The sequence below is a fragment of the Xyrauchen texanus genome, chromosome 38, assembly GCF_025860055.1.
Source record: "Xyrauchen texanus isolate HMW12.3.18 chromosome 38, RBS_HiC_50CHRs, whole genome shotgun sequence".
NCBI lineage: Eukaryota > Metazoa > Chordata > Actinopteri > Cypriniformes > Catostomidae > Xyrauchen > Xyrauchen texanus.
The window spans coordinates 22,642,701-22,786,879 of record NC_068313.1 but is presented as its reverse complement, the minus strand read 5'-3'; the positions used below and the strand labels follow the sequence as shown (position 1 = coordinate 22,786,879).

The 144,179-nt window shown below is 39.6% G+C and overlaps 3 protein-coding genes and 1 pseudogene across 4 annotated transcripts in view; 1 reads left to right on the top strand and 3 right to left on the bottom strand.

Annotated features, from left to right (window-relative positions):
* LOC127631595 (hypermethylated in cancer 1 protein-like) overlaps positions 1–18,842 on the bottom strand; it is a 20,198-nt gene extending 1,356 nt beyond the window's left edge. The window contains exons 1-2 of one of the 2 annotated variants that reach the window (XM_052109843.1): positions 18,703–18,842; positions 1–10,830 (exon numbers count right to left, since the gene is read on the bottom strand). The exon at positions 1–10,830 is cut by the window's left edge and continues 1,356 nt beyond it. In XM_052109843.1, the coding sequence (XP_051965803.1) occupies positions 8,588–10,813 (2,226 nt within the window). In that variant the 5' untranslated portion in view covers positions 10,814–10,830; positions 18,703–18,842 and the 3' untranslated portion in view covers positions 1–8,587. Of the gene's footprint in view, positions 10,831–16,928; positions 17,035–18,702 lie in introns of those variants that run through there. The other variant, XM_052109842.1, reaches the window with a different exon arrangement.
* Positions 18,843–50,303: 31,461 nt separating this feature from the next.
* On the bottom strand, positions 50,304–83,891 carry LOC127631678 (pre-rRNA-processing protein TSR1 homolog; annotated as a pseudogene).
* On the top strand, positions 82,375–120,343 carry LOC127631782 (serine/threonine-protein kinase TAO1-like). The gene is made up of 20 exons (XM_052110121.1): positions 82,375–82,756; positions 102,000–102,223; positions 102,927–102,998; positions 103,516–103,617; positions 104,139–104,184; positions 104,397–104,493; positions 104,914–105,027; positions 105,410–105,501; positions 105,576–105,669; positions 105,777–105,858; positions 106,688–106,855; positions 109,887–110,093; positions 110,590–110,721; positions 110,867–111,103; positions 111,639–111,767; positions 112,532–112,735; positions 113,144–113,383; positions 113,604–113,816; positions 113,901–114,083; positions 115,490–120,343. Exons 2-20 carry the CDS (start codon positions 102,092–102,094, stop codon positions 115,976–115,978), a joined length of 3,033 nt encoding a protein of 1,010 aa, XP_051966081.1. The 5' UTR covers positions 82,375–82,756; positions 102,000–102,091; the 3' UTR covers positions 115,979–120,343.
* A 12,458-nt stretch (positions 120,344–132,801) lies between these two features.
* Positions 132,802–143,922, bottom strand: LOC127632204 (protein NPAT-like). The gene is made up of 17 exons (XM_052110805.1): positions 143,760–143,922; positions 143,355–143,473; positions 142,999–143,059; positions 142,829–142,907; positions 142,688–142,728; positions 142,275–142,487; positions 142,086–142,161; positions 141,545–141,668; positions 141,338–141,429; positions 141,147–141,228; positions 140,929–141,025; positions 140,664–140,759; positions 139,187–140,530; positions 138,177–138,286; positions 137,990–138,080; positions 136,389–137,683; positions 132,802–133,314 (listed from the first exon to the last, which is right to left on the bottom strand). The coding sequence occupies exons 1-17, from the start codon at positions 143,794–143,796 to the stop codon at positions 133,234–133,236; spliced, it is 4,038 nt and encodes a 1,345-aa protein (XP_051966765.1). The 5' UTR covers positions 143,797–143,922; the 3' UTR covers positions 132,802–133,233.
* Positions 143,923–144,179: the final 257 nt, after the last annotated feature.

Here is a 144,179-nt window from a genome sequence, read left to right as displayed (position 1 = left end):
CCCATCATAAGGTCAACATTACAAGAAGAAGTTGTTTTGTAAAATCCGTCCCACAGGCTGACAATTGCCTATGGAAAAGACCACCTCAGACCAAGTTGGTTTATACTGGTTTGGTGCTGGTCTAGCTGGTGGATCAGCATAGCCATGTAAAAAATTGTCAACCAGCATGATGTTTCTGATGGATCTGGTTGACCAAAGGAGGCTTCCTGGTTAAGCTTGTTTAGAAGCCTGGTTGGTGCCAAAATGGTCACAATTGGCATGTTGGTTTGAAAAGTTCATGTACCCTGAAATTTACCCCATTCTGCCAATTTACTGACAAGCGGCATACCGAATCAGACATTTTTGCATTAGTTCAAGCGTGAACACATTTCCTTGTAGCGCAACCTCTGAAACATGGGATCTGGTCCTGAAGGAACAAAGAAGTAATCCTGTTCACATAAACAATGGTGAATGTGATTCAGAGGTTGTATTTTTTGGCTGAAAAATACTCCACTGACAGTTAGGTTTAGGGTTGGGTTTGGAGTTAGGGGGTAGAATTGATAAAACACACATTCCTGTTGACTGTATTACATCATTTACAAACTAAAAATACAAACTGCTTTTGGTGCCACTCTGTGGATATTTAAATTGGAAACTGGAGCTCACACATGCTCATACTGTGTGTTTAACAATGCTTCCAGCTAGATTTAATGTTGTGATGCTATAAGCATAGCATCACAACATCCAACCTACTTTTACTGAATTCACAGTGTGATCGGTCTGTAGGAACACCAGCACATCACCATATCATGTTTGGGACCAGTATCGAACACACAACATTTGCTGATCAACAGGGAAGAAAAAGAACAGAAAGCAACATTTCATGAACATTAATCTGGTCATTTTCATTAGTAATGATGAAACATAATCAGGGGCAGGCTAGCACATCTGCAGAAACAAGCAACAATTATGCAATGCTAAACATGTTGGCATTACTGGCAAGTACAGCATTTCCTTTTATATATGAGGTTCCTCTTTTATCTGTGCCTTTGGTACATTTTTGTAGTTATGAAGTCACATACAATAGCCTTGTCCTCTGTTTATTTAGTCAATCTTGCTCCGTGGAGAATATTAACACATGCCTTTAAGTTCACTCGGGAACACAGTCAGGGTGTGAAGAAAAAGAAAGTAGTTATTCACATAAACATTTAGACAACTGCCTTCTTCGGCATGAAAAACAGCTGGAGGCTTCTTCATCAGAGGTGTGGGCAAGTGCTCAGTGTTGTGGGTCAGACTGTGGAAGATGTTCAAGGTGGTTCTCTCAGAGAGAGCAACTATAGGGGAAAGATTTTTGAAATGTGCTGGGCAAAGATGGTCTTGGGAAAGATGGTGTAGTGAATGAAGGGAGGAGAATACGTGGGAAAAAGAAGGAGTGGCCTGAACGAGAAGACTGCTGAGAAATGCAAGTTCTCGTGAAGTGACTCGAAATTATGATTCAAATATGAAACCGCAAGAATGCTATGACAAAGATTAATGTCAAATTTGTCAATGCCCCCTCCTCTTACTGGGACAGTAAGAGACAGATGCATGGACAGGTGCCACACCGATTTCATCAAGACATCCTACAATCAGGAAAAATTTCAAATGCCCCCACATGACTCAGTGTAGCCTGTTTAAAATAAGTCAAGATCAACAATTTATACCTAGATGAAAGAAAAAATGCACAGCATGCTCAAACAGTTTACAGATTGCACCAGCTGTATGAAGGAAGTGAAGCCCAGTTTATCGATAGCATTTCTAAGAATCAGTAGGCTGTCAAGATCATCTCTACAGATTCAGAGGATATGCATAAATTTACACTTTCGATCTAATACAAATCTTAGTGAGCTGCCTCAATGTCTACTGTCTACATAGGCAGATGTCTTCTACTCTATGGCAGCATCCTTGCTGAAATTACGCCTCACACGAGAGCGATTTGGAACGTTCTACATAGATGGCAACTCCATGCATCTTTCAAATAGCGCTCCTCATGCACAGCGCACGGGACACTCATCTTGCAACTAATTTCAATACAGTTGGCACAAGAGAAACGACGCAATCCTCTAATGAGCCTAAATATGCACAACGCACACACACACATTTTGGGTAAAATAGTCAGTTTTGTGTCATATTAAACTGTTATTTATCGATACTTTTCAGTATTGAATGTATTATAAGCAGGGTTGGGGAGTTACAAATTACATGTAACAGGAATATGTATTTAAAATACAAAATATAAGTAAATGTATTCCACTACAGTTACAATTTAAATCATTTTTATTTAGAATACAGTTACATTAAAACAGTATTTTGATTACTGAAGAGATTACTTTGCATTTTATTGTCATTTGTTTCATTTAATATTTAGTCCTTTCAAATGGAAAACATTTATACATATAAATGATGTGATCCAAAGTGCATTTGAACAGCAGTGAAACACTTTCTTATGATGTGTGACATTCATACGAGCAGACAGAGAAGTACGTTTGTAAGTTTGTGGGCACAAGAAATAGAAATAAACCTTGTGTAAATTGTCATCTTTACGCTAAGCTAAAAAAAAAACTTAAGAGCTGCTTTTTTTGTTTTACATGCACATGTTACCAGGCACGATCATAATTTTTTATCAAGAAAATTTAAGTTGGATCATAATTTCTTTTTTCTAGTAAGACCTTTGATATTAGGGTAAAACGTATTCATGATAATCATTTTTGTATTGTTTTCCTGTAAAAATATCAGAAAATCATTAAATCAAGATCAATTTGATTTTTATTGTTTTAGAAACAACACTGAATAAGATATTTAGGTTTTACCGAGAATGTATTTTTAACGTGTTTACTTACAGAGTTTTTATAGTCAAAACAAGTAAAAAAATCTACCAGTACTGAAGAAGTGATCCAAAGTATTTAGAGTATGTTACTAATCTTGAGTAATCTAATGGAATACATTAAAAATGACATTTTACAGCATGTATCCTGTAATCTGTAGTGGAATATATTTCAAAAGTAACCCTCCCAAACCTGATTATAAGTATATTTATAATCTAAATGTCTCTTTCTTTGTCCACCATCTTGGATTTAGTTTTCCGCTGAGCTCATCACGGTATGTGAATGAATCGTTCTTTTGAACTGGTTCTTTTTAGTGAATGAGTTGAACTAGTTCACCAAATCGGACTGAATCATTTGAAACAGTTTGCGTCTCGAGTCAACACCGATCCACAATTTACTCTATCTTAACCTGTCTCTTGGATGTGCCTGACACTCCGAAATGAGCTGAAAACCAGGAGTAATATGATCCTAGAACTGGTGATATATCTGCTTTTGTCAAATCTTCTTCGCAATTAACCGCTCCAACTAGCTCACAAATCAAACTGAATGCTCGGGTTGTAACAGTTCTCGAGTCAACAGTACACTGAACTGAGAATCACCTCTTTCGCCAGTACATCCTAAGAACCGATGAATTGCTGACACTGAGCATGTGTGATTAAGGGGCAAAATTTATATTTCAGGTGTATTTTGCTGAGAAACAGAGTGTAACAAATAAAACATACTGGAAACATGTTTATGACTTGATTGTATTACCGTTTTATCAACGTATGGAGATGATCCAGTCTACAGCTCTTAAGTCAACAGTACATTAAGTCGTTTGCAGCAGTTCTCGAGTCAACAGTACACTGGTCCGAGTACAGCAGCTCTTGAGTCAACAGTACATTGAGTCGATCACAGCAGTTCTCGAGTCAACAGTACACTGATCCGAGTACAGCAGCTCTTGAGTCAACAGTACATTGAGTCGATCACAGCAGTTCTCGAGTCAACAGTACACTGGTCCGAGTACAGCAGCTCTTGAGTCAACAGTACATTGAGTCGATCACAGCAGTTCTCGAGTCAACAGTACACTGATCCGAGTACAGCAGCTCTTAAGGCAACAGTACATTGAGTAGATTGCAGCAGTTCTCGAGTCAAGAGTACACTTATCCGAGGACAGCAGTTCTCCAGTCAAAAGTTCATTGAGTAAATCACAGTAGTTCTCGAATCAAAGGTACACTTATCCGAGGACAGTTGTTCTCCAGTCAACAGTACACTGATCCGAGTATAGCAGCTCTTAAGTCAACAGAACATTGAGTCGATCACAGCAGTTCTCGAGTCAAAAGTACACTGATCCGAGGACAGTAGTTCTCCAGTCAGCAGTACATTGAGTCAATCACAGCAGTTCTCGAGTCAAAAGTACACTGATCGGAAGACAGTAGTTCTCCAGTCAGCAGTACATTGAGTCGATCACAGCAGTTCTCGAGTCAAAAGTACACTGATCGGAAGACAGTAGTTCTCCAGTCAACAGTACATTGAGTCGATCACAGCAGTTCTCGAGTCAAAAGTACACTGATCCGAGGACAGTAGTTCTCCAGTCAACAGTACACTGAGTCGATAACAGCAGTTCTCGAGTCACCAGTACACTGAACTGAGAATCGCCTCTTTAGGAACTTTTTAGAACTGCTGATCAGGGAGCAGCTGATGAGCATGCATGAACCGAGGATTTGAATGAGGGGACGAAATGTTTCAGTCGAGAGATGTAAATTTTGTCTTTATTGTCTTTATTTTTCAGTGTCTCATGCAGGAACACTGCATATTTTAGACATAGTGTCAGGTTAAAAGAACTTCAACTCTTAATCCATGTCACGAGACACCTGCGTTCTGTTCAATTCGTTGCATTGCATCTACCTTTTTTTAGCGCAAGGATACATTTGGCCTGAACAGCCCCTTAGATAATGCTCTCTCTCTCTAGTATATTTGTTTCTTATAAACTTTACAATCAGCTTTGGTTAAGCTTTGGTTTTAACTCTGAATATGTGGGCTTCTTGAGGCTGAGAGGAATATTTCCCTTCAGAGAGACAATTGTTCCACAATTTTTTACACCATATCTCACGTTTTGTTTCTCTTCGCTTGGCACATGATGAGGTCAAGCACGGTGACCAGAGGGTTAATGACTCAGAGCTGTCAAATACTGCCAATATCCAACTTTAAAGAAAGGAGGGAAAGATCACTAAGTAGCTTTGAGGAGAACAGACCCAGCACTCTAAATCTAAATAGGATGGAGGTTTATAATCTACTCTTCCATAGATAGACAATGGTTGAAGTCCATCCACCAAACTTGCTCTGTTCTCCTTCACCCTCTCGTTTCACCCTCTTTCTCTGTGTCTGTCTGCCTCTCTATCATCATCTGCCTTTCCGCTTCAGAGCAGAACCACACCAACCATCCAGCTCGCTGCTACTAGTCAAAGGTTCACTTCCTCAGCTTAACTTTACTCCTTTGCCAACGCCCATGCACTTTTCACATTCAAATAGATTGTATGCGCAAAAATTCTACTTAACATCCACCCACAACCCACCTGCCCCCTCATCCTGACTCATTAGGCACATGTGCACACCTTTACATTCCCAGCCCTGTCAGAGCAGTACTAAACGAAGTAGCACAGAGGTGATATCTTTTCTCTGTGCTTTTGAAACCAGTTTCTTTTTGTCTCTTGTTTTTTTCTCTCGGACAGCAGGAAATAGAGAAAGAGGAATTTTCGATGAGAGACGAGTTAATGAATGGTGGAAAGGGGGAGTGTGAGATTTATTTTCCCACCACTGAAATCCACTTCAAACGGTCTGTCACATCTCCTTAGCATGTATTAATATGTCTGCGGTCAAAGTATCAACTGTTATGAAAGCTGTAATATTGTTTTTTGCCTCAAGTCAGAAGATTTGTATCCCGTTTACACTCTGGGTTTAGTTTGGATACAAACAAACTGCTGTGCCTAGACTATTTTCATGTGTTTCGCAAAATTACGTTGAGAGGAATTTTTGGATCTCTGTTGTCAACTTAAGAGTGTTGGGAAACTTCAGCATCTGTCTCGCCCCAAACAAGCTGGTTTCATGTGTGCGGTTTAAGAGTACATGTATACAAAACCTCACTGGGAGTCTAATCCTCCTCTCTGCAAAGAGGTCAGCGAAATTTACTGCAGGCCCGCCCAGAACAAATGGGTCAATCAACTTCAGAAACTATGCTTCCCTCATTACCAACTCAGCCAAGTGTTTATGATTGCAGGCAAATTATTGATAAACACACATTTCTTATACAGCATAACATTAACAGAAAACTAAGTTACCGTCTGCCATTCCTCTTAGAGTTTCAAACCATGTTATGCATTTTAAGTACCTTCAAGTGTACAGAGAAACATACTGCGGAAATACTGATTCTTATGATGAAATTATTTTTAATTTAAAATGTTGCCTTTTATGGTAATAAAGTAATTTACCATTTAATAGAACAATATAATATGTAAATGTACAAATAGAAGAGAGTTGCATAGGCTACTCAGAAGAAGAAAAAAAAAGTAATTTTAAAAAATAATTTCAGAACAAATTACATATATTTAACATGAAATAACCACAGGTTTAAAGACAATAAGATCCCTTCAGATAAAGTGTACTTGAGTGTTGATGTATATACAGTATATATGTAAGAGACAGAGAGCATGAGTGTTTATGTGCGTTTGTGTGCCTTATGTGTCAAACTATTGCCAAAGCTTTGTTTCAGTCCTGAGGTAAGCACCAATTTCTCTTTGCTTTCAGTAAGACCAAAAAAAGAAAACAACCATGATTAGCCAACATGCTAAAGAGTAAAGCAGGCAATGTGTCTCAAATACCCTCAAGATTCACTAAGCTCTAAAGCTTGAAGATTCATTAGTTCTTTCACAGTGCATTCGTTGTTTCTTCACATTCACCCACTGAGGTTGTAATTGTAACTAGTGGTCAACAAATATTTGTTTCACTTAAGGTCAGAGGGAAAGATCTTTTTGGAATACTTAAAAAAATGGTGGGTTGCCGTATCCCTTTAGAAGATGCATTAACATACATGGTAAAACATTATTATTCATCAAGAGGCAAACCAGCTAAATGTTAACACTACAAAAAGGAAGCAAGCAGTGGCTGTGACCCTAACAGGTTAGGAAAGGATTGATTGATTCATTGCTGTACAGTTTTGAAGATTAATGTAGCTTATGGTCTGTTATTGCAGTAGCTGGGAGATTGGGTGTATATCCAGGAAGCATGTAGATCACAGGGCCTGGTCAACTGGCAGAAAATCCAAGATCAGTAGGACAGACAAGCGTGAATGGGCTTCGAAAATCAGAGATTTCACAGGGCTTACCCTGAGTGGACCAGCTGCTTCTATCTGTGCTTACAGTATCAGAGAGAGATAGAAAGTCTTGCTCCTTATGTTCAGATGGTAGTCACATTAGCAGCTCTACATATGTGTGTGCATTTGGCACAACTGGGTTAAGGCAGTTACATTATCCTTAAATTAACTGTACCATAATATGTGCGACGAGGTGCTCTCTGATAATTCACAAAAGGGAGGCTCTTAAATGTGTGTCTAAATTCACAAAATGTCACTGTTCGGTCAGATACACTCGATTTGTAGCAAAAGAAACATCTAGTTTAAAAGAATATTGTAGACTGGCTTGCTTTCTGAAAGGGGTCAAACTCAACATATTTAACGCAGGATTGTTCTGCTGTAAATATTACTCAATTTTCAAAAGTGCCGCCCATGCTTAGTCTGTCACACCAGATGGACTGAAATACGTGGACAGATTGTTATATCATAATCGGAATATGCGCAAAGACGTTCCAGTTGTGAGATCACAGGGCAGTACTTGCTACATTTCCAAAAACAAACTAAAGGCACTTGGTTTGTGATGTAAAAGAAAAAGCTGGAGCAAAGTAAACATAAAGAGACAATACACTTGAAAAAAATTAAATATCACTCTGTGAACTTGCTCTCACTCCATGCTGATGGGGATCACATCTACATCAATGCAGAGAAAAGCTTCACTTTACCTAAGTCCTGGAACAAACACTCTCTTCTGTTAGTTGCTCCCTTTAGTATGGAAAAAACTGGGCCATTCACAGAGATGGAAAATCAGATACAGGTGATCCAGTACTCCAAAAATAGTCTATAAAAAGTCCTCCAATTACTATAAAATCCCATAGGTTTGGCTTTTTCATTTGTCCAGATTTCCCTCTCCATTCTGGACGGAAGCCCTGAATATTGTTCACATGTGCTTTTTTTTCTTTCTATATACACCAATAATATTTAGTACACATGTTTAGGGTATGATTGCAACACTCTTCTGTAACATTTTGACATTTTCTCTTTGGCTTTTTGCAACAAACAAAAAATAAATAAAAAATCTCTTTTTGGTTTTCAATTGGTTAGTTGGCTCGATTGATTGAACAAAAAAGAAGTTGTTTTCATATAAATACTGCCTTGTCTAATTGTCCATAGTCAAAACAGATTATAAATAAAGCTGTTTCCTCCTTTTAGAAAAGTAATTTAAGAAATGCATGTACTGCAAAAATCAGCAAAGAAAGGCACGTTTAGAAGTCATACAGTCTGTGTGCATTTTATAGCCAAAGCTTTCTGGCCTCCACTCTTTGAGGTGCAAGTTCAAATAAAGATGAGGTGCGAGTTGAATACTGTGAATGGTATACAGTGATGTCTCTTTGGAAAGTATAGTTAGTGGTTCCCCCCTCTAGCTGGGAGAGTAGCGCTCAATGGTGCGAGCCTCTGATGAGAGCTGCTGGGGAGTAGGTGGAAGTGGTTGGTTTAGGATGTCCATCTTATTGTGTGTGAGGCCAAGATGTACTGCAGCCAGCTTTGACAGTGGGTAGAGGCTCTCCATGACCTTGGCATCAGCCAGCAGGTGCTGAGAGGCCATGAGAAGATCTGACGTTTTCTCCTGCTTCAGACCCAGATGTTCAACGGTGTACTTACTCAAGGGATAAATGCCCTCAGTGAAGTCTATCTTCAGCTTGCCATCAGGAGTGAGTGCTCCACTGGCTGCTACACTGCTGTGCATTTTCATGTGGCTGATGAGGTTGCGCTGCTGAGCAAACTTGCCCCCACATACCTGGCACTCATATGGCTTCTCTCCGGAGTGGATACGCATGTGCTCCGTGAGGCGGTATTGGCGAGTAAAGCGCATTCCACAGGCATCACAAGCAAATGGTTTTAGGCCCAAATGGCTGCGCATGTGGCGTGTCATGGTACCACGCTGGGTGAACTTCTTGCCACAGATGCTACATGGGTATGGGCGGGTCAGCCAGTGTGTCTTTTCGTGCTGCCGCAGCGTGGCAGGGTCTTTATAGGACTTGTCACAGGAAGAACAGCGATATGGTCGTATGATCTCTCCCAGGCCAATAGGATGGAGGTTTTGCCCTGATTTGCTATCTAAGAAGGGGCTCTGAAGACTGCTAGAGCTGTTCAAGCTTGTAGGTCCATGGGCATTGTTGGGCTTGCTGCCGTTGTTGCTGTTTTCCAGCTCACTGCCATTGTTGAGCTCCTCCTCTGTATGAGACTCCACATGGGCATTGAGCTGCTCTGAGCTTGGGAAGCCTTTGTCACATGGGATGCACACATACAAGTTATCGCCAAAACTTTCTGGTTCATACGGCATGTGATATCTCCCACCTGCACCAGGGGGAGATGAACGGCCTTCACTGCTACCCGTTTCTTCACTTCCGGTCCCATTCTCATCCTCAACATCATCACAGGTCACAGTACCTCTGTCGTAGCCCCTCTCACTCATATTCAGCTTTTCTTCGCTGTTCTTATGGTGATTCATGTGCTGGTGGTGTCTCTCTTTATCTTGCTCACCCGTTCCTCCACTATCATCTTCATCATCCTCCTCATATTCGTCTTCTGGATTGGATGGTTCATTCTTCACCCACCGGTAGATGCTTGAGCCATTTCTGCCTTGTTCTCTGGAGTCCTCCATGGGCTCGGGACTGGGAGGACAGAGGTATGGCTCCTGGCCCTGAGAACGGTGTAGGTTGGGATAATGGGGTGAGAGTGTATGGTTAGAGAGAGGGAAAGGGTGTGGGGTAAGGGACCCTGCATGGTGGGCTGTCTCCATTTTTCTGGAGCCATCATTGGGGCTGAGCAGGGGGCTGGTTCTTTGGTCCAGCTCCCCCTGAGGCTCCTCGTCTGGGTGGAGTGAGGAGATCAAGTATGGGTGACTGGAAGGGAACTGCGACTGGGAACTGGGGCTTTTCTTGGACAGGTCAAGGCCAAAGACGGATGAGCAGTTCCTGTCAGTGGGGGGTAAGCGCAGGCCTGATTGTGGTGACAGGGACGCCTTTGTTGGAGGGTAAGGTGGTGGACCTTGTATGGGAGCTGGGGCATAAAGCTCTCCTGCATGGGGGGCCAGTGGCAGAGAGTGCATATCCTCTAATGATGTCGGTTGAGGAGTGCCAACTACGCCACCAGAGAGGCAGGAGTGAATGACTGGAGTGGATACGTGAAACCGTCCTCCCCCCACCCCACCAGGGCCAATCTTGTAAGGCAAAAACCCAGGGTTGGGGCGTAAGTGGTACTTTCCATTCCTCTTCAGCTTCTTCTTGCACAGAGCCACCAGGTCCAGCAGTTGCAGATAACTTGCAGCTGCCAACACTGCCCCTATATTTGGCTCAGTGGGAGAGGTGGGGTCACCTTCACTTAAGCGTCCTGTGTAGATATAGTCAAGGATGACTCGAAAGACACCTGGACTGACCATCTCATGGTCCAAATTGATGAGGTTGTCGTGAACAACAAGAGACTTAAGGTATAGGCTGCTAGCTGCCAGAATGTTCTTGTGAGCACGGAACAGTGCATTCTGCACAACAATTATGACATCACACAAGAAGCCCTTGGTGCGTTGTGTGTTCAGTTGCAAGAGGAGGTGCCTAGCATGACTTGGGACTTCCATGGCATCCAGCATCGACTTCAGACCACCACCTGAAACAGAACAGAAATGCATTCATTCAGAAGAAGCCTTGAATCAATTTAAATTTTGTTTACATAAACGCACTTTCATACAAGATTCCAATTTCTTTTATACATTTCTCCCATTCCAATTTCTTTTTAACCTTTTCATGAGTAGGGTCCAAATTCCTTTTCAGTTCCCCCTGGAGTGAGTTATTTTTGCTTGTGACAATGCACAGCCGGAGAGGGGGGCAGAGTGTAGACAAGTATTTTTTTTATTATTTTTATATTTTTTTTATTTTCATTAAAAAACAACTGTATATACTATAGTAAATATGTGAACATATGGGTCATGTCTGCTGTACTGATTTTTTGTTTTATTTATTTCATTTTTTTAGCTGTAAAAATATATACATATATAAACAAATAATATCAGCAGTCCAGTTTGCCTATATGCACTGTTTGACTTCTCAGACATTGTGTGTGTGTGTGTGTGTGTGTGTGTGTGTGTGTGTGTGTGTGTGTGTGTGCGTGCGTGCGTCTGCGTGCGTGCGTGAGTGCGTGCGTGCGCGCATGCGTGCGTGCTTGTGTGCGTGTGTGCGTGGGTTAGTTCGTTCGTGCGCGCTCGCGTGTGTTTGTGTGTGTGTGTGTGTTTCAAGCGCTACGTTAAACAGGCTAGGATAATCGTGCTCAATAAGCATGTTTTCACTGTGATTATAAAAATTTTAACCTTATTGTGGCCGAAAACAAATGTATTATATGTCTGAAAAGATTGTTTGAGTTGCTGTTTTAGTGAATGAAAACCGCATCTGCATGTAATCAGCAGAAGTGGCTGCGTGCATGGGAAGATCGCGGTTAGATATGATGGCTGTTCATATACAAGCTGTGAACTATTATCGTGGATCTTTCGTGACAATTTGGCTGTATGTTACATAAAATAAACATATTATGTGCTTGAAAAAACTCTTTGGGACAACGGCTACTCATGTAAACAAATGGCAGCATGCTTTAGAGGAAGAGCACGTTTTATATATTGACTATGCACATAAAAGCTGTAAACTTCTTATCGTGATACTTTGGTGATGAGTTGGATATATGTATTTTAGGTTTCTTTTCTTTTCTTATTGTAAAATTGATTATGTCTGTAAAGTGTCCTTGAGAGTCTTGAAAGGCACCTATAAATAAAAGTTATAATTATTATTATTATTATTATTATTATTATTATTATTATTATGCTACTCTGCGGGGCCCAGTTATTGACTGTCACATATGTGTGACGTGTGGATGAAACGGTTAATTGCTATAGTTTATATAACATGCACTACTCATGCTCAGGACACATCTGTTTTGTAAAACATGACAGGCAGTATGAGATGATGAGAAAGGAGCTCTTAAGCTTCTGAGTCTTGTGCCTCTACATTTACTCACTGATATAATTTAGACGCTAAGGTAGGGGATTGAGGACAACTTTCAAACAATTCTACTTTCCCTTTAATGCAACAAGCATCAGAATGACTCCATAAAAGTGAGCTATAGCTGACCAAGTGAGAGTGCAATGGTTTTGTCATTATTGTGATACAAACCCACATGTTTAAAGCCTACAGTGAAATGCAGTTAACAAAAAAGAAAGAAAGAAGAGAGGGAAAAAATGCCAGTATAAACATGTTTTCATATTGCTGTCTTCCTGATAAAGAATTCCAGAGGTAGTGTGTGTAGTTTTAAACAAAGTCAGTCAGACTGAAGGTTTTGCAAGTGTGATGAACAGCAGGCATAAACCAGCAGGGACAAAAACTGCAGCAAATTCATGATAGGATGCTCTGCTATGGAAGTGGGACTTACACATTAATTCATTTTCAAAAGATTATTTAACAGAGGATGCCTACAAATTACTACACAGGCTCAACATGCAACCAACAATGCAAATTTAAACTCTAAGTTGGAGGCAACGGCCACTGTCATGCAAACATAATAAATACAACAAATTCGCCAGAATATATTGTTTAAATCCTGCTGCATGTGGATGATCTTTTATATGAGACCAAATGGACTGTTAGGGTCCCAACTCCCAAGGGGTTGGTTTCACTAAAGGGAAACAAGAAGCTAAATAAATACAGCCAGTCATCCTGACATCATCCTCACGTTGTTTATTTCATTGTATAAAATAATCTCCTTAGATGAATACCATAGTTTGTAGTCTTAAGCTTCTATTTAATTAGCCCTTAACCTGGTATTATGTAGGCAACTCTAACACCAAGCCTTTAACTGCGTCCTAAAGTGAATAAAACGACATTTTATCATCATTAAATTGTCAGACGTAACCAAATGGACATTCTTCATAAAACACCTCTTTGTTTATTGTGAGTAAACGTGGCTTCTACTTATTCTTATAATTCAAAATGAAGCCAAAATTGAATGTGATGCAAATAAAATCGCTGTTACCGATCATGAGAGTTTATCTCTCCCTGTTTGATGTAAAGAGGGAGCTGCGCACTGCACAGACGCATGAACATGCGCTTGTCACTATGAGTTCTCAACAGTTTATGAAGCAGAGAAGCCAAACATGGACAAAAATAAAGTTAGGTTATTAATATATATTATTTGTGTACATTTTTATGTCAAAACCATTCATTTCGTCCGGTACATAGTCACAACAAAATCCACAAACACATATTTAGATATCACCTAGATAAGTGAAACATCCATAATCAACACTTAGAGTTCACAGTATGTATTTACATGTTTATGAATTTATATGTCACTCCTAGTCTGCTGCGCACCTGTAGGCTACATTCCCCTTTATTTCAGCCTATCACCAATTAATTCAGCCTCAGCATGAAAAGCGCGTTCCGTTTTATTTCCGAATGCGTCTTTAACTTAATGATTAGATGGAATCGCATTATTTGTAATATATAAAGAGGATATATTTTAATTCATGCACAGCTACAATGCACTTGCTAAAACCGCAGAAACAAAGCGGTGACACACTATTAATTGCCTGTTGCCTACAAAATTACCTTAATAATGGAGAAACCACAACCAAACAAATCTCACCCGCAACATTTCTTCTCTCTCTCTCTCTCTCTCTCTCTCTCTCTCTCTCTCTCTCTCTCGCTCTCGCTCTCGCTCTCTCTCTCTCTCTCGCTCTCTCTCTCTCTTCGCTTCCTCTCGCTTCAGAGTTTGTCAAAAATACCTCTTAATAAAAAACGCACCAGACTTGTGCTTTTATTCCTACCCCTACAACGGACACGTCTCATCACTGACAGGTGTATTTTAAAGTGAAGAGCCATTTTTGGCGCACAGCATTTCCATTAACTGAGGGTTTGAGAAAGCACATAGGAGCACATTATTTATTGCGACGTAGGCTGTGTCCTAAATGTGATGAAGAATAACGTCAATTCAGCACACAAAAATGAGAATATAGGCCTATACACTAAGGGGATATTTAACAAAAACGGAAGAAAGAAATAGAAAGTAAAATACCTGCTTGTTATTAAGAAAGAAAGAACGAAAGCAAGCTCAAAATTAGCCTGACAAGAAATGACAGTCATATTATGAGTGAATGGAAAATAAAATAGGTATATGTGTTTCCTCTGACATGCGTTCAAGCATAAGGTTGAAAGGGAAGCGGTGACGGAAGTAAATCATGTTTAAAACGATTGTTTAAACTTCACGCGTAAACACTTGCATCCTCTCAAGCATGTAACCCTGCGGATTTAGATGATGCGTCTTTACACACTTTGATTCACCCGTGAAATTAGTGAATGGTACAATTTGAGGCTTGATTATTTTATTTATTTATTTATTATTATATATTTTTTAATTTTTTATATTTTTTTGGTCCTTCTAATTTTTAGCCTACAGACGAGTTTACTGTAAGGGTTTTAATCTAGGCTATAAGAAGTTTTAGGAACGCAATCAGACCTTAATAAAATGTTGATAAATTAATATAGAGTTAATATAATGCATAACTCATCTGAATTAGTAGACAGAAGCTTTCAATACATAATGGCAATAATTTGGACGTACAGTGAATGATCAGGAAACAACAGTCTTAGGATGTTTGCTATATTTGGTATGGTACAGGGACTGGATTAAAGATAGGACGTGGGTCATATTTTAGGTGGTTTGGTATTCTTAGACCTGTGTTTTGTCTGTGTTGTCATTTTGCTGGTTTAGGGGTGAGGAAGGGGTCTGTGACTTCTCTCTCTCTCTCTCTCTCTCTCTCTCTCTCTCTCTCTCTCTCTCTCTCTCTCTCTCTCTCCACCCGCGGTCTGTCATCTTTTTAACCACTAAAGTGTCCTCCCTATGAGATTTATACCTACACTGATTCTAATGTACCTTTAAGGATTAAACAGTCAATCGGTCGGTCAATATCTTTTAAAATTGGTGAACTGGAGTATAAGCTACGACGAGACACACAAGATAATTCTTTTTTTTTTTTTTTTTTTTTTTGGAATGGCACATAGCCTATATAATTTAGTTGCATTTATAATAGCATGTTGTTCTGTCAAAGAGAAATCAAGGTAGAAACAAATTATATTATTATTTATTATTTTTAAATAATAGTCCATTTTAATAGCTTTAAAAGAGTTACGCGCAGTGTAGTTTGTTTAAGTTTTAGTCTTAATATGTCTTACGACACGAGAGTTGAGAGAGTGGAAGATAAAACTGCAAATCTCCGCAAAACCTCTTGGCACCAAGAAACGAAAGTTCGTCTTAGATCCTGTTCAACGGACTTAAGTCACACGGCAAAACACCTGAGGTCTATCGGCCAAGTTTGAATATAGTTTGAAGGTAAGAGTTTGGAAAAGAAGAAAACATGCGCTAAACCTTCCTCACAGCTTCTCTTTCTGCTATTCTATTCTCCGAATACTCTGGAGCGCTGGATCCCTCTCTCGCGCTCTCTCAGCATGCGCAGCTCTGGATATTCATTCATAAATACCACTGGGAGGATAGCTCACTGTCCACTAAAGGTGGCCTCTATGGTCATGGATGTGGTGGTAATATTCTACCCACATATCAGATGTAGTACCATCTAAATCCTATTCACAGATGTATGCCATGTAGGCTACTGTATAGCCTTCCACATAAATAATCTCATTTGATACAATAATGGAGAGATGAAAACATTGACCCAAAAAGTTGTTAGACCTATGATTCCCACAGTTTATGAGCATATAACATTTTTAGAATATATGCCTAAATGTACTTTAATTAAAGTGAAAAAGAAAAAAATGTACCTGAAGAAAATGACTAGTTAGGCCCATTAGCTATGACATATAATATTTAGCATATTTACATTTTACATACTATTTAAGCATCTAAAAAAAAATTGCATAATTATCTCAGTCTATTAAATCTTGTAGTTTTCAGTTATTAAACTGCATTATTGAGAGCTCTTTCATGGACTGCCTTGTCCGTCTCCTAAACATGGTCGGGTATGTTGTTTTGTCTAAATAGAGAATATAATCTAATGTACTGTAACTGACACTAAACGGAAATTAAAGAGATCATTCCGTTTCGGATCAGACCTCATATGCATGCTGGATCAGTGTATTCAAACATTTAGCATATTTCCTTAAAATCAAATCATTCGCTTTCTTTAAAGTCAAATCACTCGCATGTGAAACACCATGAATTTTCAATTAAGGATGAGCTGAGAGCCCGAACACAAACACATCACCGCCATATGACTTCGACCCTGTATGAGTGATAAAAGATCAAATTCGTGACTTTTTGGGCTCTTATTGCGATTATGCACTAAACTTGTCGAGCCTTGTAGCCTATTATAAAGTTCCCTCTTCGGTTTTGTAAAGGCAATAAATGTAAAAGATAGTTTCGCAATCAAACTAAGAAAAACTTTTAACCTCTGAAATGTGACAAGTAGCATATTTACAGGCTAGAAATAATCATGTTTACGCTCGCGAGATGATACACTATAATAATAAAATGTATTGGTTCTTATTCTTTAAAACTTTTTGTCATGCTCACCTATTGCCCCCAAATTACAAAAAAAAACGCATAAATGAGAATAAATGTAGGCTTACGGCTGCTCGTATTTTTACTATGAATAGCCTACAATAATAAGCTTAATAATGATTTTATAGTTAATGTTCAAATGTTAACGTTACCTGGATGCCCGATCTCTTCTGCAATCCGATCTAAGTCTCCCTTCATGATCATCTCAACAGTGTTTTGGAGTCATTTCTGACGTTTCAACTTTGAACTGCCAGCCTCCCCACAAACCATGCCAGTTTTCCGAGCAGGACTGCCAACTCTTTTTTTTTTTATTATTAATTGCTCTGAATTTCGTGTTGCTCACCCTTCCTCCTATCTCACACCCCTCCCCTCTCTCTCTCTCTCTCTCTCTCTCTCTCTCTCTCTCTCTCTCTCTCTCTCTCTCTCTCTCTCTCTCTCCTCCGCCTACAAAAATACGTGCTTACTCCTGCATCAGCTTTTCTCGATTTTTTATGTTTGTAATTTCCTTGGCTATTTTTGAGTCGATGCAATAACGCGACTTGAGATGATAACGAGGCTTCTGATCTGTGTGAGAGTGTTTTTGCCCCCCGTGTGATGTCAGTCTATAATAAAACTAAAAGGTAAAATCGAGGGCAGGAACTTACAGTGACCCCAACTTGAACTTCACGGCTTCGTCTTAAAGAGACAGGCGTTTTATCGTATATAACAACATCAATAACGTTAAAGAGTATTATTATGACGGTAAACTATTTAAGTAGAGACGATGTGTGTCCTTCCGTATAGTGTACCATGATCTTACTAATATAATTAGTAGTAAAAGTATATTAAAAGTAAAGATGTTGGCTACCTCTTTATTTGTGCAGTGTTTACACAAACATTATGGTTAATTAGTTTATTTAAAGTAGGCCTAGCCTAGTTTGCTGCTGTAACAAAACAAAAAAATGGTAGGCATTACTCAATCTGACACAATTAGTTGCAAAGTTACCAATATCAGTTAAGATATTTTTGTAATTCTTTCCTGAAGAATTGTATAAGTCTTATTCACGGCTTGTTCCAAGCATCATTTTCGGTTACTTTGTAAAATCTTTTATTGGTGCGTTTGTAGCATCAGTGTCATCTTTAATGACACTGTTCATAACAAGTCTTTACTCACACTTTTACACAGACGTTTATATTGGGTCTCTATATTTATTCAGAAAATCTCAACGTGCATAACACAATGACAAATTAATGTAGATATGATGAGCACACCAAGGGAAATTGTCAGAGGTTCAAGAATAGGCTACTGGATGTAGGCTATGTCAGCTTAATTTATTTTTTCATTTTTTTCCATTTTTAATTAAAACAGGTTTGCATGTCTACTCAGATATATTGCTGATACACTGACTTAGTCCCAATAGTTAGCTTACAGTGGCTGCAGTTTATTGCATGTTGAACAATTCAAGCAGCTCCCTATAAAACGAAACCTAATTATTCGGGCTTAATTGCTGGTTAAAATGGATTTGTTAACTCAATAAAAAAAAAAAAAATTCCTTTTCTTTTATTTATTTTTATTTTTATTTTTATATATATATATATATATATATATATATATATATATATATATATATATATATATATATATATATATATATATATATATATATTGTTATGAAAGCAATATTTTATTTATTTATTTTTTGTTTGCTTCTTTATGTATTTTAGACACATAATAAGGGGTATCAAAATCTGACATTAAACGTCTGATAAAAAGTGCAATAACTTTCATATCGTCCGCTGTCCAGGAACGCCTGGAGCACGACCGCCAATAATCATAATCTAGCGGATAAGTATGTTGGCACGCGCTCACTGAGCGCACCTGAACGCGCCGCAGGTAACTCACACGTCTCAGCGCGAAGCTTGCATTAATATAGACTTTCAACTCACCTCGGATTCATGTCTGACGCTCCAGCCGCTCTTGACTTTCCCCATGCGGGATTCCCCCATCCATAGATCGTCAAACGTCCAAATTCCTCTCCGTAACGCAAACTTTTCCGTTTTGTCCCCTGTCCTTAACCCTTCTCCCCTTCTCTGTCCCACTGCTCGTGTTAGAATGGATCAGACACTTCAGACTCTGGATGCACCCTGAGCGGCGTTCAACTCCGGACTCACTGGAGACTGTGTGTGCAGCGACACCTAACGGTTCATGTTATTTGAGTTGAATGCAGAGCGCACGTTAAAGCAAGCGAAATGATTAACACAAATGGAAATACTGTGGCAATAGATTCCTGACCTAACTTTGAGCACTTGTTCGTTTTAAATGGGTGGAAATTGAGGTGAAGTCTTTTTTGTTTTGTTAAACGGAAGTAATTCATTGTGGGAGAGTTAGTTTATAAACGACTTAAGACAAGTTGGAACAAAGCAGAACTAATTTGAAGTTCACACATCCAACTCCATTTATGATTTCCTTGAATTTACTTCATTTATTTGTGTATTTATTTTTTTTAATGTATTTTTGTTACTGTTTCAGAATCAATGGTTTTTTGTTTTTCCCCCATAATTACACCTGCTGTTTATTTGAAGGGAGGATTAGGAATGTGTCTTTTAATTTCCTCTCAACATTTGATTTTTTATTTTTTATTTTTTTTGGTCTCTATTTTTATTTTCTAAATTATGTTTATCCATCCTAAAACATTTATCTACTTTTATCTGTTACTTGAATAAATTGAATACTGATTTGCTGCCATGAGTCTTTTATTCTTGTATCAACTTTTCTTTTGGGACTTCATTGATTAGAGCATTTCATTTTTTAGAAGGCTTTAATTTTTGCATTAAATCTTGGTTCGTTTAACCATCCTGATATGCACCTTGCTATTTGTTTTTAAGAAACATCATAATTGAAAACTGTCATTCTGACTGACTAGTGAATGTAAGAGATCCAATTATGTTTTCATCATTTGTAGCTCTTTTTGCTATCGTTTTGTGGCGTCTGGGTTGTTGTTGAGAGCCAATATGAAAGTGGTGTTTTAGCCAGGCACTCACCTGGCAGAAGCCTTCTCATGTAATAGCCTGCACCCCTGGCCCCTGAATATACCTAACAGCTGACTGACATCTGTTTCCCACTCTCTGTCCTGATCATACTGCAGTTCATGATGCTGCTTTTTAATTAGATTGGTCAAAGTCATAGCAAAGACAAAGTCAAAGTCATGGGGGGGGGGGGGGTGTATTGTCTTTCACTTCCAGTTTCTCTTGATGAACCCATGATAACCTCGAAAACAGAGACAGACAAAGCACAGATCAGGGTGCAAACAGCACCTGGATGTTTTTCAGATCACTTTTACGGTGTGGTATAAAATGTACTGCCCATATGTCGGAGAAAAACAATGGGTATTAGTCGCTCAGAATAGCTCGGCTGTTAAATATAATAGTTTAGTTTGACCTGTATGACCCACTGACCTTGCCCTGTGTGACACCAAAGTCACATTTGGCTCAGTTGTGTTTATTGTTTGTTTGTTTATTTCTTTTTAGATTTTCCAAGGTCATTTGTTCTTTTCTATATCTTTCTTGTGTAATCACAAGCAAATTTGGAATTTAGTTGATTTGGATGTACGTTTAAAACTGAAGAGTGTTATTTGGCAATGTTAAAATACTTGCAGAAACCAGACGTAAGCCATTTGTAGGTTAATTTCCCCAACACTGTGGCTCTGTGCCACAATTAAAACATTATCAAAACAAAAGATCCACATGACACATTGACTCAACCAGTGGCATGAGTTTGGGGCTGGAATATCAGTTTTTCAGACCAATGAGAAAAGACGGGAGTGTTTGAGAAAACTGTTTGAAAACAATCACATTTATATTATAATTTTTTATATATGTAAAAAAAAATATATCCATTTGGTGACGCTAGTGATGCAGAAACGTTACACTTCACTTTTAAGTGAAGGAATAATAATAATAAAATAAGTGAATGGAATCTGTGCTGAAACTTTAATCAGGAAGTGCACAGAAACTTCCTCAAGGCCTGCCAATGGATAACAGAGCAGGTGGGTTAGGCAGACTCAGCTGACTTTCACAATCACTGGCACTTAACATTCAAACCATCACCTCCTAAATTACAAACCTACTCTTGTTTATTTGTATGTCCAAAGTGTGTATATATGTGTGTGAAAGAAAGATGTGTGTTTGTGTCAGAAATATGTACTTGTGAGAAGGAAAGAGTGCAAGAGGGCCGAACAAATTTTGTTTTAACAAGTGGAATGTTTATGTGCTGCACGTTAAACTTTATTGGCCATGTGCATGAGTGATATTGGTCTGTAGGCCTAAGTGGGTCTATGAGACTGCTTTTCTGTCAGTTGAGAGAAGGAGTACGCCTAACTTGTGACCGAAGCATCTAGTTTCAGTATGCTTGATGCAATTACTAATGGTATTCCACTGAACTTACAATATAACTGTGACTGAGTGTGTTTACATACAGTAAAACTCAGAAAACTATTGGAAATCGGCTAATTATAAAAACTTGACAATGCAAGATAACAGTGTTTACATTAGATTTTGAAATTGTCTGTTTTTTCTCTGTAAGCAGACATTAAACAACCAGAGGTGCGTTTTGCTAAAAGCATTGTTAGCAAAAAATGTTCGCAAGTTTCATCGTTATCAACGATTTGGTGTTTCCCGAAACCGCAGTTCCAACGAACATTAGCAAACAGTTACAAAGTTGCATAGTTGGAACTACAGCTCTCCACTTGTGGTTAAGCATAATTGCTTGTTAGTTTGTGTTGTCGACGTCATTGATTTTGCTGCAGATGGGGTGTGTTCTGCTCACACTTATCACCCCATTCATTTCAAATACTTCACCATCCACTCTGAGAGCTTTGAAAGGCTTGAAGTTGCTTTTTATTGGAAATTCTATTTGAAACGATCTTCCAGCATGAGTGTCACAACTGTTCTCACTTCGAAGTGCCCTACGAACGCATTATGACGTTTGGAACACGATTGGCTTCGTTTTCGTGTAGTAAATGCATTATTTTATCATTTAAAAGCAAATATCTGTTACAACATTTTCCAAAGAGAAATATCACATATGGCTATATGTGTAAAACACAATATGCATGTTAATGGTTTACACTGATAAAAAAAAGTTATCTGTACTGTTCACACAGTACATATCTGCAGTACTATGTAAGTGTAAAATTCATTCATTTACAATTCAAAATATTACACTTTCATATATGTAAAACAAATATATACTACTTGTTTGCAGTAGTCTTCCAATTGTATGCAGGTGGAAAAACATAGACCAAGGTAGGAAATCTCACACAATGTTTATTAACACAAGTTATGTCGGTCAGATTAAAAAATAGAAAAGTAACCAAACTGTATTTAAACATGAAAAAAGTAACCAAACATTTTCTGAATTAAATGCTCCCTGACTTCTGCTCCTGTAGGATGCATTCTGCCTCAATGTGGGTTCAGTGGATTATCATCATCAGTAGCAGCAGCATCTTCATCAGCAGCAGCACATTCCTCCTTTGGAAGTTGAACACATTTCCGTGACTGCAATGTTGTGACTGGATTTTTTTTAGGAGTTTTGGGGAAAGTCAACGTGGTGTTCATAAGCTGTAACAGCAAAGGTGTTACTGCTTTCACAGCATTGCTGACCTAATACTTGCTGAACCACAGGCCATCACTAACCATCTCCATAAAACTTCCCACAGCACAATAATGCCGTGCAACTGCACTGCTGAACTTAAGGTGCAGATTCTTCTTGTGGCCCTATGAAGGTGTGGTTCCACAACCTGCAGCAATTCAAGGATCTTGGTCCTTGGAATCCAGAATTTTCTTATAATATGGTCATCAGATAGAAGGTCAAGTGGGGAAAAATGTGTCCATTACCTGACTTCTGCAGGTAGGATTGTAGGATTCTTTGTAAAGCCACCATTGTTGAGCATTTGATACATTAATATTATCTTGTGTATTTGATACATTAATATTATCTTGTGTATTTGATACATTAATATTATCTTGTGTATTGAGAAGATCTTTATTCTACTGTGATGCACCATGTCACAAGTATCACCTGTTGTGTGCTCATTTCTACATGTTAATGTACTGGATGAATTCCCAGTGTATTAGACAAGCACCAACTCAAAACACATGCTAAAAATAAGTATTTTTGGTCATTAAATGGGATATTATATATTCAGATTGTGAAGGGTTTATAACTTCTCTTGTCACTGAAAAGCAACTTGAAAATCATGTTTTTTGCCATGCAGCACCACACAGCTTCGCCAGAGCCCCATTTGCCAGACCCAGTATGTATCTTTCACTCCAGATATATTTAATTCTATATATTTCATTGTGTGAAAAAATAAAAGTGTGCATATGTGCTCAAGTGCGGTAAATTGAGGTAAGAGGGGAAACGCCACTATTGCAAATCAATGCAGCGACAGGTCGCAAGGAAAAGAAACACCAGCAACAGAGGAAATGTGAAAATAAAGTGAAAAAACGGAGAACAGAAAGTAACAGAAGTAGCCCTCAGATGCAATGTTCGTTATTTACAGCAGCGTCGCGGGAAATAACGTTGCTGTAGCGCTGCTTACTGACCGAACACTTCAAGTGCGTATAAACGTAAATGTCTATATCGTGTCTCCACAATAAACGACATTCTGTCCATGTAAATGAGCTGTTATAATTTGATATCCATTCAATTTCTGCAGAAGTTATTACTCCACCCCCTGTGTAACGTCATAACGACAGTTCTACATTGTTGAGCCAAGGTGGTTTGAACAATGGATGTGCGACATAGTTACTAGGGTTTCGGGAAACAGTCGTGACAAGTTTCTCTAACGATGCATCGCACTAGGGCGGTTCAGCAGCGAGTTACGTTGTTGTATGGGAAATGCACCCCAGAGTGTTCTCCCTATGACAGATGAGCACTGTCACTGTCTTTGTGGTACAAGCGCTCAATTTACCACATACAAGATCACAGGGCCCCTATGACAGACACGCAAACCAACATCTCACCAGAAATTGAGCAGCAGCCCATCATTTACGCACAAGTCAAGTTATTTTTATCTGTATAGCGCCTTTCACAAAACACATTGTCTCAAAGCAGCTTTACAGAAAATCATGCAGTAACAGAAAATGAAACCATAATAAGTCTTAGAGTCATCATTGTGTAGTTTGATTAAATACGATTCTTAAGTGTGTATAAAAATAAATAATTAAATAATAATTGTATTTAGAAACCCAGTAAGAAAGCCGAAGGCAACTGTGGCAAGGAACACAAAACTCATTAAGATTTTGGTTAATGGAGAAAAATTACCTTGGGAGAATCCAGGCTCACTGTGGGGGCCAGTTCCCCTCTGGCTAACATCATGAATATAATGCCAATATTACTTACGTATGTATAGTGCAAGTGTAAAGGATGTTAAAAACAATGTTTTATTGAATAATTAATTGAATTTTTTTTTATGTTAACACTAATAGTTTAGAATCAGTTCATCGCCACACCAGTGGATGGCGCCTGAGCGCTCCTGTGAAGCACAATATAGAGACTAGCGTTCTCCCGGGTGCGAGCTCAGAAGTAAATTGACGCGCCAAGGGAACGACGCTCATTTTGTCTGTCTCTTTATTGTTTAACAGTGTTTCATAGGTGCACAGTGCTTCACTGCCTGTGTACCCTTGCTGCCAGCCCAGATTTCCCCTAGGTCTGAGGCCGGTAACAATTGGGGGTTCGTCCGGGATCTAAGCACATCTCGTCGGGGACAGTTGTCATAGCAACGGTGGAATCCTGCGCCCAGTGTTTCAGGGAAGGCTACTTCGCTGAGTGTCCTCCAGAGAACAACTGCCACAGGTGATACAGCAACATGACTACTTTAAGCCCACGGCGAGTGCTGCTCTTCAAGATCCAAAAGAAACTTTCAGATTTGAGTTTTAGTCAGTTACAGACTGTAGCCAGTTCGATAGATGACGGCCGTGAAGCTGACTACGTGGCAAATTTAAGTGAACTTGAACTTTATGACCTAATTGTCGACTACCTCAGAAGTGAAGAGTTAAAAGGGCATGACTCAACTTCTCCTGTTTGACCTGCTTAACGACGTGCTATCAGCGCCAGGCACCAGAGCAGCTGAACCTGGTAACGTGGCAACTGTCATGACGGGAGATTCGATAACACAGGACCGGGGTTACACTCCATCTGGTAACCGGGGAGAAGCTGGTACAACACCATGCCCTATAGACAACGATACACACACACAACCATTTCACATGGACAGAGACACTAACACACAACCATTTCACATGGACAGAGACACTAACACACAATCGTTACACATGGACAGAGACACTAACACACAATCGTTACACATGGACAGAGAGCCTTGTGTGCACGTATCATTTCAGGGTAGAGACACCATCGATGCACTTACCAGAGAAGTCACCTCATCAACGCCTGGTATGCCTGACCACATTGGTGCTGCTCCTTTGGGTAGGATGAACTCGTCTAACATTTCTGACCATGTTGTAAGATTGTCAGATGTTTCAGCTTTGTTACCACGAAGAGAATTTAAGTTACATGGTGGTCAAATTTGTGATACAGGTTGTGACATGTCTTTCAATTGTCTCTGTAAACAAATGGATGAAGGTTTGCAAGAGGGTTTCAGTGGGTCTGAAATTATCAGAGCAGTCCTTAAAATAACCAAACCTGGTACATTCAGAGAGATGTTAGTTAATAAGGATGATCTCACTGTTAATGAGTTGAAAAGATTTCTGCGTTCTCACATTAGGGACAAAAGTGTGACTGAACTTTTTCAAGAGTTAACTAATGCTAAACAAAGTGATAAAGAAAGCCCACAACAGTTTCTTTACAGAATAATGGGTCTGAAACAGCGTGTACTTTTTGAGTCACAACATCCTGGTGTAGGGTTTAGCTATAACAAAGAGCTTGTTCAGGGCACCTTCATACACACACTTTATCAGGGGCTAAGTGAGAAAAACAGCCATGTCAGACATGATCTTAAACCGTTACTGTTTGATAGTTTGGGGAAGGAACAAAGGCGGTATACTAAGGAGGTTCCTAATTATCCATTCGCCTCCTGGCGTGTCGGTCAGAACACAGTATAGGATTCAAACAGTCAGGTTCCATTCAAAAGGGGTTTATTTTCACAGGCACATGATAGGTTTTATATTTAGGTAAGGTGGATATGAGGGTATAGCAGAGTATTCACACAGGTGTGTGTGTGTGTGTGTGTGTGTGTGTGTGTATGTGTGGTTAGTCACTCATGGACGCACACTTTAACACCCACAACAAGCTATCTAGCACATATCACGGGCATGTATTTTGTCTGCCTCGTTCCGCTGTATAATGCCGTTGATTGACAGGCGCTCTAAGCCCCGCCTTTCCAACATTGCCGCCCCCAGATTTGTGTGCAAATATGTCCCTTTGGAGTACGGATACCCCCTTGCTATTTACTACTGGCCTGGGGATCGTCCTCCCCTTCGGGAATTTCAGGGAGAACTATTAGGCGTGCTATGGGCCGAGTGTACACCTTGTCCTTTATCTCTATCTCAGCTGTTCTGACATGATCATCTTTACCCGGGAAGACTCTCTTAACTTTCCCGATGTGCCACAGGGAACGGGGAAGTTGAGGGTCAGCTAACATGACTACAGTACTGGGTGTGATGTCAGGAGATAGTTGCTGCCATTTCCCTCTCGTTTGCATGTTTGGTAAGCAGTGCCTTATGAAGGAAGCCCAGAACCTGTCTGCTAGCACTTGGGAGTGCCTCCATCGGCGTCTCGATAGGAGATCCGACTCAGGATACACTACTTGCGGCAAAGCTCCGTCAGGCTGCCCCATTAGGAGACAGTTAGGATTGACAGCATCTAAGTCGGCCAGGACAGCCGATACATAACCTAGTGGCTTTGAGTTCAGAATAGCCTCAACCTCTGTCAGCACAGTCAGGAGCACCTCCTCAGTCACAGATTCTGCTCCCAAGGTCGTACGAAGGGCAGCCTTGATGGACCGAATCTCCCTTTCCCACACCCCTCCAAAGTGTGGAGCTGCTGGAGGATTGAAGTGGAAACTGATCTGTCTCTTGGCTAACAGTCTACGCAAGTCATGACTGAGTTGGTTGAAGGCTTCCCTGAGTTCGGTCTCCCCGCCCTTGAAATTAGTGCCCTGATCAGAGTACAACTCTGCCAGCTGGCCCCGGCGGCTAATGAATCTCCTTAGTGCCATCAGGAAGGCATCAGTGTCCATGGACGTTAGCACCTCCAGGTGCACTGCTCTTGTGGTTAGGCACTTAAATAGGAGACCCCATCACTTTTCTGTTCGCCGGCCCACTTTGACTAGGAAGGGGCCGAAACAGTCCATTCCGGTCGAATAGAACGCCGGCTTGTACAGTCGGAGACGCGGCAGGGGCAGATCACTCATTTTCTGCTTTGCTGGCTTCGATCTCCACTTACAGCACTCAAGACAGTTCCTTTGATGCTTCCGAACTGCCTCTCTACCCCTCAGGATCCATACTCTCCTGCGGAGTTCAGCAAACACTCGCTCGGGTCCAGGATGGTGGAGTCGATTGTCGTAGCCCTTGATTAGGAGTTGAGTACTGGGATGTTTGGGATCCAGTACCACAGGATGTACAGTGGCAGGATCAAGGATTTCCACCCGTCTTAAGCGGCCTCCGACACGGATGAGCTGGTGATCTGGGTCAAATTCTGGAGAGAGGCAGAGTAAACGGCTGGTAGGGCGAACTGATTTACTGGCCTTCAGAGCCTGGTACTCTTCAGGAAAACTGCCCATCTGTGCCCTCCTTAGAACAACTGTTTCGGCTTCTCTGTAGGCACTCGCCGGGGGAGAGTCATCCTGCGCAGCCGCCCCATGCAGCTCTGGAGCGACAGATTCTACCATGTCCTCCCAACTATCGTACCTCCTCTCATCCGAAGCAGCTAGGGTCTCAGTCATGATTCCACAGAACAAGCTCCCTTTCAGCTCAGTGGTGTCCTCAGCTTTGGAAAGGTGCAGGGTTGGAGGAGAGGGCCACTCTGTTGGAGATCGTAGTAGGAATCCTGGGCCTTTTATCCATCGGTTAGGACTGGCGAAGTCTTTCAGGTTCCGGCCTCGAGTAAGATCGTCAGCAGGGCTATTTGCAGAGTCTACATATCGCCAGTTTTGTAGGTCAGTTAACTCCTGAATTTCCACTACTCGGGTGCCTAGGAAGACCTTATAGCGGCAGGACTCGGAATGCAGCCAATGAAGGAGGTTCATAGAATCTGTCCAGCAAGTAACTCATCCAATTTCCAGATTGAGCTCCTCCGCGAGCAGTTTCGCCAGCTGTGCTCCTGTCAGGGCTGCACAGAGCTCCAACCTGGGAATCGATTGCTGCTTTCGTGGGGCGACCCTGGAACGGGCTATTAAGAAGGCTACATGGAATCCTCCTTCGGGATTCTTTGAACATAAGTAGGCGACAGCCCGTATGCCTTCTCCGAGGCATCACTAAAGATGTGAATCTCATGGTGGGTATCTGGCCGATCCATTGCGATAGGAGTGTAACATCTAGGGAGTGTTATCTGTGGTAGGTATTGTAGCTCATCCTCCCAGGCTGTCCAGGCCCGCTGGAGCTCATTGGGTAGCTGCGGATCGTCCCAGTCCCGATGGCTGGCCCATAGCTGCTGCACTATAATTTTTGCCCAAGTGGTATAGGGAAGGATAAACCCGAGAGGGTCATACTGGCTCGCCAGTATCCAGTACATCTTCCGCATGGTCAAAGTCTTGTACGTGATAGGTCGGTGCTTAAATCCCAGGCAGTCCAGCTTGCAGTGCCAACTCAGGCCTAAGGTAGACTCTTTTGGGTCAGCTCTGTCATGGGAGAGCCACAGCTCCAGCTCAGTGGACCGGGCCTCTTGGTGTAAGTGCTTAACGACCTCAGGTACATTGCTAGCCCACTGACGGATATCAAATCCTCCAGAGGCAAGAATCTTGCGCAACTTGTCCAATAACTGTTGCGCCTCTTGTGCTGAGGGTAGGCTCTGTAAACAGTTGTCTACGTAGAAGCATCGTTCTACTGAGGCTCTCACGTCATCACCCGGGGCACTGTGCTTTACTACATGATGCTGGAGTGCGAATGATGCGCAGCAGGGGCTGCAAGTAGTCCCGAATGGCAGGACTCGCCGTTCGTAGACATCAGGAGGGTCACCTCTTCGCATGTCACGCCATAGGAAGCGTAGTAGGGCCCGGTCCTCAGGTAGGAGTAGGACCTGGTGAAACATCCCACGGATGTCACAGCTTATTGCTACAGCATGCTCTCGGAACCGCAGGAGGACTCCTAGGAGTGAAGGACTCAACATAGTGCCAGGTAAGAGAGAGTCATTAAGGATCAGACCCTCATATTGAAAGGAACAGTTAAATACTAAGCGGTCCTTATCATTGTGGTGAACCATGTGGTGCGGAATGTACCAGTTCTCACCTGAGGCCACATTCTCTGCCTCTGACAGTTTGACGGCCGCCCCATTGTCCTCCAACTTCTTGATCTCTGCCTTGTACACTTCCGCCATGGCAGGGATCTGGGCGAGCCCTCGCTCCATTCTTCGGAGATTAGGCATCACTGCCTCCTTAGGGGCATGGAAGAAAGGAAAGTCTTTCCTGCGTAACAAGGGAGTAGCATAACGAAGTACACCATCCACCTCCACTCGGGTGATTGCTGCTTCCAGGAGGCGGATAGCCTCTTGATCCTCTTTAGATCTGACAACTTGTTTCTCGCAGCGGTAGGGTAGAACATTGACTTGCCACAGCCTTTCGACATCCTTCCGCAATGCAAGATCAGCGGGAGTGTAGGATAGGAAGAAGCAGTTCTGCGGGCCTATCTGACTCTTCACCAGTCTCGCAGGTCCTTGCAGAGTCCATCCGAGCCTAGTCTGAATAGCAGCAGGTCCTCCAGCTGGGCCTAGACGGACAGGGGATATAGGTGTAATGAGGTGAGTATTATTGGCACCAATGAGCAGAAGTGGGTGCACTCTCTCAAAGGCTTGCAGTGACAGGTCCCTTAGGTGCTTGTACCTTTCCAGAACACTCTGAGGGTAAGAATGATTGGCCAGGTCTAAGCACTCAGCTGTAAAGGCAGCAGTGATCTCAAATACATTCTGGGGCTTCATCAGAGGTGAGATATGGAAAGAGACTGAAGAGCCATTGACTATCTGCACATCCTGTCGGATGGTCCGTAGGGCTAAGTTCTCTGCCTGACCGCGGACCCCCAGCTCTTTAGCAGCAGGCGATAGAAGAATTGTCCTCTCCGAGCCGTCATCCAGAACGGGATAAGTGTCAAGGGTCTTGCCTTGGTAGCGGAGTAGGACTCTGACAACCTTCAAAAGTACCCGCTTGTCCGTAGCTGGTTTGTCTAGGTACAATGTGTCAGTAGCTGAACTAATTAAACAAGAACCCTCTGTCATAGGCTTGATGTTGACATCATGTAGGATCTGGAGATGCCGACCTTTACAGAGACTACAGGGTTTCTTAAGGGTGCACTTAGCTGCTTGATGGGCGCGTCCGCAGCGCCAGCAGCGATGATTCGCCGTAATCCAGTCGGTGATCTGTTGCTTATTAAAAGATTTGAAAGTGGGGCATTGACTAAGGTAGTGATCTTCTGAATCACAGTAGGGACAGAAGGCTTTAGGTGCCGCTTTGGCAGCCCTCGAACTGACTATTGGAACTATAGGGCCTGTTGCGGCTGGTGGCTTAAGAGGGCTAGCGTCTGTTCCATGGAGAACTGTGGCTGACCGTCTGGCAAGGGCTCTGACCCTCCCACGGTCGGCCTGGGGCTCTGACTTTCGCCACCGTTCAAAGATGTGGGCCTCACTGCTCTGGCACCATGACTCATACTGCAGCCATTCTGAGAAGTCTAGGAGGTTGTAAACTGCCCCAGGATGGCGGAACATGTGTCGCCTGAATTCTGACCGCATCTCAGGGGGTAGCTTACTAAGCAGCCTCTCAACATGCGACCCGCACTTTAACTCTGATTTGCCCTCGGCACCCAATGTCTTTAGCATTCCTACGAGGGATCTAACTTGCAGGGCGAAACCATCAAAGGCTACAATATCCCCTCGTCGGATATCCGGGGCATCCATCACTTTGGCTATCCTCCTAAGAGCTAGTTTATATGGCTGTCCGAATCTCTCAGTAAGAGCTGCCATAGTGTCAGAATAGGGGAAAGGTGAATTGAGATAGGAATCAGCTACCAGCCTTGCCTCATCTAGCCTCAGATGATCCAGCAGGATTTGGTAACGGAAGAGCTCTGTAGCGTCAGGGGGTAGGAGGTTCTCTAGGGCGATTCTGAGTCTAGTGAACTCACTCGGGTCCCCTGTATTAAAGTCAGGAATTGTTGGTGTGGGACCATGATATGTGCTCTCTCTCCCCCTAGGATACTGATTAAGTGCTGTGTAAGCAGGCACAGGGCTCTTAGGCGGCTTATGGTCATAGCATGACCTTTCAGGAGGCAAACGTGTAACTCTAACAGGCTCAGGTGGCGGACCTGCATGATGGCTATGAGCAGGACCCCAACTACTGTAATCATTAGGTGGCAGACCTCCTCTATGGTAAGAATGACTGACAGTTTTACCTTCGTAACCTTTAGGCTGGAGGTCACGACGTGTAAGGGGCTTTACAGGTGAGCCTGCCTGCATCTGATCTTTTACTACTTGAATTTCACTGAGCATCTTGCCCAGTAAGTCTAGCACCTGCTCTTGGTGCGGCTCTACAGAGCCTTCAACTAGCTGATTAGGCATATTGTCACTTTCTCTCCTGTCTGCAGCCTGTTCTGAGGGAACTGTAGGGCTATAGCCTGCACTATAGGCTGGATGAGTGACTCTATTTGGTGTGACAGTGGGCACTACTAGTTGCGGTGTCCGCATGGGGCTCAGTAAGCGAGGCAAAGGCATTAATTGTGAGTTAACAAGGTCGGATATAGCACTGTGTGACTGCTGAGGATAATGTGGGGTAATTTGAGCACTCTGTGGCATGAACTGAGTCTGGTTCCCTTCCCAGGGTCGGTGATAAGGGGAAGACTGAGCTGTCGGAGCTGACTGTGTAGGAACTTGGAACTGTGACAACTCTCCGACTCGCTCTCTGTCATAATGGTGCCCTAGGTTGTAGGTAGGTGCAGACCACTCGTCCATAATGCTCCAAGAATACTGACTAATAGGGCTGGAGGCTCTGCCTAATAATGAAGGAACTCTCCCGACATCATCCAGCTGGTTACCCCCTCCTACCTCCTCATCATAAAGTGCCAAAGGCTGACTGGCCTGTTTCCGCCGTGTGGCTGTGAGCTCATAGTCCTCTAAGTACGCTGGAGGGTGAACATGCCGCTGAGGCCTCCCTCCATCTGCATATACCCCTTGTCGCTGCATATTAGGGCTTATGAATCCTCTTTATCCAGGGGAATGACTGAATCCGGCTCGAAGGACCACAATGTTTGATAGTTTGGGGAAGGAACAAAGGCAGTATACTAAGGAGGTTCCTAATTATCCATTCGCCTCCTGGCGTGTCGGTCAGAACACAGGATAGGATTCAAACAGTCAGGTTCCATTCAAAAGGGGTTTATTTTCACAGGCACATGATAGGTTTTATATTTAGGTAAGGTGGATATGAGGGTATAGCAGAGTATTCACACAGGTGTGTGTGTGTGTGTGTGTGTGTGTGTGTGTGTGTGTGTGTATGTGTATGTGTGTGTGTAGTCACTCATGTGGTACGCTTAGCACTTTAACACCCACAACAAGCTATCTAGCACATATCACGGGCATGTATTTTGTCTGCCTCGTTCCGCTGTATAATGCCGTTGATTGACAGGCGCTCTAAGCCCCGCCTTTCCAACAGTTACTGTCAGACATGCAGGTTAGTGACGACTTGCTCTTGGAACAAATCACAAAATCAACAGCTAAAGAAGAAGGGCGACTGAAAAGACTGGGTTCAGTAGGTAAAACCAGATCAGTTACTGTAAGCGCAGCTCAGCATTCCCAAAGTGAATTGAAACTCCAACAAGAGTTGACACTGAGTTACAAGCAAACCGTGATGCTATCAAAGAACTAACTGCTCAAGTTTCCTCTCTAACCAAGCATCTAGCTCAGATGTCCACCCCTGCTGAGACTGTGAAGCTGCAAGACTGTCGTTCCCCTACTGTTCACGCTCAACCACCATTATCTGAGACCAGAGGTAAATGTAATGACTGCGTACAGAAAAACCAAACGAACTGTGTTCACTGCTTTGTTTGCGGCCAGGCAGGACATCACGCCATTGGCTGTCTCCAACGAAAGTTGTCGGGAAACGGGAAGAGGTCGCTGGAGAGGGGCAGTCAGCGATCCTAAGCAGTGAAGAGCCCCAAGAAGTAAAAATACCAAAATGCTTGCAGTCATATCCACCGTACCAGTCAGATCCAAAGAAAAGAGTAGCTCAACTCATTGGTAAGCGATGCATGGTCTCATGTTCCATTAATGGGGTACCTCTTCAGATGCTGCTTGATTCAGGGGCACAGGTGACCATGGTGAGCAAATCGTGGATTGAGCAAGCACTACCCTATCTGAAAATACAGCCGCTTGGATTGTTGTTTGTTAACCATTCTCTTGAGATTGCCGCTGCCAACAATACTCAGGTTCCGCTTGATGGATGGGCAGAGATCGATCTTCAAATATGTAGCCAGCAACATGGGCGTGTGACAATCCGAGTACCACTACTTATCAGTCGCGACTGCAACTACCCTCTCTTAGGTAGTAACGTCATTTCTGAATTGATCAAAGCAAATCTCGATCAGCATGATAACGTTGACGTAACTAAAATACTAAAAGAAGCGTTGAGTGTCAGTGATAGCACCGTGGAAGCATTAGTCTCTACACTCCAGACTATTAGACCCGCAGAAATGCCAGAGTGTGTTGTACGCCTTGGTAAGAAAGGTGTAAATATCCCTGCAGGCAAGATCCGTGAAGTCCATTGTAGAATTCGAGGATGGCACAGTGGAGGTGTTTCAGCCTTACCCTGAGAATCATTGCCTGGAGAGTCTAGAATTGTTCCCCGCTTTAGTTGATGTCCCTATTGGCTCATCCAAGCGCATCAAAGTCCCGATTCAGAACTCGACAAAACATGGCATCTATCTTGCAAAGAAAACCGTTCTTGGTACTCTTGAAGATATACTTGATCTAAAACCAATCAAACATTCATCCATAAACTGTGAGCCAGCACCTCAGAATACAGCACACTTGTGTTCAGCTCAATTGTGTACTTGTGAGCAGACTTTGAGAACAAGTAGGGAAACGCATAAAACCACCCACCAGACCAAAGACAAATGGCATCCTCCTGTCGATCTGTCTCATCTAGCTGAGGAAGAGCAAGAGATTGTGAAGTGTATGTTATATGACCAGTCAGATGTCTTTGCTGAAGATGACACCGATATTGGTTGCATTTCTGACTTACAACTCAAAATCTACTTAAAAGATGACACCCCAGTCCAAAAGTCCTACAACGCAGTTCCAAAGCCCTTGTATAGAGAGGTTAAGGAATATGTCCAAAAGCTGCTAGACCATGGATGGATTAGGAAGTCTGTATCACCTTATTCCTCCCCTGTGGTCTGTGTAAGGAAAAAGGATATGAGCTTACGCCTTTGTGTGGACTTTCGTGGACTAAACAGCAAAACCATTCCCGACCGTCATCCCCTTCCACGTATTCAGGATCTGTTAGATAGCCTGGGAGGTTACTCATGGTTCTCTATACTTGACCAGGGCAGTGCATACCACCAGGGTTTTGTGGAGGAGAACTCTAGGCACCTGACAGCTTTCAGCACGCCGTGGGGATTGTATGAGTGGATCCGTCTTCCTTTTGGCCTTTCCAATGCACCGGCAGCTTTCCAAAAGTGTATGGAAGGTGTGTTGAGTGGTCTGAGGGATGAATGCTGTTTTCCTTACTTAGATGATGTTCTCTGCTTTTCCAACACCTTTCAGGACCACGTCAAAGATTTGAAGAGAGTTTTTTGCCGCTTGCGGGAGCATGGTGTGAAATTATGACCAAAGAAGTGTGAATTATTTAAACGTCAAGTGAGGTATGTTGGGCGCTTAGTTACAAGAGATGGCATTCAAGTCGATCCCAAAGACTTGGAAGCAGTGCTGCAATGGAAGGAGCGGGAACTAAAGAATGTTGGAGAAGTAAGATCTCTTTTGGGATTTTTGGGATACTATAGGTCCTTCATTCAGGATTTTTCCAGAATAGCCCGGCCACTGTTTAAACTCCAAGAGAGTTCTAATGAGTCTGGAGAGAAACCTGTAAAAACTAGAACGACTAAGCAAAGTATGAAAAAGGGTCAGTTGCCATCGAAGACACCGGTCCAGTGGACTTCTGAACATCGTGCTGTGGTTGCTTGCCTTGTCGATATGTTGACCACCTTTCCTATCTTGGCCTACCCAGACTTTAATTTACCTTTTGTCCTTCACACCGACGCATCCAATGAAGGTCTGGGGGCGGTACTCTATCAAGAACAAGGGGGTAAGCTACGCGTTATCGCCTATGGCTCGAGGACACTCACACCCGCTGAGCAGAATTACCACCTCCATTCTAACAAGCTTGAGTTCCTTGCCTTGAAGTGGGCCATCTGCGATAAATTCTGAGATTACCTTTACTATGCCCCCACGTTCACCGTATTCACCGATAACAATCCCCTTACCTATATCCTGAGTACTGCCAAGTTGAGTGCTGTAGGGCATCGTTGGGTGGGTGAATTGGCCGACTTTCACTTCACAATAAAATATAGACCAGGCAAGACAAACACTGATGCTGACACCCTATCACGGTTCCCAGTAAAGCTTCCGGACCACATCAGAGAGTACTCTGAGGTTTTACCTCCAGATGTTGTGTCCACCATATGGCAGGGAGACAAAGCCAAGAGGGAAGAAGTACCATGGGTTGCGGCTCTTCAGCTGGGCTCCAGGGATGATAGTTTGCTTCCGGTCAGTACACCATTGTTTCCTCCGGAAGACATTCGAGCTGCTCAAAAAGGAGATACTTCCATCTGTGAAGTAATTGCATTGAAAGAGAGAGGATGGAATCCCAATGACAAAGACAAGAGACAAATGGGACTCACCTCATGACGACTAATTCACGAATGGAACAAACTTCGACTTGAACAAGGAATTTTATACAGACAGACAGGACAACATAGACAACTGGTCCTACCTGATTCCTTAAAGTCTCTGGTGCTCAAACACCTTCACGACGACATGGGACATGTCGGAGCGGACAAAGTTACTCACCTAGCAAGGCAGAGATTTTATTGGCCTTTCATGCAGCGTGACATAGAAAATTATGTCATCCGCCAGTGTCCATGTATTAAGCAGAAGCGACCTACCGTTCCTGAGAAGGCACCAATGGGCTCAATTACAACCAGTGCACCATTTGAGCTACTGTCGGCTGATTATCTTCACCTTGAACCAAGTAAAGGTGGCTACGAGTATATCTTGGTTCTAGTAGATCACTTTACTCGATTCGCCCAGGCCTACCCGACGCGGAACAAATCTGGAAAAACGGCTGCTGAAAAGATTTTCTTTGACTTTATACCACGTTTTGGGTATCCACAAAAACTACACCATGATCAGGGCCGCGAATTTGAGAATAACTTATTTCAACGGCTTCAGCAACTGGCTGGAATTGCCCATTCTCGAACGACCCCATATCATCCACAGGGAAACCCCGTTGAGCACCTGAATAGAACACTTATTCAGATGCTACGAACACTGTCAGAGGAAAAGAAATCTGAATGGAAAGATCACTTACCACACATAGTGCATGCATACAATTGTTCGTGACATGAAGCCACAGGGTATTCACCATTCTTTCTCCTCTTTGGAAGAGCTCCACAGTTGCCTATCGATTTGCTCTTTAACCTGGAACCTGAACCACAGACTGAAACCCGTCAGGAATATGTGCAGAAGTGGGCTTCTCGGATGCAGGAGGCATACAAGATTGCCTCTGAAAATAGTAAAAGGAGCTCTGCAAAAGGGAAAAAATATTATGATCGTGGTGTCAGAGGAATTGTGCTTCAGCCAGGTGATCGTGTGCTCGTCCGTAACCTATCCGAGAGAGGTGGGCCCGGCAAACTCCGTCCTTACTGGGAGAACAAGGTTCACCGTGTTGTTGAGAGGATGGGAGTTTGTCTGGTATACCAAATCCAAGCCGAAACCGGTGATCGCACTCTCCGTGTTCTGCACCGTAATCTCCTGTTGCCTGTGAATGATTTGCCACTTGAACATCATGGACAGAATAATCTGATACAGAAACAACAAAGGCAGAGAGAACACCACAAGAACAGCCGACATCACAGGTCTAATACCCTAGAGCATGACTCCTGTGATTCAGGGGACGAGGAAGAATATTCGTGTAATCCCAGATCAGTCCCAGTATATGGAAGGAGAAAAGTCATTTTAGAACAGTCCCATCATGAGCCAGACAGTGATCTTCGAGTAGCTGCACCAGAGTTTTACCCAGAACACCACAGAGCTGTGCCAGATAATTCTCGACCATATGAGCAAGAACCCAGGGTTGTGACACCAGAACCAATGCAAGCACTGGCTGACCTGTTGCCATCTCTTGAACCTCAGGAACACTTTGATGACTGCATAGTTAGAAGTCATGAGGATGCTGACCTGAGAGTAGAGCCGGTTGCACAGACAATGTGTGGGGAAGACATTACCCTGCGGAGGTCTGCACGTGCAGTAAAGCCAAAAGAGGTGTTCACATATAATCAGATGGGACAACCCATTTACCAACCTTGGAGACCAAGAGCGAATGCAATATATACCTGTGTACTGTACCCTATCCATACTTACCCTATCATATCTGACACTTGCCACTATCCTTCACCACCTGTGTGGGCATATTAGACTTAAGTCAGGGGCAGACAAGTGAGACAAAACTGTTGACATTTACATACCTGTCCTTTCAGATTAATAGCTCTCTTCGAAAAAAAAAACTTTAGTCTGTTGGGTTAGTTCTGGATGCCAGGAGGCATCTCTAAAAGCAGGGGAGAGTGTAAAGGATGTTAAAAACAATGTTTTATTGAATAATTGAAAACCGACCCCCCCCCCTATATTTTTTTTATGTTAACACTAATAGTTTAGAATCAGTTCATCGCCACACCAGTGGATGGCGCCTGAGCGCTCCTGTGAAGCACAATATAGAGACTAGCGCTCTCCCGGGTGCGAGCTCAGAAGTAAATTGACGCGCCAAGGGAACGACGCTCATTTTGTCTGTCTCTTTATTGTTTCACAGTGTTTCATAGGTGCACAGTTCTTCACTGCCTGTGTACCCTTGCTGCCAGCCCAGATTTCCCTAGGTCTGAGGCCGGTAACACAAGTCATGGTTTAAAAGTATTAAACTAAGTACCGTAATTTCCGGACTATTGAGCGCACCTGAATATAAGCCGCACCCACTGATTTTTAAATAAAATATTATTTTGAACATAAATAAGCCGCACCTGTCTATAAGCCGCAGGTGCCTACCGGTACATTGAAACAAATTAACTTTACTCAGGCTTTAACGAAACACGGCTTGTAACAAAAATAAATAGGCTTTAACGAAACACGGTGTGGCAGCGGGGGCGTAGTCAAGCGCCCGTCCAGGAGAGAAAAGCGGTAAGGGCGCTTACACCTGAGCTAAATTATGTCTAACACCGGTGTCTAACCACGCCCCCGCTGCCACACACGGCTTGTAATAAAACATTTGCAGGAAACAGTAGCCTACCAAGAAAGTCATTGGTCACTATCTTCCTCCTCTTGTGCACATGAAACCACTGAATTCATCTCCTTCGGTGTCGGAGTTGAATAGCCTCAGATTTAGTTGTCTTTTTGCATTGAGTCAATTCCTCACGCTGCTGTTTCCAGCGTCTTATCATTGACTCAATAAGACCAAGCTCCCGTGCAGCAGCCAGATCAATCGCCTTCAACTTGAAAGCAGCATCATATGCGTTTCTCCATGTCTTTGCCATGGTGAGGGTGACAAAATGACTACCGTAATCAGAATGATGGGAAGTTTGAGCGTGCTCGATTTAATCTAAACAGTAAACAAAAAAAGTTGTTTTGACCTTAACCCGTTCGGCAATTTCATTGGTCTAATGAAAGCTTCCTGCCGCCAAAAAACTGAGCACGTCACAGAATGTTTTTTAAAAAAAATTTTTTTATAAAATTTGAAAGAGGGAAAAATCCATATATTAGCCGTGTCATTGTATAAGCCACGAGGTTCAAAGCGTGGGAAAAAAGTTGCGGCTTATAGTCCGGAAATTACGGTACGTGTTTAGGGCCAGTGTTTAAACAAAGATTTAGTAAGAACTGTAAGATTAATGACTAATGTATTTGAAGTTCATCATGTATTAACTGCTGCAGTTCATATAGATGAATTGTCCTTTGTTAGTTGGCTGATGAAGGATTTTGTTTGCAATTTATTGATATTCTATGTATTCCATTATAAGAGTGTAACGCACAAGTCACGTGACACGAACGACGAGCTCTGCGCACTTTGCTAGTTTTAACACTATTAATGTCATAACCCTTGTTATTAATGACACCTATGGCTGTTAAGTGAATTGCAGCTACCCGTTTCTCGTGCTCTCACTCGTGCACACACTCCATAGGGACGCATTACGTCAGAACAATGACGTAATGTACAAAGAGACTTCATGTGATTCACTGGCATCATGCTGACAGATGAGGTAGCATAATTAAACACAGTTATGATTGTTACTACAAACTTTGAGACTAACCTAAAAATACTTATCAGCTAACATAGCACATTGATACACACACACACACACACACACACACACACACACACACACACACACACACACAGCTACCGAACTATACCAGACAGTTTACTGTTGCACTGCACTGTTGCACTATTGTTTGTTTTGTATGTCATATGTTGTACTACGATCAAGAAACCTGCTTATTTGCTTAAATTTTTCCTGTATTTAATCTTAATTTTAGTACAAAAAATAAGATCGTGAAATTATTTTAAAGTTAAGAAGCAAGGTAGCTTGCAATTCATCAGCGTTAGCAGGCAAGATAAAAATTTCAGCTAAAATTACACAGATCAAACCTTATGGCACTACATTTCACATGCTTCGCAGTTTTGTGAGCTTACCTGTCCAATAAGAAGAACGACAATTCAGGGTCGGTTTTGAGGAACGAAGGTCCCTCCAGGAATCAAATGCCCTGCCGATGTTCACTCTAGTTTTCGCTCGACCACGATCACGTTCACACTTAGCCAGACTGGATTCAGTAGATACATTTTTTTTTTTTTTTTTTGGCTGGTGTTGTGCTGGGAGCTAAAATTTTGCTGGATTCCATCTCTAAGATAATGTTACCTAGTGTTGCACACTGTCAGTTGACATGGAAGAGAAGCCATTACTGAGGCAAGGCTCTCTGGAGCGTGCATAAATGTCACATCCTTTGGATTTTCCAGCTCACACAAAACCACAGCATTTCCATGATCCCTGACTTTGCAAATTCAACAAGAGAGAAACATGATCGATTCAAGGAATGCAAGAAACAGAGGGTGGCGTTTTGGCTATTCAGGGCAAGATTTGAGTTGTGAGACAAAGCAGGGAAGCTTTTGGCTATATGTATAAAACAGAGAGAATATTTTCTACCATTCCCTCAGTGAATTCTGCTGGTGGTGAATCTCGGCCATTGATATTAATAATGCTTTTAAAGAATTCTATCTTGATCTCTATAGTTCCACATCTTCCTCTACTGATTTGAACCATTAGAATTTCCTAAACTGATGACTGAGCAAAAAAATTCTCTTGATTCTGAGACGACCTTGGAGGAGCTTGGCGATGTAATAAAGGCCTTGCCTAGAGGCAAGGCTCCAGGCCCAGATGGCTTTGCTGTTTTTCATTTGGAATGGTAAATGTCCCAGATTACATTTCAGTAAGTTGCATAGGCCTATTGAAAAAGGTGGGCTAGGCCTACCCAAGATTTTGTTTTATTATTATGCAATTGGTCTCAGACATTTGGTCTGACAATTGGTCGCTTCCACCTAAGAGAGCCCCTCCCTGGTTTTGTATTGAACAGGAAGTTCTTGCCCCTATTTCACCATTGCAAAGCCTTTCTGTCAAACTAATCGGAAAAGTTAAGTTACACCCAGTTATCTCATATTTGAACCCCAAATTATGTATCAACAAGACTACTTTTTGCTGGTCAGAGTGGATTGTGAGGGGGGTTACTACACTCGGTGACCTATGTGAGAGTGGAGTGTTGATATCCTTTGAAAATTTGGTTCAACATTTTGGGTTTCCCAGATCTCAGTTCTTTAGGTATTGCCACCTGCTCTGTACTATTTTTGGGAGTAGCATACACCCCCCTAAAGAGGCAGATACTCTGGGAGTGGTGATTATTACTTTTGGAAAAGGTCATTAGACATTAGTGTCTTACGCCCTGCTAATTCAGAGTCTGGGGGACGGAGCTTCAAATTCTGGCAAGAGATTATGGGAGAAAGATTTTAACTTGGTACTGGAGGAAGGAATATGGGCTAGGATTGAAGTCCGCATCTAGAGATCCAAGGGTGTGCCTTATGCAATTCAAGATTTTACATCGATTCTGTTGGACCACCTCTAGATTTTATAGGCTTGGTCTTAAAGTCACACCCACCTGCTGGCAATGCCAGTCAGAAGATGGAGACACAACCCATGTTTTTTGGTGGTGTGTTAAGATCCAAGAATTTTGTTTGAAGGTTCAGAGTTTTGTGGGTGATGCATTGGGCACTCAAATTTCATTTTGTTTCATTTCAGAGATGGGGCGGTCATCAATATATGAGATAAACACATACAAAATTGGGTTCAACCAGTGTCATGATCAGCAGACAAATTGTTTTAAGGGGATGGAAGTCTGCTGGAGCACCCTCATTTCAAGAATGGTGTACGGAGATGGGGAGGGTAGCGGCTTTCAAGGAAGCCCCATGTAGAAGGCTGGGGAGTTGGGATTGGGAGGGGTAATAGTGGGGATTAAATGTTGATTCTGTATATATATGTTTTGCTTTATTTGTTGTCTATATGAATCAATAAAAAAATTTAATCACACACAAAAAAGTGTGTAACACACACCCTATCCTAATTCACTCTAATGAGATGCTGCAAGACTGCTTTAGTGGAAAGGCATGCAAAGAGAGGTCATTTGTACCCTCTGTCTTTTGTGAAAGTCCTGGCTGACATGCGGATTCATACTCCATTGGCAGTCTTGCTGTTTTCTGGAGATGAAAGCAAATTGAGAAGCCATCTTGATTGATTGGGACAATGTGAGCTGTGGGTTTTGAACTGTGCACATTGTGATTCAAAGCTTGCTTTGGAGGGAAAGGCATGCGCAACACTTGCAAACTAACCACTCTTTTTGGAACTTGTGCAGGCCGATGGTGTGACTTCCTCAAAATACCTTTAGTGAGCATGTCTCTATTGTTACCAGATGTCACCCTAACTTTCAAACACTGTTGTAATGGTGTCACATGGCAGGTTCAAGAATGGGTCTTGTAGCTCTGGCTGTGATACAAGGGTAATTTTCCAACCCTGCTGAAAAGACAAGCTTATTCCAGCATGAACTTCCATCCGTCCAAGCTGGTGTGGTGCTGGTCTAGCATGTAATCCATCACAGCCAAGATATTCACCAGCAAAAATTCACTGCTGAAGCTGGTCTAACTTAAATCTCAGGTTGTCTCTCACTAAAACCTATCATAGTTCCTCAGAAGACTTGGAATACTTTTGGGTGTATTTTACATTTTAAAGTGTCACTATCAACCATCGTTGTATTGAAATCAGTGAATGGGACATCCTTTGTGTTCTCTTTGTTATCCTATTTTGTGTTCCACAGAAGATAGAAATGTATATAGGTATGGAATGACATGAAGGTGGGTAAATAATGACGATGGAATTTTAATCTTTGGGTTAACCTTTAAGCTAATCAAGTAGCCTGGTAGAGACACAAGCACACAAACACAACTCATCCTGTTGACCACCACTCTGCCACCCTGGTCTAGGGTTGCACTGCTGGGGAACAATGTTGGCACCAGTGGTCACTGGTTGTCTGGGCATATGAGAGTATATCATCCAGCTAGGCATCTGTGCAGCACATGGCTGTCCGCTCAGTGGTCTCTACTATCTAAACTCTCCTCATTAGCCCCACAGAGCCATTCACTCACTCACACACACACACACACACACACACACACACACACACAAAGAGCAGCCTTTTGTTTTCTGTGTCCTACACACACCCTACGCCGAACCTCCTCCTTTTCTCTCCTCTCTTCCAACTAAATCTCTTTTCCGGCTTGATTCTCGCTGAAAATAATATGGCATGTGACATCATGGGGGCAGGAAGTCGAGAGAGGGAGAATGGGAGGGAATGAGGGAGCTGAAGGGAAGAATAGAGCAAAGGAGAGAGACCGGACTGCCAGGTCTCCGTGCTGTGATGTCAGCAGATAGGCATGCAGGGAGGCCTGTTGAAGGGGGTGGGGGTGCAGGTTGGAAGTGCCTTAGGTTTCTGTAGATTTCACTCCCACCTGGATAATCAGGGGAAAAGTAGGGGGGGACTCATGGACTTCATGTGAACTGGTTTCCTTTAGGGACCTGTCCCAGTGCTGCAATAGAGAATGTCTGCCTTCATTTACCAGGCTCATACATTCACATTTTCACACTGTCCAAACAAATTTTTGCAAAATGCACTCTGAGGTACGATCAGTCTTGCACAACAACTAGGGCACCTATCGTGTCTAATCAGAAAGGCATTATAAAGTGGCTACAAAAATTATTTAGACACCTTGGGACATTAAAGTCACTTAAAAATGTATGAATTTTATTGTATTAGACAGATAGTGTCATCTGTAAACAAATTATTAGAGTTATTCTCAGGACTAATGTCACTTTTCTGAGCAATTTTTGCAATTACTTTTAATCAACTTGTGTCAAGCTCATAAATTAATATTTGTAAGTCAGTTCTCTCATGTTCAAGTGCAGAAGCACAGGGGTATATGGGTGGTTGGGAGGTGTCGCTGGCCAAAATGTTGTTGAGTGAACGGCGTAACGTGGCAGCCCGTTTCAGCTTATCGCCGTCCATTCGGCCCTGTTCGCAGCTGGCCCACCAGAAAAAGTCCCGGTTCTCCCCATGGCCAGTCCGCCCCTTGTCTGGGAACCCCCAGGGGGTCACAAGGGGGTGATTGGGGTTTAGTGGAAAGAATTTTGAGGGAAAAAGGTCAAGATTTACCAAATTTTACATTACACATAAATAAATAGCAATAAATATGTAATTCATTTGTTTTCTTCAAGTTTAAACATGTAAGATTACTAAAATACTAAAGCGTGCAGAAAAAAATATATGCTTTCACCTTACTTTAATATAAAGAAAATATTTTCCAAATAATAATAAAACAAAACACATCTACTACAACGACAAAACAATTGCCTAATATTTAATTTTGCAAACAACATGTTGTCTTTATAATGTCACACTTACTGTTTTTCTAACACAGCAAAAATCAGTCTTTATACATGAAAATATACTGTTTAGCTGGCTTGAGAAAGGGGTCCTCACGAGGGGATCATCATATTCGGGGGTCGTTGTCATCCAAAAATTCTGAAAACCAGAAGATTAATCACATGTGTCATTCATCACATTAACTATGGACAAGTTCCACTAATGTTTGACAACCAGAAAATGTCTAAATACTTTTGTCTTAATTTTGAAAAATATATCTATTGTTTTATTTTAATTCTGACATTGCTTGAAAAGTGTGTTTATGCTATCTTTCTTTCAAATACATGTTATTTGCTTATATTGAATGCCCTCATCCTATTGTTATATAATTCAAAGACATTCATAAATTTTTAAATGTTGCTCAAGTGTCCGAATACTTTTTGAAGCCACTATATATTCTTAATATGGCTCTCTGCACTCTCAGTTCTGAGGAATCTGCCTCCAGCCTTTTTCAACACTGCCTGTTGGTGCTCTATTGGACAGGCCTATAGCAGCTTTGATTTGTGTGGTACAGTAATGCACCAAGACCTTGGGCAGAGGTTCAGGCCTGGTATCTGGGATATGCATTAACCACGAGGGTAATGCACTGTGGACAACTATTTTCACTGAGTTGCCTTAATGAGACAAAAGTGCACATTCTACAGCTGTTTGCATTGAACCAGAAGATTTTCCATGTTTATATGCAATGACAGACAGAATCTTGGATCTCCCCTCTTCCTCAGCGGACCTCAGGTCCATTTCCACTAGCCAATTCCCTCACACTTCCTCACGCTCTACCTAAACGGCTTCCAACTCCTCTCCATCCATCTCATCCTCTCTGTCTCTCTCACAGAAGTGTCACGATCTTTGCACCAGGCTTTTAGTCTGTCAGACTCCCATCCCTGTTCGCTCGCTGGGTGAAAACTACTGCTTTGTTGGGAGGTCCTGGTCTCATACCACCCCCGTTCCAGACAGTTCTCTATCAGCACAAACACACACGCATACACACTCACACACACATATGCAAACTACCCCACTTCTCTGATTAATGGCAGAGCTGGGGAGTGTTCCAGGCCAGTGTGCCAGGCCAGTTCCTTGCGAAGAGGAATGAGAGTGAGAACAGGAGAGGAAGGCGAGGCAGGGCTGCTGCAGCTGTGGCTTTGGAGCCTGTCTCTCAGCCCCTGCTCTGCCCCCTCTCTCCATCTCCTCACTGGCTCCTTCAGGGACACACGCCTTGGCCAGGCCCCAGGAACCAGGGAGTGAGGACCAGGGTAAGAGGAGAGGAAGGGGGAACAAGACAAGGAGAAAGAGACAGAACCAGAGTGACTGGGAGGGCAAATGGGGAGGAAATGGCAGGATGTTTGATTTTACTGAGGAATTTTAAAGGTTACTAGTTTTTAAAGAGATAACTAGAGAGTTAAAGGAATATTCAGGGATCAATAAAGTTAATCTCACTCGACAGCATTTGTGGCAAAAACATTTCTTTCGAATGTTTCGAAAAAAAAAAAAAGCAAATATCTTGGTTCCACTGAGGCACTTACAATGGAAGTAAATGGGCCAATTTTAAACATTAAAATGCTCACTTATTCAAAGGTTTAGCCACAAGACAAAGGATATAGTTGTAAACATGATTTTAGTGTGATAAAACCGCTTACTAACCTTTTCTGTTTAAAGTTGTCAATTTGACATCTGTTACCATGACAATGTAATGTCAACAAACCCTAAAACACTGTAAAAATGACGATTTAAACAACTTTACATTTTAAATAATACACAAGTTCTTACAGAAGAATGAATGCAAGTGCTTTTATACAATTATAAGCTTCAAATTTCTGTTTAAACCCTCCAAAAATTGGCCCCACTCACTTCCATTGTAAGTGTCTCACTGTAACCTCGATTTTTCCCCCTTTTTATTTTTGTAAAGAATAGGAGGGACGAGTCAAATTTCACTTTTGTGGTAATCAACATTATGCCACAAATGCTGTCATTTGATCTTAACTTGTATTTTTGATGATGGAAGGGTCGAGGAGGCCAATTGCGCCACCTTTGTGAGCCGCTGGCGCCCCCTTTACATGACACTCCTATGCATTGCATAACTTGCCTAAATGGTTTTTGCGCCTCTGCCTTTAGGTGAAATCAAACTAGAAATGGTTTACTTTTAATTGTCTAAATATTAAGCTTGAATTTGAGAAAGCTTTGGTTCTGTGATAATAAATACATCTATACTTGTATTTCATTTTGTTTCATAATTGACATTTTGACCCTGTTCAGACTTTAATACAGATTTACATTTTTGTCACATTATTGTGCACACAGCAATACAGCCAAGCACTCACCAAACCTCTCTTTAATCTGTTTGGTTTGAAGTCCAAAACATTTAAGTGAGCCGAATCGTTCTGAATAAAGTTTCGGTAAAAATAACAATTCACGTTAAGAAAAACGGTTCGCTTCAGATGGTTCATGTAAATGTTGAGTTCAAATGATCAATTCACCGGTTCACTTGAGCCCCTGTGCAGAAGTCACAAGACCTTTATAGTTTATGTGACTCTAATTGAGATCTTCATTGTTTTTGTGACAGAAGTCTGTTTGCAAAGTTAAATAATATAATCTACTGTATTATTCTTATATCAAATATATTTTTTCTCTTGCTAATTTTTTGTTGTTTGTTACTTGTAGTGTAGCCAACTACTTTTTTAAAAGATAGCTTGACTGTTATTTAGTTACTTTAAAGGGGTCATGACATGAGGAATTACATTTTTCTTGATCTTTTTACTATAAAAAGCATACTGTAAGTTTCAGAACTCAAAATTTCCTCCTCACTGCAAAAAGAGCACCAAGATGCCAAAATGACTTCCTCCACATTGTGATGTCACACTGTGGTAGACATTTTCATCTGACCAACTCCACAACAGCACATCAACGCCTACTATACCTTATCACTTTCGTAGCCCCGCCCAGTAGCGGTGAACAGTGAGATGGCAGCTCAGTCAAGAGCAGAGAGCCAATCATAACAGTGGGCATTTACTGTCATGTCTTAAAGGAGAAGCAACACCAATACTGAGCGTTTCTGACAGAGAATCAGAATGAGTGTGAAAGGAGAGTGATCATTTTTACAAATATATGACTAATATTATAAGTGAACTTCAAAGAACATATTAAAATAATAAAAAAGGCATATTATGACCCCTTTAAGTTATGAGTAGCTTGTAACTTGGAAAGCTACAGTTTCAAAGTAGTTTCCCACACTGTTCTCTTATTTTCACTCCTTCAGTACTAGGAAAATCCATATTTATAAGAGTCTGTAAAGGAGTGCAACTGGTCTTACATTTCTATTTATCTTAAATATGCTATTAATTTAAACATAAACATGAGTGGATAGATGGTGATTCCTTTGTTTGCCTGTTTTTTTATTGCTGTTCTTAAAACCTTGAACTAGGTCATGGATGAGTTATTTGGTTGCTCAAACAGATTTTAAGGGTTCTGTCTGTGCTTTGTAAGTACACGTCAATGTTCTGTGCCGTATTGCCATCCCAGGCCCTCTGTGTGTGCATATCTCTTGTGGTGTTTTATGGGCTGTGTGCTGTGGTGCATTGACCTCGCTCTCACCCGGGTGCCACCCAGCCAGTGTAGGACTCAGGCACCATTGGCCCCTGCCAAAATCCCACAGCGCCACATCTGCAATCCATAAACTCCAGCCACTCTTGCTCTCCATCTCTTCTCACACCCCTTCATCCCCTTCTCTCAAACATATTTGCTTATTCTTATTTTCCCAACAGAGAAGCACTTCACAATCTCTGCTTTGCATTCAATTTAAACACTCATTTAGATCCACTCAGTGGATCTCATCTCATCTCATCTCTTCCTCCCCTGCAAACCATCTCTTTTTACTCCCTCTCTTTCTCTTCTTCCAACAGAGAAAAAAAATATTTCACCCATTATTTCTTCAGTGAGATCCAGCTGTGTGTGGTAGCAGTCAACTGGGAACCACAGGACATTCTTGGTCCAATCGGCCCCAAGCCACCAGCATTAACTCCTCCTGGCTCTGGTCGAAACCATTACATGCCTTCACGAGAGCCATATAATATACCTCCATGTAGTTTGTCTCTTACTGTGACAAATATTTTGTATTTGATCATCAGAAATACAATTCAACGTTTCCACGTAAAACTGATGGTTATGTTTTTGATAAGTGGTGGGCCTCACATTCCATGCATGTGTTTCTTAACAGTAAGGGCAATCTCCAGCTTGGGAGGATTAGATTTCCTCTCTAGATCATGAACATTTGGCCAGGCATACCACACCCCATTCAGCTTTAAACAAGATGTGTTTAACACATCCCCGCTCAATGCCCCAGGTGCATTAAGGCTAAAAAATTAACGCAAAAATAAATTGAGTGCCTCGACTTAACTGTCCAGAGCTTTGAGTGCACCCCTTGGTAATAAAGTAATATTTCCCTTGTGCAATTGATTTATCATTATTTGACTTTTTCCACTGTAATCAAATTCACAGCACAGGATAAAAATGTACATATTGAACTTTTGATACCCTATTTCTTGGATCGCATTGTGGTTTTACAGCCCAAAGCTTCACCTTCTCTTTTCACAGACATATTGGCATGCGTCTGTGGTGTGGTCCCAACAGATCCCGAGAATTAATCATGTAGCTGCAAGCATGCAAGAGCACTTTTTTATGATAAATATTACAATTCATAAATCATTGTTTCTCAGAAGAGCAAAAGACCAAGGAGAGGGGGTAGAGAGAGAGAGAAACTGTAAAGCATTTGGGGGTTCCAGCAAGAAAACAAGGAAGGGTCACTCTCACAGTGTGAGTGTGTAGATGGTGAAAAGCGGGCTTCAGGTCAGGAAACCACTAGGGAAAGGGAGTGGTGGAAGAGTTTGAGCAGGATAGAAGGAGAATAACTCTGCTGACTGCTAGTTTAGACACAAACTGGCTATGTTTAGAATGGAATACTAGCATACTACTTACTAAATACTCTGCAGTACACACTGTATACTGCCTAATTGTTTATTTTAATAAGTGAAATAACAGGCATTATTCCATGATAATGTCTCAGTATTAGCAATAGTATGCAGCAATAGTAAGAGAAGTATGCTCTTCTGAACATGGCCATGCCCACCATTTGTACCATAAAAGTCCAATAGAGCCTCACTGTCATTAACATATGGCAGCATTACAATTGCTCAGAGTAAATTATGGGTGCTATGCATTGGCTCACCAGTGATAATCATCAATCCTTGTTGCCAGCGATTCTAAACAATGGCAGCCAGAGGACAGTAAGGCTTGCAGTTGTTGTTGTTGTTGTTGGGATAACATACTTGAGGGGGATAATATTCCAGCGTGGGGTTTGGTTTGAGTTAAATGATGAAAAAAATAAAAGGTTGCAATGACAGTATTTACGACGAGCATTTAGATGCGGCTTTTTGCCACTGCCTGCCTCATGAAAACGAGAGATGCTCTTACTTGGGGTTTAGCAGGAATTTAGTTCAGTTCACACAATTTTCTTTTTCTTTTTCTTTTTTGTTAAACAAACTATATAATAAATAGAGTGCACACTCCTAAAAGGCCTGGATGTGTTCACAGGCAAACAAACAATATTGTTTTTGTCTCTCAAAAGTAATCGGAAGAGTCATATTTTCAACTTGAGACTGTAAATAATACTTTGCACTGACAATCGTTTAAAAAATGTAAATCCCATACTTGCAGTCAGACTGCCTCAAAAAGACATTTACTATTGGATTGTAAAACTCTCACTATGGAAAGAAACCATTTTCACTTTTGTACATGTTTGCCATCTAGTGGCCACAAGAAGGACTTCACTTGATCCTTATTGAGTTTCATAAACCCTTTTTGGAAAATGTTTTTTTAATTGTTACAAGCAAATAAATAATAGAGATATTTATTTTAGTAAATTAAATACAGAGTATCAATATCCGAGTAACCTGTGGCAAGCAGTGAGAATGTCATGTTATATTTTCATAACTTTTAGTTCATTTATTTCCTATCTCTACTCCATGTTGATGTCATTGAGGCCTTCAGGCTCCTCTCTCTTGACCCAGGGCAGAAGGGCAGGGACATAAGGGCAATAGGTCCAGCGAGGATACACCCTCTAATACAGGTTCATCAACACAGTGTCCTGAGAGTGCAGCTGATTGTCAAATATACACTTCATGTGACCGTGTGTACCTGCCAAAGCACACAAATAGACAAGCTAGTCAAAAGAGAGTAATAAGACACTTTAACTTTTATTTAAGTAACATTTCAGAAGCATGTATTTTTAACAATGTATGCAAGGTTCAGACGCTTGAACGGCGAGCTCTGCACACTTTGCTAGTTTTAAAACTATTACTGTCATAAACCGATGTGTCTGGGGAATGGCGAGAAATGCTGAACATGTCGGCAATGCTGACGAAGGTCATTGTTGACTTGGAGGATCTTGCTGTATTACGTCGATCGATCACTGCCATGGAGACTAAATTCATTGAGATGGTAACAAGTTTGGGGGATGTCGAGAAACGGATAGATTATCTGGAGTCAGCGGAGATGGAATTATCTTCTAATCCGATAGCGACCAAGGTGTATTTGGAGCATGTCCGGGAGTACTTGTAGAATGTCCTAATTGTTGGAATTCCTGAGGCAGAAGAGGGTCAAGATATGGTGAAATTCCTGGACAGACTCTTTCAGAGTCTGCTCGACATAACGGCAATAAGATGGAAATTGAGCGAGCTCACAGGGATCCGGCTCGGCAATCCGCTGAGGGAGACAGGCCCGATTAATTGTAGCCAAATTTCTGAGATCATCCAATAAAGATCTCGTGTTATGCGAGGCGAGGAATAAAGTAAAACTTTCTTGGAAGAAACACAGCATTTTCTTGTTCCCAGACTTTGCAAATTCAAGAAGGAATGCAAGAAACTCTTACATCAATGGAAGGTCACTTTTGCAATTATGTTCCCGGCCAAATTGAGAATAGATGCTAAGGATGACTGTGAAACATAAACATTTCCCCAGCAAGCGATGTCCTTCATAAAGTCAATGGTATAAGTTATTTTGTGGTACTCGCGTTGCAGCCTAGTGGACAGACTCAATGAATATTCACTTTATTGTCTGAGGAAACTTAGCGCCTTTTTTGATTCCTTTTGTGCTGGTTTTGAAGTATTTCTTGCAAGTCACTGGAGTAATTAGGTCATATGTTGCATTTATGTAGCAGCCGAATAGTCCAGCTCACTGAACATTCATTTGACTGTCTGAGAAATTTAGTGCCTTTTTTTTGTGTGTGTGTTGTTCCACCTAGCGGCTGGAGTTTGTTTTGTGGAGGAACACACCTTCGGGACAGTTATTTGGATGAATCTACACATTCTTTGTGTTTATTCTGATTATTGGCTGGAGTTTGTTTTATAGATTATCTTTTGTTGTTTAATTCTGTCTCATTAAATTTGTATAGAAACACCGGACTTGAGCAATCCAATGGCAAAGTTGTTTTAGCAGAAATTCAGGGGCAAAGTTTTGGCTAATATTTACGCACCTAACATAGAAGATCGGGGCTTTTTTATAGATCTTGAAGGGATGTTGCAAGCCGCTGGCACCCCTCATGATATAATATTGGGAGGAGACTTTAATCTTTTGATGGACTCAGTCCTTGATCATAGTGAAGCAAAAGTGTGTAAGCCCCTTAGAGCAACATTGACACTTCACAGGATGTGTAAAAATCTTTGTCTTACAGATATATGGAGACTTTTGAACCCATTTGGTGGGGGACTATTTTTTATTTTTTTTCATCAGTCCATAAGATTTACTCAAGAATAGTTTTTATATATATATATATATATATATATATATATATATATATATATATATATATCCAAGTCCCTCATTTCATCTGTTGTTGATTGCTCAATTGGAAACATTTTAGCCTCAGATCATGCCCTGGTGAGTTTAGAGATGGTGCCACATACGGAGAAAATTAAATCATATAGTTGGTGCTTTAATGTATCCCTTTTGCAAAATCCTGAATTCCAACAAGTGTTAAAGGCTGAAATCAATGTTTATATGGGGACCAACTGGTCTTAAGTATCTTCTGTGGGGTGGCTTGGGAGGCACTTAAGGTGATTCTTAGTGGCTGGATCATACAGTATGCCTCATTTACCAAAAAATCCAAAGCATGAAAACTCGTGGAGTTGGAAGGGAATATTAAAAGTGCCGAGGTAGAGCTGAAATGCCGAATGTCATCTGATGGCCTCAGAGAATTGACTTGATTGAAATACAGATATAATACTACCTTGTCACAGAAGGTGGAGTTTTGGCTATTCAGGGCAAGACAATTATACTTTGAGATGGGAGACAAGGCAGGAAAACTTCTGGCTAGATATATAAAACATAGCGAAATCTGCTGGTGGTGAAATATTTACTTTGGCCATTGATATTAATAAAGCTTTTAAAGAATTAGATTTGATCTCTATAGTTCCACATCTTCGTCTACTGATGAGGATATTAGAAACTTTGTGGAACCATTAGAACTCCCTAAACTGACGACTGAGCAAAAAAATTATCTTGATTCTGAGATAAACTTGGAGGAACTTGGCGAGGTAATTAAGGCCATGCCAACAGGCAAGGCTCTGGGTCCAGATGTCTTTGCCGCTAAGTTTGTTTAACAAACACCTGCAGAAACAAGTTAAACTTTATAATCTCTTTTGATAATCATACACCAGAAGCTCAAATGCTAGCGCTGCAGCATTGTTTATCAGTTGCATTGCTATGAGACATCTCTAATGAGAGTCAAACCCCTGCTAAACTAACGGCAGTGTTGCAGTTCCGAATATCGGAGAATGGAATGCATATATGGTCGGAGATATCAAGTAGGAATATCCCACATCCAACTTGAATGGAATGCAGCATAACCGTGTACCCTAACGAAATGAAATTTATTGCAAGTAACATTTTAATCGCAAATATTATTAGATTGATTTTTCCAGGTATTATAGACCTCCTTGCTAGATTCATATGAAAAATTATGATTTTTGAATGTCTGTTCGGGAGAAGTTCATTTCACAAACCAGTCATGATTCAGTTAAAATTAGGCTTGTTTGAGCATTTGGTGTCGTTTCATGTTCTGGCTTTCGTGCGTGGATGTGTTTTTAAAATGTCAATTGGTATTACTAGATAGCAGCAAAATAATGTATGATGCTCAAAGGCTTAGGGTGTCTTCATTGTGAAACTGTGTTTTCTTAATGGCATGAATCACACTTAAGGCCTAGTCTTTAAATGCATGGCCTGCATTAGCAGCGGTACAAATTAATGGATTAATTTCAGATTATTTTACTCTGATAGGGGCACCTGGCAGGGTTGCCCTTTTTCCTCATTATTGTTCAGTCTTGCTCTGGAACCATTAGCAGCTGTGATAAGAAAGGAGGATAATTTTCCAGGGGTGATGGCGGGAGGTGTAGCGCATAAGCTTTTGCTTTACTCAGATGATATTTTATTATTCGTCTCCGACCCTACTAGATCTATGCCTTGCCTCCAAATAATTATTAATTCCTTTTCTAAGTTCTCAGGATATATAGTTAATTGGTCTAAATCCAAAGCTTTGTCTCTGACAGTGTGCTGCCCAGTTATGGCTTTTCAGCCGGTGCCTTCCAGTGGCCCAAATAGGGCATTAAGTATTTAAGTATTTTATTCCCAGCAAATTTGTTAATTTTGACCCTTTAATAAAAAGGTTTGAACAATGTGGACAGGTGGGCTTCATTACATTTATCTATTATTGGGAAGGTTAATGTTATTAAAATGAATTGTATTCCAAAATTTAACTACCTGCTACAATCTCTCTCAGTAGATGTCCTCCTCTCATATAGCGAAGTCCTTCATTTGGAATGGTAACATCCCAGATTACATTTCCATAAATTGCAAAGGCCAATTGACAAAGGTGGGCTAGGCCTACCCAAGATTTTGTTTTATTATTATCATTCGGTCTCAGACATTTGGCTTATTGATCGCTTCCACCTGAGAGAGCCCTCCCTGGTTTTGTATTGAACAGGAAGGTCTTGCCCCTATTTTGCCATTTCAAAGCATTTCTATCAAATTAATCAGAGAAGTTAAGTTACACCCCATTATCTCACATTTGCACTCGGTATGGACAAAAGTGTCCAGAGAGTTTAATTCGGACATTTATTTAAATGTTGCCTCGAGCATATGGCTGAACCCAAAAGTATTAATTCCCCTATGGACAGAAAAACCTATATGAGAGTGGAGTGTTGATATCCTTTGAAAATTTGGTTCAATTTTGGGATTCCCAGATCTCAATTCTTTAGGTTTTTACAGCTGCACCACCTGCTCTGTACTATTTTTGGTACTAAAGAGGCAGATACTCTGGGAGTGGTGATTATTGCTTTTTGAAAAGGTCATGAGACATCTGTGTATTACTCCCTGCTAATTCAGAGTCTGAGGGACACAAGAGTGCACCTTATGCAATTCAAGATTTTACATCGATTCTATTGGACCCCCCCTAGATTGTATAGGCTTGATCTTAAAGACACACCCACCTGCTGGCGATGCCAATCAGAAGATGGAGAAGCAACCCATGTTTTTTGGTGGTGTGTTAAGATCCAAGAATTTTGGTTGAAGGTTCAGAGTTTTATGTGACATACTGGGCACTAAAATTTAATTGTGCCCCAGACTCTATATTTTAGGCAATGGGGCGGTCATCAATATAGAGTATAAACACACAAAAAATTGGGTCAGTGTCATGCTCGACAGACAAATTGTTTTAAGTGGATGGAAGTCAGCTGGAGCACCCTCATTTCAGAAGAGGTGCTCAGAGATAGGGAGGTTGGCGGCTTTCGAAGAAGGGTCATCTAGAAGACTGGGGAATTTGGATTTGTTTGTTAGGAAATAGGGCAAATATTTGGTGTTCTTGGAGGGCTCTCAGGGTGGGGCAGTGAAGAGAGAGGTGTAGTTATTAATGTGTGTGATTATTGTAATTTTTTTGTGTGTATGTGCTCATGTGTGACCACAGGGGTGTTTGTTAAATGTTAATTCTGTTTATATATGTTTTTCTTTTCTTTGTTTGCTGTGTAAATCAATAAAAAAAGTTAATAAAAAAAAAAACAATGTACTCTCCCCCCCCCCAATTAAAACTAGCTAATAACCAGCATAGTACTTACATCTTTTCTCCATTTAAAGGGGTCATGACATGAATAATTAAATTATCCTTGATCTTTTCACATGTAAATCATTGTACAATAAATCAATACTGTAAGTTTCAGAAATCAAAACTTCCTGCAAAGAGCATTTGTTGAAATCAAGCTGCCAAAATGCCTCGTTCTCTACTTCCTCCACATTGTGATGTCACACTGTGTTAGACAGTTGCATCTGACCACCTTCACAACAACACATCAATGCCTACTTTACTTCTTCACTTCCTTAGCCCTGCCCAGTAGCGGTGAACAGTGAGAGGACAAGTAGAGAGCAGATCAGTCAAAACCAGAGACCAAATCAGAACAGTGGACATTTATTGTCAAGCAGCACCAAAACAAGAGCGTTTCTGACAGAGGGTCAGAATAAGTGTGTTAAAATTATTGGGTTTTTTTAGCAAAAGAATTTACTTTTGCTAAAAAGTAAATTAATAAAGTAATATACTTTACTAATATTACAGGTGAACCTCAAGGAACATTAAAATAATAAAAAAGGTATGTCATTACACTTTAAAAAAATTAAATCTGTTTACCAACAATTCACTTTCCCACTCTGAATTAGGGGCATAATTTATTTCTTAAAGAAGATAAAGATTCAAAGATTCAACTTTATTGTCATTGTGCAGAGTACAGGTACAGAGCCAATGAAATGCAGTTGTTTTCGCATATCACAACTTACCTAGGGTCTGGAGCAGATAGGGCCCAACAGTGGTATATTGGCGGTGCTGGGGCTTGAACCCCCGACCTTTGGGTCAGTAACCCAGAGCCTTAACCGCTGAGCCACCACTGGCCCTTAAAACACCTAAACTGAGCCTACACTGGGAATTGCAAAGATTTAAACCTCAGGACTGTAGCAAATTTTGTGCCATTGATTAAACATTAAAAAAAAAAAAATTTGAAAGCCCTTTAAATGTACTTCCAGTTGTGTTTTCTTACCTAATGCCTCCTTGATATTCCCTCTTTGTCCTCATTTTGTACGCACTTCCACTGGCTTAAACCACAGAATATTATCTGCGAAAGAGAAATGCTTTAATGTTGGATCTCAATAGAATGATTCTTTGAACACTACAAACCCATCTGCAGGTTATCAGAGGAAATAAACACTTCCTTACTCACCCCTGCTGTAGAACATGTAGCAGACCACTGTGGAGCGGCGGTTGACATCATATGAATAAAGTATGTACGGAACCTATTCATACTAATCACAAGTATACCTAAATAGCTGCTAGCTGCCTTGAGACGTCACACAGGTCACATAAACTACAACACATAGAGACTGTATCACCTAGATATCTCATAGAGACTGTGTCTGTTCCACGAACTACGAAACACAATACCCTCACTAAATCATTTAGAAAAAATTTGATTAAGGTCAAACTTGAACAAAGCAAACAAATTAAAAATACACATCATATAAAAATAGGGCTACTAAACATTAGATCTCTTTCTACAAAAGCACTAATTGTCAATGAAATGATTACAGATCATAGATTGGATGCGCTCTGTTTGACTGAAACCTGGCTTAAACCGGATGAATATATTAGTTTAAATGAATCTACTCCCCCAGGTTATTGTTATAAACATGAGCCTCATCTGAAGGGTCGAGGAGGAGGTGTTGCTACAATTTACAGTGAAGTTTTTGGTGTTACTCAGAGGACAGGATAAAAATGTAAGTCTTTTGAACTAATAATGCTTAATGTGACACAGTCAAAGAAAAATATAAATAAAAAATCTCTGTCGTCCTTTACCCTTGCTACAGTGTATAGATCACCCGGGCCTTATTCTGATTTCCTTAGTGAAGTTGCTAATTTTCAATAAATAAACTTAAATTGGTTCAAAATGCAGCAGCCAGAGTGCTGACGAGAACCAAGAAATATGACCATATTAGCCCCATTTTATCATCGTTACATTGGCTACCTATTAAATTCCGTATTAATTTAAAAATTCTGTTAACTACGTACAAAGCTTTGAATGGTCTAGCTCTGCAATACTTAAGTGACCTTCTACCACGCTATATTCCAACAGGTTCATTAAGATCGCAAAATTCTGGCCTGTTAATAGTTCCTAGAATATCAAAATCCACTAAAGGAGGAAGATCCTTTTCATATTTGTCACCTAAGCTATGGAATAGTCTCCCAAACACTGTTCGAGATGCAGACACACTCTCTCAGTTTAAGTCTAGACTAAAGACTCATCTATTTAGCCAGGCATACACCTAATTTATCCTCCAACCCACAATTAGGCTGCTTTAGTTGGGTCTGCCGGAACCAGAAACCAGAAACATTGAGCATGATCTCTAACTCTGCAATAAATTGAATGGCATCTATGCTTACATCTTTTTATTTGTTTCCCTGTCTCAACCTCGGGACTCCTATCCTGAGGTCACCAGAATCGGCTGGATCCATCACCATTCCTGCTTCATGTTGGACTCCACTGCTACATGTCGCAGAATGATGATGACTAAATGCAGCCGGTGTCAGCCAAACATCACATCAGTCTATTATGATGGACTTCAGAGGATGAAAAGATGCCAACTCCAACCTGCATCACCTCGGTCTATTGATGGACTACGATCTTGAAATGGAATGCTTAGACTAACTATTGCCAACAAAAGCCTTCATCAGCCAATTAACAAGGACAATTGCATCTATGTGGGCCTTATTCTGATTTCCTTAGTGAAGTTGCTAATTTTTTATCAGATCTTGTAGTTACTGTAGATAGAGCCTTAATTGTTGGTGACTTCAACATTCACATAGATAATGAAAATGATACATTGGGATTAGCATTTATCAATATTCTCAACTCTCTTGGAGTCAGACAAAATGTAACAGGACCAACTCATCGCCATAATCATACGCTAGATTTAATTCTGTCATATGGAGTTGATGTTGATAATATAGAAATTCTGCAGCAGAGCGATGACATCTCGGATCATTACCTCGTCTCTTGTATACTGCAATCAGCTAATGTTACTCAATCTACAACACGCTATCGTTCAGGTAGAACTATTCGACCACTAAAGATAGCTTCACTAATACTCTTCCAGATCTATCTCATATACTCAATAAACCCCAAAGCCCAGAAGAACTTGATGAAATAACAAAAAACTTAAATGCAGTCTTCTCTAGCACCCTTGATGTTGTCGCCCAACTTCGATAAAAGAAAATTAAAGAAATAAGCCCTGCACCATGGTACAATGATCACACTCATGCTCTCAAGAGAGCAGCTCGGAAAATGGAGCGCATGTGGAAAAATACAAAATTAGAAGTATTTCAGGGTGCATGGAAGGATAGTGTCTGTAGCTACAAACACGCACTCAAAGCTGCCAGGTCAGCATATTTTAGTAAACTCATAGAAAATAATCACAACAATCCTAGATGTTTATTCAGTACTGTGGCTAAATTGGTTAGGAATAAAGCCTCAACCGAACCAGATATTACGTCACAGCTCAAGAGTAATGACTTCATGAATTTCTCTACAGATAAAATTGAAATAATCAGAAATAAAATTGGAATTATGCAATCATCTGTCATAGCACCTCAGAAAACAGTGTCTAATAATTTTCCTCATGTGCAACTTCAATCCTTCGCTATCATAGGTCATGAAGAGCTAACAAAACTTATCGAAACATCAAAAGCCACAACTTGTTTGTTAGATCCTATACCAACTAAGCTCTTAAAAGAGGTATCTCCTGTAATATTAGAACCTCTTCTTAATATCATTAACTCCTCGCTATGCTTAGGACATGTCCCAAGAAACTTTAAAATGGCAATTATCAAACCGCTTATTAAGAAGCCACAACTTGATCCTGGAGAACTTGCTAATTATAGACTGATTTCAAATCTCCCGTTTATGTCAAAAATACTAGAAAAGGTAGTATCCTCCCAAATATGTTAATTTCTACAGAGAAATAGTATATATGAAGAATTTCAATCAGGATTGAAATTTAGGCCTCATCACAGTACAGAGACTGCACTTATCAGAGTTACCGATGACTTGCTCTTATCATCTGATCGCGGCTGCATTTCTCTTCTAGTGCTTTTAGATCTTAGTGCTTCATTCGAAACGATAGATCACGACATTCTCTTGAATAGGCTGGAGAATTATGTTGGAATTTGTGGAGTTGCATTAGCATGGTTTGGGTCATATTTAGCAGACCGCTACCACTTTTTCTATGTAAATGAGGAATTGTCAAACCAAACAAAAGTAAAATATGGAGTGCCACAGGGATCAGTTTTAGGGCCTCTGCTTTTCTCCATGTATATGCTTCCCCTGGGAGATATTATCAGGAATCGTGGGATAAGTTTCCACTGCTATGCTGATGATACACAACTTTATATTTCTTCAAAACCTGATGAGATTTCACAATTCTCAAAATTAGCAGAGTGTATCAATGAAATAAAAGATTGGATGGCCAGAAATTTCCTTCTACTCAATTCTGACAAAACAGAGGTACTAATTATTGGACTAAAAAACTCTAAAAATAAGCCACTAAAATATAATCTGACTCTAGATGGATGTACTGTTACATCATCTTCAACAGCGAAGAACTTGGGTGTTATATTTGATACCAATCTGTCCTTTGAAAATCAAATTACAAATGTTTGTAGAACAGCATTCTTCCACCTAAGAAATATTGCTAAATTAAGGCACATGCTCTCGGTTGCTGATGCCGAAAAACTAATTCATGCGTTCATGACCTCAAGACTAGATTATTGTAATGCATTACTGGAAGGATGTCCAGCAAGATCAATAAATAAACTTAAATTGGTTCAAAATGCAGCAGCCAGAGTGCTGACGAGAACCAAGAAATATGATCATATTAGCCCCATTTTATCATCGTTACATTGGCTACCTGTTAAATTCCGTATTAATTTAAAAATTCTGTTAACTACGTACAAAGCTTTGAATGGTCTAGCTCTGCAATACTTAAGTGACCTTCTACCACGCTATATTCCAACACGTTCATTAAGATCGCAAAATTCTGGCCTGTTAATAGTTCCTAGAATATCAAAATCCACTAAAGGAGGAAGATCCTTTTCATATTTGTCACCTAAGCTAAGGAATAGTCTCCCAAACACTGTTCGAGATGCAGACACACTCTCTCAGTTTAAGTCTAGACTAAAGACTCATCTATTTAGCCAGGCATACACCTAATTTATCCTCCAACCCACAATTAGGCTGCTTTAGTTGGGTCTGCCGGAACCAGAAACCAGAAACATTGAGCATGATCTCTAACTCTGCAATAAATTGAATGGCATCTATGCTTACATCTTTTTATTTGTTTCCCTGTCTCAACCTCGGGACTCCTATCCTGAGGTCACCAGAATCGGCTGGATCCATCACCATTTCTGCTTCATGTTGGACTCCACTGCTACATGTCGCAGAATGATGATGACTAAATGCAGCCGGTGTCAGCCAAACATCACTTCAGTCTATTATGATGGACTTCAGAGGATGAAATGATGCCAACTCCAACCTGCATCACCTCGGTCTATTGATGGACTACGATCTTGAAATGGAATGCTTAGACTAACTATTGCCAACAAAAGCCTTCATCAGCCAATTAACAAGGACAATTGCATCTATGTGAACTTCTGCAATTAATGGACTTCAAAGACTTTGGTCATTAATCTTACAGTTCAAACACAATCGATGTTTAATCACTGACCCTTAACACCTACTTAGTTTAATAATTTTAAACCATGATTTTACCTATACATAATTAATATTTACATTACATTCATAATGTTAGCCAGAGGGGAACTGGCCCCCACAGTGAGTCTGGTTTCTCCCAAGGTTATTTTTCTCCATTAATCTACATCTTATGGAGTTTTGTGTTCCTTGCCACAGTCGCCTACAGCTTGCTCACTGGGGTTATTAATACAATTATCATTTAATTCTTTTTAAACACTATTAAAATCTTATTTTATCTAAATTACACAATGATGATTCATCGACTTTATAGACATTACAGTTTTATCGTCTGTTAATGCTGATATTCTGTAAAGCTGCTTTGAAACGATGGATGTTGTGAAAGGCGCTATACAAATAAAATTGACTTGACTTGACTAAAGAATGTACTGTTTTACCGACCAAGAAGTGTGCCCTTCACTAAATACAGGTACAAGGAAGTCACAGATAAACCCTAGTCCTGGGCTTGATAGTGCTATGAAGGAAGAGAATTCCTCTAAATGTAATATTGGAGGTACATAATGAGTGTTTGCATTATCATATTCTTTAAGCAGACACTTCTATTCAAAGCAACTTATATTAATAAATGCATAAACTCCTTTACATCCGGTAGATGACACACTGAAAATTAATGTTTATGTTGCACATTTAAGTCCACATCCCAAGAAGTACTGTGATCACTCACAGTGAGCTTCAACATGACATAGCTCACTGGACTTAAAAGCATAAAAGCTCCAATGAAGTAGTCCATATTAGTGGTTGACCGATATAACCACAGAGGCCGATAAACTGATATATTTTTTTCATAATCGGCAGATTATTTTCCCGTTTGGCCGATTTTTTTCTTGAAGGTGCTGAAAATCAGCTGCTTGAATGTGAAGCATCTTATTATCATGTTACTACAATAATAGACCGGTGTGCAACACTGTTTCATTTAAACAGAGTGCATATCAGAGCCGCAACAGGCACGTTTGAGCATATAATGTTAAAGTTCCCTCTCTCTCAACAGTTCCCTGAAAATTTGAACTGTCTTGTCTAATGATAAAAAGGCAAATATCAATAAAACTAATATCATATACTGTCTGCTAATATGCGCATATCTCATTTAAACAGATGTAATAAACCAACCTCACACAACATGAGCAGATCCAGTATCCTGTGGAGTGCTCATTTATTTACCTCTAAAGCACATATTCTAACAGTCTCTCCTCAACAGTTCCCTGTAACTGTTCTAATGACAAAAGGCAAATATCAATAAAACTTGTATTATATACCATCAGCAAATATCTCGTTTAAAAAGATGTAATTCACATGAAAATCCAGCGTTTTCTTCCATCGAGCGCTCCTCTAATAATTTCCTCTGAAGCATGAATTCTATCAGCCATAATAAAAACTTCAGGATCAAAAGTTCCTTTCATTCACAAATAATGATGGTCCGTTCATGACATTCCAAATAGGCGATCCAGGCCGATTAAACTGTCAGCCGATGGATCCGCATGAGGGCATGAGTGTAACTTCAAGGCTGTGTCTGAAACCAGGAAAATGCTGCCTCCGGAGGCTGTATATGGAAGTATGATGATGTATTTGAAGTATATGATTTTTCAAACTGTTCGGTGACCAGTTTCCTTAAGAGTTCCATTTATTCAAAATGGATCAGGGTAGCAAGTCAGCTGCCTATGTTTTCAGATACAGCACAAGGTAAAAGTGCTTAACGTGTGCTTCAAGTAAATGTCTTAGTCACCATGCACTGTATGTACAATTAGTGTGAATCCAAAAAATTTTGTAGATGTAGATGTGATTGCTAACGTGGACATGCCATCCATGTTTGCTGACTACTGACTGTACTGTTATTTCAAAATCAGAATCAGATTTATTGCCAAGTATGCTTACACATACAAGGAATTTGTCTTGGTGACAGGAGCTCCCAGTGCACAACAATCCAAAAACAGGAGCAAGGCATAGATAATAAAAAATTATATATATATATATATATATATATATATATATATATATATATACACACACACACAACAGTTCAAAAAGGAAATGGGCTGGGTGAGTGTGATCCAGAGTGATTTTTACAGCCTTTTTCCTCACTCTGGAAGTGTATATCTTGAAGGGGGCAACCAATAATCCGCTCAGCAGTCCAAACTGTTCTCTGATGTCTGATTTCGTAGCTGCACCAAACCAGACAGTTATTGAAGTGCAGGACAGACTCAATGACTGCTGAGTAGAACTGTTTCAGCAGCACTGGTGGCAGGTTGAACTTCCTCAGCTGGTGAAGGAAGAAACTCTGATGGGCCTTTTTCACAATGGAGTCACAATTTCCTTCCTAATATATTAACAATTTCTTCATGTGCAAATAAATTACTCAAATTTGATGACTAAACAGAAATCTGAAGAAACTGCTATCTACCATTTAAAATACAAGATACAGTTTGTTTTGTGTGAAATTGAGTAAATATAGTGATAAATAAGTTTATTAATGTTATGTTTGTTATTTACTATATTAAATTGTGTGATATATCAGCATTGTATCGGCATTAAAAAACCCATATCAGTGCTTACAGATTTTAACAAGCTGTTGGACTAGGCTAATTGAAAGTAGAGTTGTCAATTGAAGCATTGGAACAATGGAAAGGATTATAAATCTCCTTCAAGGAAATCCAACACAGATAGTTCTAAAAGAAGTTGGTTGTTCACAGTCAGTGGTGTCAAAAATTTGGTGCAAGTATAAACAAAATGAGAAGGATACAAAAGGAAATAATATACGTGTAGACCAAGGAAGATGTCAAAGCATCAGGATAGAAAACTCAAAGCAATATGTCTTGAAAATATAAACTGCACAACAAAATAGGAGTCAATGTTTGTGACAGAACTGTAAGAAATCAGCTGAATGACATGGGATTAACATATAGAAAAGTCAAACGAAAACCAGCATGAACACCTAAACAGCAGAAATCAAGGCTAAAGTGGGCTAAAGAGAAGCAATCATGGATGAAAGTGATATTCAAATCACGAATCTGCATTGGCCAAGGCGATGATGCTGGAACTTTTGTCTGGTGCCGTTATAATGAAACATGTAAAGATTACTGCCTGAAGAAAACTGTTACATTTCCCCAGTAATTTATGATATGGTGTTGCATGTCAGGTAAAAGACCAGGGGAGATGACAATCATTCCCTCAACAGCCAATGCACAGGTGTTTAAATTTTGGACACTTTTCTCATTCCATTGATAGAAAATAGGTTTGGTGATGAAGGAATTTTTCAGGATGATAATGCATCTTGCCACAGAGCAAAGCGTGTTAAAGCTTTTCTTCAGGAAAGGCATATCAACATGGCCAGCAAACAGTCCAGATCTCATTCCAATTGAAAATTTATGGGGGAAATAGAAAAAATTGGTCCATTACAAGGCTCAATCTCACAATGCTGATCTGTCAACCGCTATTTGAGAAAGTTGGAACCAGCTTGGAGAATATTGTTTTTCATTAGTGAAGTCCATGCCTCAAATAATTCAGGCCATCATAAAAGCCAGAGGAGGAGCAACAAAGTACTAGTTGTGATTTTATTTGTTGATGATTCCATAATTATTTCCTCAACATTGAATGATTCCATAATTTTTTCCTCTACTTGATCTGGAAAAAAATATACCATTTATAAAAAAAAAAAAATCATTTAATTTGTTTGAGGGATGTTTCACGAAGCCAGAATGCTCAGCAATTAAACAAAAAATGTTTGTCATATCTGTGATTTGTTTACTTGCTACGAAGAAAAAAGCTGGGGGAACATCCTCCAAGTGTGGTGATTCCATGATTTTTGCCAGGAGTTGTAGGCTACACATTTTTTATGTAATTCTTTTCTGTCTTCTCTATTTTATAATGTAACCTGTAGTTATAGCAAAACTGGTTTCAGTGCATCCCTAAAAATATCATTTAGAATTTGTTCAATTACTCCAAACAAAGTCTAATTTAAAATGGTAATTTCCGGATTTCGGCCCTGTGTCCAAACATTTCGGGTTCGGCCAAGAATTTATTTCAGTGCAACTCTAGGAGGAAGTAACATGAATATAAATCAATAGTGCCCCAATACAGCTTAAGAAAAAGTTTTTTGTTTTTTTTTTCCTTTTCTTAGAAAGAGTTCACTGAGATAGTGCAAGTGTTCTCTATGGGCTGTAAATACAAGAGGTGTGCTGTGGAAGATGGCTGACGCTCTGAATCTCTTTGGACTTGATTGGGTCGGTGTTAGTTAGATGTGGTCACACCAATATGTGCATCACCGACATTTGCAAATAGATCAGGATAGTGATTTTACCAAAGCTGAATTTCCTACTAACAGCATAATTACAGCTAAAATTATTTCAAGAAGTGATTAAAATTAATTTGAATAGAGTGCATTATTTTAAACCGAGTAGTTCTACACTTTTTCCAAACACAACTACCTACTAAACAGCACATTTCAAATGACATATTAATGATAATGACACTAACTTTTATAGAATTTTCTAAGCTGTGAGTACATTCTGTTCCTGTGGTTTGAGGGACACCATCACTAATGGATTTCCAGCCTGGAAGCTCTCCACAATATGAAGTGTTACATACCAGCCGACCTGCATGGAGAAAAGAGGAACGACAGGAGTGAGCAGAATACAATCATAAAGTGAACACAAGCCTCAAATTCCTTGGATAAACAGTGAAATGCCAGAGTTCCAAGAAAATAAGAATATATTCAAGAGAATTTCACAACTCTAACCATGTTTTACCATTGCTGCTCCCTCCTCGCTCATGGCCTCTGCGAGTATTCGCCAATGCATGCGCTCAAAGTTCTGGAACTGGTAGGTGCGCGAGTAGTAGGTAGGCAGGTTCTCCATGGGGTCCCATGGTGAGGAGCGGAACATTTTCAGACATCTGTATATCTGGAACCTGAACATACAGAACTAGTTTTTAAAGCAAATTTTTAAATCATCATTGTGTAATTAGATAAAATACAATTGTTTAAAAATAAGTAATTAAGTAATAATTGTATTAATAATTATTAGACAGCACATTAGTGAAGGAGCATATCAAACTACAGAATGAATGGGCACTTAAGAGTATTTAAGTAGATTTGATTACTTTTGTAGACGAATAAAAAAATAAATGAATGAATAAATAAATCATGTGACATGTTCTTGGAAAATGTCTCTATGCGAACTATCGTATAGGTGTAGCCAAGTTTGCACCGGCTTGCTAATAATTTTGCACGCTGGTGTGTTTGTGGACTGATCTTAAAACTACACTAACTTTTGGCCCTCTAGCGGTTAAAACAAAACTGCATGTGTCTTGTGGAAGGACATTGTTTTGGTTTAGTTCGGCTCTCCGACGGATATCCGAAAACGTGTCATCTGAGCAGGTAAGTTCCATATGTTATGCTGTTGTTTTGACTTATTGGAAACATTGATGTTTTGAAATATATGACATTACAAAATTTTGGCAAGATTGCAGGATATTCTGGCCAAATAGACAATGGCAGTAACTAACTTATAGACGGTCATTGTTACAAACCAGTGGTCATTTCAAGGCTCACATGACCATGGCAAGCCAAGGACTAAAGGATTTATTTATATAAATTATTGCCGCTATAAAGAAAAATACACACGTGTGCTAGCAAGTGAAAAGTCCAGCACTGATGTCACACACACACACACACACACACACACACACACTTAAATAATTATTTAAATTACGAGTTGTACTCGTCTGAAAAGCCAAGCAGTTGTTGAATCGGGTTTTATTACAGACTCCGTCATTATAGATTTATCAAAGTTTATTTGGGTAAAGACATTGTTTGGAAGAGGGATTTTTGTTGCACTCTCTCAATAATAACATTGTATTTTTTAACAAAAGAAGTTACATACAACATAGCGCATCTATAACTGACTAAACGGCCTCAAATACTTCTTTGTGACCAATTTGTTGTTGGCCTCAAAGTAGGTGGAGCTCTAGGTCACACCTACAGATGACGTGGACCAATGACAGTAAGGCGTTAAGCAGCAGGTACAAAGTTTTCCTGAAAGTTCGCCCAGGCGAGCTGTTACGAACCACCGAAACAAACTCAAAAAACACAAAAAACTAATTTAAGACCTCCGCAAACAACATTTAAGACTTCGGTCGATTTTTTAACAGTCTTTAATTTTAAAAAGTTGAACTTAAACACATTTGAATCATTTTAAATGATCCGCAGACACCCCATTTCAAGCAGCAAATTAAAGACATCTTACCATGTCTTGACGGTTACGTCTAATGGAGTGTCCACTTCATCTGGGAACATCTTATTGTGCGTGCCTCTCAGTATCTCCTCAGCTCCTCTCCCTCCTCCACCTCAAATATGCTTTCGTCATACTTCTGATTGGCTCCGGTACATCCGGTGGAACTGATCTCCTCTTCATATTTTTCAGAAGCACATTCAGACCCAGCATCCTTTGGGAGGAAGAGACGCATAAAACAACATTTCTCTAGACATACATTCACAGAGTCGAGCAAACCCAAACAAAACACTCAATTTCTTTGAAGTCCACTAAATAGACAGTGCAGTGACTGAGATGGGAAAGGGACAAGACATACCGCTGGTGTGCATTCACCCCGCTGTGGGGTCAACCTGTAGAACAAATGCAGGTGCCATAATAAAAATAATCTCCGTAATCATCTGTAGTACCACTTCCCCCATTGTTAACATCTCGCATTGAAAACTCTCCTTTGGTGCTCACCAAGACATCAAACACATGCTAATTATGATTAAAGAAAATAAATGGACCAAAGCATACATACATGTCCAGTTTCCCCTTGCTCTTTCAAGCCCAGCTGGTATAAATAAATGGCCGCCACCTCTGCAAGTCTCGACAGGAAATTCTGTCCAAAGAGCAGGAAGACGGGAGGCTTCTCTCGGGACTCCCTCTCCAAACACTATTGTTGTGTTGAGATGCCTGGCACTGAGGCCAAGCAGCAGATATTGAGAAAACAAACAGTGCCTCTCCACCATGCAGTGCACAAACCCAGAGTCACATATGCACTGTTCCGCCCGCTCCATGCCCACCTCCATCTCCATCAATCAAGCCATCCGTGACTTTATTTAGACCTTTAATCAGTATGAAAATGTTCATTCAGAGCATATGCAGTAGAATGTACTGCATTCTGGATATCACAAATGTAACCTACTTTTGCCAAGCTCACTTTATATTGGTCACCATGTGGGGTGTCATAGTAACAGATAAACAAAACATTTCATGTTCCACCTAGGGTGTGAGGTGTACATACAGATCTCTAAAAGCTTTGTTTTTCTTCTAAATTCTTTCCAAGGTCATATTTGTTTACAATCCTCTTGTGATTTGTTGTAGCGCACCACCCTTAATAATTTCCTGCTTATAAGCATTTGGTTATTGGAGGGAACCACATAAAAGGAAATACTTCATCAAAAACCTGTGACTGCTGGTTAAGTACTATTACAATGAGACAGCATTCAAAAAAATAAAAAAAAAAAACTTACCTGAGATTTATAATCACCATCTTCTGCATCCATTCCATCTCCCATTATTTCATCATCATCGCAAATGTCCACACCATCCTGTCCACATCATTTTCCTCTGCGCCATCAATGATCCATGTGGCCTGGTTGTCAGAAGTTCCCTTTGGTACTTTCATCACTCTCTGGTTCTTTATGGCCTCTGAAGGTGCAAAAAGAATTATGTGATCTTTTGATCTAGCTTAAATTATATCCACTATTAATGTCTCTTTCTGGCTGTTTTACAAAGGTATCCGGAGCACATTAATCTACCAGCCAGTACCTTCCACCTCCTCCAGCTCTGCTTCTGTGGGCCACGTCTGCAACCCATCCATGGGATACACTTCTGCAAGCTCACCCGCTCCACGGGGTCAGTTTCATCAACACCTGAACTTCACTGTCCCCATTCACATCTCTATCACCACCATCCTACAGCACACATTTCCCATCAAAGTTAATTCAACCAACATTTTGTCATTAGGTCCTACAAAAATCCTGTTCCCTTGTCACATTTTAGTAAATAGTGGCATTTCTTTTCTAGTGACTTTTTTTACCTGTTTGGTAGAGAATCTACATAGATCAGATTCCTTTGGCAAAAAGACAGGACAGGCAATAGTCTCCATAGCTATCCCAGTCTTTAGTGGACTCAAACACAAATGTCAAACTGACTGCAATCTTGTCACATAGATGAGGGAATGCAAGTCACCAGAAATGCAATTCAACATGACCGGCATCTCTAAAAACAGTATTCTTCATGGGTAATCTTTAATTCTTTCCAATTTGACAGTCCCTAATATTACATAAATATGGCCAAAAAATAAATATTTGGACACTCAAAGGGATAGTTCACCCAAAAATTCTCTAATCATTTACTCACCCTCATGCCATTCCAGATGTACGTGACTTTCTTTCAAATGCTGAAATCAAATTAAGATTTTAGAGTAAATGGATGGCACAAATTTGGAGCTCCAAACATCCCACAAGGCAGCATTAAAGTAATCCACAAATCTCCAGTGTTTAAAGCAATGACTTCAGAAGCAATTTGATAGGTGTAGGTGACAAACAGATCAATATTTAAGTCCTTTTGTAATATAAATTATCCTGCCTGCTCAGTCAACCTCCACTTTAACTTTCAAATTCACATTCTTCGTCTTGTTCTTTTGGTGATTCATATTCTTCATGCATATCGCCCCCTACTGAGCAAGGAGAAGAATTTCTAGTAAAAAAAAGGACATACAGTGCATCCAGAAAGCATTCACAGCGCTTCACTTTTTCCACATTTTGTTATGTTACAGCCTCATTCCAAAATGGATTAAATTCATTATTTCCCTCAAAATTCTACAAACAATACCCCACAATGACAACGTGAAAGAAGTTTGATTGAAATCTTTGCAAATTTATAAAAAAAAAAAAAATACAAATAAAAATAAACACACACACACACACACACACACACACACACACACACACACAGCTCAATACTTTGTTGAAGCACCTTTGGCACCAATTACAGCCTCAAGTCTTTTTGTGCATGATGCTACAAGCTTGGCAGACATATTTTTGGGCAGTTTCTCCCATTCTACTTAGCAGGACCTCTCAAGCTCCATCAGGTTGGATGGGGAGCATCAGTGCACAGCCATTTTCAGATCTCTCCAGAGATGTTTAAGCGGGTTCAAGTCTGGGCTCTGGCTGGGCCACTCAAGGACATTCACAGAGTTGTCCCGTAGCCACTACTTTGTTATCTTGGCTGTGTGCTTTGGGTCGTTGTCCTGTTGGAAGATGAACCGTCGCCCCATTCTGAGGTCCAGAGCGCTCTGGATCAGGTTTTCATCAAGGATGTCTCTGTACATTGCTGCATTCATCTTTCCCTTGATCCTGACTAGTCTCCCAGTTCCTGCCACTGAAAAACATCCCCACAGCATGATGCTGCCACCACTATGTTTCACTGTAAGGATGGTATTGGCCAGGTGATGAGCGGTGCCTGGTTTCCTCCAGACATGACGCTTGCTATTCAGGCCAATGTGTTCAATGGAAACAGGAGGCACCTGAGCTCAATTTTGAGTGTCATGGCAAAGGCTGTGAATACTTATGTTTATGTGATTTTTTTTTTTTTCTTTAATAAATTTGCAAAGATTTCAAACAAACTTCTTTCACATTATCATTATGGGGTATTGTTTGTAGATTTTTTAGGAAAATAATGAATTTAATCAATTTTGGAATGAGGCTGTAACATGACAAAATGTGGAAAAAGTGAAAAAAGTGAATCGCTGTAAATACTTTCCAGATGCACTGTAAATATTTATCTAGTTTTTTTATCCATATCTTCAGAAGTGATATGATAATTGTAGGTGAGAAACAGAGTCGTATGGATTACTTTTATGATGCCTTTATGTGCTTTTTGGAGCGTCGAAATTCACTAGCATTTACAAGAGTTTTAATATTCTTCTAAAAATCTTCATTTGTGTATTGCAGAAGAAAGAAATTCATAAACATCAATGATGGCATGAGTGCAAGTAAATAATGAGAGAATTTTTCTTTTTGGGTGATCTATACCTTTAAGACACTTAAAAAATTTAGAACTGTAATTGATTTAGATTAGAAAATATCAAACCAAGTGGCATGTATTTTCAAGAAAGACTGCATGAGCACACACAAACAAAATGTAGTTAGGTTTTAAATTATAAAAGCAATAGATATATTGTCAAACTTACCACTTCGTTTGACATTTTGTTATCTAGTGCAATACAATTCATCAACTTGTAATATGGCTTTAAGTGTCTAAATGTTTAGGGCCACTGTATATTGCGAAACCTGTATAAATGCAGAATTCCATTGTGCGTCATTAACATTTAGGCCTAGTACTTTTCTGAGAGTGTTACCTGTGTCTGGCATGTAGAAGCTGAATCTGTTTAAAGCAAAGAAGAACAAGACCATAACTGTCCTTGGTCCTAGTGACACCCTGATGTTCATGCACCACACCAACAACACCTTCTCAATAACTTTTGTCAAAGCTCCAGCATCCACTCGAGTGCAGAGCTATGACAGCCACCAGATGAGGGGGTCCATCCCTGCTGCCCAGCTTTCTCTGTCAGCACCTATTATAATCAAATATCATAACGATATGGAATTAGTCACTTAATAAATGACCTGTAAATAATAAACATGTAGAAGACTATAATGTTACTTCACAGTCTTTTTAGTTGCAAAATAACTGGTTGGATTTGTTCCTATGGTCCATTTTCTCATCTCTGTTTCTTGATGAGAGCCATAACAGCAACCATTACTAATATAATTAACAAGATAAAGTTTTATAAAATATGTTTGTTTATTGTCTTACATTAAAAACAGCTAAACCCACCTTAAGCTGATTGGCTTATCTTATCTGGTTTTAGAGGGGGTTTGAGCACTTAATTTGGTCAAGCTAAGACTTGTCAACTAGCTTAGGCTAGTTTTAGTTTTGTTTTTGAGTTGCGCCAATTATGACAAAATTTGAATGTGTATTTGGACACTTTTAATAAGAAAGCTTTATAGTACAACTTGGCAACTATAAATCTATCATTCGTGTTAACAATGACTTATAATGTATTGCTGCTTAAAGTCTGACTGATCAGTGCAAAGGACTTAAAACACGTGTTAAAGGGGTCATGACATGAGAAACCAAATTTGCCTTGATCTTTTGGTATATAAGAGGTCTTTGTATCATTAAAACGTCCTGCAAGTTTAATATTTTAAGACGTCCTCCCCATTCTAAACGAATCATTTATTTAATCAAGCTCAAAATACAGCTCGTTCTGGATTCATGGTTAGAAGTGACGTGTCGGTTAGAAGTGACGTAACAGTGTTTGCATATGACCGCCTCCAGCACAAGATAACTACGCTTTAAGCGCAAGACAACTCACGCTCATTTCAGTATCGCCGTCGCCTCACAAGTGTTCAGTCGATGGACAGCGAGCTCTGACAGAGACTACTTGTGCACAGGAAAATTACGATGCCACACAGATGTGCTGTTCCTGGCTGTGGTCAAACAAAACCTCTGAATAAGCTGCCGAAATATCCAGACGTCAGGGAAAAATGGATGCAGTTTATTTTTGAGGACGTCCCAGTCACGGCAGTGTTAACTTAAGCGTTTGTTCTGTACATTTTAAGGATGACTGTTTTGAGAACAAATCTCAATATGATGCTGGCTTTGCCAGAAAACTGTTGCTCAAAGATAAGTCCGTGCCGACTATTCTGGGAACAACGACGACGCAAACTGTAAGTAATCTATTTTAAACTATAAACTACTTTTTAAAGCGCAATTTCATTCATTATGAATAATCACAGTGTTTTTACTTAGTTTACTTGCATATTGTTCTGGCTGGGGGCGTCAATAATTGATACATAGGCACTGACGTTAGCCAATCATAACAGTGGGCGTTAACACTGAAGTCTTAAATGGAAAACGCCCCCAAAACAGACTGTTTGAATCAGAGGATGAGAAACAGGGTGGGAAAAGGTCATAAATCACTAGATTTTAAAAGTTTTTCTTAAAAAAATATATTAATACTATAATTGCACCTAAGGGAACATAATAATACAATAAAAAACCCATGTCATGACCCCTTTAAGTGAGACGGGCTATCCTCACGTGACGGTTCGAGCGGATGTGTTTCTGCGATCAGATATACGCTTGGCCGATCTCACCTTTAGTTCGACATTTTCCATGCTTGTACTGTTTGTTTTTCTGTTTATGAATTTTAGGTCTGTGCGCTTGGTGCTGTTCACCTACTGCAGTCATTTTCTGTCATGATGCCTTAAACTTTATTCTTATTCTTGCGTTTTTTATTTCTTCTTCGTTTCTTCTTCTTCTTTACTGTTTTATGGTGGTCGGCAAACCAGCAATTGGTGCATTTTCCGCCACCTACTGGTATGGTGTGTAGGGCATTGATGTTATGGTAAATAAAAAAATCCTGTTTTTCAAATGTATATATTATATAATATATTAGTAAAAATTTATATACTCTTCCATCTTTATTTAGTAGGCTTTTCAGTGAAAGCTGAGTAATATCTATAGATTTCATTGCTTCTATTAGCTGTGATCTTTCATTCTTCAATGACAAACATTTCATTAGGACATGCCCAACTGTTTCAGGAAGACCACATCTTATGCAACAACCGGATTCATGTTTGCCAATACTGAAAAGTGATTGATTTAATGAGGAATGCCCAATTCTGAGTTGAGATATTATGATATCTTCCCTTCTGTTTCCATAACTGTTCCTCTCAACTCCAACAGCTCTTTGTATATTATATAAATGATGCCCCTTTATCTCTCGATCCCATTGACCTTGCCACATCCTTTTTTACAGCTGTTTTGTTTATTCATTTTACTCAGTGATGCACTAATTTCTATATCATGATGTCTTACAGCTTGTTTAGCTGTCTGTCAACTTCCTAATTTCCTTCTACCCCCCACGTGAGCAGGTACCCATAAAAATGAAATGACTATTCTTAACTGATGTATCCTATACACACTTTGAAATATATCTAATAAAATATCCTGCCTTGAAGATGATTTTCCACTTTTTGAACTTGATAGAGCATGAGTCAGAACATTCAGCTGGATGGACCTCTTCAACCCAATGAAGAGCCATTATGAAAGCAAGCATTTCCGTGTGTAAACTGATAGATGATTTTATGTCCTTTTTGCTATTTTGTACTTGAAATATGGTATGTAGGCTGCTTCAGCAATAATGCATAAATCAGGATCTTTAGATCCATTTGTGTATATCTGAATTGTTGAGAACAATGTCTCGCTATTGTATCTATTTCTATTTTATTGTATCTCACTATTGTCACACTATTGTATCTTTTGAAACTCGTCTGTTTTTGTCATTTATTTTGTCTACCACCTGAAAGTCAATTATTGGCATTTGGAAAAGCCATGGTGGTGTTACTGACATGACAACAGTTGGGCTAACTTTGATATTACTTATTACTATTTGTTTGGCCTCCTTACTTGTTTTCCATCTAAAGATATTCAGGTTCACATACTCATATTCCCAACAGTTCTCAAGAACTCTTTGACTGGATGTGATTCTAACTGTCCTTTTATGGAAATCCAATATGCCATTTCCAGCTTGATTCTTTGAATTTCCAATTGCATCTCACCCATTTCCACTTGTATTGCTGATTTTGGGGATTTTTTTAAATGCACCACAGCTAATTCTCAATGCTTGGGATTGTATATAATTTACCTTGTTAATCAGACCTTATTATTGCGCAATATACTCTTTTTAGAGACTGTCGATCTGCAGCCCATTCTATCCCTGCCAAACATCTTAACACATTTATACCTTTCTTGCTTTTATCTATTATTCTTTGGATGTGTGACAAATGTTAATTTAGAATGCATACAATTCCCAAGAAATCTGATAACTGCTGTTTTGTTAACTTTTGTTCATACAGCTTACAGTTTTTTTTTTTATGTTTTCCACTGACAACATAAAACTCTAATTATTTGCCCAGTCCATAGTTCTTTAATTGCTGTCTGCATCCTTTTCAACACATGTGTTATATTTTGTCCTCTTTTCCATAAGGCACAATCATCAGCATAATGATTTTCCTATTCCTAGATCAATTTTGGCAAATATATAATTTACCATTATAGTGAAGAAAAAATGGGACTGCAGACACTACCTTGAGGACTTCCATTGTCAATATTGTAAATCTTAGAAAAGGAGGACCACACTCTTACTTGAATTGTTCGATTTGCTAAAAAAAAAAATCCATTATCCAATTGTACATTTTCCCATTAATTCCCATTCTATCTAGTTTATTTACATATCCGTCCTTCCATATCATGTCATACGCCTTCATCTAAAAACACTCCCACCAGTACTTCTTTATTAGTCTGAGCTTTTCTAATATCTGCTTCTAAACTTAATACTAAATACCATTGTGTTTCTTCCTCTTCTAAATCCACTATGATGTTGACTTAAAAGACCCCTTGATTCTAAAACGTAAATCAGTCTTGACATAACCATTGGCTCCATTAATTTGCAAAGGTTTGATGTTAATGCAATTGTTCTGTAACTTGTTGGTTGTGAATGATCTTTTCCTGGCTTTGCAATTGGAACAATTATTCCATGCTTCCATGTAGAAGGAAGCTTTCCTTGTTCCCACACTTTATTAAAAAGATGAAGTATCATATTCAACGATGGATCTGAAAGATGTTTTATCATTTCATACATACTTCATCATTTCCTGGAGATGTATTCCTTACCCCTGCAATAGCCTGCTTCAATTCATATGGTGAGGAAAAACTACTGGACTTCTTGATTAAGGATAATAGGACTTTCTCTTATACTCTTTTCTCTTCTTAACCTCATTTCTTCGGATATATTTTTATATCTGTGTACCTTTGCAAATGTTTCTGCCAATATTTCTGCTTTTTCTTAATTTTTAATGACTTGTCTTTCTCCACTAATTAAAACATGTATACTTCTGTAAGTCTGTATCCCTCCCATTTTCCTGATCATTCCCCACATTGAATTAATTTCTACTTCCTTTACGATTTCGTCTCAGAATTCCCTCCAATGCTTCCTTTTTGCTTTCCGGATTATTTTCCTGACTACTGCTTGAGTTCTCTTATGCTCAATAAAATCATCAAATAAATATGACTTTTTTTCGCAGTGCTGTATTTCACTTCTGACCTTCCTAAAGTGTGCGACTGCCACCTACTGTTCACATACATTATCACACATACATTATCCTCCCGAGTGAATATGGAAAATAGCTAAATCTGATGAAAACAGTCTAAAAAAAAAAACAAAAGATTACATTTTACCTAAGGAAATCGAAGCCTATTTTAATAACATTAAAAATGTTTGCAGTATGACGTTACTTTCATGTCAGTTAGCCAACAAATGCAAACAAAATACATGTAAATATTATATATTTAAATTCTAAAGTACATTTGTGAAGTGCAATTGTTTGCATTGGTTGTATTTGTTCTACTGGGATTCATTTATACAAAATGTATTTATTTTATTAAAAATATATATATATTTGCATCTAGACAGGATGACTTTCAATAATGGGAATGTTTTTGTAATTTTTTAAATTATTTTAATCATGGAATTATGGAATTTGGAGAAGAAATGTACTTAATTATGAAAATCAACTAATGCAACTAATCTTAATGGTCCAAAAGATACAATTTATATATATATATATATATATATATATATATATATATATATATATATATATATATATATATATATATATATATATACATACATACATACATACACACAAACACACACACACACACACACACGCACACAATGGCACCTAACATTTGCTCTTATGGAAAGAAATTGGTACTTTTATTCATCAAAGTGGCATTCAACTGGTCATAATGTATAGTCAGGACATTGATAATGTGAAATATGACTATTACTATTGAAAAAAATGTTCAGAACTTCTACTTCTACTATGTCAGAGTGACAATGACAGCTTTGTTTGTTTTGATGTTAAGATTCATAAAACTCTTTTCCAATTATCTGTTTCTTTGCCCACTCTAAACTTTTCTTTTAGTTTTCTGTTTCAAACGTGGCTTTTTCTTTGCAATTATTCCCATAAGACCTGCACCCCTGAGTCTTCTCTTTACTGTTGTACATGAAACTGGTGTTGAGCGGGTAGAATTCAATGAAGCTGTCAGCTGAGGACATGTGAGGCTTCTATTTCTCAAACTAGAGACCCTGATGTACTTATCCTCATGTTTAATTGTACATCTGACCTTCCACATCTCTGTCCTTGTTAGAGACAGTTGTCCTTTGTCTTTGAAGACTGTAGTTACACTTTTGTATGAAATCTTCAGGGGGTTTCTTGTGGCAATTTCCAGCACTGTATAGACTACATTCCTCAAAACAACGATTGACTGATGAGTTTCTAGAGAAAGTGGTTTCTTTTTAGTCATTTTTTATCTAATATTGACCTTAAGACATGCCAGTCTATTGCATACTGTGGCAACTCAAAAACAAACACAAAGACAATGTTAAGCTTCATAAATCAAAAAGCTCTCAGTAGTGTTTTATATGGTGATTTTCTAGTACCAAATTAGCAATTTAGCATGAATACTCAAGCATAATGTGTTGGAGTGATCGCTGCTGGAAATGGGGCCTGTCTAGATTTGATCAAAAATTACTTCTTCTTCTTTTTTCAAATAGTGATGGTGCTGTTTTTTTTACATCAGTTATGTCCTGACTATACTTTGTAATCAGTTGAATGCCACTTTGGTGAAATAAAGTAAAAATGTCCTTCCGAAACAGCAAAATCTGTTCATTATTCCAAACTTTTTGCCACCAGTGTGTGTATATATATATATATATATATATTCCTTCTTTGATTTTAGGCTCAAATCTGGCAATTTTTTCACCCAAATACTATCTTGTCAACAAAGTACCTTGAGTTCCAAAAGAGAACCCTGTTATTACTCCCCAGGGAGCAGCAGAAAGAGCTTGTTTAGAGTGTCTTACAGTCTAGAGGTAAATATTGTTGCCTCAGTAACAGTTAAATACATTCTGACCTGATTCATCTTAGTATGTCATTTGGATGAAGTCTTAGTATTTTTTTCTTAGAATTTGTTCACATGTTTATTTACATATTAAGTATGATTGTGAGCAGTCAGAACTAAGGTAATGCACATGTTCACATGGATGCGGGTTTGAATCCAGCTTGCTTCATATCAGAATCAGAATCAACTTTATTGCAAAGTATGCTTACACAGACAAGGAATTTGTCTTGGTGACAGATGCTTCCAGTGCACAACAATACAAAAACAGCAGCAAGACATAGATAATAAAAAACAAAAGAAAAAAAAGAATAATAAAAATAAACACTCAGACACTCACCTTCATACATGCCCACATACACACACGTAGTGCAAATCTATTACAAATCCGTTATATAAAGAACAAAAACAGTATATTATGTACAGTGCATTGTATGTAATGGCAGAGTGGATATGTTGGATAAAAATAAAAACTAGACTGTGTATTGCACATAATTATTGCTTAATGGGGCAATTTAATTGTTCATTAGATGGATGGCCTGAGGGAAAAAAATGTTCCTGTGTCTGACGGTTCTGGTGTTCAGAGCTCTGAAGCGCCGGCCAGATGGCAACAGTTCAAATAGGTAGTGGGCAGGGTGAGTGTGATCCAGAGTGATTTTTACAGCCTTTTTCCTCACTCTGGAAGTGTATAGTTCTTGAAGGGGGGGGGCAACCAATAATCCTCTCAGCAGTCCAAACTGTCCTTTGTAGTCTTCTGATGTCTGATTTCGTAGCTGCACCAAACCAGACAGTTATTGAAGTGCAGAGGACAGACTCAACGACTGCTGAGTACTGTCATGATATCATGATTAAACTCCACCTCTCTTGCTCTCTCCTGCTTTCTCACTACACTGTTCTATAAATAAAGGCATAAAAGTCCAAAAATAAATAAAAAAAAAAGAAAAGAAAAGAAGAAATAAAAAGATTGTGAGCTGGGTTTTAGAGTTAAAAGGCTCAATCTCTAAATTTCTCAGGAAATCCTGTGAGATAGAGATAAAGCACAAATTAACTTATCATTACCCTCTGGGCAGGACAGGCTTGCCTCACTTCTCTCTCTCTCTCTCTCTCATCTTTTCTTGAAAATTTTCATTTTAGTACTTACTGATGCAAGTTTATGAGCTTAATTATGTAATAGGCCTATTGTCATTTAAAATGTGTCAACAAATATGTCCTCCAATGAGGTCTATAAGAGTGTTTTAAAAAATGTATTATACATAAGAGCACATCATAAATCATTCTCAGCACAAAAAATTAATATATATATATATACAAAATTACAATATTTTAAATGTTCCCTAAACATTTTATAAATACCAAGAGTTGTATGTAGCCATATTCAGTGGGATGTCTTTGCTGTGTTCAGTCATTACACCACTGTGAATCTTAAATTAAATTAATGAAGCAGGCTCTTTAATTCCCATTCATAAAACCGACTCCATAAACCTCAAAACCCTCTGTTCGCCTGGATACAGTGACAGCATCCTGCACTCCCATTGGCTGGGAGAGATGGTGGCTTCAGAACCAACCCAGAGCTCTGGTTCTCTGCTCTGTTTACCAATTGGTTGCTTGCAGGCTTGTTGACATCACGGTAATACATTTGCCCAGGGATCAGCTTTAACCTCTTAATGGTCTATAGCAGTTGTGTTTACCAAAATTAAACAATGCCAAGAAAACCTACAGCTTTGATCATTTTAGGCTTAAATTGTAAGTGTAAAACAGGGATTATATGCTTATAACAGATGCAAGATGCACTCCTTTTCATTTGAATTACATGAGTTCTGCTCTGCTTGTCCTGGTTATCTTCAAGTCCATCAAGTTCATCTGTGTGACAGCTGGTGTATTTTCAGAAAGACTTTAGACCAGAAAAAAATAAACATAATCATCATCATCATCATCATCATTTATTTACATTTCTTTGAGAAGAAATTGTCATATGATGACATTATTTTTTACAGTGTTAGTTTAACATATGGGAGTATCATAATTATCTAAATCTCAAAATTAAAAATTCCAACACTAAAATACCCCCATATGTTAAACTGACTTCTTAAAGAACTAATGTGATACATTTTAAAAATGTATTACTTAAGAAATACCAACTAATTGCAACCATGATGCTGCAATTGCATTGCTTTGCAAAGCCACTCGTATTCCAGGAATCACGCTCCATTATATTTTCCTCTGTTATCTGTGTTTACTGCAATTAACATAAAAATGCATCAGATCAAAGAGGGAAATTCTAATCTTAAGACTTCTCCAAGAAAATAAGAATGGCATTAACTGACAGAGCTCATCTTTTCCTTATTGATTTTGGAACCAATAAAACGCATAGGCCTACACCCAGCCCACTGAAGTTTTAAACATTGCTACACGACATATCGTAATAGATGTTTATTATAGATGTCTCTTGTGGCCAGTGGGAGTTTCCCACATTGGGAGGGCGGAACTGGCGTTCCAGGAACCAGGACGAGAGGCGGAGAGCAGCATTGGTACGAATCATTTGATCGAATCGATTCGGTTCAATGAACCGGTTCAGGAAGCTGATTCACCAAATAGTTTGAGCGGTAACTGACAAGGGTTGAACGTTTGTTTTAGCATTGCCAACACAGCAAATTATTGTGGAAAAGCCTTTCCCAGTTCATAAATTATTTTGGTTTATTATAGATTTTTTTTCACCTGGGACAGGAAAAACGGTGAGACTAGGCTAAATGTATTTAATTAATCTATTGATTTTGTTAACACAATTTTAAGCACATAAATGGACATTTTCTAGCCACAACCCCATTTTATATGTTCTAATTGCTGAACTATAACAGTACCTCAAAACAGTTTTTAATTCGCAGTAAAAGAAAGCTATCAATACCATTCATATTTGTAAGTCTTCTGATCTTTTTCCATTTGATTGATTTCTTTTTTTAATATTTTTTAATTATCATACACCCCAGATCTATTTTTTTTTTTTTTCTCAATGATTTATTTTAATTGATATTTACTCTCTTTGAATGACATGTATTATTTACTAAAGAAAAATAAGAAGAAGATTAAATGACAAGGAGCCATTCACACTGAACACGGCCCGCGCTGTTCATCTATAAACGTGGGCTAGACGGACGTCTTTGACGGTTGCGCCGCGTCTCGCTGAGACACCTGCGTTCAGTGCCAGTCGTTGCGCTAATTCTACTTTTTTTTATCCATCCATCCATCCATCCATCCATCCATCGTCAACCGCTTATCCTGTGTACAGGGTCGCGGGGGGCTGGAGCCTATCCCAGCTAACATTGGGCGAAAGGCAGGGGACACCCTGGACAGGTCGCCAGTCCATCGCAACTTTTTTTTTTTTTACATTTACAAAAACACCCCGCACTGCATTTTTCGCTTTATATAGTAAAATGTGTTTTTGTTTATTAATATATCATTATAAAATGGTTGGATTTCAATATGTCACCTACCTCACCGATTCACTTCTGAAGTTCTCCCTCACCTGTCGAGTGATTTTCACAAACGCTTTGCGAATCGGCTCGATTGAATCATACAAATCGGTTCAAAAGAATGATTCACTTGCGAATCGGACATCACCATGAGAAGGGCACAGCGAGAAAAATCACAGCCACCACCACCTGAACATGATCATCACCAAAGTCTTTCTAGCAAGTCAGTCCACTGTCGGCCATCTTTGGAACGCTCTCGGGAGGCTATTTCCAGTCATGACAGTGCAGCTCCTATCTACTTGAATGGGGGAACAGCGAAGTCTCAAAGACGGTTGGTCAAGACTACGATCAAAGAACATATTTCAAAACAGAAATACAATTTGATAACACTAAATTCACAAAAGTATCTTATTTACCTCATATTACGCTAAACCACGAAATTGTCCCGGCTTGTTTAGCTAATGCGCATGCGCGTTCTTGAGATGATTGACAAGTGATGTCTGTTTCTAAAAGGTGATTGGCTGTTTTACCGGTAAGGCGGGACTTTCTTTCCACATCCGTTGACCGTTGGGCGCTCAGAACACCTTGGTTGGGCGTTTCAATTTATTCCATTCATTTAAATAGAAGTGGCCCGTCTCAGCTAAATAGTCTCTGTCATCACCCAACTGCTCAAACACACTGGGTCAAAAAAACAACAGCGTTCAACACCGAATCTGAGGTGTGGTCTCGGCGTCTGTTCGGGGACTGTGTTCGAAAGGATCGCGTATTAACTCTGTTTTTAAGCCGTCAGGGAGTGGATCTGTCTCGGACGCCATCTTTTTAGCAGCAGCAGCCCGGGAGGGTGAAGAGCTGCTGGGCAACACCGGGCTGGAGGAGTTTCTGCTCCGGAGACTCATGCTTGACAGCGACCGTTAAGTTGTTTTGCTACTGATTCGGGGTCGACAGGGGTAATTCTGTCTTATGGGTTTGTTGTTGTTGGAGGAGTTTGCTTGGGCTGGCTGATCATCCTGGCCTGTTGGGAGGGTAAGTGAGCTGTTAGCGCATCTGCTAACTTTGAAAGTTAATGTCAAAATAAGCAGTTAATGTCTTTAATAACGCAACCGAGATACATTTTAGATTTGTCTATAGACTGTTACTCATTTCAGTGAGTTAACTTGAAACATGGTTCCACAAGTTCGTTTCCACCCAAGTTGTAGAAGTTTTGGCAGCATGTGATGTAACTTCATGAACTCACTGTTAACCGATCATCCTCATATTTCATCATGTTGAAATGCACTTGAGTATGTTGGGGTATTTATTTATTTTAGTTCTGATGTGTGTTAAATGTATAATGTGTAACAGGCATTCATCCACATGGCTCGCCAATGCTTCCAAATCTAGTGTTGATCATGGTATTGGCTTTATGGTATTTTATGTCACTAACATTAAATCCTGATTTAATGATGCATGTGCTCTGAAATGTACACACTCTTGTTGTACAGTGTGACATGAACTGTAGATCAGCACCTGGTTGTTTACTATGCTGATGTATTTGTGTGAACAGCTGTTTAATTAGATGTATTTGTTCAGATGATTCATGCAGTTGAGATGTATAGACTAAATATTATGATGGATAGTCATGCTCTTTACTGTCAGGAAGTTTCCTTGTTGCGGGAGACCTGTATTTCAATTGCATGCATGATGCCTTCATTGTTGCTGATATGGTGATTCATAAAAGGCTCTTATTCATTGACTGCTTCGTTTCTGGTCTTTTACATTATTATTGGTCTACAGCGTTTCCTGCTGTCACCTGTGTATTGGTGCTTACATTCTGAGCTTGCTTGCAGAGGAAATGGCTGCAGTGATTAGAATGGAATGAAGCTCTGCCATGGTGCCCTGTTGCATTTGTTTATGGCTTTGCATTTCGCATAAACATGCAAACTGGTGGTATGTGAACGAGAGGCTGAATAGTGCCTCTGTTGTTGAGAGACACTGCCTGCTTTCTCCGCAATTGTCTTACTCTGACCTCATTGCTGCCACTTAAATCTGGGCCTCTGTCCTCTCGCCACACAGCATCCGTTACTGAGCCCTCGGGGTCTCCACTCCTACATCCATCTGATATCAGACCTCTGATTATCTTAGATGTCATCAAGTTTTTCTCCAGCTTTGTGTTTGCCATGGTCTATTGAGTTTTGATGGTATCCGTACATCGCTCTTTCTTGCAGGATGGTGATTGGCTCAGATTTATTTTAAGGGTGTCCCAATACCATTTTTGGGGGGATTGAATATGAGTATCCATGCTTTTTTCAGGACTCACTGATACCGACGCCAACCCTAGGGATGGGCATTTTTTTTGAGTAATTTTGTTGCTGAATACTCTAACCCAGTCAGTGATTCTCAATATTTTGCTGGAGTGCCACTTACACTTCACATTTCTATGTCTCCTTTATCTGACACCTGATTCTATTGATTAGCTCATTTGTGGAGGGATCAGTGATCTGAAATGGGTGTCAAATAAGGAAGACATACAAAATGTGAAATATTAGTGGTACTCCAGGAAAGGATTGATAAGCAGTGCTCTATCCTACTAAAAAATTAGTAACCGATTAATCATAAATTAAAAATATCAAGTATGACATGTACATGAATCTTATATTTTGTTTTATTCATTACCAGTTTAGACATTACCAAGAACAGTTTCAAAATTAGATAACTTCAACAAAATGAACTCAATGCATTAATAAAAATGGAAAACCAAAAATAATCGGAAAAAAACAAACTAGGATGTCCCGATGCTGATACTGGTCATAACGTCAGATCTCCTTTGTCAAAACAAAACAGAAACACTTCAAAATAAAAGCTTTGTCAAAACAAAAACTACATTTATTGGGAAAAAGTATGCTAAAAATATGTCACTACTTTAAATTTATGTAATATTCACGGTTATACTACTATTACTTATTATTATTATTATTATTATTATTATATATATATTATTATTATTATAATAATAATAATAATAATACATCCGTAGTAATCATAATATACTTAAGCAGAATCTAACATCTGTGATACAGCACTTTATTTGGCAAAATCTAACTTCAGTGTTGTATTTTGGATTTTGCTGTGAGGTTCTGTTTATAAGCACTTCACTTTTGATTATAAAATGTATACTGTTGATCTGGAGTTCAGAGAAAAAAAGAAGAAAAAAAAGTTATGGGACTCCATATCGGCAAGTACCAACCAAGAATTAACTATCAAAAATCATACTCGTTCTCCAAAAAATTGTATCAGGACATCCTTAAAAAACATTTGCTCTCACCCGGAGCAACAATGTCACCAAATCTGACTGCATGAGGTTAATGCACATACAGTATTTAAATTCTGAGTCTACATAAAGACTATGACATTGTAATTATTTCACATTTTATTATTCAGAAAATTAAGTGTTTTTTATGTACTGTGCCTGTGTTCAGATATTTAACACATGCACTCATACTGATCTGATAAGCTCAAAATTTGCTATGCATTTTGTTTCCACTGATATAAAGCTGACACACAATGTAACTGCGAGATTCAAAGGGAGAAACCATGTAATTCAGCACTGCTCACGGCAAGCAAATGTGCAAAGGAAAATTTATTTGAGATATTCGAGTAGAGTTTTAATACTCGAGTAGCTAATGCAGAACAACTCTGTTACCCTATCACCCCTGCACATCCCTTGCCGATACCTGTTTTTTGTTTTATGTTTTTTTTAATGTAGTTTTCAAATACTATAGTGTAAAATTACAATACTGCATAAAAATCCACATAAAAAATCTTTATACAAATAATCACTTTAAACAAAACCAAGAGAGCTGAGTTTTTTTGGTTTCAGATTAAAACCAAAATGTAAAGGCTGTCTGTCAAAAAGGATTCTTTTGCTAATTTAAATAGACTCAGCTTGAATGGTCTGCTAAATCATTTCTATGGTACTATTGACACGCAAAATGATCTACACAGGTGCAGCAGCTTGGACGCATGGCTTAATCACTCACAAGGTCATACACAGTGTTTATAAATACACAGCAGTGCACCGGTGACACAGGACAGCACCTCTAAAGCTCCGCTCTTTCCGAAGAGAGGGAGAGTGGATCAGAGCTCTGCTGTTGTTTGTCTTGCAAATGAGGGAACTCTCTCTTTGAACAGAGGACTTTCCCTAGACATTCCTCCCAATCTGAATGTAAAGGATGTTGTTATACAGTACTTGATCAAGAAAGGGTAAGTTGTTTGATAAGAAACATAATGAAGAATTGCTATACAGTCTTAATACTACCCATGGACAATCAGCACTGATAGAGCATGTGTCTCATTAAAGTTCAATCAGCAACAAGTGGAAAATAAACTATTAATACAATTATCCAACTATGAAAAGGCAGGGAAGGAGTTTATAAATATAATAATTATTTATACAATATTAAGATACCATAATCTAATTTATTAAATACAATTTAAAATTAAATTATATATAATTATGATATTATGACAATGAATCAATAACCAAAACACATCAGACTATGTTTAATTGCACCTATGGGTTATCAGTTTGTCTTTATTTTGACACTAAGTTTATTTTTTATGGGGTCATCTATCATAATATAGAGAATATTAACTGGAATATAAATATCTGAAAGATTTGGTGTTAAAAAAAAAAAAAAGTGCTGATTGTCCATGAGTAGTATTTTCAGTGCATTTTTAATGATATAACAAGCTGGAATTAGACGGATAAATATGTATACACAACTTTAAGTACTGTTTTCATGTTTGTCATAACATTGGAAAGTTAGATAAAGTCCCAACACTGAAGGAAATGAGTAAAGGAATGAAGAATGTTGATGTTTTCTAAAAGAGCTGATTAGCACTGGAATGGTTGATCAGAGATTTGAAGTGCCATTAGCACGCAAACTGAGTGAACGGGAACTACAGAAACACTGAATAAAGCAAGAGATGCATTGGGAATTCCTGCCCTCCTGTTGTGTTGTCCTGTCCTCCCACATTCCTGCTGTGTCTTGTTGAATGGCATGATGGGGTGTCTTCTCATTCCGTCTTTCATAGTCTTGCCCTTACAGTCTCTTTGTGTATGTCACATGCTAAGCATCTGGCAGCTAGCATCAAGTAAGGCTATATCAGAAGCAAAGCTTTATACATTTTCCCCATGGAAAAAAGCTTTGAAGAGCATTTAATAGTGCAGCACCGTATTGTTCTGTTATTAGGAGTTCATTGATATGGGTTTTTCCCAATGGCGATGCAGAAAGCGATATCTAGAGACCCAAGTGGCCTGTGTGAATAAAAACAATGTGTACAATGTATTAGGTGTGCTCCGATCAGGATTTGTACAGCCGATACCGATCATTTCACCTTTTATCAGGATCTCTGTCATAACTGATATATGTTAGCTTTCTGCACACTATTAATTGACGTTTCCTCTTCCCAGTAATATCACTTTGCCTAGTTTTTGCTGTTATAAAAAGTTTAAAAGGCTTATTAAAAAAGCATTTTTAAGACTTTAAAACATGTAGGCTAACAAAATATTCTCTATATTAAGATAGATAACCCTATAAAAATTAAGCTTGGTGTCAATATGAAGATAGCCCATAGGTGAAATTAAACAAATTCTGATGTGTTTTTGGTTATTGATTCGTTGTCATGATGTCATAGAATTATTATTGTTCCTTTTTTTTTTATTTAGTTTTTAATTTTTCATTATATTTAATAAATTATATGGTATCTTTAATATTGTATAAAGAATTACTATATTAATGATCTCCTTCCATGCTTTTTTCATTTAGTTGGATTACTGTAATAATAGTAAATTTTTCACTTGTTGCTGCTTGAACTTTAATGAGGGGAACACGTGTTCTCTCATGAGGGCAAGAGATGAAAGGAAAGGGTGCATGTTTCTGGACTCTACAGGTGCTACTATTGTTAAAGCTGTTTAATTGGGAGATATTTAAGAAAGATGCATTATTACTGAGATGCCTGTGCCCAGCAGAGACTGAGAAGCTGCCCCCATGAAAGATAGTAAGGATCGATTCACAGCATGCACAGTTTTCCCTTTGCTTTGTGATGTGTGAAATGCCACATTAACAGTACAGTACACAAACGTTTCCTATTCACAAGTATGCTGTCTTAAACACTGCCAGTATTTTCCACACTCCATTGTGCCATGACAGTGCTGCTGAAATCTTAATGGAGCCACGCGTCTTCTGCGACACGACCGATCGCTTTATGCTATCGGCCAAATTACCGATCGCAGAGCATCCCTACTATTAGGGGTGTAATGGTATGAAATGTTCATGTTGTGATAACCATGAAAAATACAGCGTTATTGCAGCATCATGGAATTATCAGTCTTACAGGTTCCATGCAGTTAGGGTTGGGGCGGGGTTAGGGCATCTGCTGCTTGCCAGTAACAAACCTTTGTAGAATGGGCCTCAACATGTTAGACATGCTCTATTATGAAGGTTATATGCATCTTTATTTGGGCTGCAACGGTACACAAAATTCACGATTCGGTACTTAACCTTGGTTTTGTGGTCACGGTTCAGTATGGTTTCGGTACAGCAGGGGAAACAAAATCTTTATTTACAAAACAATGGCTTATAGGTACAATTCTTATTGTGAAGGCTCATTTATACATGACTTTACTATTTCTTCAACAAAATTACAATACAAAACATAAGAGCCTTTTATATGCACATTGTATATAATCTTCTTTCTGCTGCTCCCATTAAGGGTGGCCACAGAGGACCATCCGTGATCCACATATTTGATTGGTCCAGTGGCTGGGGGACTCTTACTTATGCACATTGCATATAAACATTAAATATAATAAAAGTAAAATAGTATAACAATTGTAAAAAGATTTCTGTGCCTTTTGCCTTTCAGCTCACCGCTAATTGTCATCCGATAAATCGGGCGATGCAGATAATTAAAAAAGTCAGAATATCAGCCAATTTATATATCAGCACCAGCGATATATTGGACAACCATTAGTGGTGAGCTGAAAAGCAAAAGACAATGACATTTTCACGTTTGGCATATTTGTTTCTTGAGGGTGCCAAAAATCACCTGCTTGCTGTTTTTGTTGTTTTGTGCCATCATGTTACTACAATAATAGACCGGTGTGCAACACGGTCTCATTTAAACGGTCCGCATATCAGAGCCACGGCAGATGCGTTTGAGCTCATAATGTTAAAGAGTACCCAGTTTCATTCTCCCTCTCTCTCCTCAACAGTTCCCTGTAACTTGTAACTGATTTGTCCAATGATAAAAAGGCAAATGTCAATAAAACTAATATAATTTACTGTCTGCTAATATGCGGACATAATCTCATTTAAACTGATGTAATAAACAAACCTCACAAAACTTTAGCAGATCTAGCATCCTGTGGATCACTCATTTACCTTTTAAAGGACATATTCTATCAGTCTGTTATCAGCAGTTCCCTGTCACCTTTTAACTTTCTTTTCTTATGATAAAAGGCAAATATTAATAAAACTTCTATTATATACCATATGCAGATATGTCATTTAAACTGATGTAATTCGCAAACCTCATGATTATCCAGCATTTTATTCTTGTCGTGTGCTCCTCTAATATCTTCCTCCTGAAGCGTGAATTCTATCACCCAGAATCAAAACTTCAGGATCATGATCAAAATTTCCTCTAATTCATAAATCATGACGGTCACTCAATGACAATCCAAGCTGGTGATCCAGGCTGTTTAAACTGTCAGAAAATTGCTGCCCCCACTGGATCGGCACAAGCATGCAAGTGCAACTTCAAAGTAAAAGCGCTTCACTTGTGCTACAAGTAAATGTCTTATTCACTATTCACTGTATGTACAATTGGTTTGATTCGGTACTGAGAAAATGTGATTGCTAACATGGACATGCCATCCATGGTTGCTGGACTACTGTGTGTACTGTTGTTTCCTTTTTCCTAATATATTAACAATTAGTTAATGTGCAAATAAATTACAAAAATTTGGTAACTAAACAGAAATCTGAAGAAACTGCTTTCTACCATTTTTAAAATACAATATAATTATTTTATTCTTTTTTACAAAGTTAAAGTTTTGTGTGAAATTGAGTAAATATGGTGCTAAATAAGAGTTTATAGTTTCTTTAGCAGTTTTATGTTTTTGATATTTACTGTTTTAAATTGTGTGATATATCAGCATTGTATCGACCTATCGGCCACCCTGCTCTCTGGATATTTACATCAGCCATTAATACCCATATCAGTCAACCACTACTCACCACTTGTACTTCTCACTCAATTTAAAAACAGTTTTTTTGGGGGGTCTGAATATCCACATTATTAGAGACAGTGGATCTGTTGGTATTGATAATGTCCCTTGCCGGAGAATTACAGCACGTACCTGTTTATATAGAGCGGGCACTACAGAATTGCTGAAATGTGTTTTTGTAAGAACTTTATAACGGGGCTCAAAAACGTTAAGTAGACGCTTAAATCCTGTGTTCTCGATGACTGGGGATGTTCGCATATCAGCAATAAATTCTCTTATGGTGTTCGTTATCGTTTTAACCCTGTCTGAGCATGCAGCGAGATGCTGCTTGAACACTGTGTCAAGACTTGCACGGGCTGTCTGTGGACTCTGGACACTTTTGTCCATACCTAGTGCAAATGCGAGATAATGAGGTGTAACTTTTCAGATTAGTTTGATTAAAAAGGCTTTGCAATTGCGAAATCAGGGCAAAAACGTCCTGTTCAGTACAAGACTGAATGCATAATAATAAAACATAATCTTGGGTAGGCCTAGCCCACCTTTGTCAACAGCCTATGTTACTTATTGAAATTTAATCTACGACACTTACCATTCCAAATTAAGTACTTCGCTATGCTATCAAATTGCTTGAAATAAGAGAGGAGGACATCTACTGAGAGAGATTGTAGCAGGTGTTCAAGTTTGGAATACAATAAATTTTAATAACAATAACCTTCCCAATCATAGATAAATGTAACGAAGCCCACCTGCCTACATTGCTCAAACCTTTTTATTAAAGGGTCAAAATTAAATCTAACTAAATCGCACACAATTGCTGGGATTAAAATGCCCAAATACTTACTGCCCTGCCTGGGCCACTGGAAGCGCCTGGCTGAAAAGACATTACTGGGCAGTACACTGTCAATGCCACAGCTTCGGATTTAGACCAATTGACTGTATCCTAAAAACTTAGAAAAGGAATTAATATTTCTTTGGAGGCAAGGCATAGATCTAGAAGGGTCAGGGACAAATAATAAAATATCATCCAAGCTTATGCGCCACACCTCCCGCCACCACCCCTGGAAAATCATCCTTGTTTCTTTTTGCAGCTGCAAAACCCTGCTGGGCTTCCCTATCCAGAGTTAAATAATCTGAAATGAATCCATTTGTTTGTACCGCCATTAACGGGTGTCTATAAAGTAACTTAATCCATCCAATAAATGTACTCCCAAACCCATACATTTCCCATTCAACCATATTAAACGCCTTTTTGGCATCAAGTGAGATGGCAGTGACCGGAGTCTGATCATTTGCCACTGACCACGTGATATTGATGAAATGCCTAATGTTATCAGAAGAGCTACAGCCCCTAATAAACCCCACCTGATCTATATTTGTAAGATATGTCATAACTTTATTTAATCGATTAGCCAAAATTTGACAATATTTTAATGTCTAGCTGGATCAGGAAAATTGGACGGTAACTCTTACACTCACTTGGATCTTTGTCCTTTTTAAGTTTCAGACTGATCCGTGCTTGTGTCAAAGTTGGCGGAAGCTTTCCATTCTTTAATGATTCCGTATAAATTTCTTGCAAAAGTGGAGCCAGTTCTTTAGCATAAGATTGAAGACTGAGGACCACTTGGTCTCCATATAAACATTGATTTCAGCCTTTAACATTTGTTGGAAATCAGGATTTTGCAAAAGGGATACATTAAAGCACCAACTATATGATTTCTGCTCCTATATGTTGTTTTAATATTTGTTTCATGCATGCTAAGATATGTAATCATTCGTGTGACTGTGTACCTTACCGAAGACCCTGTATCCATTTGGTTCGCTGCAGATACATGTACTGTTGAAGCTGTTTTCACACTTTCAGCAACACGCAGCGACAAAACAACCTCATCTCATTCATTTTCAATGAGAGCTGGCGACTTTCGGCAACACGAGTGAAGGCGACCGTTGGCGAACGGATGTGGGTGTGTCCAGTGACACGACAAACTTGAGAAATGTTTAACTTTATGCAAATGAAGAGCGGCTTTCGGGAGCGACAGCCAATACAAGAGAAGATGGTAGAGCTCACGTGATCCTAATATTTTAATAATAATATTAATTATATAGAAATCGTGCTGTTTAGACTCCATACACACCACTAGCAACCTAACAGCCAGCCACTGGCGAAATGCAGCAACAAAGTAGCTGGCAGTGTGAGCGACTTCCAGCAACAAAGCAACCTCATCTCATTCATTGTCAATGAGAGCTGGCAACTTCCAGCGACACGAGCGACAGCGACATCTGGCAAGTAGATGTAGCCGTGGTGAGCAACGTGACAATGTTAAGAAAAGTTTAACTTGATGCAAATGAGGAGCAACTTTTGGGAGCAACAACCAATATGAGTGAAGCCTGTCAGTGGTGCTCATGTCATCCGACTCCATTGAGATAATGGAGTCGAGTGCAAGCAAGACAGAGGAGAATTTAAAGTTTATGTGAGCGTTTTCACTGGTCTACTTGATTCGTCTGTAACCACTAGGGGTGTAAAGACTCTCCGTAAAAACAAAAACTAACAGTACGGTTCGCCACCCATGGTTTGGTAAGCATTGGCACCGTGGTTCACATCAAGTTTAATAACGCATCTGGAGCACAAGGTTTGGCAAAAAAAACTTAAGTGTTCAGTGGACACACACTGTTACAACCTCCGCTAATCCAACTGAATGGATCTGTAATTGGATCTGCTCTGCCTATGTTTCACATTGGTCAACTTGATTACATCACAGTTCTGCACACATTTTGTGTAGTTGAAATGGCAAGCACCAAACGGACAGGCACTGTTTGCAGACATCGCTCGACACAAGTGTTCTGGTAATATATTGATATATGATTGATCATTCACGCGGCGCATACAGAGCCACAGGTGAGTCCAAAGCTGCATTGAATGCAACACTTCATTCAGTTTTTAAATGATACTCAGTTCTAATTTGGACATGAATTGATAACTAAAGTACTTGGGGTGTTATTTTGCCCTACTCCAGTGATAAGGATGTGGGATTTTCGCTAATGAATAAACTAGAGCCCCATTACGACAGCCATTCTCATATCCATTTTAATAGCAATGTTATTCCTTCAATAGTGACAGCTTCTGAATGTTGAATATGTGCTGAGGTGAGTTTGAAATGCACTTTATGTTGATGCATGTTGCATAATAGTGCAGTTTTTAAGTTAAAATGTTGATTTAGTAATTAGAGATGTTTTCTTTTAGTTAAGTTCCCTAACAAAAATTAACCATGGTATTCTTACAGTAATATTGAAGTAACCGTGACTGTAATAACAATGACTGCTATCATCATGGTTTGTTGTTTTACAACAGTAATACTGTAGATTTCATAGTAACCATGATAGTAACTATGTTGATTTTGTGGTTACAATGATTTTACTTCAGATACCATGATTAAACTATGGTTACTCTATGATTTTTATTAAGGGTAAACCTTTTGAAGTGTTTCTTTAAATTTGGCAGTAATATTTGTTTTTCTGAATGTTTCCAATACGAACCGCAACGAACCCAAAAACCGTGATACAAACCGAACCATGAGAAATTTGTGAGAACAGTTACACTTCTAGTAATCGCATACATGGATATAATAAATTATGCATGGAAAATAAATTGTTGGCAATCTGAGTTTAATTTGTACATTGATAGTTTGTTTGTCTTATTAATGTTATGATGCTGTGAGCACTGCTGCAGTTCATATAAAAACACTCTCCCTGTAGAATGTGCATTGTAAGGGACAACAAAATGGATTCCTTGTTAAATTCGAAAATAAGTTTTAACAACAGTAACACTCATCTGTGAACAGATTGTCAAAAGACATGGCCAGATGTGCAGTCACCAATAATGTTAGAGCGACAGCAGTAGGAACAGCCACTAGTGACCAACTAGGGTTGCTCCGATACCAACATTTTGGCTTTGGTATGATACCAGCCCTGGTAACTCGTTATCGTTACTAACGGAGGACGTTTCCTAGACATTCCTTGTAATACTTAAGGCTTCACACTAATACGTTTTTATTTGTGAATGCATCTTTTTCTCTATGTTTTGGCTTTCCGTCCAAACTGAGCAAAAACTGAGCTTTTCAGAAATGCTCTCCAAAATGGATACATTTCAAAACGCAATCTTCGTGGTGTGGGCTGGGAAAAGACACTTTTGAAAAATATAGCTGCAAGCAGCAATTAACGGGCCAAGCACATCCACCATTATTAGGCGTAACAATGGCAATTAAAGAAACCTGGTCATGATTTTAGGCACCAATTGCATTGGGATATAAAAGCTATCACTTTTGGTCAACAAGTGACGATGTCACCAAATTTATATGGTGTGGTCAAGGCATGGTCATGATGACACGTGTACATTTTATGTCAATACGCTAAAGTGTTGCCAAGATGGGGCCTGAAAACCATTCTAGTACCTTGCGATCATATTCAGTGTTGTTAAACTGAAACGGTTTGGTCTATCTACACAAAATCCTTTACTTTTTGTCGGCATGTTCTGAAGGTGGTCTGATTCAATTTTGGTTCAAATCTGACAAATGCTCTGAGTTAGAAAAATATGTTTTTAAAGGAATTCAAAATGGAAGAAAGGAAGTTCCTTGTGAATATGCTAAAGCATTGTGGGGATATAGCCTCAAGTCCAATTTGGCATGCTCTGTCAAATTTGTTTCCGCACTATTTGAGAACCGTTTGACTAATCAACTTGAATTCCATAACTTTTTCTCAGCCTGGTCTGAAGATGATCTGATTCAGCTTTCATGAAATCGGAAGAAACTGTTAACCTTTGCTCCAGTTAATGTTCAGAATGTCCTCTATCTGTGTGCCAAATTTCACAACTTTCCTGCATATGGTTCTATGGTCAGCTGTAGACTCAATGGCAGAAGAAGAATAAAAAGAACATTTTAAGGATTAAAATAGGTGCTTATGCACTTTCAGTGCTTTGTCCCTAAAAATTATGTAATTTGTTCTCATGTGACTTAGTCATGTGATTTTTATAATCTAATGTAACAGTTCATGGAAAATCCTCTAGTTTAAACATTGGCCACCAACATCTACTCCGTTTACTCATTCAAACCATGACTTGTATTACACCTAGATAACTAATATTGGCATTGTATTCATGCTTTTTAGCCAGAGGGGAACTGGCCCCTAATGTGAGCCTGGTTTTCCCCAAGGTTATTTTTCTCCATTAGTTACATCTTATGAAGTATTTTGTTCCTTGCCACTGTCGGCAGCCTTTGGCTTGCTCAATCTAATCACGTTTTTTTATCAAACCACACAATAGACTTTAAAACATTACAGACATTAATGCTTTGAAACAATATGTGTTGTGAAAAGCGATATACAAATAAAATTGACTTGACATTCAACCCAAAACAATCCAAATGGCGGCCCACATTGAAGCGGTGATGGTGTGCCTGCTATCCAATTTGATAGTGTTGTTAAAGGCGAATGTTACCTTGTACAACCTTAACACGACATTCCTTCAAAGGCGAGGGGAATTTTACTCTGAATTTGTGTCCGGCAGCGGAACACCAGGAAAAATGTGTTTCAGACCGTACATGGAATGGTAATTTTTCACATGTGCAGTAAAGGAATTCAAGCATTTCATTGTGGACGAGCTAATTTTCGTAAACGTCCGAAAAGGCAGTGTGGACGGATAGCCTTTTGAAAACAAAACTGCCGTTTTCAAATTTATGTGGACGTAGCCTTTTTATGTCAATAAAGATGTCGTTAAATGTATTTCATTTAAATGAACATTTATTTTACACAGTATTTACTCAAAATTCTCTCATATATTTGAAAACCGAAAAAATATCCATTACCAAGGTAGAATACATACTACTGCTAGTATTTGCACAATACACAAGTGCATTGTATGTAATTAGTGTCAGAATATAGACAAAAAAATATATAATTTTTCCAAGATTACAAACAACCTTTAAAAATGCCTGAAACCCAAAATGGTGCTCAGTTTGGCATGCAGAGTGCAATCTCAGATATTGGCTAGTTATTGTGTCTCTCAGTACTGTTTATTTAGCGCTGATGTGGTTTTAAAGGTGTATGACATGATTTGATTGGGTTGATTTGGTGTGTCTGTGTGGGCAGAGAGTGTGGTGTTATGGTGTGAGGCAGCTGGTGTGGTGTTATGGTGTGAGGCAGCTGGTGTGGTGGGAGGCCGGAGCTCGGGCCAGTCTTGTAATTGAGACATCAGCCGTTTCTATGTGGCTATAGTTTTTGGTGCTATTAACAAATAAAGGAACACAGTTAGGAATGCAGGGCAGTTGCGTAACTTTGCCACCATTCCCCTTGTTTTTAATAAGAGTTCAAATCAAGTTTTAATGATGTAATGTTTTGTCTTATCATAACTGGCTCGAGCACGGACAAATTGGTGCATCAGTTCCTTTTTGTGGATCCCAAAAACCAACAGATGCAATCATTGTCCTTTTATGTTGGTGGTAGATCGCTTTTATAAATTTAAAGTTGACGTGTGTAATTTCTGCACCACTAGCGTCACCAAACGATATTGCGAAACGATAACCCTTTTCAAACGGTTTTCCAAAAATTCCTCCATCTGTCATTTGCCGTGGGAATGGATAGCTCGCCCCAAGCTCACCATTTGCTGAGCCAATTTTGCTGTGTCGGGCTGGTTGGAATGCTCAGGAAATGGCAATATTTTGAATTCCACTGTGTACACTTTTTGGGGAAATCATCCTACAAATTGCTTGCTTACAGTTGGCTCTGCATATTATAGTGGGGTCACTTTTGAGTTTAGTTTTTAGTAGTGCACTTTTTCTCTTCATCAATCCAGGAGCCTAGTTGACCATAAGCAAGGTGACATTGTTATGCAAACTCCTTGGGTTTGCATTAGGAATAGTGATGGGACCAAAGATATCCACCGCACGCATTCAGAGAGATTACAGCTGTTGACCAGGTTTCATGATATATCTTATTATATCGCTCTGTCAGATAGTCAGTCATGCACGTAAGTAGATAAATATCGTTTGGGAGTGCATTATGAGGAGGTAGTTTGTCAGTCTGATGGCCATTGGCTCAGAGATGCTGTTGCCATGGAAACAGATGTGCAAGTTGTTGCTGGGCTTCAGACGGGAACTGGTGCTGGAAGTGATCCCTCTCCTGAGTTTTGGTCAGTGTACTTGAATACCTTGACACCCTGTTTATGCTTAAACCACCCCACATGCATCAGATGAAGGACATTCCAGCCTATCTTGTATGAATTGGCATATCCAAAGTGCCATACAGAAGATTTTTTTTTTACTGCAACAATCCATTTTGAGTAAAACAAGGTGCTCAGGAAGACTCAAGCAGGGCTCCAGGCTATGACTAAAATGGTCACAAATGCAACCAAAAGTAAATGATTGCAACAGTAATTTAAAATGTAGTCACCATTGGCAACAGTCGGGATGTGTGCTTTCATATATATGGTTTTCACCCTTTCTGTTAATGATATGAGATCGCTGGCTGCACGCAACAACAAACACAGCACTCGCCATGATGTTTAATCCATGAACAAATTACTGTCTTGAAATGGGTGTTTATAATGAATCACCCGACATAGCTCGTTTTAACTCACAAGCTCAGGTTAGCAGTTTGGATTCAAGTCACTTTCTCAGCGAAAAGAACTTAACAGTGAATAAAAAAATACATATAAGCCCATTTCTAAATGTATATTAAAAAAACAAACATTGTTAAAAAATATTTTTTTGAACAACTTATGTGGTTGGGCCAGTGAAAATGTTGGCAGGGAAAGTAAAAATCAGAATTACTGGCTCAACAGAGCTAGCAGAAAATACCCCTATCGTTGAGCCCTGCTTTGTGATTGGGATAGATGAATTTAGAATTCCATATTATATTTTTTTAGCGTTATTATTTTGCCCCGTTTTAAAGGGGATGAGTTAATAAACTTAGCTTTTCAAAGCACCTCAGCTACAGTCATAAGAGCAGCACTTTTGTAACATTGTCTTTGAGCAATACATTTCAAAACGATTTCTGTCAGACTTTAGTTTGCCTGCTGTGAGCAGTGTGTACACAGTGATAGATTAGTGCAATAAAAAGTGCTGACAGATGTAGGTTATTTGGCCATTGTGTCATGTCTTGCAAAGCATCTTGCGCTATGAGCATTGCTTGCCAACTTTTAACCGCTTCAACTCTGGTGCATTTATGCCTGCCACCTACAATTTTTACACACATACAATGGACTAATTGCAAATTTGACTCATTTTACAGAGATTTCGATTGGGACCTGGGTAGCTCAGCGAGTATTGACGCTGATAACCACCCCTGGAATCACAAGTTTTTATTCCAGGGCATTGCTGAGTGACTCCAGCCATGTCTCCTAAGCAACCAAATCGGCCCAGTTGCGAGGGAGGGTTGCTAGGAAAATTTACATCACTCCTGTGCGCAGATCTGTCCACTCTCCGCTTTCAAATGGTACCACTTTTGAGGGACTTGTGTATCTAGGAACTTTTCTTCTGTTATTATAAACTTTTCTAGCCCTGCCCCGAACCCGGTACCAGGTCTGCAGCAGTATTCACGTCAACAAAATCACAGACGAAATGGTTTGTTGATGAAGGATTTTTTTGATTATTCAGCTATAATGAATACGAGATGAAAAAGACATGTCATAACAATGCTCTACAGTGTGAGTATTTAACTCTCATTTGCCCCTAAAAATAGATATGTGCGAACCGGAAAAATGATTTATGAGCACAGTGTGTGATTTAAAGATTACAAGACCCACAAAAGAGGGATTTGGCGAGGGGGATTCGCAAGGTTCAACTAATGAAGTCTCTTCACAAGGTTTACCTGAGACGGCTAACGTTAGGGATGCTGAAAACAACGTTAGCAAAGCTACCGTGACACCAGCTGTCACTTCAACGTCCACTGTAGCTGGTGGAGGGAGAGCATATAGATTCAATGCAAATTGGCTCAAAATGGCTAGAGTTCGAAAACAACATCCTGTTCTGCAAATATTGTAGAGGGCAGAAACAGGTAGGCAACTCGTCATTCGTGTCAGGAAACCCGCATCTGAAATGGTGATGGGTCATTTGCAAACGAGTCTGCTCTTGTAGGTGAATGTTGGGAGCCGGCTCGCATATCAGAATCTATTTATACAAATATTTACAAAAAATTAAGATATGAATAATCAAAAGATTTAAAAATAACGAGAAAAAAAAACTAATGAAATAATATAGGCCTAAATGCTCAAGCGCACACATTCGTTCTGACTGTCTGCTCAGACTAACAGCCTCACCTGTTGTTCCTGTCAATCAGACACGAAGTGTCAACCAATGAACCAAAGATGTGTGAGGGAGGGCGGAGCCAACTTATGATGTTCAGATTTTATTAGTTTTGAATTGTTACATTTATATGCACTTGTTTATATACATTAAAAAGTTATACTTTAAATGCAAACGTGAAATAGCATCCTCCTTTTTTTACATTTATTTCAATTTGTGGGATGCTGCAGTTTTGCAAATTATTTATTTTTCTTTTGATATGGTGCATTCTTCTATTATCAGTACCGCCGCTACCTACATGCATACGGGCATCAACTCCCTAGGGGTGCACCACCTTACCCTAGGATGGCACCAGAAAGTCCACCGGCTGCCCTTACTCGCTCTCTATACGTTATTCAAGTACCCGAAAGCAGTTGCGGAATACTGACGATCGCTTGTCGATAGTTTCACGCTCATATCATGTGTAGGGCATAAATTTGGCCAGTGGTGGCCCTGTCTATTATGCTGTTCAGATTGTATTCATTTGGAATGGTTAGATTTATATGCACTTTGTTTATATATAGTAAGTTATACTTTAAATGCAAATGTTTAATAGCATTATTTTTCATAACAAATCAATGCATTTTTAAATACATTGTGGTTAAGGTAAGTATAATTTCATTTAATAATTGAATTGTTGTTTTAACACCAATTATGAAAAGAGCCGGAATACCCATCGCGAATCTGAAACGAGATGGTGTAGGGAAACATAACATCTCACAGCGCCATATCCAGTGCTGTGGATGAGACGGGAGAAACCATCAAGCTCGGTGTCAGCAGTCTGAGGAGGAGAAGAGGAAGCAGCTGAAAATAAAGATAAACAATGCATACTTCATTGTGAAAGAAGAAGAACCTTTCGTCAAATTTGGGCCGCTTATCACAAAAATAGAGTTTACATTAATCACATACGACAATGTGTGGAGATGATCGGTCAAATTGCTGACATAATGACAGATCGCTGGCTGACCTCGAAGTATGCCAGACGGTCAACATACAAAAGCAGCTGGGCAACTGATATCCTTTGATTCTAGTAGGCATGGGTCAATGTGTGATTTGGGTGGTATGTGCTGTTCCACAGATGTGTGTCCCTTAGTACACACACTCATACACTCAGTATAAATATGTATGTAATAAATTGTTTGTTAATAAGCTCTGTATTAAATTTTCACTGTGCTCCTAAATTTCTTTGTGCGCTCCTAAATGAAAACATTTAGGAGCACATGTACTCCTTGAGAAAAAGTTTCCATTCCCATGGCCATTTTATTGATGCATGAAAATATGAGTTTAAGATAATACTGGAAGATATTAAAAGAAGAAACATCATTCTAGAGAAACATTCATTTATAGAAAAAGAAATTAGATATGGATTCATCTAATCCAATAAGCCAGTATGTTATTTATTTCCCTGCTTGAGCTGCGTGAGTTGAACATGCTGAACATATTCTAAATGAACCACTTTAAAATGGGATAATTGCCTCACTCAAATTCATCCTATTTTACATGACATTAATGTCTATATCCACAACATATATGTAATATTACAACTTGCATCTGCACCAACCGTGAAGCGAATAAACAGGTGAATTTGTACAAAATTATGCGCTAGTCAAAATATGCGTTGTGAATATGTTGTTTCCTTAAAAACACGCTTCACGCAGTGTAATCGCTGGACTGATTGGTTGAACACTGGTTTAATTAACACTTGTCCGCAGAGTTGGAGAGGTTGATTAGTTTTAACAAACTTTTAATAACGTGACTCAAGACCACTGTGTTCTGTACCATCTGAACATAAGAATGGGTCCCATGTGAACAAACATTGCATGAGAAATGCATCTGAAATTGTGTTAAATCAGCTTAATTGCAAAGGTCTTCCATAAGACCAACTAGTTTGACAGACAGCAAACTGACAAACCGATTATGAAAATATATAGATTTGCACATCCCTAGTCCCTGTGTCCTGTGACACCTATGTGTAGCCCGGACAGGGTTCTGAATAGGACATGTCTGGTCATGGTCCGAGTTGTTTTGAGTAAAGCAGAAGACTTGACAACAGGAAGCTGAGGGCTGTGGAGTCAGTGCTGGAGTTTGTGAGATTGGGAGGGCCATCAATGTTGTGACTGTGTTTCTCGGTTGTCTCCAGCACATTTCCTCTCTCCCTCTCTCTGAGGCACAGAAGAGTAACTTGCTGTTCTGCACAGTGACTGACCACATCTACTGTAATGCACAAAGTAGGTGCATTAGCCTGTGCTGTTTTGCTGCAAACAGCACTTTGAGCAAGTAGTTCCTTGTGAACAGAATTTTTATGATTCTTTCATCATAGTGCAAAGTGTTAAAACTGATGTGTAACTTTTTCAATGTAAAAAATGTATTCCAGTTATTTTGCTGATACCACTGTTAGTAATCCAGTTCTTGGAGGACTTCCTCCAACTTTAAACACTGTGGCTCTGTGGCACTATATACAAATATTGTGCTGATTGTTGGAGCATCCCAACCACCCAGCAGAATAACATTGGTTCGACCAATGGTGTGAGTTTGGGGTGAGACTATCTGTTTGTTTGACTAATGCAAGACATGGGAGTATTCCAGAAATCTGTTTATTACTATTACTCTTCAGCTTTAAGTTTTTCATATAGTTTTTCTCTCTCTCTCTCTCTCTCTCTTTGGTCAGGTGGTGGTCCGTATGAGGCCGCTGTCTTGCAGATGAGCCATCAGTGGGGGCTGTCGTGTCACAGACCCAGATAGTGACTGGCGTCGCCCAGCATGCCCAACGCTGTTCGCACGGGGAGTCTGAAGGACCCCGATGTCGCTGAGCTCTTCTTTAAAGAAGACCCCGAAAAGCTCTTCTCTGACTTAAGGGAGATTGGTCATGGCAGCTTCGGTGCTGTATACTTTGTGAGTATCTTTGTATTTTATTTAAACATTTACATTACATTTAAGCAGATGCTTTTATCTAAAGCAACTTGCAGTGCATGTAAGATATACATTTTATCAGTTTGTGGCTTCCCATGGAATCGAGCCCACAACCTTATGGTTTCTAGCACAATGCTATACCATTTGAGCTAATTATAGAAAACATGAATGCAATGCATTGTAGAGTTATAACAGAACCCATTTATTTTCTCCTTCTATTCAAGGTATACTTTTTATCACTTTGAATGTGCTATGGGAATTGAACCCATGACCTTGGTGTTGTTAGTGCCATGTTCTACCATTTGAGCTATTTATAAAAAGTACGATAAAAGCTATAGCAGATTAAGAGTAAAATGAATCAAAGAGTTAAACCTTAATTTAAATGTTTTGGACACTTCTCTTAATATCTCTGCATCTGCTCTTCAAAGAGTGATTTAACCACCATTTCACCATTACAGTATGGACAGCAGGCATACGTAATAACACTTTATTCTTCTAAAACTAACAAATAGCATTTGTGTTCCTAAATATGTAAAGAAATCTTCAGTCTGGAAAAGATTTTCTGATCTTCTGTGTTACATCCTTGCCAACTTTTGAATAGTTTATATACAGTAGATCTTGAAATTATTCTCTGTGTAATTAAAAAAATGATTTTAGGGATACTGATTTTATTTATTTATTACAGGCACGGGACGTGCGGACCTCAGAGGTCGTGGCCATTAAGAAAATGTCATATAGTGGGAAACAGTCCAATGAGGTAAAAATATAAAGTTCCCAATAAAATGTCTCATGTTATTGCAGAGTCGCACTTTTCTTTTGAATTTACAGAAAGATTATAGATAATTGTGGCTCCCTTCAGACTGCAGCCCAATACATGTATCCCATTATTCATTATATAATCAGAGCTCTGACGCACTGTCTTGTTTTCCATTCACCAATAGGCATGTAAAAGGTTTAGCGAGGTGACTGTGGAGGATCATAACTACCTCTCTTAGAGGCGGAGTAGAAAGGCTTTATTGATCTGTTTATCGTAGTCTTGTCTTTCCATAATAAGACTGGCAGGAAAAATAAGCTCAAAGATAAAAGTTTTTTTTAGTTGTTTGAGGATAAATTGTGTCATGCATTTGTAACTTGAGATTCTAATCAAGGTTAAAGTACTTTAATTTTAAAGTATTTTGTCCTTATGTAGCTGCATGCAGATCTTGTTGCATTGTGATGCATCCTATTCGTGGAAATGAATTTGTTCTAATAAATTCTGTCTGTAATTTTTACAGAAATGGCAAGATATAATAAAGGAGGTGAAATTCCTTCAGAGGATCAAGCACCCAAACAGTATAGAGTATAAAGGATGCTACCTGCGAGAGCACACAGCATGGGTAACAATCACAACTTACACTTGTGTAAACAGAGTAAATCACAGGCAATCCTGAAGAAATGTGTTAGTTTTTGTTTCTGTAATTATTACATGCCACTAAGGAATACTTGATTCTGATTGGTAAATTGCAGCATTCTGCTGTTCATATTTATTTGTGTAATAGCCATTTAAATGTATAATTGACCATTGTCCTAGGCAACCAACATAGCTGTGCTTCAGTAGTTTTGTGTCTTTGTAACATTCTTTGGCCTTCTCGCATAGTAAAATAATTCCAACTCAAACCATTATTTCATGTCCATTTTATTATTTAATTGGCAAGTAACCATGTAATAAGTAGGATAATAAACCGTTATCTGATCATTATCGCCAAATAAACCCATTTATGGTGATTCAAGACCCCTCCACTTTGCGTTGGGGTTTATTTTATGATAAAGACTGACATACTGAACATTACTCCTAACATAGGACTATTAAAAATATACAAAACCTACTAAGACACATCTCCTCTCACTATTTTTCTAGCTGGTTATGGAGTACTGTCTGGGGTCTGCTTCAGATCTCCTAGAGGGTGAGCTTTGATGTTTTTGATGCTTGCTTAATGTGCTTATTAGCGGCAAAATATATGTGGACCACATACAAGGTCCCTGGTTAGAATCACAATGAAACGTTTATTTATGGATGTATTTGTTAGCCTGATCCACCGAAATTAGCTGATTGAGTTTTTCATCTGAGGGGCATCTGTAAACCCCATTTTTGTCTTTTCAACTCTGTTTCTCACAGTGCACAAGAAACCTTTACAAGAGATGGAGATAGCAGCAATTACTCATGGCACTTTGCTGGGGTTAGCATACCTCCACTCCCACAACATGATTCACAGGTGAGTGTTAGTGTAGTGTTTCCAATATTAGGACCAAACCTGGCTTTTGATCTCACTCAATGCCAATGGCACTTTATATTAAGTGTACATACTGTATATATGCTACTCAAAATGGGCTCAAATACTTGAAAGTTAAACTTGTTTTAATTTATGCTAATTAATCATCCTGGCTGATATCGGCCTATAACTTTACATGGGTAGTTGATGCATAGCATTTCCATTGACTTTTTCATTTTCATCAAGATTTTGGGTTACATTTAATATTAATGTATAAGAGGGGAGTGCTTGTCTTCGGTACCCAATAGTATTATTAATATATGCATTGTATATAAAGCAAGTCAGTCTGTGCTTTATATTGGAGGTTCTGTGTGGATGGGTGGATTTTGCAGTCACCTTTCCTTCTTTCTGTCTGTTTGACAGGGATATCAAGGCTGGGAACATCCTGCTCACAGAGCCTGGACAGGTGAAGCTGGCAGACTTTGGTTCTGCTTCTATCGCCTCTCCTGCTAATTCTTTTGTGGGGACTCCTTATTGGTGAGTTATGCTATTCTTTTCCATTAATTCAAAAGCTATTGGCTGCATAAAGCCAGTTATTCAATTATTCTTAAGCCTGATTTAAATTATGGAAGAAGCCAAACTTTTTCTCCTAGACAAACTAAAACCTCCTAGTCGAACTGTTCTTTTCTGCATATCGCGGTGCCGTTTTGTTGTCTGTTATGCATAACATTGCAATTGCAATTTCTTGCAAGTTCTTTGAGACAAAAGTATAAAGTAAATATATTTATGACTATATTTTAATGTTTGTTTGAATGTACCATGATTACACGCAATTAATCACTTCATTTTCAATAAAAAATTGTGATTCTTGAAATTCAACTTGAAATTCATAATTCTAAATCCCCTTTATTTCTCTCAGGATGGCTCCAGAGGTGATCCTGGCTATGGATGAGGGTCAATATGATGGGAAGGTTGACATCTGGTCTCTAGGAATAACCTGTATTGAATTAGGTGAGATGGATTGATATGATTTAGTCTTATTTTTTGCTCAGTCTCTTTTGCTGATAAACCTATTCCTCTTCTAGCTGAAAGGAAACCTCCACTCTTCAACATGAATGCAATGAGTGCCTTATACCACATCGCGCAGAACGAGAGCCCAAACCTAGAGTCCAGTGAATGGTGAGTGCAGTATTGGAGTAATGGCTTTTCTCTAGTGACTTCATTAGCTCCCTACAACTACAAGCTGTATGTTGTTTGCAATCCTCCTGCTCTCTGTTTCTCTGAAGGTCGGACTACTTCAGAAACTTTGTGGACTCATGCTTACAGAAGTTGCCCCAGGACAGACCCAACTCCGAAGAGCTGTTGAAGGTAAATCTTTTTTAGGAGCAATCCTAATTTACTGCTCAGAGAATTTGTGTGGAAGCTAGCGAGTTCTCTCCTGAAGAATGTTCTGTAATACTCAGGCATGCTGTAAGATTTCATGTATTGTATGATCTTTTCTATTTTCTATTGTCACTGAATTCTGATGCCTGTTTATTGATTTCTGAATCTACCTAATGCATAAGGATTTTTTCCTGCTGGGTCACATTTTTACTTGCCCTGTCCACCTTTTCATTGGACCCTCAACAAAAATTAAACATTTCATTTGTTTTTGTGTTTTTATTTGTGCCAGGAAGAAATAAATTTTCTATGCAAAACATATTTAATAACAGATAATAACTGGAAATTATACAGCTTAAATGTTACTCCATGACAGCTATATTCATAAATGAATCATGCATTGTATGCTATTTTTTCCAGCGAAAGTGGATTTGAGTTGTTCCCATTCTTTCTGATGCTTTCAAGATTATCTCAAATCAGTCTCGGAATTACAACAAAACTGCATCAACCGTATTCTAGCCAGTTAGAGAACATTACCTTTAACATCCTCAGAAAACCAAATATGTATTGGTTTCCAAGGCAAAAGAAAAATCATAAATGTAATATGTGATGACTATGCAGCACTGGCCTGTTAAGATTCCATCAACTCTCACATTGGCCTCGAGTTAGTAGGCCATTCATGTTTAGCCCTATAATGCATGAACCTAATTGTTGAAAAGAAGCCTGGTAATATTTTGAAGTAAAAATGCTCCCTCTGTTTCTTTTAGAGGATCTGATACTTTTATCTTGACTTCAGTAACCACTGCTTTGTGTGCAGCATGCATTTGTCCAGCGCGAGCGGCCGAAGTCAGTGCTTATTGACCTGATCCAGCGCACCAAAGATGCGGTGAGAGAGCTGGACAACCTGCAGTACCGCAAGATGAAAAAGATCCTCTTCCAGGAGGCCCACAATGGTCCTGCGGCAGAGGTCCCAGATGACGAGGAGGTCAGTTGTAACTGCATCTCTCTCTCTCTCTCTCTCTCTCTCTCATATATATAATAAAACAGCTGTGAATCGATTACAAATCATGGACCATTTAAACAAACATATACACTCACCTAAAGGATTATTAGGAACACCTGTTCAATTTCTCATTAATGCAATTATCTAATCAACCAATCACATGGCAGTTGCTTCAATGCATTTAGGGGTGTGGTCCTGGTCAAGACAATCTCCTGAACTCCAAACTGAATGTCAGAATGGGAAAGAAAGGTGATTTAAGCAATGTTGAGCGTGGCATGGTTTTTGGTGCCAGACGGGCCGGTCTGAGTATTTCACAATCTGCTCAGTTACTGGGATTTTCACGCACAACCATATCTAGGGTTTACAAAGAATGGTGTGAAAAGGGAAAAAAATCCAGTATGCGGCAGTCCTGTGGGCAAAAATGCCTTGTTGATGCTAGAGGTCAGAGGAGAATGGGGCAACTGATTCAAGCTGATAGAAGAGCAACTTTGCCTGAAATAACCACTCGTTACAACCGAGGTATGCAGCAAAGCATTTGTGAAGCCACAACACGCACAACCTTGAGGCGGATGGGTTACAACAGCAGAGGACCCCACCGGGTACCACTCATCTCCACTACAAATAGGAAAAAGAGGCTACAATTTGCAAGAGCTCACCAAAATTGGACAGTTGAAGACTGGAAACAGTTTCAGAAAAAATTCAGATGGTAGAGTCAGAATTTGGTGTAAACAGAATGAGAACATGGATCCATCATGCCTTGTTACCACTGTGGGGGATGTTTTCTTGGCACACTTTAGGCCCCTTAGTGCCAATTGGGCATCGTTTAAATGCTACCTGAGCATTGTTTCTGACCATGTCCATCCCTTTATGGCCACCATGTACCCATCCTCTGATGGCTACTTCCAGCAGGATAATGCACCATGTCACAAAGCTTGAATCATTTCAAATTGGTTTCTTGAACATGACAATGAGTTCACTGTACTAAAATGGCCCCCACAGTCACCAGATCTCAACCCAATAGAGCATCTTTGGGATGTGGTGGAACGGGAGCTTCGTGCCCTGGATGTGCATCCCACAAATCTCTATCAACTGCAAGATGCTATCCTATCAATATGGGCCAACATTTCTAAAGAATGCTTTTAGCACCTTGTTGAATCAATGCCACGTAGAATTAAGGCAGTTCTGAAGGTGAAAGGGGGTCAAACACAGTATTAGTATGGTGTTCCTAATAATCCTTTAGGTGAGTGTATATATACACACACATGCTCATACTGGTGGCCAAAAGTTTGGAATGTTTTACAGATTTGGCTCTTATGGAAAGAAATTGGTACTTCTGTTCACCAAAATGACATTCAACTGATCACATTGTATAGTCAGGGCATTGATAATGTGAAAAATTACAATTTGAAAACATAATTCTGAACTTATTAAACTACTTCAGAGAGTTCTCATCAAAAAATCCTCCACGTGCTGCAATGACAGTTTTGTAGATCCTTGGCATTCTAGCTGTCAGTTTGTCCAGACACTCGGGTGACTTTCATCCCACACTTCCTGTTGCACTTGCCATAGATGTCTTGTCGGACACTTCTCACGTACCTTACAATCTAGCTGATCCCACAAAAGCTCAATGGGGTTAAGATCCATAAAACTCTTTTCCAGAGTGTCTCTTTGCCTACTCTAACCTTTTCCTTTTGTTTTTCTGTTTCAAAAGTGTCTTTTTCTTTTGTGTGTGTCTGACAATGCCAGTAAAAACTTTTTAAGCACTTGACTGAAATGTTTCTCATGATCTTAAGAATATTTTGATCTGAAGGCGTATGCTTAAAGGATTTAAATTAGTTTTGTAGACAAAAATATAATTGTGCCACATATTAATTGATTTAATTATAAAACTAATTTGAAGTTATTAAAAAAAAAAAGGTTTTTGAAATGGATGACTTGGACCAAATAATAAAGAAAAGCAGCCAATAAGTGCCCAACATAGATGGGAACTCCTTCAATACTGTTTGAAAAGCATCTCAGGTTGATACTTCAAGAATTCTGTTGAAAAAATGTCAAGAGTGCATGTCTGCAAATTCTAGACAAAGCGTTACTACTTACTACTAAGATTTTTTTTTTTGTTGTCATTTATGTTATTCCATAATTTTGATGACTTTACTGGTATTCTAAAATGTGGAGAGAAAGAAATTATAATAAAGAATGATTAAGTGTTTCGAAACCTTTGACCGGTTGGGGGGGGTGCGTGCGCCTGTGTGTAATGCTACTTTGTCTCAAAGAACTTTCAAGATATTAGTTAGTCATTGGTTAGTTACATGCCTTCAAATCAGTGGACATGCTATAATTAAAAGTTATTAAAAGCAAATACATCTTGCTTTTAGTGTGGAATTTAATAATAGGATCAAATGGACAGATTCGATTTATATCAAGCTTTATTGTCAAAAGAAACTTAATAGTACATGCATTATTTGACACTTTACATACAGATATAAAACATATTGAATGCTGAAGTTTAATTTCCTGTATTTTAAAATCTCAAAAAACTATTTACCTGGCTGCCATTTCATTCTTTATCATGCACATGCTTGGTCTCTCTTCACATTTCGCTTTTGACACTAGTTCAGATGGCGGCGAGTTAGAATTTTCGGGTGACACGAAGAGATACGGCAGCCTGCATTTATATATTTAATCGGCCTGTCGGATATTTCAGTCCAAGGCCGCACAAGTAATTTAATAAATAATATTAAAAAAATAAACGCCTCCCTGATTCGCTATCATATTGATGTCTGCAATTGACATTTCTCTGATTGTTTACAATGCTTCACCACAAAAGGCATACTGTAAATAAACAAAATTAGACACAATAGTGAATTGGCCTAAATGGAATACCATATTTAACACTTTATATAAGTTTGTGGCAGGTGTGATCATAATCTTGATTATTTCAATTAATTGTGCAGCTCTATATTGGTCCATCACTATGTCTCATTATGTGGATATGAATGTTAATGTGTTGTAGGAGGTGGAGCACAGTGTTGGACGTACAGGCACAGTGAACAGTGTGGGGAGTAATCAGTCCATCCCTAGTATGTCCATCAGTGCCAGCTCACAGAGCAGCTCCGTCAACAGTCTGCCTGATGCCACTGATGACAACAAGAGTGAGGTGGATCTTATGGAGAAAGACCAAACCATTATACCTAACAGCTCTGTGATTCACATCAAACCGGTGTGTGCTCTTCTGCTGTACTTGCATTCACATTTATTTTCTTGCCAGATACCAAAGCAACTTGCTTTGTATTGTATGCTAAGTGCATTTACTGTATTATGTTTTTAAAATTACAACACAAATTGAATGGTGCTAATAATGAACTTAACCCAAGCAAGGAAGGAAAATTATCTTAATGGTTCCTTTTTCTTTTAAAACAAAAATCTAATCATTGCCAATCTTTCTTTTCTCCCCAATTATGTATTTTTGAGAGATACTCATCTGTCCATTTATAATATTAGATAATTGAGGTACTTGGTGCATCACCACGATTGTCAGACATGTTTAATTGATGTTGTCATCAAATATAAACACAATAATTAACATGGTAAGAGTACAGTCATATGAAATTATGGGGTCAAATGTAATCATCCATGGTGGTTTTTGGATGTTACATCAGCTATAAATGACAAGCATGACATGTATGTTCTTAATGTGCTGTATTTGTTTGCTGAAGGAGGAAGAGAGCTATCCAGAAGACACAGAAGCTCCGAGACAACCGTCAGAACCCCAGTCTCCCCCAGTACAGACACCGCGGCGTCAATACAGGAACCGAGAGCACTTTGCCACCATCCGCACAGCCTCCCTGGTGAGAACCAGATTACCACCTAAGAGTCAGGGAGAGTCCGTGTGCTCTCTAATCACTTTAAGTTGAACTGTTTCTACAACACTTGAATGCTGGTGTCTGTTCTACTACAATGGTCAAAAGTGTGCTTGTTTGTATGTGTCTTTAGGTTACTCGTCAGATTCAGGAGCATGAGCAGGACTCTGAGGTGCGAGAGCAGATGTCTGGATACAAACGTATGCGCAGACAGCACCAGAAACACCTTCTGGCCCTGGAGAACAAAATGAAGGGCGAGATGGATGAGCACAGACTCAAACTGGACAAGGAACTGGAAAACCAGAGGAACAGCTTTGCTACCGAGATGGACAAACTCATCAAGAAGCACCAAGCCACCATGGACAAAGATGTACTGTATCATTGTCATAAAACCAAAAAGCAAATTCTAACAACAATTTGTCATTAATTATTACTGTTTGAAGCCAAGTAGAACAGTGCAGGGTTCCCATGATCATGGAAAGCCTGGAAAAATTGGGACATTTTAAAATTGTGTTTTCCGGGCATGGAAAAGTCATGGTATATTCACTGCTGTAGTGAATATACATTTTTCTATTTATGCTGTGCTCTAACATCACCTAAACGTTGCTCTTGGTTAGAGCTTGTGTAGAGTAGAACTTGTTTGCAAGCCTTAGTGATGTCCCTTTTGCAAGCTAATCCTTCTTTTGAGTAGGTTCTTTTCAGTTAATTGGTCAAAATGATTAAATATTTGTTTAAATGATTAATCAAATTAGCGAATCAGTCTGAATAAAGATTATTTAAAAAATTGGTTTCTGGAAATTACCCTGGAAAATAAATGTTTATTTATTTATTCTGAAACATTCAGAATAAATTGTCTTCTGTTTGTGCATGTCTGGTGTAAATTTTTGCTGCACTCTGCTTTGCAGGCCAAGACTTTTGCCAACGATGAGAAGAAGTTCCTGCAGCACATTCAGACCCAGCAGAAGAAGGAGCTAAACGGCTTCCTGGAGTCTCAGAAACGCGAGTACAAACTGCGCAAAGAGCAACTCAAAGAGGTCAGAAAGCCATTCAATCATAATCCTGTCTGGACTATTCTTAAAGGAATATTCCGGGTCCACTTCAAGTTAATCTCAACTGACAACATTTGTGGTATAATATTGATAACCACAAAAATGGATTGACTCTAAAATATTTACGTTAAAATACGTTACGTTAAAATACTCACTGTTTCATAAATATAGCCACAAGACATAAACATAATGAGTGTTAACATGATTTTAGTGTGATAAAATCACATGCTAACCTTTTCTGTGTAAAGTTATAGCTAATTTTACAACTTTGTTACCATAATGATGTAATTTCAACAAACACTATATCGACTGTAAAAATTTCAATTTAAACAACTTTACAGCTCAAATAATACATAACATTTAACAGAAGAATTCATGTTTTTATAAAATTATTAGCTTCACATTTCTGCTTTTAAACCCTTCAATATTTGGCCACATTCACTTCCATTGTAAGTGCCTCACTGTAACCTCGATATTTTTATTTATTTTTTTTCAAGAAAAGGAGGGACGACTCAATTTATTTTTGTGGTAATCAACATTATGCCACAAATTCTGTCAATTGAACTTAACTTGTATTGAACCCGGAATATTCATTTTTAACATGCTGGTCTTCGTTTCTCGAAATCTCACTTTGAGACTTAGATCAAAAAATTAAGATTCATATTCCAGTCTGTATAGATAGATCATGTTCCTCTCCATAATACTTAGCTTACACATTCCCATGCATACCATCTTCTCCATATGTGCAGGAGCTGAATGAGAACCAGTCCACACCAAAGAAGGAGAAGCAGGAGTGGTTGTCCAAGCAGAAGGAGAACATCCAGCACTTCCAGGCGGAGGAGGAGGCCAACCTTCTTCGCCGGCAGAGACAGTACCTGGAGCTCGAGTGCCGAAGGTTCAAACGGCGTATCCTGCTCAAACGTCACAAAGTGGAACAAGATCTTATAAGAGAGGTTAGTAGACAGTGAGCTCACATGTACACTAAATGGAAAATGTACCACTTGTAGGTAAGTTGACTAGTTTATCTGCATTTTCATATTTATTTTTATATATATATATATATTTTTTTATTTTTTTTTATTTAGTTTTGATATTTTAAGAGAGTTTTAATATGGAAAGTTAAGTTAAAAATAGTCAAAGTTTTTACGTTCACAATCATCCCTTATACACGCAGTTGTTGTTGTTAACACTGGACTATTAGCGATTATGAACATGGCTCATTTTGTTCTTGATGATAGAGTACTATGACTTCTTGAGTGTCCAGTTCATTGGCCTTTGAATTAAACCTAAAATGAAATATAACAAGTCTTTATCCACATTTTCCTAGCTTTGTACCATCAGTGTAATGCGTGTTTTCTCAGGAGCTGAAGAAGCGTCAGACGCAGAAGGATCTGGAGCATGCCATGCTGCTCCGACACCACGAGTCCATGCAGGAGCTGGAGTTCAGACACCTGAGCAACATCCAGAAGATGCGTGCAGAGCAGATCCGCCTGCAGCACCAGACTGAGCTCACCAACCAGCTGGAGTACAACAAGCGCAGGGAGAGGGAGCTCAGACGCAAACACGTCATGGAGGTCCGACAGCAGCCCAAGAGCCTCAAGGTAGTTACAATCACTTCTCCGGTTGTAGGTTAGCATTAATGCACTATAAGTAGCTTTGTATAAAATGTCTGCTCAGTGACAAATGAGAAATTAGGTTTAGGATTAATTATAGCATGAAAAATGTCTCTGCTGATTGCCTCATTTATTTGCGCTGCTCACCTTTTGTTTTTAGCTTAGTTAGTTTACTGATCTTCCTGCCCCAACATTGTTTCTCTGACAGTCCAAAGAGCTACAAATCAAGAAACAGTTCCAGGATACATGTAAGATCCAGACCCGGCAGTACAAAGCCCTGCGGAACCACCTGCTGGAGAGCACACCAAAACCCGACCACAAGACCATGCTGAAGAGACTGAAGGAGGAACAAACGAGAAAACTAGCCATCCTTGCCGAGCAGTACGACCACACCATCAACAACATGCTCTCCACACAGGCTGTGAGTGGTGAAAAGAAAGAATACACACAAATGTTGTAACCTTCATTGTCTGATCATATGATAAAAATGGTCTTTCTCTTTCAGTTGCGTCTGGATGAGGCGCAGGAGGCCGAGTGTCAGGTGCTGAGGATGCAGCTGCAGCAGGAGTTGGAGCTGTTGAATGCATATCAGAGTAAGATCAAGATGCAGACGGACGCACAGCAGGAGCGAGAGAGGAAAGAGCTGGAGCAGAGAGTGTCCCTGAGGAGAGCCCTGCTGGAGACCAAGGTCTTATAAGTCACTTAAAGGGACAATTCACTCAAATTTAATTCTGTCATAATTTACTAACACTCACATGCTGTTCCAAACTCATATGACTTTCCTTCTTCCTTTAAACACAAAAAAGAGATGTAAGGCCTCAGTCACCATTCACTTTCATTGAATGAGAAAAAGATGCAATGAAAGTGAATAGTGACTGGGCTTACATCTCTTTTTTTGTGTTTAAAGGAAGAAACGGGTTTGGAACACATGTGGATGAGAACATGATGACAGAAGTTTAATTTTGGGTAAACTTAAGCATATATTATTTTATAAGATGTATCAAGAATTGTCTGGCTAATCTAAATGGTCTGCAATTCTTTAAACATTTATGTGACTGTTCTTAGTTCTTTGCACATTTGTTTTGCAAATAAATATCAGCTATATAGTGATATAGAGGCCCCAAAAAGAATTTGGGTACTTAGTCACACTTAAAAATGTATCATGTCATCGCATTAGATGGTACCAACAGCAATTTAACCAACTTGTTCAAAGGTCATCTTTCATCCTCTCTTGTTCACACAAGTGTCTTGGCAGAGGAACCACAGGTGTATTTCATTGCTGTAACTAGAGACATGTTCCACTAAATTTGGCAACCAACAATCATTTTAATCATTAATTTTCAAGTATGTCTTAAAGTGATATGAAACTCTCCTAGTTCAACGGGGTGTGAAAGCTACTTTCAAAACACTTGCAACAGAGATGGCTGAACATCACATTATGAGTGGAGATGACAACAATACAGTTTTAGGTCACTTCGCTTTGTATCAGTCATGGGAAAAAAGTGTGAAGAGTGAAGATGACAGAAGACAGTTTGCAAATCAGCAAAAACGATTTGGATGTTGTGTTCAAACTTTTGAGAATAAAGTGAGAACAGCACTCAAAAGAGATATTACCATCAAAACCAGCAATCCTTTGAGACTTTAAATTAATTCAAAGATATTTATGATTACAAGGAGTGTTTCGGGTTGAATACAAGTTAAACTATTGACCGCATTTGTAGCAAAACATTGATTAGCACAAAAAATCACTTTGGCTCATCCTTCTTTTTTTTAAAGAATAAAATCACTTTTTGTGAGACGCATAATGAAAGTTAACCGGTCCAATAAATGCACTTTGTTTTTCAGAAGTATAGCCAAATTCAAACAAATAAATAACCACTTTCCAAATAACTCTAAACACAATGAGTGCTATCATTGTTTTCAATTATGTGCAACGTGTACATATCTAAAAAAATCTTTAAGTGAAAATACTTGGAAATAAATGGGCCATTATATGATAAACCTGTTTTGTAGACATATTTATAATAAATTATGACTATATAACAGTATGGGCTATTCTAGAGTCTGATGTGGCCTCTGATTTGTATCCCACAGATCGAGGAGGAGATGTTGACCTTGCAGAATGAACGCACAGAGAGGATCCGCAGCCTGCTGGAACGTCAGGCCAGAGAAATCGAGACCTTCGATTCCGAGAGCTTGCGCTTGGGCTTCAGCAACATTGTGTTGGCTAACATCTCTCCTGAGGGCCTCAGCCACAGCTTCCCTGGAGCCAGTTGGATCCCCCATCAGCACCACGCGGATAGCTCTCTGGGGACTCAATGGGGCAGCAGCACTGGTTCAGGATCCAGTCACCACTACCACTCCAGCCAGGCAGGATCTCCGGCCCTGCAGAGCTGGGGTCAAGCCATCCCAGGAGGTGGGCTTCCACCGTGCGGCCACTCCTCAGGCCCTCCAGGGGCCATGCCAAAAAGCAGTACAGGGTTGCCCAACAGCCCCCAGGGGGGGCCCACTGAGCAGGGCATGAGTAGGAGCACCAGCATCACATCACAGATATCTAACGGTTCACACCTGTCTTATACATAGACACCAGTGCGTTTGTGCCAACCCTCCACACAGAAACATAAACACACAGGGTAGGGGAACGCACTTGCCCAGACTCAAGACTGGCACAGAGAGCAGAGCTAACTGCACTTGTCTCTCTACTCCCACTCTTCCTTTTTGTTGTCTCTATATCTCTCATTTCCGCTTTTCTCTCTCATTTCAGTCTCTTACTTGCAGATATGTAAACTATAGTAAATATTGCTCAGGTCAAAAGGAATTCTAACTTTGCATGAAACTTGTTTGACAACCATGCAGAGCTAGAGTCAAGAACATTAGTCTGATCATTCAGAGCTCACTTGAAGAGTTATTTAGTGCTAAAATTATAGATATAAATATTAAATAGATGTTTACTTGGCTTTAGTCCACTTGATATGTGGATTCATAAACCAAACTGATGGAGAAGTTGGTCGCAATTTTCACATTATCTGCAAATAAATGAAATCCTAAATGATTATGTAAGAATGCAAGGGATATGGATATCTAGATGCAGTTACAAAAGCTCCTGAACAATCAGCCTGCTGTCATGCTCTAGGAATGAAAAATTGGGGTTTTAAAAAAGAAAGAAATCAAGATGACTTTTTGCAGTATATGTAATGTGGTGTGTTAAGAAGAGTCAGGCAAGTAAATGTTTTTAAGTATTTAAAGTATTTAATTTGTCAGAGTTTTAAATTAGTTTATTCAATTGCAGTGAGGATCTCGGATGTTTGCCTACATTTAAGCACTGGATTTTTTTCCCCCCCAGAAATTACTTGCGACTCAAAATCCATTTCAATTTGGTGTGTATATACATGCATACATACTTGACCTTATAGAATTTTTGTCACATTTATTTGGCCGTTAAACATCAATGAGGCTGTGTTTCCCAAGCAGTGTGTTTTAGCAGAGTGTACGATTTAATGAACTGTGCTAGCAAGCTCCGATCTACAGCGTCACTTACTTTTTTTTTAGTCTGTACTTGAATTAAGCAACATGGTTATGGCCAGGCAGTCTGTCTTTAGTCTCATCCTTTGATATTCCCTTTATTTTATTACATAAGCTAGTTTACATCTGTGTTGTTTGTCCAGACACATGATGCAAAGAAAAAACAGTATATTTTTGATTTTGTGGTTACTTCAGATAAAATATGTTTAGGTATGCAATGCCACTAAAGAGCTAAAGGATATCAGATGTGTGTTCAGTGCCTTTAATGTGTTGATTCAGTGTAGATACTCCAAGATATGTTTTAATGTACCCAGAAAAAAAAACCTTCCAAATTTACATAAATTTTAATCCCGTCATGACAGAATGTAACTGATCGGGAATAAAGACTGATGCTTCATACTAGAACAAGGAGAGTGTGTGTTAAGTGTGCGCGTTCCTCCTACATGCAGTACATGTCATGTGTGACAGGCTTATGTTTTCCCACAAGGTAAAACTAAACACTAACACAAACTTTTGAGGTGCCTTTTAATATCTGCCAAGCAGAAGCACTTTATGTAGAGTGTCGTATTTTGGGGAATATTTTGACAAACGTTTGGAACCATGAAAATGACGGATGCGGGCATAGTGTGTGTGTGTGTGATGCCACTTGGTGAGTGACTGACCTGGAGTTCTCCAGAATTTTTTTTTCAGGGTTCAGTTTATTAAAGGAGATCTATTTGTTCACTGTATGGAAGAGGTAGCTATGAAAGTGCAAACTTGTTTCGGGGTTTCTCAGTGAATTTCTTTGGATGGTATCTTCATGATTTTTATTTTTTTTCTCCCCCAAAGGAAATCAATGACAATGCAGAACCTTTTTGAATGTACTTTGTCCCCCATTATGTTTGTGTCATGTTTGTTTGGCACTTTGGGAATGTTAAAACCGTAGGAGCATAAACGACTTCCTCTTTTTCTTAAGATCATGACAGCAGGCTTTGTTCTATGATTCATAACAGGCTCTTGTGGAGCAGGCAAACAATTTATTTGGTCTCAAGACCTCCACATTAAACGGGTGTGTTCACTGTATCGCACTCCTACACTACCAGTTGAATTTTTGGACGCATCTAATCATCATTATTTATTATTTCTATTTTCCACATATTAGAATACTAGTGAAGTCATCTAAACTATGAAGTATCATATGGAAATGTGTGTGTGTGTGGGGGGGGGTCTTTTTGTGAACAAGACAATATTTAACAAATCAAAATGTCACATCTTGTATTTGAGCTTACTCAAAGTAGCTATCCTTGCACAATCTGGGCATTCTATACAACTTCAAGAGGTATCCACCTGAGATGCTCTTAAAATATCATTAAATGAGTCAATACACTTTGGTCAAGTACCAAACTTTTTACTGGTCTAGCGTAGGTCTATGAAGAACACTAGATGTATTTTAATAAATCAATAGATGCCCCAATTATATAAAAGCCAAAATATGTAATTACATTTTTTTTCCCTCATTAGTTGGCTGGTAAAAGCAACTGAGATGACCATGCACTTGAGTAGTTTCCTCTTAATCTGGCAGGAAACCCTGTGGTCTCTTTATCCCCGCTATCTGTCTGTCCTCTGTGCTGCCCATACCGCAGGTGTCGGTGCCCAGTATTGTGAGGAATTGAGCTGTGCTGCCGATGCCCCTGCCTGCCCTCACTCTTTCCCTCATCCTTGTGAATTTTTATTCGTGTTTTAACACTTCTGATGTAGTATTTTACCCTCACTTTTTCCCTTGTGCAATTATTGAAGACAAATGTCTCCAGGCAGGACACGTCTCTCGCCCTCCTTTATGTTCTATGTCAAAAGAGCCTCTTATTACCAAATGGATCCAGCTCTAATGTGAAAGTCTAGAGGAGTCACCCGGGGAGAGGGTTCATATTGTATATTTGATCAAAATAAAGATTTAGAATACATGGAAATTAACAAAATTGATGGTGGGTTCCCCTCCATCTCTGCATGTGGACAAATGTTTTAAAAGAATCCTATTTCGAAACTATTTACCTTTAGCTAGTCCAGGGATGGTTCGTCCAAAAAAGAAAATTCTGTCGTAATTTTCTCACTTTCATGTAGTTTCAAACCCGCATGACTTATGTTATTGCATCTTTTTCTTTCCATACAATGAAAGTGAATGGTGACTGAGGCCAACATTCTGCAGGACACCCCTTTTTTTGGTTCCATAGACAAAGAAAGTCAGATGTTTTTGGATGTGAGGGTGAATAAATGATGATGGAATTTTCAACAATACAATGAGACTCACTCTGGGGCTTCGGAGTTGAACTTCAGGGAGTAGTGTGTGTTTACATGTCAACTCTGCACACTTTGTTTTCCATTTGTATTTGAACATTAGTCTGTTGATCACAGGAAAGCTTCTGCACATGCCATTGTCCTCTGTATTCTGAAACGCCTTTATTCTGAACCCTACATTCATGTGAATGTCAGAAGGTGCAGTATCATCCAGTATACTATGACTTCAGTTTAAGGGCACAAATGTGCAGAACAGCGCTGTTAAAGGATCGTCACATTTTTAATAATAGTCCTCCCATTGGTCTATATTTTGATATCAAGGTATACCTTTTGGTTTTGACCAACAAACAATCAGTTTAGTACAATTATTATTATTTTTTTATCCATTTCGTTTATAAGAATACATTTTGGGTGAGGGCTGTTTCAATTTGGTTGGCATTCATAATTGTGATAACCGTTTATTTGTCATACCTGATACTTGTCATTTTATTTTTTATCATAGTTTTAAACTTTTGTCCTACTGACTGAATTTAGTGGATTTGTAAGTTATACTGCTATTTGAGAAATACTAGTATGAAATGCAAACGTTTTTTATAATGGAGGTTCAGCCTCTTGTCAAACACTGTGCCATCCCACAGCTGCCAAGCCCGGTCACTACTGCAAAGTCTCCTCTCCAGAGAAACTAACTGATGGGCTTTAAGAGAGAGAATGTTATTTTAATTCTAATGGGCCTGAATGCTCCCATTGCCAACACTACAAAAAAATGAAATAAGGTGTGATAGAGAGGGGCTGGTCAAAGGGGAAGGGCTACATGTCTGTAAAGAACATCAGTATTCATTCGCTGTGCTCGAAAATTGCATAATAAACTGTATGCCATTTCCAGCGCACGCATTGTCCTCTGGCTCAGCATCACCACTATGACTCGTATGTAACCTGTATCAAAATGTAGAGATTGTGTATCATGTTCTTGAATGTCAAAAAAGATTATACAAAAAGTTTAAAAATACAAAATAAATGACTTGAAATTGTATTGAAGTATTCCTAAATCAGAGAAAACAAGTCTAGGGATAAATTAAAAATTATTATTCTGTTCTGTAATATTGTGTTGATGGAGGAACACTGGTCAGAGGATCTGATGTAATAAAATTACATTTAGTACAACATTTTGTCTGGCTTTTAATTAAAATGCTTTCTCTTTAAAAATGTATTAGCAGCCAAATTACTTTTTGTGTCAGTCTGGTAATCAATTGCATTTTAACATATGAACAACAAACGGGAATGTATTTTTTATAATATTAACTATTATATTAACAATTTGATTGTTCCCAAAGTTGGGCACGAACAGGATCATTGTGCTTTTGTCTTAAAGGGATAGTTCACCCAAAAATGTAAATTCTCTCATCATTTACTCACCCTCATGCCATCCCAGATGTGTGTGACTTACTTTCCTCTGCACAAGTGATTTTTTTTTATTATTTATTTAAAAATATCTTGGCTCTGTACAATGAAAGTCAACAGGGTCCAAAACTTTGAAGCTCAAAGCACAAAGGCAGCAGAAAACGTAATCCAGTTGTTAAATCCATGTTTTCAGAAGTGATATGACAGGTGTGGATGAGAAACAGATTGACATTTAAGTGCTTTTTTTATTATAAATCTCCACTTTCAAACAGCCTTCCTAAGCACTCTTCTCAAGAGTTCTTTTGTTTTTGGCAATTTGCGTTCTTCATGCATATCGCTAGCTACTGGGCAGGGAGGAGAATTTATTGTAAGAAAGGACTTAAATATTGATCTGTTTCTCCCCCACATCTATCATATCACTTCTGAAGATATTGGCCTTACCATTAAGGTCATATGGATTACTTTTATGCTGCCTTTATGTGCTTTTTGAGCTTCAGAGTTATGGACCCTGTTGACTTGCATTGTTTGGTCCTACAGAGCTGAAATATTCTTCTTAAAATATTAGTTTGTGTTCAGCAGAAGAAAGTAAGTCACACACATCTGGGATGGCATGAGGGTGAGTAAATGATGAGAGAATTTATATTTTTGGGTGAACTATACCTTTAAAGTTGGTTTGGAAACAAGCTATACATACCTTACTACCATTAAAATTGTCCTTGAGTGGACACTGAGGAATGTTTTCTAATAATTACATTTTTTGGAAATTGCGTTCCACTGTCTTCCCAGCTGGAAAATATTTAATTAACATTAAACCAGTCTAAGCTGACCATTCTACCTGGTCAGGGGTTTTCGAGGGATTTGTGACACTTTTCTGCTGGTCAGGCTGAAAGACCAGCCAACCAGTTTAGGCTTTTTTCAGCAGCGTGAGGGAACTTATATTGTAAGTCAGTTGTCTGTAGTGTATAGTTTTGTATTTAACAGCCATGTTCTGTAATGTATGCTGTAGTATTTACAAGGTTGGGAGGGTTAATTTTTTCATTACAGAATACATGCTATACAGAATAAAATGTAATTTGTAATATATTTTGTTAGATTACTCAAGGTCAGTAACATACTATAAATACTTTGGATTACTTCTTCAGCACTGGTTGTTTTTTTTTTTTTCACTTGTTTTGAATATAAAAACGTGTATTTTGTCTTACATTCTCTGAAAAACCTAATTATCTTATGCAGTGTTGTTTCTAACACAAGATAAATGTATTTTTTATATTTTTACAGGAAAACAATACAAAAATCATTATCAAGAATATGATTTGTGCCCTAATATCAAAGGTCTTAATAGAAAAAACTAAATTATGATCCAACATGAATTTTCTTGACAAAAAAATAAGATTGTGCCTGGTAACATGTACAAGTAAAATGGTAAGAGATAGCATTTTAGCTTAGCATAAAGCTGACAATTTTCACAAGATTTATTTCTATTTCTTCTGCTCCAAACTTACTTCAAACTTCCTTCTCTGTCTGCTTGTATGAATGTAACACATCAAGAAAGTTTCACTGCTGTTCAAATGCACTGTGGATCGCATCATTTATATGTAGAAATGGTTTCCTGGTTTCTGTTTGTTTCTTGTATGAAATATTTGCTTGAGAGATGAAACAATGTTTACTTAAATTATTATTAGTTTTTGCCGTGGTATTGTTATCTCAAATTGGTATTGAGAAGCATGAAATTTCACTGGTGTAAGTGTTCATCAACTACTGAAATTTTGGTAACATGACAGCACTAATGCTCACATGCTTGTGGAAATGAGATATAGGCCCACAAGAAGTCATGAAAAATGTAAAATGGACTGCAGTGACATATCACAATTTTTAACAAATGTCTCATGTCTAATCTGTCTTTCTCTCAGCCTTTAGCTTTGGTATCATGGGGTCGCTCACATCACACTTGGGCTTTGTGATTGGCTGCTTTCAATTTCCTCCAATATTATTCAAGCTAGCACAAGACAAAGAGCAATGTACAGTATGTATTTGATGAAACCGGCACCCATGGACAAACTCCAGAACATCAATCAAGATATGTCCAAAGTGAAGAGATCAAATTTGAAGAAATTGCACACTGACCTCTTTAACAACCAGAATTGTTTTTTGTTGATGATGATGATGCAGTTGTTTTATGTAAATTGGAATGCTAATGCTAACCTTCATTCTCATCTCTGAATGCTACTTTTTAAAACACAGCTGCATGAAGACTCTAAGCCTTAATGAGATACAGAGGACCAGAGGAAGAACCAGGAAGACCAGAATGGCCCTCCAACAAACATCAGAGGAAGTGGAACTGAAATCTGAAGTCAAACCAGATAAATTTGATAGCACAGAGAGCGCTAACTTGAACAGGACAGACACGCTACCACAAAATGTTACAAAGGATATGGCCTCTTTGGCGATGCTGACAGTTAATGTTACACAATCTCTCAGTTCAGATCTCTCAGTTCAGTTAAGCACTCTGAGGAACCAGAAGTGAGGGTTAAGGACAAAGATAAGAAGATAATCAATGAAGAAACACAGTTTGAGCAGGATAAAGTTGTTGAAAGACATTTTGACCAAACAGACAAAGTCACAAAAGAAAACTATAGCAGAATGGAGGAGGCATCGCATTAAGACTGGTTTGGATCTGAACGTGGAGAGCTTGGACAGTGCGGTGTTCCAGACCTAAACTCTCCTCATTTAGAGGGACCCTTGAGGTGGGGAAAGAAACCCCTTTCCACGCACTAGTGCAGCTCAGCTGATGAGGCCATTTGGGCAGCAGCCGCTCTAGGCTTCCTGTTGGTGCTGCTTACCCTGTCTGTGCTCCACACATGCCTTTTATGGCCATCTTCATCCTGTCTCCACTGGCATGATAAACAGCAAGACTATGAGAATGTGTAATGTAAGTGAATGGATACCAAAATTCTGAGGCTCCAAAATGCACAAAAAGGCAGCAACCAGTGGTTAAATCTATATCTTCAGAAGTGATATGATAGGTGTGGGTGAGAAACAGATCTACATTTTAGTCATTTTTACTATAAATTATCCTCCCTGCCCAGTAGGTGACGATGTGCACTAACAATGGAAATCGGAAATGGAATGGAAATTTTTCCTCCAAAGTTTTGGTAAAATGGGGAGAGTATTGAGACAATTCATTGAAATTAGACAGCTCACTGTCATTTTAATTTCACAAATAAACGCAATCAGAAGAGGAATTGCAATCAAAAAGAACTGTTGCCCTTCTGATAGGACTGGAACATTGGTGCTGATGTTGCGTCTATCGCAGTTTAAAATCCGAAAACGAATGGCCCTGTTTGAGCTGGCAACTTGCACCAAGCAGTGGGGGAAACTTTCAATCTTCGTATAAGGACCATCCATCGATGTGTATAATATGTGTGCACAGCTATTAAAGAAAATTGAGGAGTTACGTTAAGGCATGCAAGGATCGGACGTTTGAATGGTGAGCTCTGCGCACTTTGCTGGTTTTAACACTTTTAATGGCATAAACCAGTGAGATTCGATACACTCTGTTCCATAACTGTTCTAGGAGGACAATATGTCAAAGAATTCAAAATCCACAGGCTCTGGAGACATTAAAAGATACTTACGTGCTCAAGCTGACACCCCGAGAAGGCCCCGAGCCAGGGAGTCAATTTGGTCGGAGAGTTGTGGGAAATGTGGCGAGAGATGTTGAACATGTCGGCAATGCTGACGAAGGTCATTGCTGACATGGAGGAACTTGCAGTGATATGTCGATTGATCACTTCCATGGAGATGAAATTGTCTGAGGTGGTTACAAGAGTGGGGGATGTGGAAAACTGGATCAATTATCTGGAGTCATCGGAGAGGGAATTATCTGCTAATACGCTAGCGACCAAGGTGGGATTGGAGCATGTCTGGGAGAAGTTTGAGGACATGGAGAACCATAGCCGGCGGATTAACGTCTGTATTTTCTCTGGCCGAAGAGTGTCAGGATATTGTGAAATTTCTGGACGGGCTCTTTCCGAATCTGTTTGACATAATAGGCTGTAATGACTCCCCTGCTCTTACTAAACTGGTGGCTGAGCAAAAAAATTATCTTGATTCTGAGATAACCCTGTAGGAGCTGGGGCCAGACAGCTTTGCCACTGATTTCTTTAGATCTCATGCTACAGAGCTGGCTCCAATTTTGTTAGAAGTTTATTCAAAAACATTAATGAATGGAAAGCTTCAGCCAACTGTGACACAAGCCCGGATCATTCTGATTCTTATAAAGGATAACGATCCATGCAAGTGTGAGAGTTACCATCTGATTTCCCTGATCAAGCTGGAAAATTTTGGCCAACCGATTAAGTAAAGTTCTCTTATACATATAGATCACGTGGGGTTTATTCGGGGCCGTAGCTCTGATAACGTTAGGCTTTTCATCAATATCATGTGGTCAATGGCGAATGATCAGACTCCGGTCACTGCTATCTCACTTGAAGCTGAAAAGGCATTTAATATGGTAGAATAGGATTATCTTTTTAAGGTTTTGGATATATATGGGTTCGGGCATACTTTTATTGGATGGATAAAGTTACTTTATAGACACTACTTAGCGGTGGTACAAACGAATGGATTAATTTCAGATTATTTTACTATGGATAGGGGCACTCTTGTCCTCTTTCCCCATTATTGTTCTGTCTTCCTCTGGAACTATTAGCAGCCACAATAAGAAAGGATGATGATTCTCCAGGAGTGGTGACGGAAGGTATGGTACATAAGCTTTTGCTTTACGAAGATGATATTTTATTATTCGTCTCTGACCCCACTAGATCTATGCCTTGCCTTCACAGAATTATTAATTCCTTTTCTCAGGATACAGAGTCAATTGGTCTAAATCTGAAGCTTTGGCTCTGACAGCGTACTGCCCAGTAACTGCTTTACAGCCAGGCGCCTTCCAGTGGCCCAAATAAGTATTTGGGCATCTTATTCCCAGCAAATTTGTGTGATTTAGTTAGATTTATTTTTGACCACTTAATAAAAAAGTTTTTCGAGCGATGTTGGCAGGTGGACTTCATTACATTTATCTATGATTGGGAAGGTTAATGTTATTAAAATTAATTGTATTCCAAAATTTAACTACCTGCTACAGTTTCTCCCTGTAGATGTCCTCCTCTCTTATTTCAAGAAATTTGATGGTATAGCAAAGACCTTCATTTGGAATGGTAAATGTCCCAGATTACATTTCAGTAAGTTATATAGGCCAATTGACAAAGGTGGGCTAGGCCTACACAAGATTTTGTCTTATTATTATGCATTCGGTCTCAGACATTTGGCTCATTGGTCGCTCCCACCTGAGAGAGCCTCTCCCTGGTTTTGTATCAAACAGGAAGTTCTTTGCCATTGCAAAGCCCTTTTATTAAACTAACCAGAGAAGTTAAGTCATACCTCGTTATCTCGCATTTGCATGCAGTATAGACGAAAGTGTCTTTAATTTGGATATTTATTTAAATGTTGCCTTGAGCATATGGCTTAACCCCAAATTATGTATTAATAAGTCCCCTTTCTGTTGGTCAGAGTGGATTGTGTGGGAGGTTACTACACTCTGTGACCTATTTGAGAGTGGAGTGTTGAGATCTTTTGAAAATAAGGTTAATATTTTACGATTCCCAGATCTCAGTTCTTTAGATATTGCTGCCCCAACTGCTCTGTACTATTTTTGGGAGTAGCATACACCCCCTAAAGTGGCAGATAGTCTGTAAATGGTGATTACTACTTTTGGAAGAGGTCATGAGGGATCAGTGTATTACTGCATGTTAATTCTGAGTCTGGGGGAGGGAGCTTCCACTTCTCTCAAGAGATTATGAGAGAAACATTTAAACTTGGTCAGAAGTCAGAAGACGGGGACGCAACTCATGTTTTTTGGGGATGTGTTAAGATCCAAGAATTTTTGTTGAGTGTTCAGAGCTTTACGTGTGATGTAGTGGACACTCAGTTTTCATTTAGCCCCAAACTGTGTATTTTGGGTGATGGGGCAGTCCTGAATATGGGTGATGGATATATGGTGAGCTGGGTCCTGACCAGCGCGATGATTGGCAGGCGGGTAATCCTAAGGGGATGAGGTCGACTGATGCGCCCTCATTTCATGAGTGGTGCGTCGAGTTGGGCAGGGTGGCGGCATTTGAGGAGATGGTATAGAAGGCTAGGCAACCTGGATCAGTAAATGGGGCAGCTATCTAACCTTTATGGAAGGCTCTAGGGGAGGGGCAGTGGAGAGAGACTAGTGGCTTATTTTTGTTTTGCTGTTTTATTGTCTATTTGTGTGTCTTTGTCAGTTAGCTTTTGACCACCGGAGTGCTTGTTTGTGTCGGGTGGGGGGGGATTAATGTTCTGGGGGGGAAAGTTGTGATTTCATGTGGTTTGATTTGGCATTTTCTGTTGTGTCCATTTGATTTGCTGCATGGAATCAATTAACAATTGTTAATAAAAAAAAAACTGTGGGGTTTAATATCCATAATGAGTCTAAAGTAAACTAAAAGAGAGTTCTAAATGTAATTTAAACCTGGGAATAAACTTTAGGATTTTGAAAAATATATTAAGAAACTTTATGATGTAAAATTGATACAAAATATTTGAAATTTTGCCCTATTTTATGCCACTAATCACTTTTTTGACATTGTTAACTCGAGATGTCAAGTCCATCCATCCATCCATCTTCAACCGCTTATCCGAAGTCGGGTCGTGGGGGCAGCTGCTCCAGCAGGGGGCCCCAAACTTCCCTATCCCGAGCCACATTAACCAGCTCTGACTGGGCGACCCCGAGGCGTTCCCAGGCCACTGTGGAGATGTAATCTCTCCACCTAGTCCTGGGTCTTCCCCGAGGCCTCCTCCCAGCTGGATGTGCCTGAAACACCTCCCTAGGGAGGCGGCCAGGGGGCATCCTTACCAGATGCCCAAACCACCTCAACTGACTCCTTTCAACGCAAAGGAGCAGCGGCTCTACTCGAAGCTCCTCACGGATGACTGAGCTCCTCACCCTATCTCTAAGGGAGAAGCCCGCCACCCTTCTGAGGAAGCCCATTTCGCCGCTTGTACTCGCGACCTAGTTCTTTCGGTCATGACCCAACCTTCATGACCATAGGTGAGGGTAGGAACAAAATTGACCGGTAGATCGAGAGCTTTGCCTTCGGCTCAGCTCTCTTTCGTGACAACGGTGCGATAGAGCGAGTGCAATACCGCCCCTGCTGCCCCGACTCTCCGGCCAACCTCCCGCTCCATTGTCCCTCACTCGTGAACAAGACCCTGAGGTACTTGAACTCCTTCACTTGGGGCAAAACCTCATTCCCTACCTGGAGTACGCACTCCATCGGTTTCCTGCTGAGAACCATGGCCTCAGATTTAGAGGTGCTAATCCTCATCCCAGCTGCTTCACACTCGACTGCCAGCTGATCCAGTGAGAGCTGAAGGTCACGGACCGATGATGACATGAAGACAACATCATCTGCAAAAAGCAGCGATGAGATCCCCAGCCCACCGAATCAGCACACCTTCCCCACCTCGACTACGCCTCGATATCCTGTCCATGAATATCACAAACAGGATTGGTGACAAAGCGCAGCCTTGGCGGAGACCAACCCCCACATGGAATGAACTCGACTTTGTGCCGAGGACCCGGACACAGCCCTCGCTTTGGACATACAGGGATTGGATCGCCCTAAGAAGGGACCCCCCCACCCCGTACTCCCGCAGCACCTCCCACAGTCTCCAGATCCACAAAACACATGTAGACCGGATGGGCATACTCCCAGGCCCCCTCCAGGATCCTTGCGAGAGTAAAGATCTGGTCCGTCGTTCCACGGCCAGGACGAAAACCGCATTGTTCCTCTTCAATCTGAGGTTCGACAATCGGCCGAACCCTCCTCTCCAGCACCTTGGAGTAAACTTTACCAGGGAGGCTGAGAAGTGTGATACCCCTGTAGTTGGCACACACTCTCTGATCCCCCTTTTTGAAGAGGGGAACCACCACCCTGTTCTGCCACTCCTTAGGCACTGTCCCAGATTTCCACGCTAATGTTGAAGAGGCGTGTCATCCATGACACCCCTCCACATCCAGAGCTTTCAGCATTTCTGGTCGGATCTCATCAATCCCGGGGCTTTGCCACTGCGGAGTTGTTTGACTACCTCAGTGACCTCCCCAGGGAAATAGAATCTGATCCCCATCATCCTCCGGCTCTGCCTCTACCATAGAGGGCGTGTTGGGATTTAGGAGTTCTTCAAAGTGTTCCTTCCACCGCCCAATAACCTCCTCGGTTGAGGTCAACAGCGTCCCATCTTTGCTGTATACAGCTTGAATGGTTCCCCGTTTCCCCCTCCTAAGGTGGCGGACGGTTTTCCAGAAGCACTTTTGTGCGGACCGAAAGTCCTTCTCCATGGCTTCTCCGAACTTTTCCCACACCCACTGCTTTGCCTCCCTCACGGCCGAGGCCGCAGGCCTGTCGGTACCTTGCAACTGCCTCCGGAGACCTCCGGGACAACAAATCCCAGAAGGCCTCTTTCTTCAGTCGGACGGCTTCCCTGACCACCAGTGTTCACCACGGTGTTCGAGGGTTACCACCCCTTGCGGCACCTAAAACCTTGAGGCCGCAGCTCTCCACCGCGGCTCGGCAATGGAAGCTTTGAACATTGCCCACTCCGGTTCAATGTCCCCAACCTCTGCAGGGATGCCTGAAAAGCTCCGCCGAGGTGTGAGTTGAAGATCTCACGGACAGGGACCTCCTCCAAACGTTCCCAGTTCACCCAGCACTACTCGCTTGGGCTTCCCAGGTCTGTCCAGAGTCTTTCCCCACCCCTGACCCAACTCACCACCAGATGGTGATCGGTTGACAGCTCTGCCCCTCTCTTTACCCGAGTGTCCAAAACATATGGCCTCAGATCCGACGACACGATTACAAAATCGATCATCGACCTTCGGCCTAGGGTGCTCTGGTACCACGTACACTTATGAGCATCCTTATGTTCGAACATGGTGTTTGTTATAGATAATCCATGACTAGCACAGAAATCCAATAACAAACATCCACTTGAGTTCAGATCAGGAGGCCGTTCCTCCCAATCACGCCTTTCCAGGTGTCCCTGTCATTTCCCACGTGTGCGTTGAAGTCACCCAGCATCACTATGGAGTCCCCTACTGGGGCCCTATTCAGGACTCCATTCAGGGTCTCCAAGAAGGCTGAATACTCTGAACTGCTGTTCGGTGCATATGCACAGACAACAGTCAGAGTTTTCCCCCACAACCCGTAGGCGTAGGGAGGCGACCCTCTCGTCCACGGGGTAAACTCCAACGTAGTGGCGCTCAGCCGGGGACTCGTGAGTATCCCCACACCGCCCGTCGCCTCACACCCTGGGAAACTCCAGAGAAGAATAGAGTCCATCCCTATCCAGGAGTATGGATCCAGAGCCAAAACTGTAGCGTCGATGTAAGCCCCACCAGATCCAACTGGTAGCGCTCCACCTCCCTCACTAGTTCCGGCTCCTTCCCCCAGTGAGGTGACATTCCACGTCCCCAGAGCAAGCCTTTGCTGCCCGGGTCTGGTCCGTCGAGGCCCACGGCCTTCACTGCCGCCCATATGGCAGCGCACCCGACTCCTGCGGTTCCTCCAATGGGTGGTGGGCCCAAGGGATGTAGAGGGGGTTCCACGTTGCTTCTTTGGGCTGTGCCCGGCCGGGCTCCGTGACAAGCCCGGCCACCAGGCGCCGCCGACGAGCCCTCCATCTGGGCCTGGCTCCAGACAGGGGCCCGGGCTTCCTCCGGGCAGGGTAACTCCTCCTCTTGCCGTTTTATCCATGAGTCATTTTGAACCATTCTTAGTCTGGCCCCTCACCTGAGACCACTTTGCCTTGGGAGACCCTACCAGGAGCACATGGCTCCAGACAACACAACCCTCAGGATCATAAGGGCACACAAACCTTTCCACCACGATAAGGTGCTGGTTCCCGGAGAGGGTGTCAAGTTTCCTAGTAATTAATTTTAAAAAACAAAACAACTGTTTATCAGACAAAAATTATTTCAAATTTTCATTAATTGAAGGCTTTGCTGAAATTCCATATATGTCCAGTCACTTTATTACTTGATTTATTTAAATGTCTTTTAAAACATTTGCATAATTTGTTTCTATACAAATTAAGTTGTTTCAATTTTTTTTTTTTTCATTGTTACTGTTTCAAGGTCAGAAATAAAAAGTGACAAAAATTTCCCTGTAACTTTGTAAATATGTACAAAAATTTAATGTCTTTAGAATAGAAATACAAAGTTAATGCTAATTTCATTTTATGGGTAATACATTCTCAATATAATTATTCAGATTGAGAATTTGTTAATTGATTAAATTTGCCCATTTGACAAAAAAGTTAAAAAGGCTGAATCTAAGTATTTTGAAACTGAAATAAATGAAAAAACACAAAATGAAAATCAAATATTGCCCCTTAATGGAAAAGATCATTTCTGGCTCTGCACTATGATTATGTCCTTTACTTTTGTATTTGCCAGGTCCTAAATATTGGGTGGTTCAGAAAATGGGAGCCTTTAATCATGGCTCTTTTTATGAGTATGGATTTCCAGAAACAGTAAAACACATAGATGCTGCTGTGCATTTCAGTGAATATTGAAAGACCTACTTTTTCACAGGAGAATGCCATTTCAGGTAATGCCATATATACAGTATTTTTGTTTCATAACAACAAAACAAGCTTTCCCGAAGATATTTACTTATTTCAGACATTGTCACACACAAAGTATTACATTTCCCTTTTTTTGTAGTTATAATGAGAAAATAGGTGGTATAGATCCTGGATTTCCAAGGGAAATTCATATGGCCCAGTGTTGTTGGGAAAGTGGATTCAGCTTTTGAACACACAGGTAAAGGACTGCTGTTATGTTATTGTAGTTTTCTTTTTAAATCTTTTTCCTGGAATGATATACTGTATGTTTCCCCTAATAGAAAGTGTTCACCTCTTCTGTAAATCAAAAGCCTTTATCTTAAATCATCAAAAGAGATGTTTGCAGCACACTATGAACACAAATGCTTGGCTGCTGAGAGCTGAAAAAGGAGAACTAAAACTTTTATCACAAGCACAGAAAGGAAATGTGTACGCTTGACTTTTTCTTTTTCAAGCCAAAAAAGTGTTTTTAGCTGTACAAGAGCTGGAGATTTGAATCTCTTGTGTGGTAATTAAATTATATTAGTGAACCAGTTTTTATGAAAGAATAAGTATTTACCAAATATAGATATATTCAATATCTATAGGAAAACAATCCCTGCATATCTATGAATGTACTACGGAACCCCCTGAATTACTGTGAATTTTTTATAAATCAAGTGCACATCTACAGTTATTTTCAAATATATTTAAACCTCAAGCATAACATTTATTCAGCTGCAGATAACAATGAAGTATGAGAATATTGGTTAAATGTTTAGCACCAACAAAATACATTAATATAATTTTAGACACTTTTTGGTGTGCCCAAAGTATTAGAATATAGCTGTTTTTATATATTATTTCCATTTTGAATTTGACACCTCAGAAAAAATATACAGAAAGGAAAGCACTATAAAGCAAATCTTGTAACACCACAGAGTCACTGTGTCTCTGATATAAACTGACATGGCTATAAATGTTATATATTGCATAATTACCTAAATAGTTGGGATTACTTATTAAAAAAATACTGGTAAGCAACAAATAAAAACATGAAGTCTAACCAGCTCATCCTGTAAATGACTGTTTTTAATGTCATGGGGATTATAACTCCATATAGAGAGTTATAAGTATAGAGAATGCAAAGCAGTTAGGCTAAAAGATTTATCATAGCCTGGAGCTTTGACAGGAATTTCAATCTAAATGCCCTCATTTTACCTTAAAAGCCACTAAATATAAAATATGTTTACATGTTTATTGTCTTGGTCCAACACATACAAGCTTGGCAACATTATGTTTTTAAGGAGTATTTTGTGAAAATATGTTTCTAATTACTTTCAAATATGCTTTCTAATATCACTTCAGTCATCTCCAGTAATTAAAGATGTGATGAAAACAAAAATAAAATGCTACAAATACATGTGTGTATTTGATTAGAGCAATTACACAGAGCTCAAAAACACATTTAATATTCAATCAAATAATGATTTATTAAAACAAGTCATAATTAACCATTTAATGGACAGAAAAAGTATCTCCTTCCACCTAGAAGCTATACAAAGAACATTATTTGGACACATTCCAATGAATGGAAAAGGAGGCAATGAACTGAATAACAGCTGTTGCAATGTAGCAGCTGATCAGACACTCTTCACATATACAGTGAACATTACAGTTTGTTTTCAATTATTTCCTTTTTTTATTTATTGTGAAGAGTGTTAAATCAGTCTATGACTGTTTATCAGCATGTTGAAAGGCAACACTTTCAATATGAATATGATTATTAGGTAAGTAAATATGGTGTTTATTTACAATGTCACATTATATGAGTAAAAACAGAATGTAGCTATTCAGGATTGGTTTCTTCTGAATAGATGGTATCTCTCTGTTTTATCACTCTCAGTAGCTCACATGGCTTGATATGTCCCTGAAATGGAGGCAGCTCTCTCTTAGCTTCATTACTCATCATAGTGCAGGGATGACAGAAATTTATCCACATCCAAGTCATCTGGAAAAGAGTCCAACAGCTTTTTCTGTTTCTGTAAAATAAAAAGAAATTCAGCCAGACAAAGTCAGCATAATGGCTAATGCCTACCAAACATTTGGACAACATATACAGGTCCTTCTCAAAAAATTTGCATATTGTGATAAAGGTCATTTTTTCCATAATGTAATGATAAAAATTAAACTTTCATATATTTTAGATTCATTGCACACCAACTGAAATATTTCAGGTCTTTTATTGTTTTAATACTGATGATTTTGGCATACAGCTCATGAAAACCCAAAATTCCTATCTCAGAAAATTTGCATATTTCATCCAACCAATAAAAGAAGTGTTTTTAATACAAAAAAGTTCAACCTTCAAATAATTATGTTCAGTTATGCACTCAATACTTAGTTGGGAATCCTTTTGCAGAAATGACTGCTTCAATGCGGCGTGGCATGGAGGCAATCAGCCTGTGGCACTGCTGAGGTGTTATGGAGGCCCAGGATGCTTCGATAGCGGCCTTAAGCTCATCCAGAGTGTTGGGTCTTGCGTCTCTTAACTTTCTCTTCACAATATCCCACAGATTCTCTATGGGGTTCAGGTCAGGAGAGTTGGCAGGCCAATTGAGCACAGTAATACCATGGTCAGTAAACCATTTACCAGTGGTTTTGGCACTGTGAGCAGGTGCCAGGCCGTGCTGAAAAATGAAATCTTCATCTCCATAAAGCTTTTCAGCAGATGGAAGCATGAAGTGCTCCAAAATCTCCTGATAGCTAGCTGCATTGACCCTGCCCTTGATAAAACACAGTGGACCAACACCAGCAGCTGACATGGCACCCAAGACCATCACTGACTGTGGGTACTTGACACTGGACTTCAGGCATTTTGGCATTTCCTTCTCCCCAGTCTTCCTCCAGACTCTGGCACCTTGATTTCCGAATGACATGCAAAATTTGCTTTCATCCGAAAAAAGTACTTTGGACCACTGAGCAACAGTCCAGTGCTGCTTCTCTGTAGCCCAGGTCAGACGCTTCTGCCGCTGTTTCTGGTTCAAAAGTGGCTTGACCTGGGAATGCGGCACCTGTAGCCCATTTCCTGCACACGCCTGTGCACGGTGGCTCTGGATGTTTCTACTCCAGACTCCCCAAGGTCTGGAATCGGTCCTTCTCCACAATCTTCCTCAGGGTCCGGTCACCTGTTCTCGTTGTGCAGCGTTTTTTGCCACACTTTTTCCTTCCCACAGACTTCCCACTGAGGTGCCTTGATACAGCACTCTGGGAACAGCCTATTTGTTCAGAAATTTCTTTCTGTGTCTTACCCTCTTGCTTGAGGGTGTCAATGATGGCCTTCTGGACAGCAGTCAGGTCGGCAGTCTTACCCATGATTGCGGTTTTGAGTAATGAAACAGGCTGGGAGTTTTTAAAAGCCTCAGGAATCTTTTGCAGGTGTTTAGAGTTAATTAGTTGATTCAGATGATTAGGTTAATAGCTCGTTTAGAGACCCTTTTCATGATATGCTAATTTTTTGAGATAGGAATTTTGGGTTTTCATGAGCTGTATGCCAAAATCATCAGTATTAAAACAATAAAAGACCTGAAATATTTCAGTTGGTATGCAATGAATCTAAAATATATGAAAGTTTAATTTTTATGGAAAATAATGACCTTAATCACAATATGCTAATTTTTTGAGAAGGACCTGTACAAACAAAAATGAGTCAGACTTATTTTGATACAGATAATGGCTGTTACAAAACCGAGAAAGCAGACTCGATGTCTGCTGCTATGTGGGCAGAAGTCAAGACAAACTGCATTCTAACCAAATGGAACCCCATAAGAAACTGATTTGCTCTTTTTGGATGTCACATTCTAAAACAACCACTAAAGCACACTATTATGACACAAAGTTTATTTGGATGTTAGCATTTAGCCAAGTGATCGATTTCATGCAGATAATAGGCAACATAAGTACATAACACAAAAACAAAAATCTTGATTCAACTGAACTTTCCCATATCTATACTTTTCTGTACCAAATACCAATGAAAGACACATGCAATATTGCCTCAAATATGGCATCTAAAGGCTAGAGCAGTGGTTCTCAACCAGGGGGTCGGGACCCACTAGGGAGCCTCAGCACACATCCAGGGGGGCTTCAAGATCTCTTACAATTATTTAAAATATGATATATTATTATAATTAAACTTTCTGAAAATGCAAAAAATGTAATAACTCCCTTCAACAACTTGCTTTTTATGAAGAATATACAGTTCTAGACATTTCTGGAATCACAAGTTTTAAGGAAATATCTTATAATAGATCTTACAATATAAAATTTGCGTTAGGGCACTGTGCCTGGACGTAACGGCATGTAGTGGAAAAAAAAAGTATACTTTGGTCTTGAGAGGCTAGTATAATTCTGCTAACTAACATCTGAGTCTTCAAGTTGTGTTTGCATACGTTGAGCAAATCTAAAATTATCGAGGTAAGCAGCTCTGACTTTGAGATAAAATCCAATTTGGAATGCCAATTCCCAATGCGCTCTAAGTCCTTGTGGTGGTGTCGTGACTCATCTCAATCCAGGTGGCAGAGGACGAATCTTAGTTGCCTCCATGTCTGAGACCGTCAATCCATGCATCTTATCACATGGCTTGCTGAGCACGTTACCGCGGAGAGTAGCGTGAAGCCTTCATGCGTGGTATGTCTCAGCGGTAACGTGCTCAGCAAGTCATGCTGAGATAGTAAAGATTGGCTATCTCAAAGTCAGTGCTGCTTACCTCGATAGCTTTTGTTTTTGGCATCCATGCACAACTCACCACACGCTCCACTGAGAGCGAACCACATTATAGCAACCATGAGGAGGTTACCCCATGTAACTCTACCCTCCCTAGAAAGCAGGCCAATTTGGTTGCTTAGAAGACCTGGCTGGAGTCACTCAGCACTTAGGATTCGAACTCACGACTCCAGGGGTGGTAGATAGCATCTTTACTCGCTGAGCTACCCAGGCCCCCAAGATGCACAAGATAGATTAGATAAGATAAAGCTACACAAGTCCTAGATAAGATAGAGCTTTTATTCATATTTTTTTTTATTATCAGAAAGACAGAGTGATAATATCTGCTGACCTTCAATTTCTTTTTACTGCCCAAGGAGCCAGAAAGCTGCAACTCTTTCTTTGCAGGAGGACTTGATTCCATGTGCTTCCGCTTCTTTCCTTTAGGGGCAGAAGATTTTCCAGCACTGGCCTCCTCCTGACGCAAGCTATCTTTCAGAGGACCTCCTTTCCTGGCAGCACGAGACAGGATCATGAGGGTGTGGGCGGCCATGTTAATGCTGTTCTCACTGCCCGCCTCACTGGCAGGACTGCAGGAGGGGATATCTGGTGTGACAGGAAGTGGGAGGCACCTTGGCGTACTTTCACCCTCCCGTATGAGCTTCTGTCGAGACGGGGTTCTCAATCCATCTGTTAGATCCACTTCCAGATGCCCTTGTCCAGGTGTTTTTGGGATTGGGAGATCTGAACAACTGGCCCCCTGCCTCTTTGGTGGAGTAGCTTCGGAAGCCTGACACTGTATGTCCTGCAGCATCTCCACGGCAGGTTTAGTCAGTGGGCTCATCTTATATAAGGGTCTATTGGGAGTGCTTGATATGGGTGCTGCAGATGTAACCGTAGAAGATACAAGATCTTCAGTTGGAGGGTGTGCAGTTGTCTGAAGCTGCTCTTGCGGCTGGCCCTCCAACTCATTTTCCTTGTTTGCAGTGACACCAGGAGAGTCTTTTGAGGAGACCTTCTCTGAGGAACTCTCTGCTGGTTTTGAAAACCTCCTTTCATGAGACTCTTCTTGTGTACTATCCTTGGTGTTGCTTAGTGGTTTCTGCTTTTGCCCCTGGCCAGATGACTTCATGCTCTGTGCAGCATCAACCTTGCCCGATACTTGTGATTTTTTCGGTGATTCTGATCTAATGAAAGACTCAGTGGGAGCTTTGTTGGAAGACTTTGTACTTACAGCAGTAAGATCCGTTCCCTTTTCAGACACTGTACTTTTCTGGGCTTCTTTTTGTTGTTGAGGTATGGTGGCTTTTTCAGAGTCCTTTATACCTGCACTGTGATTTATTTGAGGCAGCCTAATCGTTTCTAACCATCTTTTACTGGCGTCAGAAATTAAAAGCGGGTTCTGTTCAGTCCGTTTGATTTCCTTATCACCCTGCTGAGGTGGGGAAGATAAGGTAACAGAAGATGTTAAAGTGCTTGTCTGTGTAGAACTCTGGCCAGCTGCTGTGTTTTCAGGTGTGACATCAAAGCAAAGTATCCTTCGATGGCTGGGGCTTGTTGCACTGCCACTCTTTTGAAGGTCAGTGTTCTGAGAGGTCTGGGAAAGCACTTTTGAAACTTGGCTTGATCCAGATGTGCACGGGTTGCCTGAAAATCAGTAATCACACTGAATCACTCTGATGCATAACCCACAAACATGTATTATAGAAAATGTAACATTATTAAAGAATGTTACTGATTTCTTAAGATGGTTGAGAAACATGGTAGGAAGAGACTAAATTTAGAATAACACAAATCTACTGAAATGTTTAAAAACTCTTTAAGGACATTCATAAACATAATTTTATGTCTTTGATGATTTATTCCTCTACTTTTATACTAAGAAAATATTAAGAAATAAAATAAAATAAAAAATACATATAAATTAAAATCAGATGATACTCATCATCATACCTGTGTCAGTGTTTTCCTTAGGTGCCAATTTAGGTTGAGACATAACTTTTGCTGGTTGCCTTACAGTGGTTGAACAAGGCAAAGTCAACATCTGTAAACAAAGATTATGTATTTTGGTTTGTTGAAGAACTTTGACAGAGCTTGTATGTTTAATCGCAAAAGTTCAAGAATATTAAAAATCTCTAACCTGATTGGGAAGGACTGTGAGTTTTCCAGTATTTTGCCCCATCACTGAAACTGGAACCATCACATTTTGTAACATGGGCTGAACTGGTGAAGATATAATGATTGTGGATCCTACAAAAATGAGAATAGGAATTTCAAACATAGAGCCATAATCCAACAGTCTCTGAGAAAGGCTAAACAATGTCTAGAAAAAGATTTGTGCCATGAGTACATCAACATAAACTACCCATAGCAATATACCAAAGTAAAACATTCACCCCAAATTAGGGATGCACTGATCCCGATACTTATGTTTTTGACGGATCAGATATCGGTTCAACAAGACCTATCCAAATCCGATATAAAACTGACATAAAAGGACAATAAAAGCACCATTAAAGTACTCCATATGACTCGTGCATTTTATTCTAAGTCACTTCAAGACATGTGATAGCTTTGTGAATCACAAAAGGCTGTGTTAAATAGGTAAAGTATGCATGCATAGAACGTTAGTGAATGGCGCAGCTCTGTTGACACACATAGGCTTGGCACTAGAGTTCGGAATGGCATACTACCCATACTTCTGCCATATGTGTCTATGGCAGAAATAGTATGAGTAGTATGGTAGTATGCAATTCCAAACTCAGCCATACAAAGCACATGCTGGCTGGTGAGGCATTTATTAATAATAATAATAACGTATTATTATCATTATTATTTGTTTACCAATTATAACAATATTATTGAATAGGGAACTCTTATGTGTATTATTTCAATATAAATGTATATAGACTATAAATTTATATTGAAATAATACACATAAGAGTTCCCTCAATTAGTATCACACAATGAGGTAAAGATATTCTAAACTGATTATCCCAAAAAAACAACAACACTGGTATCGGATTGGTATCCGATACCAGTATTATTATCTATACGACACATAGATTTCAGATATTGGAATCGGATAAGTGCATCCCTACCCCAAATAAATTTATAAAATGTCTTGTATAAATCAGATTGTTCACTCACCAGGCGAGAAGGACTGAGAGACATTTGGACCCATGGACACAACAGTCCTCTGGCGAGGTGGTGTTGCTAGCACATGTGGTGTAGAAGACACAGTCCCTTGAGGCAAGTTACTCGGAAGCAGCACTACATTCGTCCGCTGCTCACCGACAGCCGGATTGGTTACAACAAAATAGCCGCCTGATGACCCAAAGGTGGGATTAGCAGGCAAAAGCTGAATAAAACCAGTTTCCTGACCTGAGGGACGTGCCGGGGTAGTCTGTGCTTTACTCTGAACACTCATTGTAGGTGTTCCGAATGATACAACACCCTCCACCCCCTGCAAGCTGCTCACAGCATGGGCAGTTTCCTCCTGCGTTATGACTGATGTAAGCAGGTTCTTGGCAGGAGATTTGGCAGGGGAGGACAGGAAGATGGTAGGGATGCTGTCACCAGTGATGCTGGAAACAGCCTGGTTCAATGCCATATCATTGGATTGCTCATCCTGGTCTTCACTGATGATTATTTTCAGAGACATAATCTTACCGGGGTCAGGTTCCTTGGCCTGGGAATCAGAAACACCTGAGGTAGATGGAGTAATGGTTGCTACAGATGAAGCACATGCTGAAGTGGGACTGCTCCTGACATGGTTGGGCTGAGTTAAATCTTTTTGCTCTGTGCAAGTTGTGGTTAAAGAAGTTTTGTTAGAGGTGTGTGAAGCCATTCTGGCAGATATGTCCATGTCAGGTTGGGGTAGATGAAGTGAGGGCAAAGCCTCACTTTGGATGGTATATACAGAGGTTCCTGTAATATCCAAATTTGATCCAGAATGTCCACCATTCATTCCTGCTATCCTCCCAGTCTCATTTATGGAATTATTAACAGCTATGGAAGCGGTTTGTGGTAGCTTATTTGACACAGTGACTTGATGGCTGCTTTTGCTTGCGTTAGAGCACTCTGGATGGGCCATTGATGGATTATGAATATTTACGTTCTCTGAAGTTTCGTTTTGTGGTTCATCTATCTCCATACTGGCTCCATCCTCCAAGAAGGATGAGCTTGACACGGTTTGGTCAGGTGCACGTGAATCCACATTACTGTTCAACTTTAGAGTTGAAGTGTCTCCACTGGTTTGCTTATTTCCAGATAAAACTCTGGTCCTGACTAGCCCTCGCTTTATGTTTGTGGATCCTCGTCCATTAGCTGTTTGTTTGGTTACCGTACGTGGCTGTGGAATTGTGGCAGCAGACTTTGACATGCTACGAACCGATGAAGTTATATTCTTGCTTTTGGACTCTGATGTTTTTTGACTCCTTAATTTCCTTGTACTAACTTCTCCCCCTGATGTGGAATCCTCATGTCCAGTGCCTTAAATTAAATAATAATATAATTAAAATCGTCAAATCAACTCTTTTTGTTTTCATGTTTTTTTTAAAAGAAAAGAATGTACACACATGAGATGCCAAAAGCAAAGTAATTAAATTGGGCTGGCCAATATTACCTGTCTCAGAGGCACCATCAACATGGTCACCCTCCTGTGCATTAGAGCAGAAACTCCCATCAGCCTGTTCACTGCCCTCAGGCATCTTATTTTTCCCTTCAAAAAAGATGAAAGGTTATCTATGAGACCTATTCTAATAAAGGACCATTTGGACTAGCTTATACCTTTTTTCAGAAAGCTGCCAACAAAATGGAAAATGCATTTGGTACACTTCAATAGTTAAGAATTATACTTTTCTATTTGATTTTCTATCACTAAAACCTACCATAATCAAAGAGGTCAAAGAGTGCCTGAAATGCCGGGTCTGATTCCGTCTGTGCCAGTATGTCTTGGATGGCATAATCTGTCATATGAATTTCCCCCTAAACACAAATATGGCATAGTTCGATAATGGCTCATATCCCATGACGAATGGAATACATGACTGGCATGATAACATTCCCTCCAAAAACAAAATGAACAGTAAAAGATGATTGAATATACCTGGAGGCCCAGAATTTCATCTATTGATTGTTCTTGTTCCACAGTACTGCAGGCAGCTTTTGATGTCTGGGGACTAGTATCACTGATAAAGTGATATTACAATATTATTCACTAAACTGTCATGTGTAAGTTGGTCTCAGTTATATTTTTTGTTATTTAAAGATGATGCTTGTCTGCTATTAAACATTTACCTTGCCAAGATTTTGTTGATGTTTTCAGCAAGTTTTTCTTGTAAGGATCTATCATTCAGAATTTTTTCTCTGGCATTTTCTATGACTATTTGCTATAAAAAGATAATTGACATGATCATCAATTATGCATGAGCATAGAAACATATAACATAAAAGATTATTACATAAAGCATAAAGTAGACAAAGAAATGAATCAGTTAGACTCACAGACAAGTTCTCAGCCACCGTCTCATCACTCTGAGTTTCCACAATGAGAGTGCTGGACACTACCGAACTTCTGCTGGTCCCACTAGCACCCAACTGACCTCCTCCCCTCCGCCTTGGTGAGTCACTACAACACAGAACATAGCATTCCATTTAGAACATGCCAAATTATGTCCTTTTTATTCTTAAGGTGGAAATATCTTTTATAGCTGAAGAGTGTCATTTCTGAGCCACCAAACTATATAAAAGGATTGTTTTCAGACAGCTTTTTTTTTAATACTTCCTCCACCTGCCATTGGTTAGCCAAACAGATTAGTCCTGCCGCAAACTCATGCCATTATTTGAGTCAATGTTCCCGTATCTGGTAGGTCGGGATACTCAACACAGCAATGATTGCGACAAAGAACATGTTTTTATAGTTTTCAGAGTAAATAACCAACAAATGGCATAATTCAGTTGTCTCTGCATATTACTCTGGGATAGAAGAAAGTATTTTAACATTATTACATGCATCATCTTTAACTTAATCAGCTTTTAGCCTTACCATTTTCTGCGGGCAGGAGACAAAGGTCCTGGATTCAGTCTTTGATCAGGGACCAATATCTGCAATGGTGACTCTCCTTTACAGACGGAAGTTGCCAGAAAGCAAAAGTACCATTTAAATATCTCACACTGCAATCAAACGATCAAACTGTGTTTTGAACAGTTGATATTGCTTGAATTCAGGTCTCACCTGGCTGAGTAAAGCAGAGAGTGGAGGGCCTGGTATGCTGAGTAGTGTAAGACACTGGGGTGGAATGTCCCAGCATGCCTTGAGGAGTTGACACAGTACTGGGGACACACTGGCCTGCTGGAGTCACTGGCAGATTCCCAGACATGGGAGACTGCAATGCTGACAAGGGTCTCTGCTGTAGTCTTATGCTTTGAATGCTATTCAAAGTCCGTACTTTTAATGAGAAATAATGATAATAAATCTCAATGTTGTTTTTATATGTCAATCAGTTCATTTTAATGTAAGTGCATGGATTGCAATTCTATTTTATGCCATTTTCTTTTTTCAAGTGAAGCACAAAAACTCAAGTTTCTGGTACAGGTTCATATCATCACGAATACAATTGCTCTCAAACAATTATGAGCAAAACTCACATCGTTGATTCTGCTGCACGGAAGGAGAATTTTGCATAGACCTGTATAAAATACAGCAAGATTTTCATAAGTAGGGCTTTCTTCCACCGGTGCTACAGAAAATAGAACACTGTGTAAAAGTGTAAAAAGATATGCATTCACTTGATCTGGTTAAGCGTGAATTCAAGCTTTTTCCATAATGACGTCATCATTACTGGTATTTGATTTTCTTGACTTGTTTCTGCAGCAGAAAAGACATAAGGATGTTTCTTTGTGTATCCCAAAACATTGAATTTACTGTCTATACAATGTACACAGCACATGACACTCACCTTTTGCTTTAACAGCAACATACTCATTTAAAATCGTGATCAGGTTTTTTCCAAAAAGAGACTGGAAAAGGAGAAAGATAAATACATCACCAATAACAACATAATAATACATTTTAATAACAATAATAGCATTTTGTTAACATAATTATGTAGGCTAATGAATACTGAAGAAGGAGAAATGGGTGGAAAAAGAACAAAGCATTCAGAGCAGAGGTATCAGTATAAATATTAAGCAATAAATCCATTGGATGTATGCTATCTCTTCAATTATTATTATATTGTAAACGATCCAAACAAAAAAAGTTCTCCTACTTTTTGGTCAGTAACTGAATCAGCATGAACAGAAGTGCACTTACAAACACACAGGCTGGGATGACCCCATCCTCTGAACTGTGCTCAGCATACTCTTTCAGGTTTGGACTTTCAAAGATGAAAGCTCGACTTGTGGCAGTGAGCCCCTCTTGCTGCAGGTAGCCTAAAATTGAAAGAAGGCCACCAAAAATTTCAGAGATAAACATGTTGTTTTCAGAATAGTCATTGACCTTCTATAACAGGTCTAGGGGATCACTTTAACATACCACTCCCTCACATAACAGGACAATTTAACAATTTGCCTCTAACCAGTATTGGTAGAACAATTTACAACTATAGGACAGTTTTGGACAATAAATGCATAATATGATCTATTTTAATTAAGCGCATATTAGCTCGCTAGCTACTGCTGCTGATGAAGACACAAAAACAAGTGTCTGAGTACTTACCCAGGACAAGTCTGGCAACGTCAGACGGAAGTAACATACTTCTATCTTATCGTTTGTCACTAAGTCTTCTGCATTTGAAGTATAAATGTTAAAGTTTCATTTAGTCCATAATTCGGTAGTACAGTTGAAGTATCGTAGGTTGTTTAGCTCTCGGATCCATCACGAAAGCGAAAGGGCGCGGAAATTCGTCTCCTCTGACCCGGATATTGTTTGTGTAGTATTGGGGAGGAAGGGAAGGGAAATGTAGTTTTACGGAGCTGAAATTTGTTTAAAGGAATAGTTCACCCAAAAATGAAAATTCACTGATCATTTACTCACCCTCAAATCAACAGGGCCCAAAATGTTTCAAAAACACATGAAGTCAGCAAAGTAATCCATTCAACTCCAGTGGTAAAATCCATGTTTTCAGAAGTGATATGA

Excerpts from the sequence above, each read along its gene's own strand:
- LOC127631782 (XM_052110121.1), top strand. The coding sequence starts at position 102,092 with ATGCCCAACGCTGTTCGCACGGGGAGTCTGAAGGACCCCGATGTCGCT. Across the intron at positions 110,094-110,589 it reads CTGTGATTCACATCAAACCG|GAGGAAGAGAGCTATCCAGA; the intron begins GTGTGTGCTCTT and ends TGTTTGCTGAAG. Across the intron at positions 111,104-111,638 it reads AAGCCACCATGGACAAAGAT|GCCAAGACTTTTGCCAACGA; the intron begins GTACTGTATCAT and ends TCTGCTTTGCAG.
- LOC127632204 (XM_052110805.1), bottom strand. The coding sequence starts at position 143,796 with ATGTTACTTCCGTCTGACGTTGCCAGACTTGTCCTGG. Across the intron at positions 143,474-143,759 it reads CGTTGCCAGACTTGTCCTGG|GCTACCTGCAGCAAGAGGGG; the intron begins GTAAGTACTCAG and ends TTTCAATTTTAG. Across the intron at positions 133,315-136,388 it reads GCAGTAAAAAGAAATTGAAG|AAACAGAAAAAGCTGTTGGA; the intron begins GTCAGCAGATAT and ends TTTATTTTACAG.